Here is a 101,430-nt window from a genome sequence, read left to right on the forward strand (position 1 = left end):
TGTCCATGTAAGGGTTAGATAGAAAATAGTGGTGTTTGTCATGGAAATGTCATTCCTTTGTGTAACCCTAATTTGTTCTCATTCAATCCTGTGCCTCTCTGCCCTTTCATACACATCCTCACCCTGTGTGGCTGGGTCTCTGGTTTCAGACAGTCCCCTTCTGCCTCCCTACTCCATGTATTCTGCTATCCTATTTACACCTTCCTTAAGACTTCTTCACTTCTCACCTAATTACATGTCTGCTTACATATAAATACACAAACACACACACACGCACATGCACACAGCTCAGACAGGCACAGGCACACACACTCTTGCACACACACACACACACACACACACACACACATCCTATTTTTCAACAACAAAAAAAAATCGATTGAGGTGGAGAGAGAGCTCAGCAGTTAAGAACACTGAATGTTCTTCCAGAGGACCTGGGTTCATTCCTAGTTCCCCTGTAGCTAACAATCATCTGTACCTCCAGTTCCAGGGATTCAACTCCATCTTCTGCCCTCTGCTGGCATCAGGCACATATAGGGCACACAGACATTCAATAAGAAAAACACCCATATACACCAAATAAAAATGATAAGTTAAAAATAAAAGTTCTGCATATGAGAGAAAATGTGGCATGTGGCTTTCTGAGTCTGGCTTATTTCAGTTAACAGGATGATTTTCAATTTTTTCCATTTTCCTACAAATGTCAATGTTGGGAGGTGAGTCTAATGCTTTGATTTAATCAGGAATCGGTGTGTCCAATGGCTGAAGGAACTTGTCCACAATTGGTTTTGATCAATCAATAAAGAACCAACAGCCAATGACTCAGCAGAGAGAGATGCAGGGATTTCTAGGTTCTCTGGAGCGGGGACAGACAGGAGAGGGGACAGACAGGAGAGGGGACAGACAGGAGAGGGGACAGACAGGAGAGGGGGATTTGCAGTAAGTATGGCTGAGAAAGCATCTCTCGAGTGTTTCTTCAGGGCATAGAGCCATGCAGGCTGTAATTGGGGAGTACAGTAGGGCTGTCTTCACCTCTTTCTAGTCTCCACAGCGCTTTCACAAGTTGGCATCCACAAGTGGTAAATACAAGGTCCCCCTTTCCCTTCACCATTATCCTCAAATCCTTGACAGCATTAGTCTTTCTCACTCCCTTTCTTCATGACAGCCCTGCTGACTGGGAAAAGAAACAACATTCATGACAGCCTTAGCTATTAGGGAAATGTAATTGAAACAATCTTGAGGATCTCTGAGTTGGATCCCACCCTGTCTACAGAGTGAGTGCCAGGACAGCCAGGACTGCACAGAGACCCTGTCTCAAAAACAAAACAAAGCAAAACCAAACAAAATGGCCCCTCACACCCAACAGCTTAAGGGTCCATCTCACCCAGTCACTGTGGTTAGCATGAAGAAAACTGAGCACAATGCTGGCCAGGATCCGGGGAAAGAACAAACCTGTTTCCTCCTGGCAGGAGTGTAAGCTGCTGTGGCCACATGGAAATCAATGTGGCAGTTCCTCCACAGTCAACCGTCTGATCCAGCAATACCACTGTATGTGCCCATTTGTCATATACAACTAGAGGGTGAATGTGGGACACATTTGCACATGGAGTTCCATTCAGATGGAAAGAAGTCAACTTCTCAAGAAATGGTTGGAACTGGACAATATCTTAAGTGCAGTACTCAAGGCTCAGTGAGACAAGGGTCATGTGCTCTCTGAGATGTGGACCTTAGCTGCAAACATTAAGTGGAGCATACCTGGCTGTTCCTACATAGCTGTGGGGGTGGAGCTTAGACAGAATACCAACATTCCCCCATTTTTGGTTTAATAAAAAGGAAAAATGAGAGGCAATGGTGGGACAGGAATAGGGTCATTGTGATCTCTGACTACTTCTTTCTTACTTTGGGGTAACGTGTCTCTAGGGAACATAGAAAAATGGGTATGGGATGTTTGTCCAGTCTTAGAGTTGGCTGTTTTCTTGTCGTGCAGGGTCTGTGGAACCATCTGAGGGTAGGTCAGAAGGAACAGGTGCACTAGGAGCGTCTGTGTCTGTGACAGGAGATTGGAGCATCTGGAGGTGGTTTCTCTGGAGCTGTCCTGGGTGTACTAAGTGCCTGGACTTGACACGATTCTGAAATACATATATATATATATATATATATATATATATATATATATATATATTATAAGCACAGAATAAGATTAAGTGTGTTTAGGAGAAAAGAAATTTTTTCTTAGATGTACAATTGAAACCAAGAGGAATCCCACCCTTTGGGATAGGTATTAAGTGGGAACTTTAGGCAGATATACTTATCTGGATGGAGTCTATTTGGTCCATGACAGGTAGATCTGAGTGCGTTTCCTGTAGCTTATAAGGTTATGAAAATAAGAACATGAACATTCTTTAACATAAGCTTTTTGTGGAACAGAAGGAAGAATTTGTCCTACAGAACATGTCCTGGGTGTCTTCAAACAGTTTGCCACAGCAAAACACAGAGAAAGCAGTTTCCAGATCCTATCTGGAAAGGCTGTTTAGCAACAGATGAAGACGTCCCAGACTCAGGGGTCTACCTGAGAAGCTGGTAAAGGTCATACCATGTCCATGATAGCAGATTTGCTGGCTACAGGAAGCAGAAGAGCTGCAAGCCAGTTTGAGGTTAGGCAAATCGCTAAAGCAATATAGAGGCTCCCAACTTGGCTAGAAGATCCCTTCCCAATAAGAGGACAGGGCATGTTTGCACTACCATAAGAGAATGGCTGAGAGGTACACCCCAAAAAATATAACTAAGCAATGGGGTTTGGTGAGGAAGGTTAGGTTACCCCCTACCCTGACAATGGACAGGGAAACGGGAGAGAGATATGGGTCCGCAAAACTCCATTAGGACCGGGTGACTATACTGTCCAAGAAGAAAGAGAGGGGTTACCCAGGGCTCTACTAGTGATGGCAGTGGTCAGGTCCAGGGAACTCAGGCCCCTTCAGTCACCCATAACCAAGTCCAGGAGATCCACTGGAGGGTTATCTGATGTGATGTCCCCCTGTCCTGTGCAACATAAAGGCAATTGACAGCCTAGCGTCCCTCTTGATGGCACCTAGGACATGACCCCTTCGCTTGCAGAGGTTAGGGAAAGTGTTTCTCTAATGACCTTGTCGAACATGCTTGTAGCAGGAGCCTGGTGGTCCCCTAGCCTCAGAAGGCCAGGAATTCCTGACAGTGGCCGAGGCTGGTTGGACAGCCTTTGCCAGCATATGATACTTTAGTCTGCGAGCCTTCTCAACACTTCAGTGGTACACTTAAAGGTCAATGCCAAAACTTATGCCCGTGAGGGCAAGCAGCCCCTTTTATAGTGTCCGGTACAATTGGCTGTTGCCAGGCAACTGTGGGGCAGAGCATACCTGGCTGTTCCCAGGTAGCTGTGAGGGTAGAGCTTAAACAGAATATCAACAGTGTTACTGCATTGACGACAAGAGACAGAAAAGAGTCACCAGGAAAGAAGGCTTTGAGGGAGAGAGTGCTAGAAAGAACTCTGTCCCAGGAGAGTGCCATTGTCAAGAATGAAATTCTCTAGAGCATGGGTGTCTGTGCTGAGGGCTAGAAGAAAATAGAAGTCTTAGATGACAGTTTAACAGGGATAGCTAGCTCTGTCACCTCCTTGTTTGGCTCTCAGTCACTCTTTTCCCAGGCAGAAAAGGCTGTGGATATTGTGGCTGGAGCATGTGGCCAGAGAGGTTGGAATGGCAGGGAGAAAGTGATCCCAGAATGCAGAGCAGGGGAGTGCTGGGGCCCACAGGGTTGGTGGTGGTGTTTGGTTGGTTTTATTTAGGCTTTTATTCTTGGAGAGAGGAACTCAGGTATTCAGAGCTAGCCTCAAATTTACAGTGTAGCCAAGGCTGGCCTCACACTCCTCATACTTTTGTCTCTACCTCAAGACACTGGGATTATGGGATGCTCTGTCTATGCAGCACTAGGGACTGGACTCAGGATTCTCCACATGGTTGGCAAACACTGCCAACTGGACTACACACTCAGCCCCTCCATGCTGTGGTCACTCCGGACCATCATGCCTGCTCTTCTGTACTGCACGGATCCAAGTCTTACTAGGCTTGGAGATGAGCTCCTGATTAGAACCCACACTTCCAGTCGTGCCTGCCCGAAGTCACATTCTGTACCACACAGTGGAGATCTTAGGTTGTATCAGCCTCTGATGTAGCACACTTCCTCTGAGCACTGCCAGGAAACCCTTCCTTTTTAACCTCCCTTATCAAGGGTCTGAACTTCATGGATTCCTGTCATTTACACCACTGCTTCTCTCTGTGAAGGCTAGGAGACCTGTCTGCCCAAAACACACCTGGATTCCCGTTTGTGTTAGGACTATTTCTGGCTACTGCACACTCTGCAGGAAGCTTGACTTCTGAATTTTCTGCTGTTTAAGTTCAGTTGGTAGTTAGATAATTTAGTACACATTGAGAGATGTGTTCCCCATGTGTTAGTTTTGTTATGATTGATGGTAAATCTAACTGTGATCTACCAGGAGAGTTAAAGTAAATTTACGATATATAACAGACTAGGAAGATACTTGAGCAGGCAAAACTTGCTTTTTATTAGGTTTTAGAAGTAGCTTTAGCCAACAAAAATTTAAAGTAAAAATTACAAACAGTTTTTTGTGAGTTCAAATCCTGCTTGGTCTCCATTCTAAGTTCCAGGACAAGGAGACATACATAGTGAGACCCACAGGCTGCACCCAATTTCACCTGAAGTCAGAGGATTAAATTAACCCATGAAGTTTCCCAAACTTACCATTCTTGTGAAAAATGCAGATTCCACACACCAACCTGAAGGACAGCATGTGTATTTACTGCTCCACAGGAGTGACTCCCCTGCTGACTGTGGTCCATTGAGAACAAGAAATACCACCATGGTCCAGTGGTAGAGAGAGGTCAAGTATTGCATCTGGGGACCCAGAAAGGAACAGCCAAATGGAAGCTGTGGATCCAGACTGAAAGACAGAGGTACGGACATGAGGATGTCACCGCTCTGCTACACTCTGTATCTGTCACTGCATGAGACTCCCTGCTATATCAAGTGGTGCTGGGCTCGCACATGTCCTTAAAAGGATGGCACCTTCCCATCTGAAACTGATCCCTGACTACAGTTCTGTCCTCAGGAGTCAGGGCAGGACCTCTCATCATTCATCTCTTTTCTGTGTGGATTCCAGTGCCCTTATCTTGGACTCTGTGCCTTCCTGATTTCTGTTGAATGGTCTCACAGTTGACCTCTGAGGACAGCCATGCAGGGAGAGGGCAAGGGGTAGATAGCCTCACTGAGAGATCCCAATTCCCTGGTCTCCTCTCCCACCCACTTCTTCCTCACAGATAAACTTGAGGGAAGATTTCCTGTAGGTATGTTCTGGAAAGATGCCCATCTCTTCTCAGATACATTTGTTTCCAGAAACTGGGAAGATGCCTCAATTGTTATGAGGTCATGCCTTAAAACACATACATGTACCCACCTGCACACACGAACACACACACCAGAATTGTGTATGTTTAACCCATTTCCTCTCTCCCCACCTGTGTCAGACACAGACACACCAGAGATCTAGATGCATATGGAAAGGCATTTATTGATTAGAAAAAAATCTGTTCAGCTAAATTGAGTAGAGTCAGGGACAGGTTTCATGAGGACAGGAGCTGATACGCAGTGCAGACAGAGGAACTGGATCTTCACTACTGTGATCTTGGCAGGAGCAGATGAGCTCAGATACAAAGTGATGGCACTGGAGCTAAAATATGAAATCCAAGTGAACTGGAACCACTGGATAGGTGCGATTGTCCCGTGGAGTTCTGGGGTCACAGGCAACTCTGTAGAACTTTGATGAATTTATAGTTTGGTATGGGCATTGAGGATAAACGGCTGCCCGATTTGTGAGGTTGCAGATAGTTACTTTTACCTGATATGTACTGTCATGACAATTTGTTCTTGTCCTGTTACTATTACAGGTGGTGTTTCTATTGCCACACACACCAACAACACTAGCAAAACTTGTATGAAGAAAGGTATTTATGTCCTTACATCTTCCTGTATAATTGTTAACACGCTGCATAGCAGCATTACATTGGGGGTAGGCGCTATTATAGATGTGCTGGATGGCAAACCTCTGGGAAGGGGTTGGTCGCTGGCATGAGGCAAGCATCAGGACAAGTCCCAGCGGCAGAAGGAGACAAAGTCTGGACTCCAGCAGCTTCAGACCCATGTTTCCTGGGAGAACAGAAGAGAAGTGACTATTCCCACCTTGGCTCACTTTGCCCTCTCTCTTCCTGAAGGCCCTCTGCTGTCACTAGGTCCACAGTGCCACTTCTCCTGGCCACTGCCCCATCACTGCCCCTCCTGTCCCAGACCCAGACAGTCAGTGTCTTACCCAGTGTGCGTTGTGGCTCCTGTGGAACTGAGTGCAGGCTGTCCTGGAAATCACGGGTAATGGCTGAGCTCCACTTGGGCCCACAGATATAGAGCAGGCTCTGTGGGTGGAGCCTGTGCCTCAGAGTCTTCAACGTACAGAACCCACAGATTGATACACTGCCTGCTTACGCAACCGGCCTTCTGTTTCTTCCTTGACCAAGCCATGGTGCTGCTGGTAACATTGTAGGACATCAAATTCCAAGCCCTCTTGTGCAGGGCAGTTTGAAGTCTGAATCTGAACTCTACATAGAAATCTCTGGGGGCTGAGGATTTAGCTCAGTGGTAGAGCGCTTGCCTAGGAAGCGCAAGGCCCTGGGTTCGGTCCCCAGCTCCGAAAAAAAGAACCAAAAAAAAAAAAAAAAAAAAAAAAGAAATCTCTGTGTTGCCTATTGACTGGCTGAAGATTTCATGACTGTTTTCAATACTGGACAGACCAAGTTTTCTATTGCCTGGCTACAAATTAGAAATAAAGCCTTGGAAAACCAGAATCATAAAAGAGATTACCATTTCTGTCCTTTATTTTTAAAATTCTATGATGTTGGGTGTGCAGAGATGGCTCAGTGGTTAAGAGCACTTGCTGCTCTTCCAAAGGACCCAAGTTTCCTTTCAGCACCTATGCTTGGTGGCTTAAGACTGCCTGTAATTCCATTCCAGGATATCTGATGTCTTCTAATAGCATCTGTTGGCATGTTCATACACATGTACACAGACACACAGAGACACATGAGCACAAATAAGACTTACGGATGGGTGAGATGTCAGTGGTTAAGAGAACTTCCCTTCTTCTGGATTTCTTCCCTTCCAGAGGACCCCAGTTTGTCACCCAGAGTTCACAACTACAGGTAACTCCAGCTAAAGAGTTAGTACATGTATATGCATGGCACATTTACCTGCACATGCATGGCACATGTGAGTGTAGAAAGATTTGAGTGCAGACACATGTGAAAGTTTTACAAACAATAACAAAACCCTTTACTCAAGGCATACTGCACTGTATTCTTCTGATTGGCTCCTGTATAAGGTTCCTTTCTGCATTTCCAACTACACACATTTGCCTCCAGAGCTAGTACTAATGGTCTAGTCTTATGGACTTGCAGGAGAACACTGCTCTATGTAAGATGTCCAGGAACATATCAGCCAATAAAAAAGAAATACACTAAACCCAACAGAATATTTACTTCTGTTTTTCCTTGTGCTGGGATTTGAATCTGGGGCCTTGTGCACTCTCGAGAATTCCAACCAACTAACCGCACACTTCGGTTATGGGGTACAGCCAGAGTTATATCCCAGTAGTAAGGCCTTAGCTTTTTTTCCACACTTGATGACTATCATAAGGTATTGTCTCAAGAAATACTTCCTCAGTTGACCTCTAAACCACAGTGAGTATTTGTTGGTGTCCAAACTGATAGACAGATGTCTTTTTGTGCAGAGATGTCTTTTCTATTGGTGAGAGGTTGTGTACAAATCTTGGAATTTCTTGAACCTTTGGATCCTCTTACGAGGACTACTCTTGACTGCCAGATGCCCGGGGTCAGCATAGTATTTGACACAGCCCTGCCAAGTACTCAGGCTGTCTGTGGAAATGACAGTGCACAGCATTAATAAGATTGTCACAGTAACTGTTTCATAGGGACTGATCATTTGAGGGTGCTAAGAAGAGGGTATGTGTGTGTGTGAGTGTGTGAGTGTGTGTGTGTGTGTGTGTGTGTGTGCGCGCGCACTGTAGAGAACACTACAGAACATGTAGACATCAACTTATCCACTCATGGACTCATACAATCAACAGACTCATAACTGGAGGCCACAGGACAGAGAAGACCAGTGTTGAGAAGGAGCATTAGTCTATGCACCTCATTTCAGAGATGGAGGTGAAAGGCTGGAGGCCAGACTCAAATGCTGTCATGAGATACTGCCAGACAGAGAGACTGAGAAAAAGACTGTTCCTCTGAGGCTTTAGCTTTTTGAACATTTGCCATTGTCTCCTTCATGAATCCTTCTTAATTCTTGATGGGAGAGCTAAGACTGCTTGCTCCTCCTAATCAGCTTCCCCAATCAACAAGTTGCCAGAATGGTCTCAGGCTGTCCCATGGTGCAATAGCCAAGTTCTCTGCCTCTCCAAGAACAGACTGAGAATGTCACTTGTTATGGTGTGATCGGGGTTCCTTTCCACAGGTTGTAGGTCTCTCTAATAAAGGAATTTTTAAATATATTCAGAAGAAAGCTCATTGGGTTAGAACTTAGGAGAAAACCCAAGGAGAGGCAGGCAAGCTGGGCATCCCAGCAGGCACTAAGAGGGAAACAGAAAAGGCAAGAAAGACTTGCCTTCTAAGTGTGAGGCAGCAGTGTGTGTCAGCAAACAGCTGTGAAGAGCAGTGTCCAGACAGAGAAAGAGCTCAGGTGTGGGGCAGGGGGATGCTTAGGACTTTGGTCAGTATCCAAAGGGAAAGTTATGCATTTTAGTTAAAACTCGGGAAAGCAGGCGGCTTCCAAGTGGTTTGGTCGCTGCTTGGATTCTCATTGAGGGGATAATTCTTCTTGCCCTTGGCGTGACTTCAGGTGACTCAGTTTCCTGAAGGAACAGTCCCTGTTAGAACTTAGCAAACAGTGCAGGGTCAGAGACAGCAACTGAGCAGTCAGTCACCCTCCAGGTGATCTTTATTAGCAGAGCCTCAGAGCCGCAGGCAGCCAAGACTGGGCCTTGAAATGGGAGACTGTGAGAGGCAGCACACCATGGCCATAGGCAGCCAAGGCAGGTGGGCAGGGGCCAGGAGTTGGAGATTTTCCTTCAATTCCCGAGGACAAGGAGGCCATCTGATCTCTGGAGCAAATCCAAGGGTCAAGTCTCAGCCCAGAGATGGAGGAAGAGTTCAGATTTATTTCTTTCGGTGGTTGAGAGGAACCAGCTTTTCCTTAATGGGCCTGAAAAATCCCATTGGAGTTCATGGGAGGTGGGATCCAAAACTAATTATGACAGGGGAAGAAAAGGTCTTCAATGGCCTCAGAGCCTCACATGACTCGCTGCACAGCTAACAGTCATCGAGCTATGCAGAGTCTGTGATCTGAAGAGGGACTGAGTGGCCTTCTTCTTGCAGCTCCTTGTCATTCCCGGAGGAGGACTTGAGAGAGCGCCCTATGCAGCATGGAAGCCTTAGATGAGGGGGCTCCAGCTGGTCTGTCCCTGCTGAGCATGGGAGGCAGGCTTTGTTCTCCACAGATGTCAGCTGGGAGCTAGACCAGCACTCATCAGGCTTCTTCCTCTGAAGAAGGCAGGAGCTGGCAGGGGGCAGCAAGGTCACTCAGGGTCCACGGGGGAACAACAGTCTGTCCCTCCTTAGCTTACCAGCTCTAGTCTCCTGTACCGTTCATCTTCCATTTTCTTCTCCTGCCAGCTCTTCTCCTTGGAGTTGTGGTCCTTTGAGGTTTCTTGTTTCTTGTTCATTCAGGTCAGCCTGAATCCTCTGGCCTTTACCTCCCAGAGTGTTGGAATCATGGCAGGAGCCATGGAGCCCAAATGGACCTTGCCTTGGCCTACTAGAGCTCTCTTGCTGATTTGCAGTGGTACCAAGTGTTAAGGGGTGGTGAGATGGCTCAGCTAGCAAAGCCCTGAGAAAAGGGGTGGGGTAAGGGATGAGATCTCAGTGCAGTAAAGGGAGACCTTGCCTGAAGTATCATATCCCTGTAGGAACAGTCTTTAAATAATCTACTGTAACCATGAGTGTTCACTGGTGAAGATTATTTTAAAAGCTGTTCATATGATAATAAAAGAACCATACTACATGGGTTCTAGTTCATTATAAAATCACTCCCTCCTGAGCCTTGTAACTCCCTCCTCCCTCCAAAATACTGGTCGACAAGCTGATGTCCCAAGAACATCACAGTTAAAACGCCCTAAGCAACAAGGTGTCGTTATGGGTCAAGAAGCTGCTTATCAGAACCCAGATGGTGACAGCAGAATCCGTTTCTTCCCCACCCCTCTGTCTCTTCTGTCTTGGTCTATTTTCAGGCAGAAATCCCATGCACATTGGTAAGCTGGTGGTTTTGTGGCAATCTTTTCTAGAATCAGCTCTCTCACACCAATGAGACCAGAAGAGAGGTGGTGTTAGCAGTTAACTGAAACCAGGATAACCCCTGGAAGGGCTTCCAGGTGGGTCTGGTTTGTATTCTCATTTCATACCACAAGGTAGGGCCGGGAAGCAAGTGAGAATTTCCAGAAGCATACTTGGCAGTCAGCAGGTGGAAGGCAGCAAATCCTTGCTTCAGCCATTTCTCAGGGCCATTCTGCTTCAGGTAGCTGGTGCAGTCAGTCATGCTCAGCAAACAGGCAGTACCACAGCACAACTGAACCAAGAAAAGTACTAAATAAGTCATCAAATCAGTATCTAATAGTTGGTCTTTCTAGCGTATTCTACTGTATTGGCAGCAGGGTCAAAACCTACTGTCTCAAGCATGTGTGAAGTGGGAAAGGTCTCCATCTTTATCCCTCAACACTAAAGACAATGTTTCCCAAAGCCAAGGTCTCTCAGCATTTAACAGTGGATGACAGAAGCATGTGGTTCTTTCTGATTACATCACGTGTGGACCAGGAGTCCTGGTCATTAACTCTTCTGGGGTAGCCATCCAGATCTGCCCTTTCCAATTGCATATCTGTAGGAAGCCAGACTTTATTTAATTCAACAGAACAATGATAGAGAACAATAGAGATGAAAATCACATCTAGAATCAAGATGTCAGCCTCTGAAGAGATTTTGAGAATATAATCCAGCATCACTTTCTCTCATTGATCTTTTTCTTTGGAGAAGGATGGGTTTACTAGGCAGATGTGGTGACACGTGTCTTTAATTCAAGCATTAAGGATCAGGAGTTCAAAATCATCGTTGTCTACAGAAAGAATCTGAGTCAGTCTAAGCTACATGAGACCATGTTTCAACAAAACCCCAAGCTACACCCCTCTCTCTAATTTCCAAAACCAAATGAAAACAAAACAAAGAAATAGGATTACTTCTAGAAAGCATGGTACTTGTGTGAACATGTACTTTAGTAAGTGGTGGATGACTTGCTATACATAAAATTCTATGGTTTTGATTTTAAGATGAATATGAGCAGATATAGTAAATATGAACAAAAGTTTTATGTGATCCTTGTCAAGTTTTTTTAAGACAAGATTATCCCTGTAGCTTTAGCTGTCCCAAAACTCACCAGGATGGCTTCAGACTCAGAGATTCTCCTGTCCCTGCATCCAAATGCTGGGATTGAAAGCCTGCACCACCATTGTTCAATAGACAATGCTGGGTCTAGGGTGCAAAATGCCACCATGATTCAAATGTTCCTGTCATCCCACAAACCACTCAGACACGGATCTCAGTCAAACAGGGATGGTTTACTGAACAACACACCCCAAGCCTTATAGATCAGGGACTCAGGTCATACTTGGGAGCTGACTGTGACATTGATTCAAGATTCTGGTTTTTTTTAAACCTAAGATCTACAAATGTCTGTTTTCACCAATCAGGAATTAGGGAAGAAGGACCTCTTGAATAACATGTCTTTGTCATAAATTTATCCTGTTCCAATGGTTGGAGTATTCAAATGTGGCAGGGGACTTGCCTTGTCTAACATTCATGTCTTAACTTGCCAACCTGGATGTCAGTTACCGTATATACTTTCTGGCAGGCAGGATGTTAGTCACAGGGAGCTTTTGCAAACTTAAATTTTACTTCACCACTACTCAAAATGGAAGTCTTTTTTTATTCTTTTCTTTTTTCAGAGCTGGGGACCGAACTCAGGGCCTTGCGCTTGCTAGACAAGCGCTCTACCACTGAGCTAAATCCCCAACCCCTCAAAATGGAAGTCCTAATGTAAATAGTTTCAAGTGTCTCTCTTACATTGAGGTCCATCCCAGGGGCAGCTTATAAAGGCAAATACCATAAGGGCCTACACAGGTGCAGGAGGTGCTGCTGCGTGTTGGTTGGGGTCCAAGTGTCTTGTGAGTAACTACACAAAGCAATTCTATTGACTTTTATCATGATTTCCAAGGGCATGGGACATAACAGAAGATGTAATCATCGAGGGCATGAGAAAGTTTCCTAGCAACAGTAGAAACAACACATGAGAAAGTTTCCTCCTAATATTAGTAACAGCATAAAATGTCAGCCTAGCTTGGAAACAGTGACCTAGGCCTAAACATTTCACCTAGGCAGGGCTATTTTACCTAAGTCTTCACAATTTGCATCCTGCTACAAAGAACTATGGAGATAATGGGGTGGGTGGAGTGAGGTGGTGGGTCCACCAGCAAAGGCCCTTGCAATTCAAGTCTGGTGAACTGAGATTGATTCAGTGAACCTATGTGAGAGGGGGAAAAGCAAGTAGATTTCACAAAGGTGACCTCTGACTTCCACATCCCCCTATAACAACTAAACAGAAGTTTAAAAGAGGGACCAGTAGTTAAGTTTATCAGTAAATTGTTAATCTGTTCTGAGCTCCAGTGGGAGCATGTATGGCTCTGTACCCCATCAAGACCTCTGGATTCATGAATGAAAGACACACACACTGCCAGCTTATTTATGATATGCCTTACCAGCTCAATGTCTGAGCACTTCCAAACTCTCTGGGGCTAGCACACACTCCCCTCTGTATTCCTGAGTTAACACTTTCTAAATCCCCAACATGTCACCCTTTCTGTCGGAAATTGATTCTACAGATGGTCTTGATTAGACTTCCCCAAAATCACACAGGAATCTTTGTGTTCAAACGCTGAGGGTCCCTGTCCCCAATTGGTTTGAGAAGGGGGTGGAGGAGTGGCCTTTGAGACCAAGGCTTGAGGGTCCCTAGCCTGGCCTCATGTCTTGTTCATGGTCTGCTTTCTGAACATGAATATAATGTGACTGGCTATTTTCCTACTACGATGACTTCCATGCCTGCTGTCATAACTTTGACAGAATGCTGGGCTGTGTCCCAATGTCTCCCTGGAACTGAAAGCCAAAAGGAACCAATTTATTTTTCAGGTTGGTTTTGCCCTATTTGATCACAGCAGTTAGAAAGTAACCAAGGAAGTAGGTGTTTGCTTTCAAGCTGGAGTAGCAAATCACTGGAAATTGCCAGTGATACGGTCAATCCTCCAGGATTCAGGGAAAGCCTTTTTGGCTTGTTTAACCACAAGAAACCATTGTACAGTATATAGATGATATTTGTATACACTTTGGCACTAGGAAAATCTGAAACCAAAATATTTTAGCATTTTGAGCCTTCTAGCCTCCTGTTACCAAAACTACCAGAAAAGGCCCAGATAATTCTGCGAAAACTACCACATTTGGTATGGATTTCAGTTTCTACAGCTGTGTAATAATCTTATTGTATGTTTGAGTAAAATTGAATTAATTATATGAAAAATAAAGATGGACGTTTCTCATTTAGAGGTTGCTGAATTTTATTGAATCTGGGTGCTCAATTTTATTTTAATGGGTAAAACCTCTTTCTGGGGCTATCAAGAACTCAGACTTGGGTGACCATAGCTGGGATGGTAAATTGGAAAAATCCTGAACCAGATGAAGGAGGCAGAAAGACAAGACCTTGTCCTTAAGATATTAGTTCGAACAGTTGGGGACAGTATGTGACCTATAGTAGATTTTTTAAAAAAAAGAAATTAGATGTTGTAGCACCAGAACGACCCCTGTCCAAAAGCTCTGGCAGCCATGGCACTGCTAGTCCAAGAGGCCCCCAAGCTCTTTTGAAGGCAATGACTAGAAGCTCTCATTCCCCACCAAGCAAAGTCTCTAATAGAATTAAAGGGCTACATAGGATTAACTGGAAGTAAACACCAGAGGAGCTTCCTAGACAACTAGAGGTAACTACGAAAACACAGAGTACACCCAATCTGCTTCACTTATGCCCATGGTAGTGACCTCCTGTCTGGTACACTGTGTGCTGAGACTATAGCCTCCACATGTGCCAGCCAGGCTCACTTAGGATTAACCTGTGGATAATCGTGGGGAGGAAAGTTTTCTGAAAAGCAATTTTAAGCTCTAATATGGGGACTCATTCTAGGGAAAGAAAGAAAAGACTAACTTCTATATTACTTTTTAGTATGCCTTCATGATGTTCTATAAATCTGCTGATATCTTGTAAATTTGAAGAAGACTGACAGCCAACATTCACCCATAAAACATGAACAAGAGAGAGTCCAAGCCTATTGGAAGCTGACTTGTTGTTCAAGTGAGCTGAGTGGGTTTTGTGTAGCTTATAAGGTTACAAAAATAACAACATGAACATTCTTTAACATAAGCTTTTTGTGGAGCAGAAGGAAGAATTTGTCCTACAGAACATGTCCTGGATGTCTTAAAACAGTTTTCCACAGCAAAAGACAGAGAAGGCAGTTTCCAGATTCTACTTGGAAAGGCTGTTTAGCAACAGAAGAAGACGTCCCAGACTCAGGGGTCTACCTGAGAAGCTGTAAAGGAAGTAACATGTCCGTGTTAGTACATTGGCTGACTGGAGGAAGCAGAACTGCAGGCCAACTCGAGTTTAGGCAAATGAGTGGAGCAAAATAGAGGCTCCCAACTTGGTTAGAAGATCCCTTCCCAATATGGGGACAGGGCATGTTGGCATTACCAAAAGAGAATGGGTGAGAGGTACACCCCGAAAAATACAACTAAGCAGTGGGGTTTGGTGAAGAAGGTTAAGTTACCCCCTACCCTGACAAAGGACAGGGAAATGTGAGAGAGAGAGAGAGATAAGAGTCCCCAAAACTCCATTAAGACTGGGAAAGTGACTCCAGTGTCCAAGAAGGACAGGGGCTGCCCAAATACCATGATGTTTACCCAGGACTCTGCTGGTGATGGCAGTGGTCAGGTCCAGGGAACTCAGGCCCCTTCAGTCGTCCATACCCAAGACTAGAAGATCAGCTGGAGGGTTATCTGATTTGATATCCCCTTGTCCTGTGCAACACGAGGGCAATTGACAGCCCAATGTCCCTCTTGATGGCACCTAGGACATGGCCCCTTGGCTTGCACAAGTAACGGAAAGTCCCTATCTAATGACCTTGTCGACCACGCTTGTAGCAGGAGCCTGGTGGTCCCTTAGCCTCAGAAGGCCAGGAGTTCCCGGCAGTGGCTGGGTCCAGAAGGATAGCCTTTGCCAGCATATGGTAGTTTAGTGTGCGGTCCTTCTCAACACTTCTGTGGTACACTAAAATGCCAATGCCTGTTTTACAAGGAACCCGTTTTATAATGTCAGGTATAGCTGGCTGTTGCCAGGCAACTGTGGGGCAGAGAATACCTGACTGATCCCAGGTAGCTGTGAGGGTAGAGCTTAGACAGAATATCAGCAGTGTTAGTGCATGTGAGTAAACAAGAAGAGAGAGAAAAGAGTCACCAGGAAAGACGGCTTTGAGGGAGAGAGTAGTAGCAAGAACTCGGTCCCAGGACAGTGAGTGCCCTTCTCAACAGTGAACTGCTCTAGAGCATGGGGTGTCTGTGGTGCTGGCTAGAAGACAACAGAAGTCTTAGATGACAGTTTAACAAGGATAGCTAGACCTGTCACCTCCTTGTTTGGCTCTCAGTCACCGTGCTCCCAGGCAGAAAAGGCTGTGGATATTGTGACTGGAGCATGTGGCTGGAGAGGTTGAATGGCAGGGAGAAAGTGATCCCAGAATGCAGGGCAGGGGAATGCTGGGGCCCACAGGGTTGGTGCTGGTGTTTGGTTGGTTTTATTTAGGCTTTTATTTTTGGAGAGAGGAACTCAGGTATTCAGAACTAGCCTCAAATTCACAGTGTAGCCCAGGCTGGCCTCACACTCCTCATACTTTTGTCTCTACCTCAAGACACTGGGATTATGGGATGCTCTGTCTATGCAAGCACTAGGGACTGGACTCAGGATTCTCCACATGGTCGGCAAACACTGCCAACTGGACTACACCCTCAGCCCCTGCATGTCTGTTGTCACTCCGGACCATTATGCCTGCTCTTCTGTACTGCATGGATCCCAGTCTTACTAGGCTTGGAGATGAGCTCCTGATTGGAACCCACACTTCCAGTCGTGCCTCCCCCAAGTCACATTCTGTACAACACAGTGGAGATCTTAGGTTGTACCGGCCTCTGATGTTGTACAGTTGCTCTGAGCACTGCCAGGAAACCCTTCCTTTTTAACCTCCCTTATCAAAGGTCTGAACTTCATGGATTCCTGTCATTTACAACACTGATTCTCTCTGTGAAGGCTAGGAGACCTGTCTGCCCAAAACACACTTGGATTCCCATTTGTGTTAGGATTCTTTCTGGCCCCTGCACACTCTGCAGGAAGCTTGACTTCTGAATTTTCTCCTGTTTAAGTTCTGTTGGTAATTAGATAATTTAGTACACATTGAGAGATGTGTTCCCCATGTGTTAGTTTTGTTATGATTGATGGTAAATTTAACGGTGATCTCCCAGGAGAGTTAAAGTTAATTTAAGATGTATACCAGACTAGGAAGATTCTTGAACAGACAAAACTTGCTTTTTATTTGGTTTTAGAAGGACCTTTAGCCAACCAAAATTTAACATACAATTGCAAACAGTTTTTTGTGAGTTCAAATCCTGCCTGGTCTACATTCCAAGTTCCAGGACACCTAGAGGTACATAGTGAGACCCACAGGCTGCACCCAATTTCGCCTGAAGTCAGTGGATTATGTTAACCCATGAACTTTCTCAAACTTACCATTCCAAGGGAAGATGCAGATTCCACACACCAACCTGAAGGACAGCATCTGCATTTACTGCTCCACAGGAGTGACTCCCCTGCAGCCCTGACTGTGGTCCATTGAGAACCAGAAATACCACCATGGTCCAGTGGTGGAGAGAGGTCAAGTATTGCATCTGGGGACCCAGAGGGGAACAGCCAAATGGAAGCTGGAGATTCAGACTGAAAGTCAGAGGTACGGACATGAGGATGTCACCCCTCTGCTGCATTCTGCATATGTCACTGCATGAAGGCTCACTGCCTCATGTGGTGATGCTGGGCTCGCAAACGTCCTTAAAAGGATGGTACCTTCCCATCTGAAATGATCCCTGACTACAGTTCTGTCCTCAGGAGTCAGGGCAGAACCTCTCATCATTCATCTCTTTTCTGTGTGGATTCCAGTGCCCTTATCTTGGACTCTGTGCCTTCCTGGTTTCTGTTGAATAGTCTCACAGTTGACCTCTGAGGACAGCCATGCAGGGAGAGGGCAAGGGGTAGATAGCCTCACTGAGAGATCCCAATTCCCTGGTCTCCTCTCCCACCCACTTCTTCTAACAGACAAACTTGAGGGAAGATTTCCTGTAGGAATGTTCTGGAAAGATGCCCATCTCTCTTCTAAGATTCATTCATTTCCAGAAACTGGGAAGATGCCTCAACTGGTATGAGGTCATGCCTTAAAACATATACATGTACCCACGTGTGCACACAAACACACACACCAGAATTGTCTGTGTTTATCCCACTTCCTCTCTCCCCACCTGTGTCAGACACAGAGACACCAGAGAACTAGATGCATATGCAAAGGTGTTTATTGATTACAAAAATCTGTTAAGCTATATTAAAGGGAGTCAGGGTAAGGTTTCATGAGGACAGGAGCTGATACGCAGGGCAGACAGAGGAACTGGATCTTCACTACTGTGATCTTGGCAGAAGCAGATGAGCTCAGGTACAAAGTGCTGGCATCGGAGCTAAAATATCCTATCCAAGTGAACCGGAACCACTGGATACATGGGACTGTCCCGTGGAGTCCTCGGGTCACAGCCAACTGTGTAGAACTTCCTGGATCTTGTAGTTTGGTATCTACATTGGGTATAAATCCTTGCCGGAGTTGTGAGGTTACAGAAAGTTATAGATACCCGATATCGACTGTTATGACAATTTCTATATGTCCTGTTTCTACAGGGGATGTTTCTATTGCCACACACACCAACAACACTAGCAAAACTTGTATGAAGGAAAGTATTTTTGTCCTTACAATGTCTGGTGAATCTGTTTCTGTGTCGCATTGCATCATTACATCGTGGATAAGCCCTATTATAGATGTGCTGGATTTCAAACCACTGGGAAGGGGTTGGTGGCTGGCATGAGGCAAGCATCAGGACAAGTCCCAGCAGCAGAAGGAGACAAAGTCTGGACTCGAGCAGCTTCAGACCCATGTTTCCTGGGAGAACAGAAGAGAAGTGACTATTCCCACCTTGGCTCACTTTGCCCTCTCTCTTCCTGAAGGCCCTCTGCTGTCACTAGGTCCACAGTGCCACTTCTCCTGGCCACTGCCCCATCACTGCCCCTCATGTCCCAGACCCAGACAGTCAGTGTCTTACCCAGTGTGCGTTGCGGCTCCTGTGGAACTGAGTGCTGGCTGTCCTGGAAATCACGGGTAATGGCTGAGCTCCACTTGGGTCCACAGATATGGAGCAGTCCTGTGGGTGGAGCCTGTGCCTCAGAGTCTTCAACATGCAGAACCCACAGATTGGTACACTGCCTGCTTGTGCAACTGGCCTTCTGTTTCTTCCTTGGCCAAACCACGGCGCCCCTGGGTGCATTGTAGGGCATCAAAATCCAAGCCCTCTCGTGCAGGGCAGTTTGAAGTCTGAATCTGACCTCTACACAGAAATCTCTGTGTTGCCTGTTGAGTGACTGAAGACTTCGTGACTGTTTTCAGAAATGGACAAACCAAGTTTTCTATTGCCTAGCTACAACTTAGAAACAAAGCTTTGGAAAGCTAGAATCATACGAGAGATTTACATTTCTGTCCTTTATTTTTAAAATTCTATGATGTTGGATGTGCAGAGATGGCTCAGTGGTTAAGAGCACTTGCTGCTCTTCCAGAGGACCCAAGTTTCCTTTCAGCACCTATGCTTGGTGGCTTAAGACTGCCTGTAATTCCATTCCAGGACATCTGATGTCTTCTAGTAGCATCTGGTAGCATGTTGATACACATGTACACAGACACACAGAGACACATGAGCACAAATAAGTCTTATGGATGGGTGAGATGTCAGTGGTTAAGAGAACTTCCTTTCTTCCGGATTTCTGCCCTTCCAGAGAACCCTAGTTTGTCACCTAGAGGTCACAACTACAGATAACTCCAGCTCCAGGAGTTAGTACATGTATAAGCATGGCACATTTACCTGCACATGCATGGCACATGTGAGTGTAGAAACATTTGAATGCAGACACATGTGAAAGTTAAAAAATAAACCTTAAAAGTTGCATTTACAAACAATAACAAAAACCTTTACTCAAGGCATACTCCACTCTACTCTTCTGATCGGTTTCTGTATAAGGTTCCTTTCTGCATTTCCAACTACACACATTTGCCTCCAGAGCTAGGACTAATGGTCTAGGCTTATGGACCTGCAGGAGAACACTGCTCTACGTAAAATGTCCAAGAACATATCAGCCAATAAAAAAGAAATACACTAAACCCAACAGAATATTTATTTCTGTTTTTCCTTGTGCTGGGATTTGAATCTGGGGCCTTGTGCACTCTCCAGAATTCTAACCAAATAACTACACACTTCAGTTATGGGGTACAGCCAGAGTCACATCCTAGTAGTAAGGCGTTAGCTTTTTTTCCACACTTGATGACTATCATGAGGTATTGTCTCAAGAAATACTTCCTCGGTTGATCTCTAAACCACAGTGAGTATTTTTTGGTGTCCAAATTGATAGACAGATGTCTTTTTGTGCAGAGATATCTTTTCTATTGGTGAAAGGTTGTGTACAAATCTTGGAATTTCTTGAACCTTTGGATCCTCTTACAAGGACTACTCTTGACTGACAGATGCCCGGGATCAGCATAGTATTTGACACAGCCTTGCCAAGTGCTCGGGCTGTCTATATAAATGCCAGTGCACAACATTTATAAAATTGTCACAGCAAGCATTTTATAGGTACTGGGCACTTGAGGGTGGTAAGAAGTGTGTGTGTGGTGTGTGTGTGTGTGTGCGTGTGTGTGTGTGTGCACTGTAGAGAACTCTACAGAACTTGTAGAAATCAACTTATCCACTCGTGGACTCATGCAATCAACAGACTCATAACTGGAGGCCACAGGACAGAGAAGACCAGTGTTGAGAAGGAGCATTAGTCTATGCACCCTCATTTCAGAGATGGAGGTGAAAGTCTGGAGTTCAGACTCAAACACTGTCATGAGATACTGCCAGAGAGAGAGACTGAGAAAAAGACTGTTCCTCTCAGGCTTTAGCTTTTTGAACATTTGCCATTGTCTCCTTCATGAATCCTTCCTAATTCTTTGATGGGAGAGCTAAGACTGCTTGCTCCTCCTAATCAGCTTCCCCAATCAACAAGTTGCCAGAGTGGTCTCAGGCTGTCCCATGGTGCAATAGCCAAGTTCTCTGCATTTCCAACAACAGATTGAGAAAGTCACTTGTTATGGTGTGATCGGGGTTCCTTTCCACAGGTTGTAGGTCTCTCTAATAAAGGAATTTTTAAATATATTCAGAAGAAAGCTCATTTGGTTAGAATTTAGGAGAAAACCCAAGGAGAGGCAGGCAAGCTGGGCATCCCAGCAGGCACTAGGAGGGAAACAGAGAAGGCAAGAAAGACTTGCCTTCTAAGTGTGAGGCAGCAGTGTGTGTCAGCAAACAGCTGTGAAGAGCTGTGTCCAGACAGAGAGAGAAAGCTCAGGTGTGGGGCAGGGGGATGCTTAGGACTATGGTCAGTATCCAGAGGGAAAGTTATGCCTTTAATTACAAGTCAGGAAAGCAGGCAACTTCCAAGTGGTTTGGTCACTGCTTGGATTCTCATTGAGGGGATAATTCTTCTTGCCCTTGGCGTGACTTCAGGTGACTCAGCTTCCTGAAGGAACAGTCCCTGTTAGAACTTAGCAAACAGTGCAGGGTCAGAGACAGCAGCTGAGCAATCAGTCACCCTCCAGGAGATCTTTATTAGCAGAGCCACAGAGCCACAGGCAGCCATGATTGGGCCTTGAAATGGGAGACTGTGAGAGGCAGCACACCATGGCCATAGGCAGCCAAGGCAGGTGGGGTGGGCCAGGAGCTGGAGATTTTCCTTCAATTCCTGAGGACAAGGAGGCCATCTATCTCTGGAGCAGATCCAAGGGTCAAGTCTCAGCCTATAAATGGAGGAAGAGTTCAGATTTCTTTCTTTGGGTGGTTGAGGGGAACCAGCATTTCCTTCATGGGCCTGAAAAGCCCACTGGAGTTCATGGGAGGTGGGATCCGAAACTAATTATGACAGGGGAAGAAAAGGTCTTCCATGGCCTCCGAGTCTCACATGACTCTCTACACAGCTAACAGTCATCGAGCTCTGCAGAGTCTGAGACGCTGAAGAGGGACTGAGTGGCCTTCTTCTTGCAGCTCCTTGTCATTCCTGGAGGAGGACTTGAGAGAGCGCCCTATGCAGCATGGAAGCCTTCGATGAGGGGGCTGCAGCTGGTCTGTCCCTGCTGAGCATGGGAGGCAGGCTTTGTTCTCCACAGATGTCAGCTGGGAGCTAGAACAGTACTCTTCAGGCTTCTTCCTCTGAAGAAGGCAGGAGCTGGCAGGGGCATAGCATCTCTGAGCCTTCATTGGCACAGCTATGGGCATCACAGGAACCAAGGAAGGAGGTAATGGTTGTCAGAGTCACAGCTCTGATGTCTCTTCATGAAAGAACAACTTTTATTTACCCACTTCTGCTGACACACGATCTAGCTAGTTCCTAGACACTACTGCAAGCATATTTTGAGGGAACAATGTCTGTGTCCCCTTCTCTGAGTGTTTCCTGCTGCACTGTTTTATGTGCAGAAATTATTATGTGCACGTGTGTGTGAGAGAGACTGTCCAGGTGTCTGGAGACCAGAGGTCAACACTGAGCATCTTCTTCATTTCCTCTCCATGTAAGTTTTTGGAGTCATGGTCTCTCAGTGAACCTGGAGCTCATCAATTTGTGTCTTCTGGGAGGACAGAGAGCTCCAGGGATCAACTTGTCTCTGCCTCCCGATGCTGGGTTCCTGAATAAACTGTCTCCAATCCTCAGGGGACGAAGACTACTTTTGCTTTATTTTGTTTGTTTGTTTGTTTGTTTCCTGAGAGACAGGTCCCACTATTTAGCCATGGAATTTATTGTGTAGATTAGGCTAGCCTCAGACTCATACACAGCCACTTGACTCTGCCTCTTAAGTGCTGAGGGTAAAAGCTTGGCTCTCTGTCTGATGTCACAGAAGAAAGCAGCCATTTCAGATTCTGTTGGGTGTGGCATCCAGGAAATTGAGATCCAAACTGTCCAAACTTTTGACTTCTCAGAAGGCAGAAATAAAGATTTTTCTAGGTTGAAAACTGTAAGTCTTTATATTTGCAGTTAATTTAAAAACGTAAAAGGGGCAGAGTACGGTAGCCAGAACACAGATGTGGGCATCAGCTCTCTGCTCCCAATTTGTGACCCTATCTGTTGCTTTGTAGCTCATCTTCCCCCTTTACTGTGACTGTGAACTTCCAGGAAGAACAGTACAAAGCCAAGCACACAGACAAGTCAGCGAGTGGAGACGAGTTAGGCTTATCACAACATTGCTATGGATGACACGATTGAAGAAGCTGCCTGTCCCAGCAAGTTTAGGACCTGGTCATCAGCTCTTTCGGTTAAATGAAAAACATCGAGGTCACTCAGGGTACACAGGGGACAAACAGGCTGTCCCTCCTTAGCTTACCAGCTCTAGTCCCCTGTACCGTTCATCTTCCATTTTCTTCTCCTGCCAGCTCTTCTCCTTGGAGTTGTGGTCCTTTGAGGTTTCTTGTTTTCTCACTATGTCATTCAGGTCAGCCTGAATCTTCTGGCTTTTACCTTCCAGAGTGTTGGAATCATGGCGGGAGCCATGGAGCCCAAATGGACCTTGTGTTGGTCTACTAGAGCTCTCTTGCTCATTTGCAGTGGTACCAAGTGTTAAGGGGTGGTGAGATGACTCAGCTAGCAAAGCCCTGAGAAAAGGGGTGGGGTAAGGAATGAGATCTCAGTGGAGTAAGGGGACACCATGCCTGAAGTATCATATCCCTGTAGGAACAGTCTTTAAATAATCTACTGTAACCATGAGTGTTCACTGGTGAAGATTATTTTAAAAGCTGGTCACATGATAACAGAACCATGCTACATAGGTTCTAGTTCATTATAAAATCACTCCCTCCTGAGCCTTGAAACTCCCTCCTCCCTCCAAAATACTGGTGGTCATTCTGATGTCCCAAGAACATCACAGTTAAAACGCCCTAAGCAACAAGGTGTCGTTATGTGTCAACAAGCCCCTTATCAGAACCCAGATGGTGACAGCAGAATCCATTTCTTCCCCACCCCTCTGTCTCTTCTGTCTTGGTCTATTTTCAGGCAGAAATCCCATGCACATTGGTAAGCTGGTGGTTTTGTGTAAACAATTTTGGAATCAGCTCTCTCACACCAATGAGAACAGAAGAGAGGTGGTGTTAGCAGTGAACTGAAACCAGGATGACCCCTGGAAGGGCTTCCAGGTGGGTCTGGTTTGTATTCTCATTTCATACTCTAGGACCACAAGGTGGGGCCGGGAAGCAAGTGAGAGTTTCCAGAAGCATACTTGGCAGTCAGCAGGTGGAAGGCAGCAAATCCTTGCTTCAGCCATTTCTCAGGGCCATTCTGCTTCAGGTAACTTGTGCAGTCAGTCATGCTCAGCAAACAGGCAGTACCACAGCACAACGGAACCAAGTAAAGTACTAAATAAGTCATCAAATCAGTATCTAATAATTGGTCTTTTCTAGCATGATCTACTCCAGTGGAAAAAGGGTCAAACCCTACTGTCTCAAGCATGAATGAAGTGGGAAAGGTCTCCATCTTTATCCCTCAACACTAAAGACAATGTTTCTCAATGTCAAGGTCTCTCAGCATTTAACACTGGATCCCAGAAGCATGTAGTTCTTGCTGATTACATCACGTGTGGACCAGGAGTCCTGGTCATTAACTCTTCTGTGGTAGCCATCCAGAACTGCCCTTTCCAATTTCATATCTGTAGGAAGCCAGACTTTATTTAATTCAACAGAACCATGATGGAGAACAATACAGATGAAAATCACATCTGGAATCAAGATGTCAGCCTCTAAAGAGATTTTGAGAATATAATCCAGCATCACTTTCTCTCATTGATCTTTTTCTTTGGAGAAGGATGGATATACTAGGCAGATGTGGTGACACGTGCCTTTAATTCAAGCACTAAAGATCAGGAGTTCAAAATCATCTTTGTCTACAGAAAGAATCTGAGTCAGCCTCAGCTACATAAGACCATGTTTCAAAAAACCCCAAGCTACACCCATCTCTCTAATTGGCAAAACCAAATGAAAACAAAACAAAGAAATAGGATTACTTCTAGAAAGTATGGTACTTGTGTAAACATGTACTTTAATAAGTGGTGGATGACCTGATATACATAAAATTCTATTGTTTGGATTTTTAAGGTGAATATGAGCAGATATAGTAAATATAAACAAAAATGTTATGTGAGCCTTTGCAATTTTTTTTAAGACAAGGTTTCCCATGTAGCTTTAGCTGTCCTGAAACTCACCAGGCTGGCCTCAAACACAGAGTTTCTCCTGTCCCTCCCTTCAAATGCTGGGATTAAAAGCCTGCACCACCATAGTTCAATAGCTAGTTCTAGAGTGTAAGATGACACCTTGATTCAAATGTTTGTGTCATCCCCCATCCACTCAGACTCAGATCTCAATCAAACAGGGATGGTTTACTGAACACCATACCCCAAGGCTGATAGATCAGGGACTCGATTCAGACTTGGGAGCTGACTGTGACATTCAGTCAAGATTCTGTAGGGTTTTCTTAAACCTCAGATCTACAAATGTCTGTGCCTAGTTTTTCACCAATCAGGAATTAGGGTCAACGTTGAAAGTTGGTTCTAAGGCTTTGATTTAATCAGGAATCTGTGTGTCCAACGGCTGAAGGTCCTTGTCCACAATTGGTTTTGATCAAGCAATGAAGAGCCAACAGCCAATGACTCAGCAGAGAGAGATGCAGGGATTTCTAGGTTCTCTGGAGAGGGGACAGACAGGAGAGGGGACAAAAAGGAGAGGGGGATTTGCAGTATTTATGGCTGAGAAAGCATCTCTGGAGTGTTTCTTCAAGGCATAGAGCCATGCAGGCTGTAACTGGGGAGTACAGTAGGGCTGTCTTCACCTCTTTCTAGTCTCCACAGCGCTTCCACAAGTTGGCATCCACTAGTGGTGCATACAAGGTCCCACTTTCCCTTCACCATTATCCTCAAATCCTTGATAGCATTAGTCTTTGTCACTTCCTTTCTTCACGACATCCCTGCTGACTGGGAAAAGAAACAACATTCATGACAGCCTTAGCTATTAGGGAAATGTAATTAAAACAACCTTGAGGATCTCTGAGTTGGATCCCACCCTGTCTACAGAGTGAGTCCCAAGACAGCCAGGACTGCACAGAGACCCTGTCTCAAAAACAAAACAAAGCAAACAAACAAAATGGCCCCTCACACCCAACAGCTTGAGGGTCCATCTCACCCCCGTCACCGTGGTTAGCACCAAGAAAACACTGAGCACAATGCCGGCCAGGATCCAGGGAAGCCCAAGCCCTGTTTGCTGCTGACAGGAGTGTAAGCTGCTGAGGCCACATGGAAATCAGTGTGACATTTTTTGCACAATCTACCTTCTGAACCACTGATACCACTGTCAAGTATGTGCCCATTGGTCATAGAGGACTAGAGGGCGAATGTGGGACACATTTGCACATGGAGTTCCATTCAGATGGAAAGAAATCAACTTCTCAAGAAATGGTTGGAACTGGACAATATCTTAAGTGCAGTACTCAAGGCTCAGTGAGACAAGGGTCATGTGCTCTCTGAGATGTAGACCTTTGCTGCAAGCGTTAAGTGTGAGAACTTGTGTTTGTTATTATTCAAGTCTAGGCCTGTGCCAGGACAAAGCACACCGAGTCAACATGGTTCTTTGTGGAGAGGTTTATTGAGAGGAGAGGAAAGGAGGCTGGCCCTGGGCATATGGATGGATGGGGAAGGGGATGGGGAGAGAAGGGACAGGGACAGAGGGGAAGAGAGCAGAAAAGAGAAGAACAAAGAGAGAGCAGGAGAGAGAGGAGGGGGCAAGCAGCCCCTTTTACAGTGTCAGGCACAGCTGTCTGTTGCCAGGCAACTGTGGGGTGGAGCATTCCTGCCTGTTACCAGGTAGCTGAGTGGGTGGAGCTTAGACAGAATACCAATGTTCCTCCATTTCTGGTTTAATTACAAAAGCAAATTAGAGATGATGGTAGAGCAGGAATAGGGTCATCGTGATCTCTGACTACTTCCTGCTTGCTTTGGGGCAACGTGTCTCTAGAGAACCTAGAAAAATGGGTATGGAATGTTGTCCAGTCCTAGAGTTGGCTGGCTGGCTGTTGTCGAGGGTCTGTGGAACACTTCGAGGACAGGTCAGAAGGAACAGGTTCAACAGAAGCTTCTGTGTCTCTGACAGGAGACTGGAACCTCTGGAGGTTGCTTCTCTGGAGCTGTCCTGACTGTAGTAAGCACCTGGACTGGACAAGATGCTGGCACACACATATATATTGATTATAGGCAGAGAATAAGATTAATTGCATTTGAGAGAAAAGAAATTTTTTTCTTAGATGTACATTGGAAACCCAGAGAAATCCCACCCTTTAGAATAGGTATTAAGTGGGAACTTTTGGCAGATATACTTATCTGGGTGGAGTCTATTTGGTCCATGAGAGGTGGGTCTCAGTGGGTTTTCTGTAGCTTCTAAGTTTACAAAAGAAATAATAACATTAGTTAACAACAAGAACATTCTTTTTTTTAAATATTTATTTATTTATTATATATGAGTACACTGTAGCTGTCTTTAGACACACCAGAAGAGGGCATCAGGTCTCATTACAGATGGTTGTGAGCCACCATGTGGTTGCTGGGATTTGAACTCAGGACCTCGGGAAGAACAGTCAGTGCTCTTAACCACTGAGCAATCTCTCCAGCCCAACAAGAACATTCTTTAAGATGAGCTTTTTGTGGAACAGAAGGAAGAATTTGCCCCTCAGAACATGTCCTGGGTGTCTTAAAACGGTTTGCCACAACAAAAGACAGAGAAAGCAGTTTCCAGATCCTATTTGGAAAGGCTGTTTGGCAACAGAAGAAGACCTCCCAGACTCGGGGGTCTACTGGAGAAGCTGGTAGAGGACTTAACATGTCCGTGTCAGCCGATTGGCTGACTAGAGGAAGCAGAAGAGCTGCAGGCCAGCTTAAGTTGAGGCAAATGGGTGAAGCAATATAGAAGCTCACAACTTGTCTGGAAGATCCCTTCCCAATATGAGAACAAGACATGTTAGCCCTACCAAAAGGGAATGGGTAAGAGGTGCACCCCCAAAAAATGTAACTCAGCAATGGGGATTGGTGAGGATGGTTAGGTTACCTGCTACCCTAACAATGGGGGAAAAATTGGAAAGAAATACGGATCCCCAACACTCTGTTAGTACCAGATAAGTGGCTCCAGTGTCCACGAAGAAGGAGATGGGCTGTCCACATACCATGATGATTACCCAGGGCTATGCTGGTGATAGCAGTGGTCAGGTCCAGGGAACTCAGGCCCTTTCAGTCGTCCATAACCAAACCTAGAAGATCAGCTGGAGGGTTATCTGATTTGATGTCCCTGTCCTGCACAACACAAGGGCAATCAACAGCCCAATGTCCCTCTTGATGGCACCTAGGACACGGCCCCTTGGCTTGCAGAGGTTAGGGAAAGTCCGTATCTAATGACCTTGTTGACCATGCTTGTAGCAGGAGCCTGGTGGTCACTTAGCCTAAGAAGGCCAGGAGTTCCCGGCAGCGGCCGAGTCTGGTCAGATAGCCTTGGCCAGCATATGGTATTGTAGTCTGCGAGCCTTCTCATCACTTCTGTGGAACACTTAAAGGCCAATGCCTGTGGGGGCAAGCAGCCCATTTTATAGTTTATAGTGTCACGCACAGTTGACTGTTGCCAGGCAACTGTGGGGCAGAGCATACCTGGCTCTTCCTAGTTAGCTGTGAGGGTAGAGCTTAGACAGAATATCAGCAATGCTAGTGCATCTGAGTAAACAAGACACAGAAAAGAGTCACCAGGAAAGAAGGCTTTGAGGGAGAAAGTGCTAGAAAGAACTCTGTCCCAGGAGAGTGCTATTGTCAACAGTGAACTTCTCTAGAGCATGGGGTGTCTGTGGTGCTGGCTAGAAGAAAATAGAAGTCTTAGATGACAGTTTAACAGGGATACCTAGCCCTGTCACCCTGCTCCCAGGCAGAAAAGGCTGTGGATATTGTGGCTGGAGCATGTGGCTGGAGAGGGTGGAATTGGGAGGGAGAAAGTGATCCCAGAATGCAGGGCAAGGAAATGCTGTGGCCCCCAGGGTTGGTGGTGGTATTTGGCTGGTTTGGTTTTGCCTTTTGCAGTTGGAAACAGGGACTCAAGTATTTGGAGCTACCCTCAAATTCACACTTTAGCCCAGGCTGGCCTCACGTTCCCCATACTTTTGTCTCTACCTCAAGACACTGGGATTATGGGATGCTCTGTCTATGCAGCACTAGGGACTGGACTCAGGATGCTCCACATGGTCGGCAAACACTGCCAACTGGACTACACCCTCAGCCCCTCCATGCTTTTGTCACTCCAGACCATCATGCCTGCTCTACTGTACTGCATGGATCCAAGTCCTACTAGGCTTGGAGATGAACTCATGATTGGAACCCACACTTCCAGTTGTGCCTTCCCGAAGTCACATTCTGTACAACACAGTGGTGATGTTAGGTTGTATCAGCTTCTGATGTAGCACACTTCCTCTGAGCACTGCCAAGAATCCCTTCCTTTTTGACCTCCCTTATCAGGACCTGAACTTCATGGATTCCTGTCATTTACACCGCTGCTTCTCTCTGTGAAGGCTAGGAGACCTGTCTGCCCAAAACACACCTGGATTCCCCTTTGTGTTAGGATTCTTTCTGGTCCCTGCACACTCTGCAGGAAGCTTGACTTCTGAATTTTCTGCTGCTTACGTTCTGTTGGTAATTAGATAATTTAGTACACATTGAGAGATGTATTCCCCATGTGTTAGTTTTGTTATGATTAATGGTGAATCTAACTGTGACCTCCCAGGAGAGTTGAAGTAAATTTAAGATATATACCAGACTAGAAAGATTCTTGAACGGACAAAACTTGATTTTTATTAGGTTTTAGAAGAACCTTTAGCCAACCAAATTTAACATAAAATTGCAAACAGTTTTTTGTGAGTTCAAATCCTGCCTGGTTTACATTCTAAGTTCCAGGACACCTAGAGGTACATAGTGAGACCCACAGGCTGTACCCAATTTCGCCTGAAGTCAGTGGATTATGTTAACCAATGAAGTTTCCCAAACTTACCATTCTTGTGAAAAATGCAGATTCCACGCACCAACCTGAAGGACAGCATCTGCATTTACTGCTCCACAGGAATGACTCCCCTGCAGCCCTGACTGTGGTCCACTGAGAACAAGAAGTACCACAATGGTCCAGTGGTGGAGAGAGGCCAAGTATTGCATCTGGGGACCCAGAAAGGAACAGCCAAATGGAAGCTGGAGATTCAGACTGAAAGACAGAGGTACGGACATGAGGATGTCACTGCTCTGCTACACTCTGTATCTGTTACTGCATGGAGGCTCACTGGCACATCTGGTGATGCTGGGCTCGCACATGTCCTTAAAAGGATAGCACCTTCCTGTCTGAAATGATCCCTGACTAGAGTTCTGTCCTCAGGACTCAGGGCAGAACCTCTCATCATTCATCTCTTTTCTGTGTGGATTCCATGCCCCTTATCTTGGACTCTGTGCCTTCCTGGTTTCTGTTGAATTGTCTCACAGTTGACCTCTGAGGACAGCCATGCAGGGAGAGGGCAAGGGGTAGATAGCCTCACTGAGAGATCCCAAATCCCTGGTCTCCTCTCCCACCCACTTCTTCCCCACAGACAAACTTGAGGGAAGATTTCCTGTAGGAATGTTCTGGAAAGATGCCAGATTCATTTGTTTCCAGAATGCTGGTAGCATTCATTTGTTTCCGGAAACTGGGAAGATGCCTCAATTAGTATGAGGCCCTGCCTCTACACACACACACACACACACACACACACACACACACACACCACACACACACATTATGTGTGTGTGTGTCTCCGGCTTCCTTTCTCCCCACCCTTGACAGACACAGAGACACTAGAGATCTAGATGCATATGCAAAGGTGTTTATTGATTACAAAAATCTGTTAAGCTATACTAAAAGGAGTCAGGGACAGGTTTCATGAGGACAGGAGCTGATATGCAGTGCAGACAGAGGAACTGGATCTTCACTACTGTGATCTTGGCAGGAGCCGATGAGCTCAGGTACAAAGTGCTGGCACCGGAGCTAAAATATCCTATCCAAGTGAACCGGAACCACTGGATACATGGGACTGTCCCGTGGAGTCCTCGGGTCACAGCCAACTGTGTAGAACTTCCTGGATCTTGTAGTTTGGTATCTACATTGGGTATAAATCCTTGCCGGAGTTGTGAGGTTACAGAAAGTTATAGATACCCGATATCGACTGTTATGACAATTTCTATATGTCCTGTTTCCACAGGGGATGTTTCTATTGCCACACACACCAACAACACTAGCAAAACTTGTATGAAGAAAAGTATTTATGTCCTTACAATGTCCTGTGAATCTGTTTCTGTGTCGCATTGCATCATTACATCGGGGATAAGCCCTATTATAGATGTGCTGGATTTCAAACCACTGGGAAGGGGTTGGTGGCTGGCATGAGGCAAGCATCAAGACAAGTCCCAGCGACAGAAGGAGACAAAGTCTGGACTCCAGCAGCTTCAGACCCATGTTTCCTGTGAGAACAGAAGAGAAGTGACTACTCTCACCTTAGCTCACTTTGCCCTCTCTCTTCCTGAAGGCCCTCTGCTGTCATTAGGTCCATGGTGCCACGTCTCCTGGACACTGTCCCATCACTGCCCCTCCTGTCCCAGACCCAGACAGTCAGTGTCTTACCCAGTGTGCGTTGTGGCTCCTGTGGAACTGAGTGCTGGCTGTCCTGGAAATCAGAGGTAATGGCTGAGCTCCACTTGGGCCCACAGATATGGAGCAGCCCTGTGGGTGGAGCCTGTGCGTCAGAGTCTTCAACGTGCAGAACCCACAGATTGGTTCACTGCCTGCTTGTGCAACCGCCTTCTGTTTCTTCCTTGGCCAAGCCACAGGGCTCCTGGGTGCATTGTAGGGCATCAAATTCCAAGCCCTCTTGTGCAGGGCAGTTTGAAGTCTGAATCTGAACTCTACATAGAAATCTCTGTGTTGCCTGTTGACTGACTGCAGACTTCATGACTGCTTTCAGTAATGGACAGACCAAGTTTTCTATTGCCTGGCTACAACTTAGAAACAAAGCCTTGGGAAGCCAGCATCATAAGAGAGATCTACATTTCTTTCCTTTATTTTTAAAATTCTATGATGTTGGATGTGCAGAGATGGCTCAGTGGTTAAGAGCTCTTGCTGCTCTTCCAGAGGACCCAAGTTTCCTTTCAGCCCCTATGCTGGGTGGCTTAAAACTGCCTGTAATTCCATTCCAGGACATCTGATGTCCTCTAATAGCGTCTGTTGGCATGTTGATACACATGAACACAGACACACAGAGACACATGAGCACAAATAAGTCGTAGGGATGGGTGAGATGTCAGCGGTTAAGAGAACTTCCCTTCTTCTGGATTTCTTCCCTTCCAGAGGACCCCAGTTTGTCACCCAGAGGTCACAACTACAGATAACTCCAGCTCAGGAGTTAGTACATGTATATGCATGGCACTGTACCTGCACAAGCACGGCACATGTGAGTATAGAAACATTTGAATGCAGACATATGTGAAAGTTAAAAAATAACCTTTAAATATTGCACTTAAAAATAATACCGGCAGCTCTCTGCTCCCAAACCCTGTGGGAGAGAGACCTCACCGCCTGATCAGGTGGGCACTCCTGAGGCTGCAGATCGGAGGAGACCACCAACACTACCCACCCCTGCCCACATCCCTGGCCCAAGAGACAACTGTATAAGGCCTCTGGGTTCCCGTAGGGGAGGGCCCGGGAACGGCAGGACCCCTGCGCCTGAGACACCGCCGGAACCTGAAGGAAACAGACCGGATAAACAGTTCTCTGCACCCAAATCCCATGGGAGGGAGAGCTAAACCTTCAGAGAGGCGGACACGCCTGGGAAACCAGAAGAGTCTGCACTCTGCACATCCAGACGCCAGAGGAAAACACCAAACGGTGCACGGAGTCTCCCGGAAAGAGCGGCGCAGATCTTCCCGGCTGCTGCCACAGCAGAAAGGACTTAGGCAGTACCCCACGAGCAAACTTGAGCCTTGGAACCGCAGGTAGGACCAACTTTTCCCCTGCAAGAAACCTGCCTGGTGAACTCAGGACACATAGAGGCAAAATTCCTCTAGGACCGGGCACTTCCTGTGTTTACCGGAAGTCCCACACCCGCGGATCCTGGCCCGCAGCAGCTCTCTGCTCCCAAACCCCATGGGAGAGAGACCTCACCGCCTGATCAGGTGGGCACTCCTGAGGCTGCAGATCGGAGGAGACCACCAACACTGCCCACCCCTGCCCACATCCCTGGCCCAAGAGGAAACTGTATAAGGCCTCTGGGTTCCCGTAGGGGAGGGCCCGGGAGCGGCAGGACCCCTGCGCCTGAGACACCGCCGAAACCTGAAGGAAACAGACCGGATAAACAGTTCTCTGCACCCAAATCCCATGGGAGGGGGAGCTGAACCTTCAGAGAGGCGGACACGCCTGGGAAACAAAAAGAGACTGCACTCTGTGCACATCCAGACGCCAGAGGAAAACACCAAACGTCATCTGGAACCCTGGTGCACGGAGTCTCCCGGAAAGAGTGGCGCAGATCTTCCCGGTTGCTGCCACAGCGGAGAGGACTTAGGCAGTACCCCACGAGCAAACTTGAGCCTTGGAACCACAGGTAGGACCAACTTTTCCCCTGCAAGAAACCTGCCTCGTGAACTCAAGACACAGGCCCACAGGAACAGCTGAAGACCTCTAGAGAGGAAAAACTACACGCCCAAAAGCAGAACACTCTGTCCCCATAACTGGCTGAAAGAAAACAGGAAAACAGGTCTACAGCACTCCTGACACACAGGCTTATAGGACAGTCTAGCCACGGTCAGAAATAGCAGAACAAAGTAACACTAGAGATAATCTGATGGCGAGAGGCAAGCGCAGGAACCCAAGCAACAGAAACCAAGACTACATGGCATCATCGGAGCCCAATTCTCCCACCAAAGCAAACACGGAATATCCAAACACACCAGAAAAGCAAGATCTAGTTTCAAAATCATATTTGATCATGATGCTGGAGGACTTCAAGAAAGACATAAAGAACTCCCTTAGAGAACAAGTAGAAGCCTACAGAGAGGAATCGCAAAAATCCCTGAAAGAATTCCAGGAAAACACAATCAAACAGTTGAAGGAATTAAAAATGGAAATAGAAGCAATCAAGAAAGAACACATGGAAACAGCCCTGGACATAGAAAATCAAAAGAAAAGACAAGGAGCTGTAGATACAAGCTTCACCAACAGAATACAAGAGATGGAAGAGAGAATCTTGGGAGCAGAAGATTCCATAGAAATCATTGACTCAACTGTCAAAGATAATGTAAAGCAGAAAAGGCTACTGGTCCAAAACATACAGGAAATCCAGGACTCAATGAGAAGATCAAACCTAAGGATAATAGGTATAGAAGAGAGTGAAGACTCCCAGCTCAAAGGACCAGTAAATATCTTCAACAAAATCATAGAAGAAAACTTCCCTAACCTAAAAAAAGAGATACCCATAGGCATACAAGAAGCCTACAGAACTCCAAATAGATTGGACCAGAAAAGAAACACCTCCCGTCACATAATTGTCAAAACACCAAACGCACAAAATAAAGAAAGACTATTAAAAGCAGTAAGGGAAAAAGGTCAAGTAACATATAAAGGCAGACCTATCAGAATCACACCAGACTTTTCGCCAGAAACTATGAAGGCCAGAAGATCCTGTACAGATGTCATACAGACCCTAAGAGAACACAAATGCCAGCCCAGGTTACTGTATCCTGCAAAACTCTCAATTAACATAGATGGAGAAAGCAAAATATTCCATGACAAAACCAAATTTACACAATATCTTTCTACAAATCCAGCACTACAAAGGATAATAAAGGGTAAAGCCCAACATAAGGAGGCAAGCTATACCCTAGAAGAAGCAAGAAACTAATCATCTTGGCAACAAAACAAAGAGAAGAAAAGCACACAAACATAACCTCACATCCAAATATGAATATAACAGGAAGCAATAATCACTATTCCTTAATATCTCTCAACATCAATGGCCTCAACTCCCCAATAAAAAGACATAGATTAACAAACTGGATACGCAATGAGGACCCTGCATTCTGCTGCCTACAGGAAACACACCTCAGAGACAAAGACAGACACTACCTCAGAGTGAAAGGCTGGAAAACAACTTTCCAAGCAAATGGTCAGAAGAAGCAAGCTGGAGTAGCCATTCTAATATCAAATAAAATCAATTTTCAATTAAAAGTCATCAAAAAGATAAGGAAGGACACTTCATATTCATCAAAGGAAAAATCCACCAAGATGAACTCTCAATCCTCATCTTCGGTTGGTTTATATACAAGTGTGCAATTTCTAGGCTTGAAAGTAAAATGATGCTATCTGGTGCTGGATAGAGGAGCCTTATTTTTTATTATGGCAGCTTGCTATTTTTGTAACATGGTGATTTGGTTGAACACAATAAAGTACAGTAGTAACTGAAAAAAAAATACCAAACCCTTTACTCAAGGCATACTGCACTGTATTCTTCTGATCGGTTCCTGTATAAGGTTCCCTTCTGCATTTCCAACTACATACATTTGACTCCAGAGCTAGGACTAATGGTCTAGGCTTATGGACCTGCAGGAGAACACTGCTCTATGTAAGATGTCCAAGAACATATCAGCCAATAAAAAAATACACTAAACCCAACAGAATATTTACTTCTGTTGTTCCTTGTGCTGGGATTTGAATCTGGGGCCATGTGCAATCTCGAGAATTCCAACCAACTAACCGCACACTTCGGTTATGGGGTACAGCCAGAGTTACACCCTAGTAGTAAGGCCTTAGCTTTTCTTCCACACTTGATGACTATCATAAGGTATTGTCTCAAGAAATACTTCCTCAGTTGACCTCTAAACCACAGTGAGTATTTGTTGGTGTCCAAACTGATAGACAGATGTCTTGTTGGGCAGAGATGTCTTTTCTATTGGTGAGAGGTTATGTACAAATCTTGGAATTTCTTGAACCTTTGGATCCTCTTACAAGGACTACTCTTGACAGACAGATGCCCGGGGTCAGCATAGTATTTGACACAGCCCTGCCAAGTACTCAGGCTGTATGTGGAAATGACAGTGCACAGCATTAATAAGATTGTCACAGTAACTGTTTCATAGGGACTGATCATTTGAGGGTGCTAAGAAGAGTGTGTGTGTGTGTGTGTGTGTGTGTGTGTGTGTGTGTGCGCACTGTAGAGAACACTACAGAACATGTAGAAATCAACTTATCCACTCATGGACTCATGCAATCAACAGACTCATAACTGGAGGCCACAGGACAGAGAAGACCAGTGTTGAGAAGGAGCATTAGTCTATGCACCTCATTTGAGAGATGGAGGTGAAAGGCTGGAGGCCAGACTCAAACGCTGTCATGAGATAATGCCAGAGAGAGAGACAGAGAAAAAGACTGTTCCTCTGAGGCTTTAGCTTTTTGAACATTTGCCATTGTCTCCTTCATGAATCCTTCCTAATTCTTTGATGGGAGAGCTAAGACTGCTTGCTCCTCCTAATCAGCTTCCCCAATCAACAAGTTGCCAGAGTGGTCTCAGGCTGTCCCACGGTGCAATAGCCACGTTCTCTGCATCTCCAAGAACAGACTGAGAAAGTCACTTGTTACTGTGTGATCGGGGTTCATTTCCACAGGTTGTAGGTCTCTCTAATAAAGGAATTTTTAAATATATTCAGAAGAAAGCTCATTTGGTTAGAAATTAGGAGAAAACCCAAGGAGAGGCAGGCAAGCTGGGCATCCCAGCAGGCACTAAGAGGGAAACAGAGAAGGCAAGAAAGACTTGCCTTCTAAGTGTGAGGCAGCAGTGTGTGTCAGCAAACAGCTGTGAAGAGCTGTGTCCAGACAGAGAGAAAGCTCAGGTGTGGGGCAGGGGGATGCTTAGGACTTTGGTCAGTATCCAAAGGGAAAGTTATGCTTTTTAGTTAAAACTTGGGAAAGCAGGCGGCTTCCAAGTGGTTTGGTCACTGCTTGGATTCTCATTGAGGGGATAATTCTTCTTGCCCTTGGCGTGACTTCAGGTGACTCAGCTTCCTGAAGGAACAGTCCCTGTTAGAACTTAGCAAACAGTGCAGGGTCAGAGACAGCAACTGAGCAGTCAGTCACCCTCCAGGTGATCTTTATTAGCAGAGCCTCAGAGCCACAGGCAGCCATGATTGGGCCTTGAAATGGGAGACTGTGAGAGGCAGCACACCATGGCCATAGGCAGCCAAGGCGGGTGGGGTGGGCCAGGAGTTGGAGATTTTCCTTCAATTCCTCAGGACAAGGAGGCCATCTGATCTCTGGAGCAGATCCAAGGGTCAAATGTCAGCCCAGAGATGGAGGAAGAGTTCAGATTTCTTTCTTTGGGTCGTTGAGGGGAACCAGCTTTTCCTTAATGGGCCTGAAAAATCCCATTGGGGTTCATGGGAGGTGGGATCCGAAACTAATTATGACAGGGGAAGAAAAGGTCTTCAATAGCCTCAGAGCCTCACATGACTCTCTGCACAGCTAACAGTCATCGAGCTATGCAGACTCTGTGATCTGAAGAGGGACTGAGTGGCCTTCTTCTTGCAGCTCCTTGTCATTCCCGGAGGAGGACTTGAGAGAGCGCCCTATGCAGCATGGAAGCCTTAGATGAGGGGGCTCCACCTGGTCTGTCCCTGCTGAGCATGGGAGGCAGGCTTTGTTCTCCACAGATGTCAGCTGGGAGCTAGACCAGCACTCATCAGGCTTCTTCCTCTGAAGAAGGCTGGAGCTGGCAGCGGGCATCAAGGTTACTCAGGGTGCACGGGGGAACAACAGTCTGTCCCTCCTTAGCTTACCAGCTCTAGTCTCCTGTACCGTTCATCTTCCATTTTCTTCTCATGCCAGCTCTTCTCCTTGGAGTTGTGGTCCTTTGAGGTTTCTTGTTTTTTCACTATGTCATTCAGGTCAGCCTGAATCTTCTGGCCTTTACCTCCCAGAGTGTTGGGATCATGGCTGGAGCCATGGAGCCCAAATGGACCTTGCCTTGGTCTACTAGAGCTCTCTTGCTGATTTGCAGTGGTACCAAGTGTTAAGGGGTGGTGAGATGGCTCAGCTAGCAAAGCCCTGAGAAAAGGGGTGGGGTAAGGGATGAGATCTCAGTGGAGTAAAGGGAGACCTTGCCTGAAGTATCATATCCCTGTAGGAACAGTCTTTAAATAATCTACTGTAACCATGAGTGTTCACTGGTGAAGATTATTTTAAAAGCTGTTCATATGATAATAAAAGAACCATACTACATGGGTTCTAGTTCATTATAAAATCACTCCCTCCTGAGCCTTGTAACTCCCTCCTCCCTCCAAAATACTGGTCGACAAGCTGATGTCCCAAGAACATCACAGTTAAAACGCCCTAAGCAACCAGGTGTCGTTATGGGTCAACAAGCCGCTTATCAGAACCCAGATGGTGACAGCAGAATCCGTTTCTTCCCCACCCCTCTGTCTCTTCTGTCTTGGTCTATTTTCAGGCAGAAATCCCATGCACATTGGTAAGCTGGTGGTTTTGTGGCAATCTTTTCTAGAATCAGCTCTCTCACACCAATGAGACCAGAAGAGAGGTGGTGTTAGCAGTGAACTGAAACCAGGATAACCCCTGGAAGGGCTTCCAGGTGGGTCTGGTTTGTATTCTCATTTCATACCACAAGGTAGGGCCGGGAAGCAAGTGAGAATTTCCAGAAGCATACTTGGCAGTCAGCAGGTGGAAGGCAGCAAATCCTTGCTTCAGCCATTTCTCAGGGCCATTCTGCTTCAGGTAGCTAGTGCAGTCAGTCATGCTCCAGAAACAGGCAGTACCACAGCACAACTGAACCAAGTAAAGTACTAAATAAGTCATCAAGTCAGTATCTAATAGTTGGTCTTGTCTAGCGTATTCTACTCCAGTGGGAACAGGGTCAAACCCAACGGTCTCAAGCATGAATGAAGTGGGAAAGATCTCCATCTTTATCCCTCAACACTCAAGACAATGTTTCTCAATGTCAAGGTCTCCCAGCATTGAGTGATTGATCCCAGTAGCACGTGGCTCTTGCTGATTACATCACGTGTGGACCAGGAGTCCTGGTCATCAACTCTTCTGTGGTAGCCATCCAGATCTTCCCTTTCCAATTTCATATCTGTAGGAAGCCAAACTTTTTTTAATTCAACAGAACAATGATAGAGAACAATAGAGATGAAAATCACATCTAGAATCAAGATGTCAGCCTCTGAAGAGATTTTGAGAATATAATCCAGCATCACTTTCTCTCATTGATCTTTTTCTTTGGAGAAGGATGGGTTTACTAGGCAGATGTGGTGACACGTGTCTTTAATTCAAGCATTAAGGATCAGGAGTTCAAAATCATCGTTGTCTACAGAAAGAATCTGAGTCAGTCTAAGCTACATGAGACCATGTTTCAACAAAAACCCAAGCTACACCCATCTCTCTAATTTCCAAAACCAAATGAAAACAAAACAAAGAAATAGGATTACTTCTAGAAAGCATGGTACTTGTGTGAACATGTACTTTAGTAAGTGGTGGATGACTTGCTATACATAAAATTCTATGGTTTTGATTTTAAGATGAATATGAGCAGATATAGTAAATATGAACAAAAGTTTTATGTGAACCTTGTCAAGTTTTTTTAAGACAAGATTATCCCTGTAGCTTTAGCTGTCCCAAAACTCACCAGGATGGCTTCAGACTCAGAGATTCTCCTGTCCCTGCATCCAAATGCTGGGATTGAAAGCCTGCACCACCATTGTTCAATAGACAATGCTGGGTCTAGGGTGCAAAATGCCACCATGATTCAAATGTTCCTGTCATCCCACAAACCACTCAGACACGGATCTCAGTCAAACAGGGATGGTTTACTGAACAACACACCCCAAGCCTTATAGATCAGGGACTCAGGTCATACTTGGGAGCTGACTGTGACATTGATTCAAGATTCTGGTTTTTTTTAAACCTAAGATCTACAAATGTCTGTTTTCATCAATCAGGAATTAGGGAAGAAGGACCTCTTGAATAACATGTCTTTGTCATAAATTTATCCTGTTCCAATGGTTGGAGTATTCAACTGTGGCAGGGGACTTGCCTTGTCTAACATTCATGTCTTAACTTGCCAACCTGGATGTCAGTTACCGTATATACTTTCTGGCAGGCAGGATGTTAGTCACAGGGAGCTTTTGCAAACTTAAATTTTACTTCACCACTACTCAAAATGGAAGTCTTTTTTTATTCTTTTCTTTTTTCAGAGCTGGGGACCGAATCCAGGGCCTTGCGCATGCTAGGCAAGCGCTCTACCACAGAGCTAAATCCCCAACCCCTCAAAATGGAAGTCCTAATGTAAATAGTTTCAAGTGTCTCTCTTACATTGAGGTCCATCCCAGGGGCAGCTTATAAAGGCAAATACCATAAGGGCTTACACAGGTGCAGGAGGTGCTGCTGCGTGTTGGTTGGGGTCCAAGTGTCTTGTGAGTAACTACACAAAGCAATTCTATTGACTTTTATCATGATTTCCAAGGGCATGAGACATAACAGAAGATGTAATCATCGAGGGCATGAGAAAGTTTCCTAGAAACAGTAGAAACAACACATGAGAAAGTTCCCTCATAATATTAGTAACAGCATAAAATGTCAGCCTAGCTTGGAAACAGTGACCTAGGCCTTAACATTTCACCTAGGCAGGGCTATTTTACCTAAGTCTTCACAATTTGCATCCTGCTACAAAGAACTATGGAGATAATGGGGTGGGTGGAGTGAGGTGGTGGGTCCACCAGCAAAGGCCCTTGCAATTCAAGTCTGGTGAACTGAGATTGATTCAGTGAACCTATGTGAGAGGGGGAAAAGCAAGTAGATTTCACAAAGGTGACCGCTGATCTCCACATCCCCCTATAACAACTAAACAGAAGTTTAAAAGAGGGACCAGTGGTTAAGTTTATCAGTAAATTGTTAATCTGTTCTGAGCTCCAGTAGGAGCATGCATGGCTCTGTACCCCATCAAGACCTCTGGATTCATGAATGAAAGACACACACACTGCCAGCTTATTTATGATATGCCTTACCAGCTCAATGTCTGAGCACTTCCAAACTCTCTGGGGCTAGCACACACTCCCCTCTGTATTCCTGAGTTAACACTTTCTAAATCCCCAACATGTCACCCTTTCTGTTGGAAATTGATTCTACAGATGATCTTAATTAGACTTCCCCAAAATCACACAGGAATCTTTGTGTTCAAACGCTGAGGGTCCCTGTCCCCAATTGGTTTGAGAAGGGGGTGGAGGAGGTGGCCTTTGAGGCCAAGGCTTGAGGGTCCCTAGCCTGGCCTCATGTCTTGTTCATGGTCTGCTTTCTGAACATGAATATAATGTGACTGGCTATTTTCCTACTACGATGACTTCCATGCCTGCTGTCATAACTTTGACAGAATGCTGGGCTGTGTCCCAATGTCTCCCTGGAACTGAAAGCCAAAAGGAACCAATTTATTTTTCAGGTTGGTTTTGCCCTATTTGATCACAGCAGTTAGAAAGTAACCAAGGAAGTAGGTGTTTGCTTTCAAGCTGGAGTAGCAAATCACTGGAAATTGCCAGTGATACGGTCAATCCTCCAGGATTCAGGGAAAGCCTTTTTGGCTTCTTTAACCACAAGAAACCATTGTACAGTATATAGATGATATTTGTATACACTTTGGCACTAGGAAAATCTGAAACCAAAATATTTTAGCATTTTGAGCCTTCTAGCCTCCTGTTACCAAAACTACCAGAAAAGGCCCAGATAATTCTGCGAAAACTACCACATTTGGTATGGATTTCAGTTTCTACAGCTGTATAATAATCTTATTGTATGTTTGAGTAAAATTGAATTAATTATATGAAAAATAAAGATGGACGTTTCTCATTTAGAGGTTGCTGAATTTTATTGAATCTGGGTGCTCAATTTTATTTTAATGGGTAAAACCTCTTTCTGGGGCTATCAAGAACTCAGACTTGGGTGACCATAGCTGGGATGGTAAATTGGAAAAATCCTGAACCAGATGAAGGAGGCAGAAAGACAAGACCTTGTCCTTAAGATATTAGTTCGAACAGTTGGGGACAGTATGTGACCTATAGTAGATTTTTTAAAAAAAGAAATTAGATGTTGTAGCACCAGAACGACCCCTGTCCAAAAGCTCTGGCAGCCATGGCACTGCTAGTCCAAGAGGCCCCCAAGCTCTTTTGAAGGCAATGACTTGAAGCTCTCATTCCCCACCAAGCAAAGTCTCTAATAGAATTAAAGGGCTACATAGGATTAACTGGAAATAAACACCAGAGGAGCTTCCTAGACAACTAGAGGTGACTACGAAAACACAGAGTACACCCAATCTGCTTCACTTATGCCCATGGTAGTGACCTCCTGTCTGGTACACTGTGTGCTGAGACTATAGCCTCCACATGTGCCAGCCAGGCTCACTTAGGATTAACCTGTGGATAATCGTGGGGAGGAAAGTTTTCTGAAAAGCAATTTTAAGCTCTAATATGGGGACTCATTCTAGGGAAAGAAAGAAAAGACTAACTTCTATATTACTTTTTAAGGCCCTCTGCTGTTACTAGGTCCACAGTGCCACTTCTCCTGGACACTGCCCCATCACTGCCCCTCCTGTCCCAGACCCAGACAGTCAGTGTTTTACCCAGTGTGCGTTGTGGCCCCTGTGGAACTGAGTGCTGGTTGTCCTGGAAATCACGGGTAATGGGTGAGCTCCACTTGGGCCCACAGATATAGAGCAGGCTCTGTGGGTGGAGCCTGTGCCTCAGAGTCTTCAACGTACAGAACCCACAGATTGGTACACTGCCTGCTTATGCAACTGGCCTTCTGTTTCTTCCTTGGCCAAGCCATGGTGCTGCTGGTAGCATTGTAGGACATCAAATTCCAAGCCCTCTTGTGCAGGGCAGTTTGAATTCTGAATCTGAACTCTACATAGAAATCTCTGTGTTGCCTATTGACTGGCTGAAGATTTCATGACTGTTTTCAATAATGGACAGACCAAGTTTTCTATTGCCTGGCTACAAATTAGAAATAAAGCCTTGGAAAACCAGAATCATAAAAGAGATCTACATTTCTTTCCTTTATTTTTAAAATTCTATGATGTTGGGGTGTGCAGAGATGGCTCAGTGGTTAAGAGCACATGCTGCTCTTCCAAAGGACCCAAGTTTCCTTTCAGCACCTATGCTTGGTGGCTTAAAACTGCCTGTAATTCCATTCCAGGATATCTGATGTCTTCTAATAGCATCTGTTGGCATGTTCATACACATGTACACAGACACACAGAAACACATGAGCACAAATAAGTCTTACGGATGGGTGAGATGTCAGTGGTTAAGAGAACTTCCCTTCTTCCAGATTTCTTCCCTTCCAGAGGACCCCAGTTTGTCACCCAGAGGCCATAACTACAGATAACTCCAGCTCAAGAGTTAGTACATGTATATGCATGGCACATTTACCTGCACATGCATGGCACATGTGAGTGTAGAAAGATTTGAGTGCAGACACATGAGAAAGTTTTACAAACAATAACAAAACCCTTTACTCAAGGCATACTGCACTGTATTCTTCTGATTGGTTCCTGTATTAGGTTCCTTTCTGCATTTCCAACTACACACATTTGCCTCCAGAGCTAGGACTAATGGTCTAGTCTTATGGACCTGCAGGAGAACACTGCTCTATGTAAGATGTCCAAGAACATATCAGCCAATAAAAAAAATACACTAAACCCAACAGAATATTTATTTCTGTTTTTCCTTGTGCTGAGATTTGAATCTGGGGACTTGTGCACTCTCGAGAATTCCAACCTACTAACTACACACTTCCGTTATGGGGTACACCCAGAGTGATATCCTAGAAGTAAGGCCTTAGCTTTTCTTCCACACTTGATGACTATCATGAGGTATTGTCTCAAGAAATACTTCCTCAGTTGACCTATAAACCACAGTGAGTATTTGTTGGTGTCCAAACTGATAGACAGATGTCTTTTTGTGCAGAGATGTCTTTTCTATTGGTGAGAGGTTGTGTACAAAACTTGGAATTTCTTGAACCTTTGGATCCTCTTACGAGGACTACTCTTGACTGACAGATGCCCGGGGTCAGCATAGTATTTGACACAGCCCTGTCAAGTACTCAGGCTGTCTGTGGAAATGACAGTGCACAGCATTAATAAGATTGTCACGGTAACTGTTTCATAGGGACTGATCATTTGAGGGTGCTAAGAAGAGTGTGTGTGTGTGTGTGTGTGTGTGTGTGTGTGTGTGAGTGTGTGTGTGTGTGTGTGTGTGTGTGTGTGTGTGTGTGTGTGCACTGTAGAGAACACTACAGAACATGTAGAAATCAACATATCCACTCATGGACTCATGCAATACAGACTCACAACTGGAGGCCACAGGACAGAGAAGACCAGTGTAGAGAAGGAGCATTAGTCTATGCACCTCATTTGAGAGATGGAGGTGAAAGGCTGGAGGCCAGACTCAAACGCTGTCATGAGATACTGCCAGACAGAGAGACTGAGAAAAAGACTGTTCCTCTGAGGCTTTAGATTTTTAAACATTTGCAATTGTCTCCTTCATGAATCCTTCCTAATTCTTTGATGGGAGAGCTAAGACTGCTTGCTCCTCCTAATCAGCTTCCCCAATCAACAAGTTGCCAGAGTGGTCTCAGGCTGTCCCATGGTGCAATAGCCAAGTTCTCTGCATTTCCAACAACAGACTGAGAAAGTCACTTGTTATGGTGTAATCAGGGTTCCTTTCCACAGGTTGTAGGTCTCTCTAATAAAGGAGTTTTTAAATATATTCAGAAGAAAGCTCATTTGTTTAGAAATTAGGAGAAAAAGCAAGGAGAGGCAGGCAAGCTGGGCATCCCAGCAGCCACTAAGAGGGAAACAGAGGAGGCAAGAAAGACTTGCCTTCTAAGTGTGAAGCAACAGTGTGTGTCAGCAAACAGCTGTGAAGAGCAGTGTCCAGACAGAGAGAGAAAGCTCAGGTGTGGGGCAGGGGGATGCTTAGGACTTTGGTCAGTATCCAAAGCAAAAGTTATGCATTTTAGTTAAAACTCGGGAAAGCAGGCGGCTTCCAAGTGGTTTGCTCACTGCTTGGATTCTCATTGAGGGAATAATTATTCTTCCCCTTGGTGTGTCTTCAGGTGACTCAGCTTCCTGAAGGAACAGTCCCTGTTAGAACTTAGCAAACAGTGCAGGGTCAGAGACAGCAGCTGAGCAGTCAGTCACCCTCCAGGTGATCTTTATTAGCAGAGCCTCAGAGCCACAGGCAGCCATGATTGGGCCTTGAAATGGGAGACTGTGAGAGGCAGCACACCATGGCCATAGGTAGCCAAGGCAGGTGGAGGGGGGCCAGGAGCTGGAGATTTTCCTTCAATTCCTGAGGACAAGGAGGCCATCTGATCTCTGGAGCAGATCCAAGGGTCAATTCTCAGCCCAGAGATGGAGGAAGAGTTCAGATTCCTTTCTTTGGGTGGTTGAGAGGAACCAGCTTTTCCTTAATGGGCCTGAAAAGCCCACTGGAGTTCATGGGAGGTGGGATCCGAAACTAATTATGACAGGGGAAGAAAAGGTGTTCCATGCCCTCCGAGCCTCACATGACTCTCTACACAGCTAACAGTCATCGAGCTCTGCAGAGTCTGAGACTCTGAAGAGAGACTGAGTGGCCTTCTTCTTGCAGCTCCTTGTCATTCCTGGAGGAGGACTTGAGAGAGCGCCCTATGCAGCATGGAAGCCTTCGATGAGGGGGCTGCAGCTGGTCTGTCCCTGCTGAGCATGGGAGGCAGGCTGTGTTCTCCACAGATGTCAGCTGGGAGCTAGACCAGCACTCTTCAGGCTTCTTCCTCTGAAGAAGGCAGGAGCTGGCAGGGGGCATAGCATCTCTGAGTCTTCATTGGCACAGCTATGGGCATCACAGGAACCAAGGAAGAGGTAATAATTGTCACAGACACAGCTCTGATGTCTCTTCATGAAAGAACAACTTTTATTTACCCACTTCTGCTGACACACGATCTAGCTAGTTCCTAGACACTACTGCAAGCATATTTTGAGGGAACAATGTCTGTGTCCCCTTCTCTGAGTGTTTCCTGCTGCACTGTTTTATGTGCAGAAATTATTATGTGCACATGTGTGAGAGACTGTCCAGGTGTCTGGAGACCAGAGGTCAACACTGAGCATCTTCTTCATTTCCTCTCCATGTAAGTTTTTGGAGTCATGGTCTCTCAGTGAACCTGGAGCTCATCAATTTGTGTCTTCTGGGAGGACAGAGAGCTCCAGGGATCAACTTGTCTCTGCCTCCCAATGCTGGGTTCCTGAATAAACTGTCTCCAATCCTCAGGGGATGAAGACTGCTTTTGCTTTATTTTGTTTGTTTGTTTGTTTGTTTGTTTGTTTGTTTTCTGAGAGACAGGTCCCACTATTTAGCCAGGGAATTTATTGTGTAGATTAGGCTAGCCTCAGACTCATACACAGCCACTTGACTCTGCCTCTTAAGTGCTGAGGGTAAAAGCTTGGCTCTGTGTCTGATGTCACAGAAGAAAGCAGCCATTTCAGATTCTGTTGGGTGTGGCATCCAGAAAATTGAGGTCCAAACTGTCCAAACTTTTGACTTCTCAGAAGGCAGAAATAAAGATTTTTCTAGGTTGAAAACTGTAAGTCTTTATATTTGCAGTTAATTTAAAAACGTAAAAGGGGCAGAGTACGGCAGCCAGAACACAGATGTGGGCATCAGCTCTCTGCTCCCAATTTGTGACCCTATCTGTTGCTTTGTAGCTCATCTTCCCCCTTTACTGTGACTGTGAACTTCCAGGAAGAACAGTACAAAGCCAAGCACACAGACAAGTCAGCGAGTGGAGACGAGTTAGGCTTATCACAACATTGCGATGGACAGCACATTTGAAGAAGCAGCCTGTCCCAGCAAGTTTAGGACCTGGTCATCAGCTCTTTCGGTTAAATGAAAAACATCGAGGTCACTCAGGGTACACAGGGGACAAACAGGCTGTCCCTCCTTAGCATACCAGCTCTAGTCCCCTGTACCGTTCATCTTCCATTTTCTTCTCCTGCCAGCTCTTCTCCTTGGAGTTGTGGTCCTTTGAGGTTTCTTGTTTTCTCACTATGTCATTCAGGTCAGCCTGAATCTTCTGGCTTTTACCTTCCAGAGTGTTGGAATCATGGCGGGAGCCATGGAGCCCAAATGGACCTTGTGTTGGTCTACTAGAGCTCTCTTGCTCATTTGCAGTGGTACCAAGTGTTAAGGGGTGGTGAGATGACTCAGCTAGCAAAGCCCTGAGAAAAGGGGTGGGGTAAGGAATGAGATCTCAGTGGAGTAAGGGGACACCATGCCTGAAGTATCATATCCCTGTAGGAACAGTCTTTAAATAATCTACTGTAACCATGAGTGTTCACTGGTGAAGATTATTTTAAAAGCTGGTCACATGATAACAGAACCATGCTACATAGGTTCTAGTTCATTATAAAATCACTCCCTCCTGAGCCTTGAAACTCCCTCCTCCCTCCAAAATACTGGTGGTCATTCTGATGTCCCAAGAACATCACAGTTAAAACGCCCTAAGCAACAAGGTGTCGTTATGTGTCAACAAGCCCCTTATCAGAACCCAGATGGTGACAGCAGAATCCATTTCTTCCCCACCCCTCTGTCTCTTCTGCCTTGGTCTATTTTCAGGCAGAAATCCCATGCACATTGGTAAGCTGGTGGTTTTGTGTAAACAATTTTGGAATCAGCTCTCTCACACCAATGAGACCAGAAGAGAGGTGGTGTTAGCAGTGAACTGAAACCAGGATGACCCCTGGAAGGGCTTCCGGGTGGGTCTGGTTTGTATTCTCATTTCATACTCTAGGACCACAAGGCGGGGAAGGGAAGCAAGTGAGAATTTCCAGAAGCATACTTGGCAGTCAGCAGGTGGAAGGCAGCAAATCCTTGCTTCAGCCATTTCTCAGGGCCATTTTGCTTCAGGTAACTTGTGCAGTCAGTCATGCTCAGCAAACAGGCAGTACCACAGCACAACGGAACCAAGTAAAGTACTAAATAAGTCATCAAATCAGTATCTAATAATTGGTCTTTTCTAGCATGATCTACTCCAGTGGAAAAAGGGTCAAACCCTACTGTCTCAAGCATGAATGAAGTGGGAAAGGTCTCCATCTTTATCCCTCAACACTCAAGACAATGTTTCTCAATGTCAAGGTCTCTCAGCATTTAACACTGGATCCCAGAAGCATGTAGTTCTTGCTGATTACATCACGTGTGGACCAGGAGTCCTGGTCATTAACTCTTCTGTGGTAGCCATCCAGATCTTCCCTTTCCAATTTCATATCTGTAGGAAGCCAGACTTTATTTAATTCAACAGAACCATGAAGGAGAACAATACAGATGAAAATCACATCTGGAATCAAGATGTCAGCCTCTAAAGAGATTTTGAGAATATAATCCAGCATCACTTTCTCTCATTGATCTTTTTCTTTGGAGAAGGATGGATATACTAGGCAGATGTGGTGACACGTGCCTTTAATTCAAGCACTAAAGATCAGGAGTTCAAAATCATCTTTGTCTACAGAAAGAATCTGAGTCAGCCTCAGCTACATAAGACCATGTTTCAAAAAACCCCAAGCTACACCCATCTCTCTAATTGGCAAAACCAAATGAAAACAAAACAAAGAAATAGGATTACTTCTAGAAAGTATGGTACTTGTGTAAACATGTACTTTAATAAATGGTGGATGACCTGATATACATAAAATTCTATTGTTTGGATTTTTAAGGTGAATATGAGCAGATATAGTAAATATAAACAAAAATGTTATGTGAGCCTTTGCAATTTTTTTTAAGACAAGGTTTCCCATGTAGCTTTAGCTGTCCTGAAACTCACCAGGCTGGCCTCAAACACAGAGTTTCTCCTGTCGCTCCCTTCAAATGCTGGGATTAAAAGCCTGCACCACCATAGTTCAATAGCTAGTTCTAGAGTGTAAAATGACACCTTGATTCAAATGTTTGTGTCATCCCCCATCCACTCAGACTCAGATCTCAATCAAACAGGGATGGTTTACTGAACACCATACCCCAAGGCTGATAGATCAGGGACTCGGTTCAGACTTAAGAGCTGACTGTGACATTCAGTCAAGATTCTGTAGGGTTTTCTTAAACCTCAGATCTACAAATGTCTGTGCCTAGTTTTTCACCAATCAGGAATTAGGGTCAACGTTGAAAGTTGGTTCTAAGGCTTTGATTTAATCAGGAATCTGTGTGTCCAACGGCTGAAGGTCCTTGTCCACAATTGGTTTTGATCAAGCAATGAAGAGCCAACAGCCAATGACTCAGCAGAGAGAGATGCAGGGATTTCTAGGTTCTCTGGAGAGGGGACAGACAGGAGAGGGGACAGAAAGGAGAGGGGAATTTGCAGTATTTATGGCTGAGAAAGCATCTCTGGAGTGTTTCTTCAGGGCATAGAGCCATGCAGGCTGTAACTGGGGAGTACAGTAGGGCTGTCTTCACCTCTTTCTAGTCTCCACAGCGCTTCCACAAGTTCGCATCCACTAGTGGTGCATACAAGGTCCCACTTTCCCTTCACCATTATCCTCAAATCCTTGATAGCATTAGTCTTTGTCACTTCCTTTCTTCATGACATCCCTGCTGACTGGGAAAAGAAACAACATTCATGACAGCCTTAGCTATTAGGGAAATGTAATTAAAACAACCTTGAGGATCTCTGAGTTGGATCCCACCCTGTCTACAGAGTGAGTCCCAAGACAGCCAGGACTGCACAGAGACCCTGTCTCAAAAACAAAACAAAGCAAACAAACAAAATGGCCCCTCACACCCAACAGCTTGAGGGTCCATCTCACCCCCGTCATCGTGGTTAGCACCAAGAAAACACTGAGCACAATGCCGGCCAGGATCCAGGGAAGCCCAAGCCCTGTTTGCTGCTGACAGGAGTGTAAGCTGCTGAGGCCACATGGAAATCAGTGTGACATTTTTTGCACAATCTACCTTCTGAACCACTGATACCACTGTCAAGTATGTGCCCATTGGTCATAGAGGACTAGAGGGCGAATGTGGGACACATTTGCACATGGAGTTCCATTCAGATGGAAAGAAATCAACTTCTCAAGAAATGGTTGGAACTGGACAATATCTTAAGTGCAGTACTCAAGGCTCAGTGAGACAAGGGTCATGTGCTCTCTGAGATGTAGACCTTTGCTGCAAGCGTTAAGTGTGAGAACTTGTGTTTGTTATTATTCAAGTCTAGGCCTGTGCCAGGACAAAGCACACCGAGTCAACATGGTTCTTTGTGGAGAGGTTTATTGAGAGGAGAGGAAAGGAGGCTGGCCCTGGGCATATGGATGGATGGGGAAGGGGATGGGGAGAGAAGGGACAGGGACAGAGGGGAAGAGAGCAGAAAAGAGAAGAACAAAGCGAGAGCAGGAGAGAGAGGAGGGGGCAAGCAGCCCCTTTTACAGTGTCAGGCACAGCTGTCTGTTGCCAGGCAACTGGGGGGGGAGCATTCATGCCTGTTACCAGGTAGCTGTGTGGGTGGAGCTTAGACAGAATACCAATGTTCCTCCATTTCTGGTTTAATTACAAAAGCAAATTAGAGATGATGGTAGAGCAGGAATAGGGTCATCGTGATCTCTGACTACTTCCTGCTTGCTTTGGGGCAACGTGTCTCTAGAGAACCTAGAAAAATGGGTATGGAATGTTGTCCAGTCCTAGAGTTGGCTGGCTGGCTGTTGTCGAGGGTCTGTGGAACACTTCGAGGACAGGTCAGAAGGAACAGGTTCAACAGAAGCTTCTGTGTCTCTGACAGGAGACTGGAACCTCTGGAGGTTGCTTCTCTGGAGCTGTCCTGACTGTAGTAAGCACCTGGACTGGACAAGATGCTGGCACACACATATATATTGATTATAGGCAGAGAATAAGATTAATTGCATTTGAGAGAAAAGAAATTTTTTTCTTAGATGTACATTGGAAACCCAGAGAAATCCCACCCTTTAGAATAGGTATTAAGTGGGAACTTTTGGCAGATATACTTATCTGGGTGGAGTCTATTTGGTCCATGAGAGGTGGGTCTCAGTGGGTTTTCTGTAGCTTCTAAGTTTACAAAAGAAATAATAACATTAGTTAACAACAAGAACATTCTTTTTTTTAATATTTATTTATTTATTATATATGAGTACACTGTAGCTGTCTTTAGACACACCAGAAGAGGGCATCAGGTCTCATTACAGATGGTTGTGAGCCACCATGTGGTTGCTGGGATTTGAACTCAGGACCTCGGGAAGAACAGTCAGTGCTCTTAACCACTGAGCAATCTCTCCAGCCCAACAAGAACATTCTTTAAGATGAGCTTTTTGTGGAACAGAAAGAAGAATTTGCCCCTCAGAACATGTCCTGGGTGTCTTAAAACGGTTTGCCACAACAAAAGACAGAGAAAGCAGTTTCCAGATCCTATTTGGAAAGGCTGTTTGGCAACAGAAGAAGACCTCCCAGACTCGGGGGTCTACCGGAGAAGCTGGTAGAGGACTTAACATGTCCGTGTCAGCCGATTGGCTGACTAGAGGAAGCAGAAGAGCTGCAGGCCAGCTTAAGTTGAGGCAAATGGGTGAAGCAATATAGAAGCTCACAACTTGTCTGGAAGATCCCTTCCCAATATGAGAACAAGACATGTTAGCCCTACCAAAAGGGAATGGGTAAGAGGTGCACCCCCAAAAAATGTAACTCAGCAATGGGGATTGGTGAGGATGGTTAGGTTACCTGCTACCCTAACAATGGGGGAAAAATTGGAAAGAAATACGGATCCCCAACACTCTGTTAGTACCAGATAAGTGGCTCCAGTGTCCACGAAGAAGGAGATGGGCTGTCCACATACCATGATGATTACCCAGGGCTATGCTGGTGATAGCAGTGGTCAGGTCCAGGGAACTCAGGCCCTTTCAGTCGTCCATAACCAAACCTAGAAGATCAGCTGGAGGGTTATCTGATTTGATGTCCCTGTCCTGCACAACACAAGGGCAATCAACAGCCCAATGTCCCTCTTGATGGCACCTAGGACACGGCCCCTTGGCTTGCAGAGGTTAGGGAAAGTCCTTATCTAATGACCTTGTTGACCATGCTTGTAGCAGGAGCCTGGTGGTCACTTAGCCTAAGAAGGCCAGGAGTTCCCGGCAGCGGCTGAGTCTGGTCAGATAGCCTTGGCCAGCATATGGTATTGTAGTCTGCGAGCCTTCTCATCACTTCTGTGGAACACTTAAAGGCCAATGCCTGTGGGGGCAAGCAGCCCATTTTATAGTTTATAGTGTCACGCACAGTTGACTGTTGCCAGGCAACTGTGGGGCAGAGCATACCTGGCTCTTCCTAGTTAGCTGTGAGGGTAGAGCTTAGACAGAATATCAGCAATGCTAGTGCATCTGAGTAAACAAGACACAGAAAAGAGTCACCAGGAAAGAAGGCTTTGAGGGAGAAAGTGCTAGAAAGAACTCTGTCCCAGGAGAGTGCTATTGTCAACAGTGAACTTCTCTAGAGCATGGGGTGTCTGTGGTGCTGGCTAGAAGAAAATAGAAGTCTTAGATGACAGTTTAACAGGGATACCTAGCCCTGTCACCCTGCTCCCAGGCAGAAAAGGCTGTGGATATTGTGGCTGGAGCATGTGGCTGGAGAGGGTGGAATTGGGAGGGAGAAAGTGATCCCAGAATGCAGGGCAAGGAAATGCTATGGCCCCCAGGGTTGGTGGTGGTATTTGGCTGGTTTGGTTTTGCCTTTTGCAGTTGGAAACAGGGACTCAAGTATTTGGAGCTACCCTCAAATTCACACTTTAGCCCAGGCTGGCCTCACGTTCCCCATACTTTTGTCTCTACCTCAAGACACTGGGATTATGGGATGCTCTGTCTATGCAGCACTAGGGACTGGACTCAGGATGCTCCACATGGTCGGCAAACACTGCCAACTGGACTACACCCTCAGCCCCTCCATGCTTTTGTCACTCCAGACCATCATGCCTGCTCTACTGTACTGCATGGATCCAAGTCCTACTAGGCTTGGAGATGAACTCATGATTGGAACCCACACTTCCAGTTGTGCCTTCCCGAAGTCACATTCTGTACAACACAGTGGTGATGTTAGGTTGTATCAGCCTCTGATGTAGCACACTTCCTCTGAGCACTGCCAAGAATCCCTTCCTTTTTGACCTCCCTTATCAGGACCTGAACTTCATGGATTCCTGTCATTTACACCGCTGCTTCTCTCTGTGAAGGCTAGGAGACCTGTCTGCCCAAAACACACCTGGATTCCCCTTTGTGTTAGGATTCTTTCTGGTCCCTGCACACTCTGCAGGAAGCTTGACTTCTGAATTTTCTGCTGCTTACGTTCTGTTGGTAATTAGATAATTTAGTACACATTGAGAGATGTATTCCCCATGTGTTAGTTTTGTTATGATTAATGGTGAATCTAACTGTGACCTCCCAGGAGAGTTGAAGTAAATTTAAGATATATACCAGACTAGAAAGATTCTTGAACGGACAAAACTTGATTTTTATTAGGTTTTAGAAGAACCTTTAGCCAACCAAATTTAACATAAAATTGCAAACAGTTTTTTGTGAGTTCAAATCCTGCCTGGTTTACATTCTAAGTTCCAGGACACCTAGAGGTACATAGTGAGACCCACAGGCTGTACCCAATTTCGCCTGAAGTCAGTGGATTATGTTAACCAATGAAGTTTCCCAAACTTACCATTCTTGTGAAAAATGCAGATTCCACGCACCAACCTGAAGGACAGCATCTGCATTTACTGCTCCACAGGAATGACTCCCCTGCAGCCCTGACTGTGGTCCACTGAGAACAAGAAGTACCACCATGGTCCAGTGGTGGAGAGAGGCCAAGTATTGCATCTGGGGACCCAGAAAGGAACAGCCAAATGGAAGCTGGAGATTCAGACTGAAAGACAGAGGTACGGACATGAGGATGTCACTGCTCTGCTACACTCTGTATCTGTTACTGCATGAAGGCTCACTGGCACATCTGGTGATGCTGGGCTCGCACATGTCCTTAAAAGGATAGCACCTTCCCGTCTGAAATGATCCCTGACTAGAGTTCTGTCCTCAGGACTCAGGGCAGAACCTCTCATCATTCATCTCTTTTCTGTGTGGATTCCATGCCCCTTATCTTGGACTCTGTGCCTTCCTGGTTTCTGTTGAATTGTCTCACAGTTGACCTCTGAGGACAGCCATGCAGGGAGAGGGCAAGGGGTAGATAGCCTCACTGAGAGATCCCAAATCCCTGGTCTCCTCTCCCACCCACTTCTTCCCCACAGACAAACTTGAGGGAAGATTTCCTGTAGGAATGTTCTGGAAAGATGCCAGATTCATTTGTTTCCAGAATGCTGGTAGCATTCATTTGTTTCCGGAAACTGGGAAGATGCCTCAATTAGTATGAGGCCCTGCCTCTACACACACACACACACACACACACACACACACCACACACACACACATTATGTGTGTGTGTGTCTCCGGCTTCCTTTCTCCCCACCCTTGACAGACACAGAGACACTAGAGATCTAGATGCATATGCAAAGGTGTTTATTGATTACAAAAATCTGTTAAGCTATACTAAAAGGAGTCAGGGACAGGTTTCATGAGGACAGGAGCTGATATGCAGTGCAGACAGAGGAACTGGATCTTCACTACTGTGATCTTGGCAGGAGCCGATGAGCTCAGGTACAAAGTGCTGGCACCGGAGCTAAAATATCCTATCCAAGTGAACCGGAACCACTGGATACATGGGACTGTCCCGTGGAGTCCTCGGGTCACAGCCAACTGTGTAGAACTTCCTGGATCTTGTAGTTTGGTATCTACATTGGGTATAAATCCTTGCCGGAGTTGTGAGGTTACAGAAAGTTATAGATACCCGATATCGACTGTTATGACAATTTCTATATGTCCTGTTTCCACAGGGGATGTTTCTATTGCCACACACACCAACAACACTAGCAAAACTTGTATGAAGGAAAGTATTTATGTCCTTACAATGTCCTGTGAATCTGTTTCTGTGTCGCATTGCATCATTACATCGGGGATAAGCCCTATTATAGATGTGCTGGATTTCAAACCACTGGGAAGGGGTTGGTGGCTGGCATGAGGCAAGCATCAAGACAAGTCCCAGCGACAGAAGGAGACAAAGTCTGGACTCCAGCAGCTTCAGACCCATGTTTCCTGTGAGAACAGAAGAGAAGTGACTACTCTCACCTTAGCTCACTTTGCCCTCTCTCTTCCTGAAGGCCCTCTGCTGTCATTAGGTCCATGGTGCCACGTCTCCTGGACACTGTCCCATCACTGCCCCTCCTGTCCCAGACCCAGACAGTCAGTGTCTTACCCAGTGTGCGTTGTGGCTCCTGTGGAACTGAGTGCTGGCTGTCCTGGAAATCAGAGGTAATGGCTGAGCTCCACTTGGGCCCACAGATATGGAGCAGCCCTGTGGGTGGAGCCTGTGCGTCAGAGTCTTCAACGTGCAGAACCCACAGATTGGTTCACTGCCTGCTTGTGCAACCGCCTTCTGTTTCTTCCTTGGCCAAGCCACAGGGCTCCTGGGTGCATTGTAGGGCATCAAATTCCAAGCCATCTTGTGCAGGGCAGTTTGAAGTCTGAATCTGAACTCTACATAGAAATCTCTGTGTTGCCTGTTGACTGACTGCAGACTTCATGACTGCTTTCAGTAATGGACAGACCAAGTTTTCTATTGCCTGGCTACAACTTAGAAACAAAGCCTTGGGAAGCCAGCATCATAAGAGAGATCTACATTTCTTTCCTTTATTTTTAAAATTCTATGATGTTGGATGTGCAGAGATGGCTCAGTGGTTAAGAGCTCTTGCTGCTCTTCCAGAGGACCCAAGTTTCCTTTCAGCACCAATGCTTGGTGGCTTAAGACTGCCTGTAATTTCATTCCAGGACATCTGATGTCCTCTAATAGCGTCTGTTGGCATGTTGATACACATGAACACAGACACACAGAGACACATGAGCACAAATAAGTCGTAGGGATGGGTGAGATGTCAGCGGTTAAGAGAACTTCCCTTCTTCTGGATTTCTTCCCTTCCAGAGGACCCCAGTTTGTCACCCAGAGGTCACAACTACAGATAACTCCAGCTCAGGAGTTAGTACATGTATATGCATGGCACTGTACCTGCACAAGCACGGCACATGTGAGTATAGAAACATTTGAATGCAGACATATGTGAAAGTTAAAAAATAACCTTTAAATATTGCACTTAAAAATAATACCGGCAGCTCTCTGCTCCCAAACCCTGTGGGAGAGAGACCTCACCGCCTGATCAGGTGGGCACTCCTGAGGCTGCAGATCGGAGGAGACCACCAACACTACCCACCCCTGCCCACATCCCTGGCCCAAGAGACAACTGTATAAGGCCTCTGGGTTCCCGTAGGGGAGGGCCCGGGAACGGCAGGACCCCTGCGCCTGAGACACCGCCGGAACCTGAAGGAAACAGACCGGATAAACAGTTCTCTGCACCCAAATCCCATGGGAGGGAGAGCTAAACCTTCAGAGAGGCGGACACGCCTGGGAAACCAGAAGAGTCTGCACTCTGCACATCCAGACGCCAGAGGAAAACACCAAACGGTGCACGGAGTCTCCCGGAAAGAGCGGCGCAGATCTTCCCGGCTGCTGCCACAGCAGAAAGGACTTAGGCAGTACCCCACGAGCAAACTTGAGCCTTGGAACCGCAGGTAGGACCAACTTTTCCCCTGCAAGAAACCTGCCTGGTGAACTCAGGACACACAGAGGCAAAATTCCTCTAGGACCGGGCACTTCCTGTGTTTACCGGAAGTCCCACACCCGCGGATCCTGGCCCGCAGCAGCTCTCTGCTCCCAAACCCCGTGGGAGAGAGACCTCACCGCCTGATCAGGTGGGCACTCCTGAGGCTGCAGAGCGGAGGAGACCACCAACACTGCCCACCCCTGCCCACATCCCTGGCCCAAGAGGAAACTGTATAAGGCCTCTGGGTTCCCGTAGGGGAGGGCCCGGGAGCGGCAGGACCCCTGCGCCTGAGACACCGCCGAAACCTGAAGGAAACAGACCGGATAAACAGTTCTCTGCACCCAAATCCCGTGGGAGGGGGAGCTGAACCTTCAGAGAGGCGGACACGCCTGGGAAACAAAAAGAGACTGCACTCTGTGCACATCCAGACGCCAGAGGAAAACACCAAACGTCATCTGGAACCCTGGTGCACGGAGTCTCCCGGAAAGAGTGGCGCAGATCTTCCCGGTTGCTGCCACAGCGGAGAGGACTTAGGCAGTACCCCACGAGCAAACTTGAGCCTTGGAACCACAGGTAGGACCAACTTTTCCCCTGCAAGAAACCTGCCTCGTGAACTCAAGACACAGGCCCACAGGAACAGCTGAAGACCTCTAGAGAGGAAAAACTACACGCCCAAAAGCAGAACACTCTGTCCCCATAACTGGCTGAAAGAAAACAGGAAAACAGGTCTACAGCACTCCTGACACACAGGCTTATAGGACAGTCTAGCCACGGTCAGAAATAGCAGAACAAAGTAACACTAGAGATAATCTGATGGCGAGAGGCAAGCGCAGGAACCCAAGCAACAGAAACCAAGACTACATGGCATCATCGGAGCCCAATTCTCCCACCAAAGCAAACACGGAATATCCAAACACACCAGAAAAGCAAGATCTAGTTTCAAAATCATATTTGATCATGATGCTGGAGGACTTCAAGAAAGACATAAAGAACTCCCTTAGAGAACAAGTAGAAGCCTACAGAGAGGAATCGCAAAAATCCCTGAAAGAATTCCAGGAAAACACAATCAAACAGTTGAAGGAATTAAAAATGGAAATAGAAGCAATCAAGAAAGAACACATGGAAACAGCCCTGGACATAGAAAATCAAAAGAAAAGACAAGGAGCTGTAGATACAAGCTTCACCAACAGAATACAAGAGATGGAAGAGAGAATCTTGGGAGCAGAAGATTCCATAGAAATCATTGACTCAACTGTCAAAGATAATGTAAAGCAGAAAAGGCTACTGGTCCAAAACATACAGGAAATCCAGGACTCAATGAGAAGATCAAACCTAAGGATAATAGGTATAGAAGAGAGTGAAGACTCCCAGCTCAAAGGACCAGTAAATATCTTCAACAAAATCATAGAAGAAAACTTCCCTAACCTAAAAAAAGAGATACCCATAGGCATACAAGAAGCCTACAGAACTCCAAATAGATTGGACCAGAAAAGAAACACCTCCCGTCACATAATTGTCAAAACACCAAACGCACAAAATAAAGAAAGACTATTAAAAGCAGTAAGGGAAAAAGGTCAAGTAACATATAAAGGCAGACCTATCAGAATCACACCAGACTTTTCGCCAGAAACTATGAAGGCCAGAAGATCCTGTACAGATGTCATACAGACCCTAAGAGAACACAAATGCCAGCCCAGGTTACTGTATCCTGCAAAACTCTCAATTAACATAGATGGAGAAAGCAAAATATTCCATGACAAAACCAAATTTACACAATATCTTTCTACAAATCCAGCACTACAAAGGATAATAAAGGGTAAAGCCCAACATAAGGAGGCAAGCTATACCCTAGAAGAAGCAAGAAACTAATCATCTTGGCAACAAAACAAAGAGAAGAAAAGCACACAAACATAACCTCACATCCAAATATGAATATAACAGGAAGCAATAATCACTATTCCTTAATATCTCTCAACATCAATGGCCTCAACTCCCCAATAAAAAGACATAGATTAACAAACTGGATACGCAATGAGGACCCTGCATTCTGCTGCCTACAGGAAACACACCTCAGAGACAAAGACAGACACTACCTCAGAGTGAAAGGCTGGAAAACAACTTTCCAAGCAAATGGTCAGAAGAAGCAAGCTGGAGTAGCCATTCTAATATCAAATAAAATCAATTTTCAATTAAAAGTCATCAAAAAGATAAGGAAGGACACTTCATATTCATCAAAGGTAAAATCCACCAAGATGAACTCTCAATCCTCATCTTCGGTTGGTTTATATACAAGTGTGCAATTTCTAGGCTTGAAAGTAAAATGATGCTATCTGGTGCTGGATAGAGGAGCCTTATTTTTTATTATGGCAGCTTGCTATTTTTGTAACATGGTGATTTGGTTGAACACAATAAAGTACAGTAGTAACTGAAAAAAAAATACCAAACCCTTTACTCAAGGCATACTGCACTGTATTCTTCTGATCGGTTCCTGTATAAGGTTCCCTTCTGCATTTCCAACTACATACATTTGACTCCAGAGCTAGGACTAATGGTCTAGGCTTATGGACCTGCAGGAGAACACTGCTCTATGTAAGATGTCCAAGAACATATCAGCCAATAAAAAAATACACTAAACCCAACAGAATATTTACTTCTGTTGTTCCTTGTGCTGGGATTTGAATCTGGGGCCATGTGCAATCTCGAGAATTCCAACCAACTAACCGCACACTTCGGTTATGGGGTACAGCCAGAGTTACACCCTAGTAGTAAGGCCTTAGCTTTTCTTCCACACTTGATGACTATCATAAGGTATTGTCTCAAGAAATACTTCCTCAGTTGACCTCTAAACCACAGTGAGTATTTGTTGGTGTCCAAACTGATAGACAGATGTCTTGTTGGGCAGAGATGTCTTTTCTATTGGTGAGAGGTTATGTACAAATCTTGGAATTTCTTGAACCTTTGGATCCTCTTACAAGGACTACTCTTGACAGACAGATGCCCGGGGTCAGCATAGTATTTGACACAGCCCTGCCAAGTACTCAGGCTGTATGTGGAAATGACAGTGCACAGCATTAATAAGATTGTCACAGTAACTGTTTCATAGGGACTGATCATTTGAGGGTGCTAAGAAGAGTGTGTGTGTGTGTGTGTGTGTGTGTGTGTGTGTGTGTGCGCACTGTAGAGAACACTACAGAACATGTAGAAATCAACTTATCCACTCATGGACTCATGCAATCAACAGACTCATAACTGGAGGCCACAGGACAGAGAAGACCAGTGTTGAGAAGGAGCATTAGTCTATGCACCTCATTTGAGAGATGGAGGTGAAAGGCTGGAGGCCAGACTCAAACGCTGTCATGAGATAATGCCAGAGAGAGAGACAGAGAAAAAGACTGTTCCTCTGAGGCTTTAGCTTTTTGAACATTTGCCATTGTCTCCTTCATGAATCCTTCCTAATTCTTTGATGGGAGAGCTAAGACTGCTTGCTCCTCCTAATCAGCTTCCCCAATCAACAAGTTGCCAGAGTGGTCTCAGGCTGTCCCACGGTGCAATAGCCACGTTCTCTGCATCTCCAAGAACAGACTGAGAAAGTCACTTGTTACTGTGTGATCGGGGTTCATTTCCACAGGTTGTAGGTCTCTCTAATAAAGGAATTTTTAAATATATTCAGAAGAAAGCTCATTTGGTTAGAAATTAGGAGAAAACCCAAGGAGAGGCAGGCAAGCTGGGCATCCCAGCAGGCACTAAGAGGGAAACAGAGAAGGCAAGAAAGACTTGCCTTCTAAGTGTGAGGCAGCAGTGTGTGTCAGCAAACAGCTGTGAAGAGCTGTGTCCAGACAGAGAGAAAGCTCAGGTGTGGGGCAGGGGGATGCTTAGGACTTTGGTCAGTATCCAAAGGGAAAGTTATGCTTTTTAGTTAAAACTTGGGAAAGCAGGCGGCTTCCAAGTGGTTTGGTCACTGCTTGGATTCTCATTGAGGGGATAATTCTTCTTGCCCTTGGCGTGACTTCAGGTGACTCAGCTTCCTGAAGGAACAGTCCCTGTTAGAACTTAGCAAACAGGGCAGGGTCAGAGACAGCAACTGAGCAGTCAGTCACCCTCCAGGTGATCTTTATTAGCAGAGCCTCAGAGCCACAGGCAGCCATGATTGGGCCTTAAAATGGGAGACTGTGAGAGGCAGCACACCATGGCCATAGGCAGCCAAGGCGGGTGGGCAGGGGGCCAGGAGTTGGAGATTTTCCTTCAATTCCCGAGGACAAGGAGGCCATCTGATCTCTGGAGCAAATCCAAGGGTCAAGTCTCAGCCCAGAGATGGAGGAAGAGTTCAGATTCCTTTCTTTGGGTGGTTGAGAGGAACCAGCTTTTCCTTAATGGGCCTGAAAAATCCCATTGGGGTTCATGGGAGGTGGGATCCGAAACTAATTATGACAGGGGAAGAAAAGGTCTTCAATGGCCTCAGAGCCTCACATGACTCTCTGCACAGCTAACAGTCATCGAGCTATGCAGACTCTGTGATCTGAAGAGGGACTGAGTGGCCTTCTTCTTGCAGCTCCTTGTCATTCCCGGAGGAGGACTTGAGAGAGCGCCCTATGCAGCATGGAAGCCTTAGATGAGGGGGCTCCACCTGGTCTGTCCCTGCTGAGCATGGGAGGCAGGCTTTGTTCTCCACAGATGTCAGCTGGGAGCTAGACCAGCACTCATCAGGCTTCTTCCTCTGAAGAAGGCTGGAGCTGGCAGGGTCATCAAGGTCACTCAGGGTGCACGGGGGAACAACAGTCTGTCCCTCCTTAGCTTACCAGCTCTAGTCTCCTGTACCGTTCATCTTCCATTTTCTTCTCCTGCCAGCTCTTCTCCTTGGAGTTGTGGTCCTTTGAGGTTTCTTGTTTTTTCACTCTGTCATTCAGGTTAGCCTGAATCTTCTGGCCTTTACCTCCCAGAGTGTTGGGATCATGGCTGGAGCCATGGAGCCCAAATGGACCTTGCCTTGGTCTACTAGAGCTCTCTTGCTGATTTGCAGTGGTACCAAGTGTTAAGTGGTGGTGAGATGGCTCAGCTAGCAAAGCCCTGAGAAAAGGGGTGGGGTAAGGGATGAGATCTCAGTGGAGTAAAGGGAGACCTTGCCTGAAGTATCATATCCCTGGAGGAACAGCCTTTAAATAATCTACTGTAACCATGAGTGTTCACGGGTGAAGATTATTTTAAAAGCTGTTCATATGATAATAACAGAACCATACTACATGGGTTCTACTTCATTATAAAATCACTCTCTCCTGTGCCTTGTAACTCCCTCCTCGCTCCAAAATACTGGTCGACAAGCTGATGTCCCAAGAACACAACAGTTAAAACGCCCTAAGCAACCAGGTGTCGTTATGGGTCAACAAGCCGCTTATCAGAACCCAGATGGTGATAGCAGAATCCGTTTCTTCCCCACCCCTCTGTCTCTTCTGTCTTGGTCTATTTTCAGGCAGAAATTTCATGCACATTGGTAAGCTGGTGGTTTTGTGGCAATCTTTTCTGGAATCAGCTCTCTCACACCAATGAGACCAGAAGAGAGGTGGTGTTAGCAGTGAACTGAAACCAGGATGACCCCTGGAAGGGCTTCCGGGTGGGTCTGGTTTGTATTCTCATTTCATACTCCAGGACCACAAGGTGGGGCAGGGAAGCAAGTGAGAGTTTCCAGAAGCATACTTGGCAGTCAGCAGGTTGAAGGCAGCAAATCCCTGCTTCAGCCATTTCTCAGGGCCATTCTGCTTCAGGTAGCTGGTGCAGTCAGTCATGCTCAGCCAAGAGGCAGTACCACAGCACAACGGAACCAAGTAAAGTACTAAATAAGTCATCAAATCAGCATCTAATAGTTGGTCTTTTCTAGCGTATTCTACTCCAGTGGGAACAGGGTCAAACCCAACGGTCTCAAGCATGCGTGAAGTGGGAAAGGTCTCCACCTTTATCCCTCAACACTCAAGACAATGTTTCTCAATGTCAATGTCTCCCAGCATTGAGTGATTGATCCCAGAAGCACGTGGCTCTTGCTGATTACATCACGTGTGGACCAGAAGTCCTGGTCATCAACTCTTCTGTGGTAGCCATCCAGATCTTCCCTTTCCAATTTCGTATCTGTAGGAAGCCAGACTTTTTTTAATTCAACAGAACAATGATAGAGAACAATAGAGATGAAAATCACATCTGGAATCAAGATGCCAGCCTCTAAAGAGATTTTGAGAATATAATCCAGCATCACTTTCTCTCATTGATCTTTTTCTTTGGAGAAGGATGGGTTTACTAGGCAGATGTGGTGACACATGTCTTTAATTCAAGCATTAAGGATCAGGAGTTCAAAATCATCATTGTCTACAGAAAGAATCTGAGTCAGTCTAAGCTACATGAGACCATGTTTCAACAAAAACCCAAGCTACACCCATCTCTCTAATTTCCAAAACCAAATGAAAACAAAACAAAGAAATAGGATTACTTCTAGAAAGCATGGTACTTGTGTGAACATGTACTTTAGTAAGTGGTGGATGACTTGCTATACATAAAATTCTATGGTTTTGATTTTAAGATGAATATGAGCAGATATAGTAAATATGAACAAAAGTTTTATGTGAACCTTGTCAAGTTTTTTTAAGACAAGATTATCCCTGTAGCTTTAGCTGTCCCAAAACTCACCAGGATGGCTTCAGACTCAGAGATTCTCCTGTCCCTGCATCCAAATGCTGGGATTGAAAGCCTGCACCACCATTGTTCAATAGACAATGCTGGGTCTAGGGTGCAAAATGCCACCATGATTCAAATGTTCCTGTCATCCCACAAACCACTCAGACACGGATCTCAGTCAAACAGGGATGGTTTACTGAACAACACACCCCAAGCCTTATAGATCAGGGACTCAGGTCATACTTGGGAGCTGACTGTGACATTGATTCAAGATTCTGGTTTTTTTTAAACCTAAGATCTACAAATGTCTGTTTTCATCAATCAGGAATTAGGGAAGAAGGACCTCTTGAATAACATGTCTTTGTCATAAATTTATCCTGTTCCAATGGTTGAAGTATTCAACTGCGGCAGGGGACTTGCCTTGTCTAACATTCATGTCTTAACTTGCCAACCTGGATGTCAGTTACCGTATATACTTTCTGGCAGGCAGGATGTTAGTCACAGGGAGCTTTTGCAAACTTAAATTTTACTTCACCACTACTCAAAATGGAAGTCTTTTTTTATTCTTTTCTTTTTTCAGAGCTGGGGACCGAACCCAGGGCCTTGCGCTTGCTAGGCAAGCGCTCTACCACTGAGCTAAATCCCCAACCCCTCAAAATGGAAGTCTTAATGTAAATAGTTTCAAGTGTCTCTCTTACATTGAGGTCCATCCCAGGGGCAGCTTATAAAGGCAAATACCATAAGGGCTTACACAGGTGCAGGAGGTGCTGCTGCGTGTTGGTTGGGGTCCAAGTGTCTTGTGAGTAACTACACAAAGCAATTCTATTGACTTTTATCATGATTTCCAAGGGCATGGGACATAACAGAAGATGTAATCATCGAGGGCATGAGAAAGTTTCCTAGAAACAGTAGAAACAACACATGAGAAAGTTCCCTCATAATATTAGTAACAGCATAAAATGTCAGCCTAGCTTGGAAACAGTGACCTAGGCCTTAACATTTCACCTAGGCAGGGCTATTTTACCTAAGTCTTCACAATTTGCATCCTGCTACAAAGAACTATGGAGATAATGGGGTGGGTGGAGTGAGGTGGTGGGTCCACCAGCAAAGGCCCTTGCAATTCAAGTCTGGTGAACTGAGATTGATTCAGTGAACCTATGTGAGAGGGGGAAAAGCAAGTAGATTTCACAAAGGTGACCTCTGACTTCCACATCCCCCTATAACAACTAAACAGATGTTTAAAAGAGGGACCAGTGGTTAAGTTTATCAGTAAATTGTTAATCTGTTCTGAGCTCCAGTAGGAGCATGCATGGCTCTGTACCCCATCAAGACCTCTGGATTCATGAATGAAAGACACACACACTGCCAGCTTATTTATGATATGCCTTACCAGCTCAATGTCTGAGCACTTCCAAACTCTCTGGGGCTAGCACACACTCCCCTCTGTATTCCTGAGTTAACACTTTCTAAATCCCCAACATGTCACCCTTTCTGTTGGAAATTGATTCTACAGATGGTCTTAATTAGACTTCCCCAAAATCACACAGGAATCTTTGTGTTCAAACGCTGAGGGTCCCTGTCCCCAATTGGTTTGAGAAGGGGGTGGAGGAGGTGGCCTTTGAGGCCAAGGCTTGAGGGTCCCTAGCCTGGCCTCATGTCTTGTTCATGGTCTGCTTTCTGAACATGAATATAATGTGACTGGCTATTTTCCTACTACGATGACTTCCATGCCTGCTGTCATAACTTTGACAGAATGCTGGGCTGTGTCCCAATGTCTCCCTGGAACTGAAAGCCAAAAGGAACCAATTTATTTTTCAGGTTGGTTTTGCCCTATTTGATCACAGCAGTTAGAAAGTAACCAAGGAAGTAGGTGTTTGCTTTCAAGCTGGAGTAGCAAATCACTGGAAATTGCCAGTGATACGGTCAATCCTCCAGGATTCAGGGAAAGCCTTTTTGGCTTCTTTAACCACAAGAAACCATTGTACAGTATATAGATGATATTTGTATACACTTTGGCACTAGGAAAATCTGAAACCAAAATATTTTAGCATTTTGAGCCTTCTAGCCTCCTGTTACCAAAACTACCAGAAAAGGCCCAGATAATTCTGCGAAAACTACCACATTTGGTATGGATTTCAGTTTCTACAGCTGTATAATAATCTTATTGTATGTTTGAGTAAACTTGAATTAATTATATGAAAAATAAAGATGGACGTTTCTCATTTAGAGGTTGCTGAATTTTGTTGAATCTGGGTGCTCAATTTTACATTAATGGGTAAAACCTCTTTCTGGGGCTATCAAGAACTCAGACTTGGGTGACCATAGCTGGGATGGTAAATTGGAAAAATCCTGAACCAGATGAAGGACGCAGAAAGACAAGACCTTGTCCTTAAGATATTAGTTCGAACAGTTGGGGACAGTATGTGACCTATAGTAGATTTTAAAAAAAAGAAATTAGATGTTGTAGCACCAGAACGACCCCTGTCCAAAAGCTCTGGCAGCCATGGCACTGCTAGTTCAAGAGGCCCCCAAGCTCTTTTGAAGGCAATGACTAGAAGCTCTCATTCCCCACCAAGCAAAGTCTCTAATAAAATTAAAGGGCTACATAGGATTAACTGGAAATAAACACCAGAGGAGCTTCCTAGACAACTAGAGGTGACTATGAAAACACAGAGTACACCCAATCTGCTTCACTTATGCCCATGGTAGTGACCTCCTGTCTGGTACACTGTGTGCTGAGACTATAGCCTCCACATGTGCCAGCCAGGCTCACTTAGGATTAACCTGTGGATAATCGTGGGGAGGACAGTTTTCTGAAAGGCAATTTTAAGCTCTAATATGGGGACTCATTCTAGGGAAAGAAAGAAAAGACTAACTTCTATATTACTTTTTAGTATGCCTTCATGATGTTCTATAAATCTGCTGATATCTTTGTAAATTTGAAGAAGACTGACAGCCAACATTCACCCATAAAACATGAACAAGAGAGAGTCCAAGCCTATTGGAAGCTGACTTGTTGTTCAAGTGAACTGAGTGGGTTTTGTGTAGCTTATAAGGTTACAAAAATAACAACATGAACATTTTTAAGATAAGCTTTTTGTGGAGCAGAAGGAAGAATTTGTCCTACAGAACATGTCCTGGATGTCTTAAAACAGTTTGCCACAGCAAAAGACAGAGAAAGCAGTTTCCAGATTCTACTTGGAAAGGCTGTTTAGCAACAGAAGAAGACGTCCCACACTCAGGGGTCTACCTGAGAAGCTGTAAAGGAAGTAACATGTCCGTGTTAGTACATTGGCTGACTGGAGGAAGCAGAACTGCAGGCCAACTCGAGTTTAGGCAAATGAGTGGAGCAAAATAGAGGCTCCCAACTTGGTTAGAAGATCCCTTCCCAATATGGGGACAGGGCATGTTGGCATTACCAAAAGAGAATGGGTGAGAGGTACACCCCGAAAAATACAACTAAGCAGTGGGGTTTGGTGAAGAAGGTTAAGTTACCCCCTACCCTGACAAAGGACAGGGAAATGAGAGAGAGAGAGAGAGAGAGAGAGAGAGAGAGAGAGAGAGATAAGGGTCCCCAAAACTCCATTAAGACTGGGTAAGTGACTCCAGTGTCCAAGAAGAAGGACAGGGGCTGCCCAAATACCATGATGTTTACCCATGACTCTGCTGGTGATAGCAGTGGAGTGGTCAGGTCCAGGGAACTCAGGCCCCTTCAGTCGTCCATACCCAAGCCTAGAAGATCAGCTGGAGGGTTATCTGATATGAAGTCCCTGTCCTGCACGACACAAGGGCAATCAACAGCCCGATGTCCCTCTTGATGGCACTTAGGACATGGCCCCTTGGCTTGCAGAGGTTAGGGAAAGTCCTTATCTAATGACCTTGTCGACCATGCTTGTAGCAGGAGCCTGGTGGTCACTTAGCCTAAGAAGGCCAAGAGTTCCCGGCAGCGGCCGAGTCTGGTCAGATAGCCTTGACCGGCATATGGTATTTTAGTCTGTGAGCCTTCCCATCCCTTCTGTGGAACACTTAAAGGCCAATGCCTGTGGGGGCAAGCAGCCCCTTTTATAGTGTCAGGCACAGTTGGCTGTTGCCAGGCAACTGTGGGGTGGAGCATACCTGGCTGTTCCCAGGTAGCTGTGAGGGTAGAGCTTAGAAGAATATCAGCAATGCTAGTGCATCTGAGTAGACAAGACACAGAAAAGAGTCACCAGGAAAGAAGGCTTTGAGGGAGAAAGTGCTAGAAAGAACTCTGTCCCAGGAGAGTTCTGTTGTCAACAGTGAACTTCTTTAGAGCATGGGATGTCTGTGGTGCTGGCTAGAAGACAACAGAAGTCTTAGACAACAGTTTACAGGGATAGCTAGCCCTGTCACCCTGCTCCCAGGCAGAAAAGGCTGTGGGTATTTTGGCTGGAGCATGTGGCTGGAGAGGGTGGAATTGGGAGGGAGAAAGTGATCCCAGAATGCAGGGCAGGGAAATGCTATGGCCCCCAGGGTTGGTGGTGGTGTTTGGCTAGTTTGGTTTTGCCTTTTGCAGTTGGAAACAGGGACTCGGTTATTTGAAGCTAGCCTCAAATTCACAGTGTAGCCCAGGCTGGCCTCACGTTCCCCATACTTTTGTCTCTACCTCAAGACACTGGGATTATGGGATGCTCTGTCTATGCAGCACTAGGGACTGGACTCAGGATTCTCCACATGGTTGGCAAACACTGCCAACTGGACTACACACTCAGCCCCTCCATGCTTTTGTCACTCCAGACCATCATGCCTGCTCTACTGTACTGCATGGATCCAAGTCTTACTAGGCTTGGAGATGAGCTCCTGATTAGAACCCACACTTCCAGTCGTGCCTGCCCGAAGTCACATTCTGTACCACACAGTGGTGATGTTAGGTTGTATCAGCCTCTGATGTAGCACACTTCCTCTGAGCACTGCCAGGAAACACTTCCTTTTTAACCTCCCTTATCAAGGGTCTGAACTTCATGGATTCCTGTCATTTACACCGCTGCTTCTCTCTGTGAAGGCTAGGAGACCTGTCTGCCCAAAACACACCAGGATTCCCGTTTGTGTTAGGACTATTTCTGGCTACTGCACACTCTGCAGGAAGCTTGACTTCTGAATTTTCTGCTGTTTAAGTTCTGTTGGTAATTAGATAATTTAGTACACATTGAGAGATGTGTTCCCCGTGTGTTAGTTTTGTTATGATTGATGGTAAATTTAACTGTGATCTCCCAGGAGAGTTAAAGTAAATTTAAGATATATAACAGACTAGGAAGATACTTGAGCAGACAAAACTTGCTTTTTATTAGGTTTTAGAAGTAGCTTTAGCCAACAAAAATTTAAAGTAAAAATTACAAACAGTTTTTTGTGAGTTCAAATCCTGCGTGGTCTACATTCTAAGTTCCAGGACACCTAGAGGTACATAGTGAGACCCACAGGCTGCACCCAATTTCACCTGAAGTCAGAGGATTAAATTAACCCATGAAGTTTCCCAAACTTACCATTCTTGTGAAAAATGCAGATTCCACACACCAACCTGAAGGACAGCATCTGCATTTACTGCTCCACAGGAGTGACTCCCCTGCAGCCCTGACTGTGGTCCACTGAGAGCAAGAAATACCACCATGGTCCAGTAGTGGAGAGAGGCCAAGTATTGTATCTGGGGACCCAGAAAGGAAAAGCCAAATGGAAGCTGGAGATTCAGACTGAAAGACAGAGGTACGGACATGAGAATGTCACCCCTCTGCTACACCCTGCATCTGTCACTGCATGAAGGCTCACTGGCACATCTGGTGATGCTGGGCTCGCACGTGTCCTTAAAAGGATGGCACCTTCCCGTCTGAAATGATCCCTGACTACAGTTCTGTCCTCAGGAGTCAGGGCAGAACCTCTCATCATTCATCTCTTTTCTGTGTGGATTCCAGTGCCCTTATCTTGGACTCTGTGCCTTCCTGGTTTCTGTTGAATGGTCTCACAGTTGACCTCTGAGGACAGCCATGCAGGGAGAGGGCAAGGGGTAGATAGCCTCACTGAGAGATCCCAATTCCCTGGTCTCCTCTCCCACCCACCTCTTCCCCACAAATAAACTTGAGCGAAGATTTCCTGTAGAAATGTTCTGGAAAGATGCCCATCTCTTCTAAGATTCAGTTGCTTCCAGAAACTGGGAAGATGCCTCAATTGTTATGAGGTCATGCCTTAAAACACATACATGTACCCACCTGCGCACACAAACACACACACCAGAACTGTGTGTGTTTATCCCCCTTCCTCTCTCCCCACCTGTGTCAGACACAGACACACCAGGGATCTAGATGCACATGGAAAGGTGTTTATTGATTACAAAAATCTGTTAAGCTATATTAAAGGGAGTCAGGGACAGGTTTCATGAGGACAGGAGCTGATATGCAGTGCAGACAGAAGAACTGGATCTTCACTACTGTGATCTTGGCAGGAGCAGATGAGCTCAGGTACAAAGTGCTGGCACTGGAGCTAAAATATCCTATCCAAGTGAACCGGAACCACTGGATACATGGGACTGTCCCGTGGAGTTCTGGGGTCACAGGCAACTGTGTAGAACTTCGATGAATTGATAGTTTGGTATGGGCATTGGGGATAAATGGCTGCCGGATTTGTGAGGTTGCAGATAGTTATTTTTACCTGATATGAACTGTTATGACAATTTGTTCTTCCGTTTCTACAGGTGGTCTTTCTATTGCCACACACACCAACAACATCAGCAAAACTTGTATGAAGGAAAGTATTTTTGTCTGTACAATTTCTTGTATAATTGTTAACACGCAGCATGGCAGCATTACATTGGGGGTAGGCGCTATTATAGATATGCTGAATTTCAAACCACTGGGAAGGGGTTGGTGGCTGGCATGAGGCAATCATTACAAGTCCCAGCAGCAGGAGACAAAGTCTGGACTTGAGCAGCTTCAGACCCATGTTTCCTGTGAGAACAGAAGAGAAGTGACTATTCCCACCTTGGCTCACTTTGCCCTCTCTCTTCCTGAAGGCCCTCTGCTGTCACTAGGTCCACAGTGCCACTTCTCCTGGACACTGCCCCATCACCGCCCCTCATATCCCAGACCAGACAGTCAGTGTCTTACCCAGTGTGCGTTGTGGCTCCTGTGGAACTCAGTGCTGGCTGTCCTGGAAATCACGGGTAATGGGTAAGCTCCACTTGGGCCCACAGATATGGAGCAGCCCCGTGGGTGGAGCCTGTGCCTCAGAGTCTTTAACGTGCAGAACCCACAGATTGGTACACTGCCTGCTTGTGCAACTGGCCTTCTGTTTCTTCCTTGGCCAAGCCATGGTGCTGCTGGTAGCATTGTAGGGCATCAAATTCCAAGCCCTCTTGTGCAGGGCAGTTTGAAGTCTGAATCTGAACTCTACATAGAAATCTCTGTGTTGCCTGTTGACTAACTGCAGACTTCATGACTGTTTTCAGTAATGGACAGACCAAGTTTTCTATTGCCTGGCTACAACTTAGAAACAAAGCCTTGGGAAGCCAGAATCATAAGAGAGATTACCATTTCTGTCCTTTGTTTTTAAAATTCTATGATGTTGGGGTGCGCAGAAATGGCTCAGTGGTTAAGAGCTCTTGCTGCTCTTCCAGAGGACTCAAGTTTCCTTTAAGCACCTATGCTTGGTGGCTTAAGACTGCCTGTAATTCCATTCCAGGACATCTGATGTCCTCTAATAGCACCTTTGCGGCTCCTTTCCTCTGACACTTGAGCAGAGAAGATGTCACAAAACTGAGTGTACCATAGTGAGGGAGGGAGGACCTATCACTAACTTAACAAACAAGCCTCACACCTTTAGCACTTGGGGAGGCCCATACCCTGCTGGCCCTGGTACAGGGACAGGAACAAGGTCACACTGTCCCTTTCCTGGTGGCCATGCAGAACACAGCACCCAAACAAATATTTTCCTTTATAAGAGTTGACTTGGTCATGGTGTCTCTTCACTACAGTAAAACCCTGAGACAGAGACTGTCCCATGACTATGGACATTGATGGATTGGGTCTTTGTTTTCATTTTGGCAGGAGGTGCTGTCTCCATGCTGAGTTTCAAAGCCTGAATGGCACTCCCATCATGGAGTCAGTTGTGCTCAGATCTGGAGGTCAGCTCAGGTCTGGGCCCTGTTACACTATCAGTAAACAACCTTTGAGGTGACTTTATGAGGAGCATGATGAAGCCTAGGAGAGAACATTCCTAGAAACACAAGGTGATGCATCCTTTTAGCCCTAGTGGCACAGCTGTGGGCATCACAGGAACAGAGGAAGGAGGTAATGGTTGTCAGAGACACAGCTCTGATGTCTCTTCATGAAAGAACAACTTTTATTTACCCACTGCTACTGACACACGATCTAGCTAGTTCCTAGACACTACTGCAAGCAGATCTTGAGGAAACCCTGTCTTTGTCCCTTTATCTGAGTGTTTCCTTCTGCACTTCCCTGCCTTTGTGGCCTTGTTGAGACCTAGAAGACAACCTCCAGACTTAGATCTTGTCCCTGCAGTATTCCCTCAGTCAGGGTCCACACCTAGGACAGCGTTGGAGAAAGGAACTGCAGATCACCTGAACCCAAACAATTTGGCCCCCGGAAGAATTGAATGGAAAGTTCAGTGTGCTTAGATACATGGAATTGCTTTTCACACGGACCTACAGTTTCAACGTAGTTTCAATGTAGTTCCAATTAAAATCCCAACCAAAAGATCTGACTTCCAGGCTGAGACCAGAGAATCACACCATTCATTTTATCCGTAACAACTACACGGGATGTGATAGGGACCCTTCAATGATTACCCCAAGAACATTTTTAGTGGTGCCTATCAAGGCTCCAGGAATGAAGACACGCTATACCAGGCCATAGGCAACACGGTGGTTGCAGTCATGCTTAGCAAGTATTGAGTGACGGGTGAGGTAGAGTTCCACAGTGTACACCCGAAGGTACATGCACGAGTCACACTACAGAATCCTGAGTGTGCAAAGGAGCTGCAGGGCTCTTTAAAGACACAACCAACCCAGAGCTCTGTCTGCATGGGAGTTCTCCCTGAAGTCCCTGTGTGGCTGCAGAAACCTGATGGAAAGGTTCAAGATCTGCTTTTGCTCAATCGCCTTCCAAAGAGATACACGGGAGGCTCCCTAACATGTAGGAAAAGACCTTAGAGCCCTAGTACCAAAAATATTTTGAGCTTTTCTAAATAAATCTAAATGAACTTGCAGCGGGCTACAAATCAGCTTTCCAATGCTTGATAAACACCTGAGAGAAATAGATGGTTTGAAAGAAACAGAGATTCATTTGAGTCCACTGTCAGAGATATCGTCCAGTCAGTTGGCCTCCTGTCTTGGGGTCTGTGGTAGAGAAAAGCCCACACTGGGAGGCCTGTGCTAAAGCAAACTGCTCAAGGTCATGGCAGAAGGAAGGAGGACAGGAAAGGGCACCGAGTCCCAAAATGTCCTTCAAGGGCACGCCCACAGCATCCTAGCACCTCCCTGCTGAGTCCTGCTTCCTAGAGCTGAGCATCCACTAACAGCAGCACAGGCTGCTTACAACCTGGCTCACCAGCTGGGTGTGAAGTGCGAGTCCAGGATGGAGAACTTCGAGCCTGAGGCACAAGGAGGGAAAATTCACATCCAACCTGGGTTTGTAAGCAAGTTCAAACCAAACCCAGGTTACAGAGTGACATCTTGTCTCAACACTTCTTACGTCCCCAAATGATCTTTCCCTATAAAACTGTTACCGTGACAATTTTATAGATGCTGTGCACTGGCATTTATATAGACAGCCCAAGCACTTGGCAGGGCTGTGTCAAATACTATGCTGACCCTGGGCGTCTGTCAGTCAATAGGTCAAGAGTTTCCTTGTAAGAGGATACAGGGTTCAAGAAATTCCAAGTTTTGTACACAACCTCTCACCAATAGAAAAGACATCTCTGCACAACAAGACATCTGTCTATCAGTTTGGACATCAACAAATACTCACTGTGGTTTAGAGGTCAACTGAGGAAGCATTTCTTGAGACAATACCTTATGATACTCATGAAGTGTGGAAAAACCTTAGTACTTACTACTAGGATGTAACTCTGTCCTTCATAACCGAAGTGTGCAGTTGGTTGGAATGCAAGGGAGGTTTTGATAACAAAAACTTAGAGAGGCATTTAAGCAACTGAAGCCAAACTCTTACCTATGTGGCACTGGAGATGGAGCTCATTTCTCGAGAGTGCACAAGGCCACAGTTTCAAATCCCAGTCCAAAGAAAAACAGAAATAAAAATTTTGTTGGGTGTAGTGTATTGTTTTATATTGGCTGATACGTTCTTGGACATCTTACATAAAGTGATGTTCTCCTTCAGGTCCATAAGACTAGACCATTAGTACTAGCTCTGGAGGCAAATGTGTGTAGTTGGAAATGTAGAAAGGAACCTTATACAGGAACCGATCAGAATAATACAGTGCAGTATGCCTTGAGTAAAGGTTTTGGTATTATTTGTAAATACAATTTTTAAAGTTTATTTTTTTAACTTTCACATGTGTCTGCACTCACATGTGCCGTGCATATACAGGTACATGTCCCAGGCATGTACAGGTACTAACAAAAACCAAACAGGAGTCTGATTTCCCTGGCACTGCAGTTATCTGTAGTTGTGACCTCTGGGGGACAAACTGGAGTCCTCTGGAAGGAAAGAAATCCAGAAGAAGGGACGTTCTCTTAACCACTGACATCTCACCCATCCGTAAGACTTATTTGTGCTCATGTGTCTCTGTGTGTCTGTGTTCATGTGTATGAACATGCCAACAGACGCTATTAGAGGACATCAGATATCCTGGAATGGAATTACAGGCAGTCTTAAGCCACCCAGCATAGGGGCTGAAAGGAAACTTGGGTCCTCTGGAGGAGCAGCAAGTGCTGTTAACCACCGAGCCATCTCTGCACACCCCAACGTCATAGAATTTTAAAAATAAAGGACAGAAATGGTAATCTCTCTTATGATTCTGGCTTCCCAAGGCTTTGTTTCTGAGTTGTAGCCAGGCAATAGAAAACTTGGTCCATTACTGAAAACAGTCATGAAGTCTGCAGTCAGTCAACAGGCAACACAGAGATTTCTATGTAGAGTTCAGATTCAGACTTCAAACTGCCCTGCACAAGAGGGCTTGGAATTTGATGCCCTACAATGCTACCAGCAGCACCATGGCTTGGCCAAGGAAGAAACAGAAGGCCAGTTGCACAAGCAGGCAGTGCACCAATCTGTGGGTTCTGCACGTTGAAGACTCTGACGCACAGGCTCCACCCACGGGGCTGCTCCATATCTGTGGGCCCAAGTGGAGCTCACCCATTACCCGTGATTTCCAGGACAGCCAGCACTGAGTTCCACAGGAGCCACAACGCACACTGGGTAAGACACTGACTGTCTGGTCTGGGATATGAGGGGCGGTGATGGGGCAGTGTCCAGGAGAAGTGGCACTGTGGACCCACAGTGACAGCAGAGGGCCTTCAGGAAGAGAGGGGGCAAAGTGAGCCAAGGTGAGAGTAGTCTCTTCTCTTCTGTTCTCACAGGAAACATGGGTCTGAAGCTGCTCAAGTCCAGACTTAGTCTCCTTCTGCTGCTGGGACTTGTCCTAACACTTGTCTCATGCCAGCGACCAACCCCTTCCCAGTGGTTTGCCATCCAGCACATCTATAATAGCGCCTACCCCCAATGTAATGCTGCCATGCTGCGTGTCAACAGTTATACAGGAAGATGTAAGGGCATAAATACTTTCCTTCATGCAAGTTTTGCTAATGTTGTTGGTGTGTGTGGCAATCCACATACAACCTGTAAAGACGGAATCAGTACGAATTGTCATAACAGTTCATCTCAGGTATCTATAACTTTCTGTAACCTCACAACTCCGGCAAGGATTTATACCCAATGCAGATACCAAACTACAGGATCGTTGAAGTTCTACACAGTTGCCTGTAACCCCAGAACTCCACGGGACAGTCCCATGTATCCAGTGGTTCCGGTTCACTTGGATAGGATATTTTAGCTCCGGTGCCAGCACTTTGTACCTGAGCTCATCTGCTCCTGCCAAGATCACAGTAGTGAAGATCCAGTTCCTCTGTCTGCACTGCGTATCAGCTCCTGTCCTCATGAAACCTGTCCCTGACTCCTTTTAGTATAGCTTAACAGATTTTTGTAATCAATAAACACCTTTGCATATGCATCTAGATCTCTAGTGTCTCTGTGTCTGTCAAGGGTGGGGAGAAAGGTGTGTGTGTGTGTGTGTGTGTGTGTGTGTGTGTGTGTGTGTGTGTGTGTGTGTGTGTGTAGAGGCAGGGCCTCATACTAATTGAGGCATCTTCCCAGTTTCTGGAAACAAATGAATGCTACCAGCATTCTGGAAACAAATGAATCTGGCATCTTTCCAGAACATTCCTACAGGAAATCTTCCCTCAAGTTTGCCTGTGGGGAAGAAGTGGGTGGGAGATGAGACCAGGGAATTGGGATCTCTCAGTGAGGCTATCTACCCCTTGCCCTCTCCCTGCATGGCTGTCCTCAGAGGTCAACTGTGAGACCATTCAACAGAAACCAGGAAGGCACAGAGACCAAGATAAGGGCACTGGAATCCACACAGAAAAGAGATGAATGATGAGAGGTTCTGCCCTGACTCCTGAGGACAGAACTGTAGTCAGGGATCATTTCAGATGGGAAGGTGCCATCCTTTTAAGGACATGTGCGAGCCCATCATCAGCAGATGTGGCAGTGAGCATTAGACCCAACTCCCAACATCAACGTTTGCAGGAAAATGGAAAAAAATTGAAAATCATCCTGTTAACTGAAATAAGCCAGACTCAGAAAGCCAAATGCCACGTTTTCTCTCCTATGCAGAACTTTTATTTTTAATTTATAATTTTTATCTGGTGTATGTGGGTGTTTTTCTTATATGAATGTCTGTGTGCCATATATGTGCCTGATGCCAGCAGAGGGCAGAAGATGGAGTTGAATCCCTGGAACTGGAGGTACAGATGATTGTTAGCTACAGGGGAACTAGGAATGAACCCAGGTCCTCTGGAAGAACATGCAGTGTTCTTAACTGCTGAGCTCTCTCTCCACCTCAATCGATTTTTTTTTTTTGAAAAATAGGATGTGTGTGTGTGTGTGCTTGTGCCTGTGTGAGTGGTGTGCATATGCATGTGAGTGTGTGTGTGTGTGTGTGTGTATGTGTGTGTGTTTGTGTATTTATATGTAAGCAGACATGAAATTAGGTGAGAAGTGAAGAAGTCTTAAGGAAGGTGTAAATAGGATAGCAGAATACATGGAGTAGGGAGGCAGAAGGGGACTGTCTGAAACCAGAGACCCAGCCACACAGGGTGAGGATGTGTATGAAAGGGCAGAGAGGCACAGGATTGAATGAGAACAAATTAGGGTTACACAAAGGAATGACATTTCCATGACAAACACCACTATTTTCTATCTAACCCTTACATGGACAAACACCAGGAACTGGATCTGTACACTCTACTCTCTGGAGTGCCCTATCCATCTCAGAGGACAGTGGCTTAGCAGCCCGATGCTCTGTCTTCCTCTTGCCTTTAGCTAGGAGATTGCCCAGGAAATGGAGACAGAGGCCTTCCATTCCTTCGTGTTTATCCAGGTGGCCGTTCTTGTCTCTGAGACAGGCGTTGGCACTTTTCTCCTTCTGGTGTCTTCTCTCTGTGCAGCTAGGGTGGCCTATGCTCTCCATGACCATCTCCCTAACACGCATGATCTGAATCTGCACGGTAGCTGATGGGGATTCAGGGGTTTGGGGGGTTTTTGATGATTGTTCAGGTTTTTTGTTTGCTGTTCTGTTTTAATGATTTACACTTATTGTGTTGGTGGTTGCACATAGACCACAGCACGTATGTGGAGGTCATGTATGTGAGGTCAAAGGACAACTTGCAGAAGTTGGTCCCCTCCTTCTGCCTTAAGGACTCTGCAGCTCACTCTAGGGTCATCACCAGTGCTTTTAATTGCTGAGCCAACTCACTGGTCCATTAAGAGAAGTTTGAGAGCTTTCCTTGGATCACACAGATCAGGGTATATTCCTCATGTCCTTGGGTAGAGTGTCTACCTTGAGATCCCTGGTTTTAACTTGAAAATATAACCCCAGCTGTTAATATCAAGCAATGTGACAGTCATTGAGGTTCTCAGGATCACCTGGTAAGTTCCCTTCCACCAGAAGATACAACTGGTCTGTGGATCATACCGGGAGAATCCAGTTCCTTCTAGACTGGGTGTGTACAACTTTGTTCCCATCCTCCTATAGGGCTTGTTAGACTTGCCCCCAAGTTCATAGTGTATTATACTGAATCAACTGATTGGCCTCAGAGTCTAACCCAGAACCAATGTGAGGAACAGGCTTCCATGCCACAAACAAGGGCTATCCTTGGTGTCAGTTTTGTGGACTAACACTCCTGAGGGCAACGAGAACACTTTCATCCATTTATCAGAGGTTTCCTGACAAAGTTTTGCTAGAATTTACTTACGATCTTGTTTAATTCATTCAATAACACCTGAGGTTTGGGGCTTCCAATCAGAGTTCAGGTAATACTTGAACCCTAGACTTGTGGGTATATATTGAGTCACCTGTGGTGTAAAGGAAACTCCATTCATGAGTCTATAATGACCAGGAGAGGCCAAACCTTGGGATAGTGTGCTGTATAGAGGGACATGTGACTGAGTCCTCCGTAGTCTTCTTGACCTTAGTGGCAAAAGTTTCTATCCAGCCAGTGAGGTGTGTACAAACACTTACACATATTTGAAGCTGCCTCAAGGAGACAAAGGAGTACATTCCTCCTGCCAGTCCTCCTTGGAATAGGAGCCCCTCCTCTGGGTTGGTCCAAAGAGTATAGAGGATGAGGGAGCAGAGTAGTGAATGCTGTAGACCTGATATTCTTGATTTACTGTGGGTAAGTCTCTACCCAAGAACAGTCAAGTTCCTCTTGCCCTGAATGGAATGAGTCATATAGTCCCTGACTTCTCTTCAGCACAGGACCTAGATGGGGAAGTATCTTATTTCCCACATTGATCCATGGCCAGTTTCTGTGGCCCCTTTTCATGGCAGACTGCAAGAATGATGTATATATTGTTCTATATCGTCTGTCTCTGGATGGATCAGTGCTCTCATGGGGATCCATCCTTAATGCTTCTTCTTTGCCATTATCTGTGCTGTCCTATTTTCATGGGCAACATTAGACAAGCACACCCTTCTGGTGGCCCTTCCAGTAGATGACTGACACTTGAACAACAACTCAGCTTCCAATAGGCTTGGACTCTCTTGTTTATGTTTTATGGGTGAGATGTTGGCTGTTAACCTTCTTCAAATTTGCCAAGATAGCAGCAGATTTATACGACATCATGAAGGCATACTAAAAAGCAATTTCCAGTGATTTGCTACTTCAGCTTGAAAGCAAACACCTACTTCCTTGGTTACTTCCTAACTGCTGTGATCATATAGGGCAAAACCAACCTGAAAAATAAGTGGGTTCCTTTGGGCTTTCGGTTCCAGGGAGACATTGGGACACAGTCCAGCATTCTGTCAAAGTTATGACAGCAGGCATGGAAGTCATCGTAGTAGGAAAATAGCCGGTCACATTATATTCATGTTCCCAGACAATGAACAAGGCATCAGGCCAGGCTAGGGAACCTCAAGACTTGGCCTCAAAGGCCACCTCCTCCACACCCTTCTCAAACCAGTTGGGCTCAGGGACCCTCAGTATTTGAACACGCAGTTTCCTCTGTGATTTTGGGGGAGCCTAATTAAGACCAAGCTCTAGAATAAATTTCCAACAGAAAGGGTGACATGTTGGGGATTTAGGAAGTGTTAACCCAGGAATACCAGAGGGAGTGTGTGCTAGCCCCAGGGAGGTTTGGAAGTGCCCAGACATTGAGCTAGTAAGGCATATCATAAATAAGCTGGCAGTGTGTGTGTCTTTCATTCACGAATCCAGAGGTCTTGATGGGGTACAGAGCCATGCACGCTCCCACTGGAGCTCAGAACAGATTAACAATTTACTGATAAACTTAACCACTGGTCCCTCTTTTAAACTTCTGTTTAGTTGTTACAGGGTGTGTGGAAGTCAGAGGTCACTTTAGTGGAATCTACTTGGTTTTCCCCCTTTCACATAGGTTCTTGGAATCAATCTCAGGTCACCAGACTTGAATTGCAAGGGCCTTTGCTGGTGGACCCACCACCTCACTCCACCCACCCCCTTATCTCCATAGTCCTTAGTAGTAGGATGCAGATTGTGAAGACTTAGGTAAAATAGCCCTGCCTAGGTGAAATGTTAAGGCCTAGGTCACTGTTTCCAAGCTAGGCTGACATTTTATGCTGTTACTAATATTATGAGGAAACTTTCTCATGTGTTGTTTCTGCTGATGCTAGGAAACTTTCTCATGCTCTCATTGATTACATATTCTGTTATGTCCCATGCCCTTGGAAATCATGATAAAAGTCAACAGAATTGCTTTGTGTAGTTACCCACAATAATCTTGGACCCCAACCAACCACGCAGCAGCACCTCCTGCACCTGTGTAGGCCCTTATGGTATTTGCCTTTATAAGCTGCCCCTGGGATGGACCTCAATGTAAGAGAGACACTTGAAACTATTTAGATTAAGACTTCCATTTTGAGTAGTGGTCAAGTAAAATTTAAGTTTGCAAAAGCTCCCTGTGACTAACATCCTGCCTGCCAGAAAGTATATACGGTAACTGACATCCAGGTTGGCAAGTTAAGACATAAATGTTAGACAAGGCAAGTCCCCTGCCACAGTTGAATACTCCAACCATTGGAACAGGATAAACCCCTTTCCCTAATTCCTGATTGGTGAAAAACTTGACATAGACATCTGTAGATCTCAGGTTTTGAAAACCCTACAGAATTCTGACTCAGTGTCACAGTCAGCTCCCAGGTCTGACCGGAGTCCCTGATCTATCAGCCTTGGGGTGTGCTGTTTGGTAAACCATCCCTGTTTGACTGACATCCGTGTCTGAGTGGTTTGTGGGATGCCTCCCAGACCCCAACACAAACGTTTGAATCATGGTGGCATTTTACACTCCAGAACTAGCAGTGACTATTGAGCAATGGCAGTGCAGGCTTTCAATCCCGGCATTTGGAGGCAGGGACAGGAGAATCTCTGAGTTTGAGGCCAGCCTGGTGAGTTTCAGGAGAGCTAAAGCTACAGGGGGAATTTTTGTCTCAAAAAAAAAATTGACAAGGCTCACAAGAAACTTTTGTTCACATTTAGTCTATCTGTTCATATTCATCTTAAAAATTAAAACTATAATATTTTATGTATAGCAAGTCATCCACCACTCACTATAGTATGTGTTTATGTAAGTACCATACTTTCAAAAAGTAATCCTGTTTTGTTTTGATTTCATTTGTTTGGGGACTTGGAGAGATGGGTGAAGCTTGGGGGTTTTTTGAAACAGGGTTTCATGTAGCTAAGGCTGACTCAGATTCTCTCTGCAGACAAAGATGACTTTGAACTCCTGATCCTCCTGCATCTACCTCTCAAGTGTTTGAATTAAAGACATGTGTCACCAGATCTGCCTAGTAAACACGTTGTTTTCAAAGCAAAAAGATAAGAGAAATCAATGCTGGATTATATTTTTAAACTGTCTTTAGAGGCTGACATCTTGATTCCAGATGTGATTTTCATCTGTATTGTTCTACATCATGGTTCTGTTGAATTATATGAAGTCTGGCTTCATACAGATATGCAGTTGGAAAGGGAAGATCCTGACAGCTACCACAGGAAGAGTTGATGACCAGGGTACCTGGTCCACACGTGATGTAATCAGCAAGAACTACATGCTTCTGGGATCCAGTGTTAAATGCTGGGAGACCTTGACATTGAGAAACATTGTCTTGAGTGTTGAGGGATAAAGATGGAGACCTTTCCCACTTCATTCATGCTTGAGACCGTTGGGTTTGACCCTGTTCCCACTGGAGTAGATCATGCTAGAAAAGACCAATTATTAGATACTGATTTGATGACTTATTTAGCACTTTACTTGGTTCAGTTATACTGTGGTACTGCCTGTTTGCGGAGCATGACTGACTGCACCAGCTACCTGAAGCAGAATGGCCCTGAGAAATGGCTGAAGCAAGGATTTGCTGCCTTCAACCTGCTGACTGCCAAGTATGCTTCTGGAAACTCTCACTTGCTTCCCTGCCCCGCCTTGTGGTCCTGGAGTATGAAATGAGAATACAAACCAGACCCACCCGGAAGCCCTTCCAGGGGTCATCCTGGTTTCAGTTCACTGCTGACACCACCTCTCTTCTGGTCTCATTGGTGTGAGAGAGCTGATTCCAGAAAACATTGCCACAAAACCACCACCTTACCAATGTGCATGGGATTTCTGCCTGAAAATAGACCAAGACAGAAGAGACAGAGGGGTGGGGAAGAAACGGATTCTGCTGTCACCATCTGGGTTCTGATAAGCAGCTTGTTGACCCATAACGACACCTTGTTGCTTAGGGCGTTTTAACTGTGGTGTTCTTGGGACATCAGGATGACCACCAGTATTTTGGAGGGAGGAGGGAGTTTCAAGGCTCAGGAGGGAGTGATTTTATAATGAACTAGAACCTATGTAGTATGGTTCTGTTATCATGTGACCAGCTTTTAAAATAATCTTCACCAGTGAACACTCATGGTTACAGCAAATTATTTAAAGACTGTTCCTACAGGGATATGATACTTCAGGCATGGTGTCCCCTTACTCCACTGAGATCTCATTCCTTACCCCACCTCTTTTCTCAGGGCTTTGCTAGCTAAGTCATCTCACCACCCTTTAACACTTGGTACCACTGCAAATGAGCAAGAGAGCTCTAGTAGACCAACACAAGGTCCATTTGGGCTCCATGGCTCCCACCATGATTCCAACACTCTGGGAGGTAAAGGCCAGAAGATTCAGGCTGACCTGAATGTCATAGTGAGAAAACAAGAAACCTCAAAGGACCACAACTCCAAGGAGAAGAGCTGGCAGGAGAAGAAAATGGAAGATGAACGGTACAGGGGACTAGAGCTGGTATGCTAAAGAGGGGCAGCCTGTTTGTCCCCCATGTACCCCGAGTGACCTCGATGTTTTTCATTTAACCCAAAGAGCTGGTGACCAGGTCCTAAACTTGCTGGGACAGGCAGCTTCTTCAATCGTGTGTCTATAGCAATGTTGTGATAAGCCTAACTCGTCTCCACTCGCTGACTTGTCTGTGTGCTTGGCTTTGTACTGTTCTTCCTAGATGTGGCATGAGCTACAAAGCAACAGATAAAGTCACAAAGTGGAGCGGAGGGCTGATGCCCCCATCTGTGTTCTGGCTGTCGTACTCTGCACCTTTTAAGTTTTTAAATTAACTGCAAATGTAAAGACTTTCAGTTTTCAATCTAGAAAAATCTTTATTTCTGCCTTCCGAGAAGTCAAAAGTTTGGACAGTGTGGATCTCAATTTCCTGGATGCCACACCCAACAGAATCTGAAGTGGCTGCTTACAGAAGGTACAAGCTTTTACCTCCAGTACTTAAGAGGCAGAGTCAAGCAGCTCTGCATGAGTCTGAGGCTAGCCTGATCTATGCAAGCAAATTCCAGGCCAACCAGGGCTAAACGAGACCTCTCTCTCAGAAAACAAACAAACAATCAAACCAAATAAGGCAAAAGCAATCCTCAGCCCCTGAGGACGGAAGACAGTGTATTCAGTAACCCAGCACCAGGAGGCAGAGACAAGTTGATCCCTGGAGCTCTCTGGCCACCCAGCAGACACAAATTGATGAGCTCCAAGTTCACTGAGAGACCATGACTCCAAAAACTTACAGGGAGAGCAAGTGAGGAAGATGCTCAGTGTGGACCTCTGGTCTCCACACACCTGGACAGTCTCACACACACACACGTACACATAATAATTTCTGCACAGAAAACAGTATTCACAACACTCTGTCCTCACCCTCATCACCCTGGGGATCACTGCACAATGGAGCAGGAGACGTAACTCAAATGCCACCTCCGAATCACATCAAATGGCTCCATTTGCCATATAGAGTCTTGTGTTTTAAAATGAAAATGATTTTTTTTAAATTTCGCTTTAGAGCTGTGAAGGCATTTAATTAATACAACTCCAACATACAATGTGCAATGAATCATTCATTCATCCAGTAAATATTTTTAAGCTTTAGTGTGTTAAAACAGTATGGACACCAATACCACACACACACACACACACACACCCGCACTCACACAAAGACACACAGAAATTCTGCTCTCATGGAACTGACAGTCTGGCAGGGCACACATACATTCAAAGGACAGTCACAAATGACAATCACAAATTAAGTTTTCCAATACATGCAGGAAGAGGATATGAGAGGAAGGAAAATGGTTCGAGTGCGTCATCCCTGGACCCATGAGGTCACTGAAGACTTTCCTGGAAGAGTAATGGACAGACCATTTTTACCCTCATCCTGAGAGCGGTTATCTTCTGACAGAATTTCTCCGGCTTCTTCATGTGAGATCAAGAAGCAGAGTTCAAGGCGGAGGCTGTCAGAGCAGATGAAGCAGTAGCAACTGAGGAGGTGGCCGCAGAGGCGGAGGCGGAGGCGGAGGCGGAGGCGGAGGCGGAGGCGGAGGCGGAGGCGGAGGCGGAGGCTGCAGAAGGTGTGTTCTGAAGAGAACAATTGCCTCTGCTGACAGGTTAGAAGGCAGACAGAAGAAAAAGATGAAAGAGGGAGAAATGAAGAATAATGTTGAACGTGTTACCCTGGGAGTGGAAAAGATGTCTCATTGCAGGTGGGATATGCCGGTGTAGCTCAGTTTCAGGGAAGAACTGGGAAAGGACGTAGTCATTCCTACTTGGGATTGTTTGAGGCGTGTACGGGCAGCCAAGTGAAGATTCCTAGTAGACAGTTGGATATGGCAGTGCCACGGCTGGTACTGGTTCAAAGAGAGTGAGCTGGCTGAAGGCAAATCAGGGAGAAGTTGGAGAGTTGGTGGCACCTACAGCCTGGCGCTGGATAAGTGCCATACACAGAACAGGACCAGAGCTGCCGTCCTCTGGAGTCCCTCAAAAAAGCATGAAACTGAAGAGGGTGTTCTTATGGGTAAGACTGAGAATAAAAGCCTTGTAGGTTAGGGAAGGAGGCAAGAAGTAGGGGTGTCCCAGAGACCCACATGCAGCCGCTAAATGATTGTCCCCAGGACTCATCCTAACAGCTTTACACTCTACTTTGTCCCAAGTAGCCATATCCCAGGGCTGTGTCATCAAGTAGGAAGGCTGCTGAACATGGAAGGACAACCCCACCTGGATGAGATCTCATTGCTGACGCAAGCAGCACAACCCCCTACACACACACACTATTGAGAGTTACAAAATTCTTAGTCTAGTAAAGAAGACTCTAGTTGAGAATGTTCTTCCACTGGGAAGAACATCCACATCTGTGTTTTCTGTGTTACAGGAGAAAATAAGGTTATCTCTTTGCCAAGCCCCGCTAACACAGGACTACGTAGCGCGCTCCTGCCCTCTGCTGGTCACGAGGAGCTCTTACAGACCTCGTTCCTCTGGGCTTGCTCATGGGAACCAACCTTAGCTTCCTGCAGGCGCCCAGCTTCAGCCCTTTCCTCCTCAGAATCTGGACTGGAGCTACTCTTTTGTTCTGAGAACTTGCTCAAATCTTTCAACACGCTGAGCTAACTCCTTTTGTTTCATCTTCTTCTGTCTCTGGGATATCCTTGCCCGAGACTTTGGAAATAGGAGGTGCAGATGGAGTGGCTTTGTCTTTTTTTTTTTTTTTTTTTTTTTTTGGAGCTGGGGACTGAACCCAGGGCCTTGCGCTTCCTAGGCAAGCGCTCTACCACTGAGCTAAATCCCCAATCCTGCAATGTGTTTTTATAAAAGAATGAAGAGCTAAAGATAACCGAGAAAATGAAGCCCAGGGCCAAAGATTTCCTTTGTCTGTTGTCCTCTCTCCTCTCTCAGGGTTGCTCTTACTCACCTCTGCTCAAAAGAGAGGTGAACCCAGGCAAGTTCTGCTCTCTTGTCACTGCAGAAATGCCCCTGTCTGCCCTTCACCCATTCCACCTACTGAAGCGAAGAATCAAAGACTCCGGTCTCTTTGCTCTGGTCACTTAGGGAAAGTGGGATGCTAGAGGAGCGCTCTTTCCCATTCAGATTTAACCAGGGAGTCTGGACCTAGAAGACAATTGGCAAGCAGCCAGCTACTGGCACATTTCGAGAACACAGAGGCTGGACTCACCACACCCATAGTCAGGTCAATCTTCTGAAACCAGGGACTGGAGCAACAGGACTTTTAATTGCTGGCCAGAAGAATGGAACCCGATGCAAATCTCTAGAGGGAGGACGTCTTTAACTGCCTAAAGGTCATTCAGGGATAACTATCTAAACCGGCTTCAGAGCCCTAAACCTTATAAGAATACTGAACTGGGACTTTCTGATTCACAAAGCAATTACAAGATTGCATCTTATAGACACAATTCAAACAGTCTGCCAAAAATATAAAAAAAAATCCCTCAGGAAAAAGCTGCGTATTCTTGATGACTTAGAAAACCATGTAAAGCCGGCCTGTTATGCCTTCTGGCATAGTCTCTCCAGCCGCTGTCCTCTCTCCTCTCTCTGGAGAGCCCTTTGTCCTTTCTGAAGAACGCACTTCATCCTTTCCGAAGCTCAGCCCGCCTTACACAGCGTGCTCTGCGTCTCACTTCAACTGTTCGGAAAGAGATCTCAGGGAGCTGCGAGACAATTGCAGTCCACTGGTGACACTGTGACTAACCCACCTCAAGTCAGCACAAGCAGGTCTTTGTCAAAAGGAAGGAGATGAAACACTGTCATGGCCTTAGCGTTGTATCTCCCACTCTGTAAAAGGGTTTGTAATATCGTTGAAAGGGAAACAATTTTCTGCAACTTACATTGTAGTTGTTGGGTGCTTATTGGTCTCCTTTTAACATTTTTATTTACTCATTGACAATTGCAATCACGGCATAATGTCTGATCATATTAATCCTCCATTCCCCCCCTCCATCACCTCCCCTCCTTCTCTCTCCCCCCTCTAATTCCCCTTTTTCTTCCCAAGTCCCCTTCTACTCCCGTGTTGTTTTTTTAATGACTCATTAAGTTTAACGAAATCTGCTTGCATGATCAGGGGTGACTTACCAGTGGGTACACCAATGAAGAACAATGGCTCCCACTCCCACAGCAGCCATTAACTGCCAATAGCACCTTAGCCAGAGGTGGGGCCACCTGAGTCATTCTCCTTTTCATGCTGGAAGATGATGGCTCAATGTTATGTAGGTAACCACAGTACCCTGAGCCCACACATACAACAGCCACGTCCAACAGACTGCATTTCATGCCACTCCCCATCGTACTCTGGCTTATCCTCCTCCAGCCCCGCCCCTTGCCCAGTGCTCCCTGAGTCTTGAGGGGGTAGCTATAGCTGTCTCGTTTGGGCTGAGCACCTTATACTGACTTGCTGTCAGCATTTTGTCCAGTTGTGAATCTCTCTACCGCCTGCTGCCCACTGTAGAGAGAAACCTTTCTGACAAAGGTTGAAAGGAGCGCTCATCTGTGGACATGAGCACAGATACTTAGGAGACAGTCTGACAGCATGTCCGTTTAGTAAAACACCGTTCTGTACTCCCTCCCCTGCAAGCCTACGACCTCCCCAGATACAGGCGTTTGATCATGTCTACGGAGCAGGCACGAATTCCTTCCTGTGGGGCAGCGACAGATCCAACCAAAAAAGCAGTATCTGCCTCAGTATAACGAACATGCTGCTACTGGACCGTGGAGACGTCTTGCCTGACAGGTTGGTGTTGTGGCCCCTACAGTTCATACCTAAGCCCATCAGTGACTCATCCTTCTCTGAGTGGCCTGCCTTTCACCCTCCGGCACTGTGAAAGCTAGCCGGCAGGGAAGAAGCTTCCAGCTCAGTCCTATTCTGAGTTTTCTATGCCTTGTCCACCAAATGGCTCTAGAACTAATCTCAGTCTCCTTCGTTCATTGGAATTAAACTGTGTGTGTTGCTGTAAGACTTCCTCATGCGGTTTTCCAAGCCCAGGATGGCCTTTCGAGTCGCAGCCACTGAGTCAGGGAAAGCTGTGTGCAGGGTGTTACGAGTGGATGGTGTCCCCTCGTCGGCAGCTCAAGTGCAGGCATACAAGGATACCCACACCTTAGGAAATGCCAGGCGGCATTGAGAAACCCTGTGTGTGACCAATGTCCTCGACAGTTCTCTTTATCTCAGTGCAGGAGACCTTTCCCAGAACTCTTATCTGACAACATCCAAATTACAGACAGTGACAGAACGCCATTCGTCAACAGTGCACTTGCCCCGGGGATACTCATATGGTGTGAAGGGGATAAAGTAACAAAGCGAGCAGCATCTGACTCTAAAAGCAAATCACCCTATGGTAGGCTCATGTAGGCTCCTCAACATGTTTCATTACGTTCCTGTTTCAAATAGAGGGGTCTTTAGCAAACACATTCTCTGTCAACAAGATCATTTGGATTTAATATAACCAGGCAGTTAACCATAGAGAGGGACCTCAACAATAAACAAACAGAAAAGTCCTCTTGGAGTTATTCCCTGAGCTTTTTGAACACAGTTTTAATAATGGTATAGTATAGGGTCAGGCAAGCGGTCTAGGTCATTTCTCAGGACATTGCCGGTGGCCAGCACAAGGGTGAGTGGCACTACAGAGCGCAATTGGCTAAGAAGTGGCTTTAAAAGACAAAACTGCTACTGAAAAAAAATCACATTGGGATAACGGTGCCCTAATGTGGTCACATTTTTAACTGTTTTAAGGCAAATCAAGGCAAATCAAGAATTCATATTTTCAAACTGAATAATGTCTTGGAAAGACTTATCCAGAAATTGTTTTGAAAAAGTTTCTTGAAAATAGCACTGTGGCCACAATATATAATTTCTCCCTGATATTATAAACATTTTCATAGACAGGCTTGATGATTTACTTCTGAACTGGGAAGTGAAGGCAGGAGGATTGCCATGAGTTCAGTGCCAGCAAAGGTTACAAACTGAGATTCTTTCTCAAAAGAATAAGTGAAATAAACACTGGTATATTTCTTTCCATCTATTTAGCTCATAAGTAACCCAAGATGGCTGCACCTCGTCCCTCTCTATACCCCTGTGTTGTATAAGAGGCTTCCCACATCACTTGGTCACTGAAGGAATCAAGTCATTCCGCAGAATAAGGTACCAAAGCTGGGTCTGTATTCAGGCCTATCTCAGTCAATATTTATGTCTATATCAATACAAATAGGAAGACATTTTCAGGTCACAAGGACAGAGAAAGAGGAGACAGAAAGATGGCTCAGTGGTTGAGATCATTGTTCTCTTACAGAGGACCCAGGTTTGGTACTCAGTACCCACATGGTGACTCATAACCATCTGCAACTCCAGTTCCAGGGGATTCCGTACATCCTGCTGACCTCCATGGGTACCGGCTGCACACATGGTGTACAAAACAGTCTGCAGACAAAACAGTCATACACAAAATAAAATAAAATAAGTAAGAAAAACTGTTTTCATAGTCTAGAGAACGAGGGCCAGCAAGATGGAGAAGCTGACTGCCAAGTTTGACAGTATGAGTTCAATCCCTGGAACTCACTTGGTGGAGGGAAAGAACCGACTCTCACGGTTTATCACAGGCATACCCTCTCCTTCTCCCCGCCTCACTCACACACGCACGTATGTGCGCGCGTGCACGCATACACACACACACACACACACACGCGCGCGCTCAGTTTATGTTAAAGAAGAGAGAGAAAGTAAAAATTTACATAGATTAGTTTTGTAGGAAGATGACACGGCCCCTCCCTCAAGGGTCTAATTTCAGTGTCTTATCTGGAATATGGAGCAGGGATTTCACAGGCTTTTAATTTCAGAACTCTGGAGAGCATGGGGATGGGAGATGCTGGTGTGGTGGAGAAGGTGGAGGTGGAGAAGGTGGAGGTAGAGGTGGAGGAGGTGGAGGTGGAGGTGGAGAAGGTGGAGGCAGAGGCAGAGGTGGAGGTGGAGGTGGAAGTGGAGGAGGTGGAGGTGGAGAAGGTGGAGGAGGTGGAGGTGGAGAAGGTGGAGGAGGTGGAGGTGGAGAAGGTGGAGGCGGAGGTGGAGGTGGAGGTGGAGGAGGTGGAGGTGGAGGTGGTCATGGAAATAGTGGTGCGGGTGATGGTGACAGAGATTGTAATGACAGTGGAGATGATGATGGTAGAGGTGATAGTGGTGGAGGCTTAGAGGTGATGGACTGAGGTGATGGAGGGGGTGGGAGGGAGGGTGAAGGTGGTTGTAGGGGTGATGTTGGTGGAAGTAAAGGTGATAAAAGTGGTAGTCAGGATGGCGGGAGGTTACGGTGGTGCAGCGTTGGGGGTGGGGTGGCTGTGATGTGCTGGGGCAAGGTCTCACTCAACCCAAGCCTGGTTCTCTCTTCTTTTCACATTTCTTCCTTTTCTAGACAGTGTTCTCAAATGACAGTACTGACCACTTTAGGTGATTAATAAATATTGATAGATCCTTCCAGCCATTTCTCTATTGTCTGTTTCTATGCAGGACTGCGTATCGGGTCATCAGGTTTGACACTTAGGCATCTTGCGGGCTTGCTAACAATAACTATCTTCAGACATCTTTCCACTGCCAAGACTGTTTTGGTCTCCAGGTCAGAATCTGTTCTCCAGGAGAGCTGTGGGAGACTCCCAGTGCTTGTCCACTACTCAGTTCTTCCTCAAGGACATGGATAGAACATCATCCATGATGAGTGCCCACGACTGCTCCGAAGATCAGGGGTCAATTCATGCCATCTTAAGATGTCTCCCAGTCACACACTGGAGGGACAAAAGTGTGCGGTCTCTCGGGAATCTCTGGGGCAGGGAAGTTTTACTCTCTGTTCTCGATCCTCTCTAGACCAATAGAAAGCTCAGGACAAAGTCTGATCCCCTCTTGCAAAAACATTGTAAACTCCAGTGTAATGGTATCAGAAACTCGGGACTTTGGGAAGTAAATTAGTCATGAAAGCAGAGCCTGCTAGCCCTTTCTACCAAGTGCAGGTAAAGCAAGTAGCTAGCTGTCTGCCGTGTCCGAGGGGCCCTCATCAAACCTAATCATGCTGGCATCAATTTCAGAATTTGGCAGTGTGTAACTATTACACATTACACGGTGAGGTTAGCATGAGTTTCTCTCTCTCTCTCTCTCTCTCTCTCTCTCTCTCTCTCTCTCTCTCTTTCTCTGTGTGTGTGTGTGTGTATAAGTATGTGTGTGTATGTATGTATGTATGTATGTATGTATGTATGTATGTGTGTGTATGTATGTATGTATGTATGTATGTATGTATGTGTATGCTGCTAGGACCTGAACCCAGAGTCTTGTCATCCTAGGCAAGCTCCCTCCAACAGAGCTATATCCAGCCCTCTTTTTTCTCCTTAACAATTTACAAATTGATCTATTCGTGACATAACCCATAGAAACCTTGCCATACAATGAAGGTTTTCTTAAGTCAAAATTTCGTATCTTCCTGCTTAAAAGGAGGCACATTGTGGCTTCTGTCCATATAACCAGACAGTGATTTGTCACTATTTTTAAACACGGGAGGAATGTGGCTTTTTTTATTTTTTTAAACACTTTTTTTCTGCCTGTCTATGTGTAGGACCTCCATGTGCACATATCACAGCACATTTGTGGAGGGCAGAAGACAATTTGTGAGAACTGGTTCTCTCCTTCCACCAAATGCCTTTATCTCTGGACGGTCACAAAGTCTAACGGCCCACTCATGAGTGGGAGCACCATTAAGTGACACGAAAGTTATTCGGATCCTAACACAGTGAAGTCTTGGCAGCTGACCTGGTAAGGCTGACAGTCTGAATTAAGGAACTGGAGGGCAAGGGGTACAGACAGTGTGACACCCTGGAGGGGGGTGACTCATGACCCAGTGGAACTGGGGAAGACTGGGTAACACATGCATGACTTCAGCACATGGCCCAAAGCAGTGTGGAGTTTAAAGCTGACCAATTATTTATTCATCTATTTGATATTTTCAGAACGTGTTTCCTATGCATAACTGAAACCACAAAAAGATGTAACTGTGGATAAGAGATAAGAAGGAGGTACTGTCCTCTGAAAATAGTAACATCCAGATTTCCTTATGGCCAATAACACAAGCCCATATGGGTGTCGCCAACCTCCAGCTTCCACCACTCACACATGGGAAGGCACCGTGCTGGCATGTACACACACACACACACACACACACACACACACACACCACTGGTCCTACCAAAGACCATACTTAAGCATGTTTATAGACACGTGTGAAGGGCAGCAAACATACACCATGCATATACTTAAACTTGTTTATAGACACATGTGAAGGGCAGCAAACATACTGCCTTTAGAAAACACTGGATCCTAAAAACCAAAGGCCGGAGGATGTGGTCTGTGAACAAAGTTGCTTTCTTCTGTCAGACACTTGCAACATGTCAATTCTGCCACAGCAACATATGTCGGACTTCCTCTCCACGAGCAAACAATCCATCAGATCCATCAGATCCACTAGGAGCAGCCACTGACCGACCTCACTATCATCCTCCCAAAGACAGCATCAAATCCCACAGTGTGAGAGCTCAGTCCCCAAAATTACCTCAACTGACTTTCTGGCATGGTTGTGATTCCCAGTCACTTTGGCTATGCTTCTGTCAAATAACTGGAAGTGACAGAAAGCCTTCCTCGAGCAATGAATTTACTAAGTGGCTCACAGAACTCAGGGAAGCACATCCACTGGTTTGTTATAAAGAATACTGCAAAGATGGGGAGGTGCTTGGGGTGAGGCAGTCCTGCTGGCTTTCTCACAGAGATGTCATTCCATGGCCGTGACTGAAGCTCATGTAACAATGTATATGATTAGGCAAAAAGGTCATGATCTGATGATAAAAGCCTGAGGGGAGAAATCCACAGGGACCTGTCTGTCCACATTCCCAGCTACTCTCTACATCCCTTCCTCCTATCAGTGCAGCAGCGGCCATATCTCTCCTGAAGTAAATGGTCCTAACATAGCATATTATACAAGGTCATTCAGAAAATGGGTTATCTACCTACCTATTTATTTGATACAAGGTTTCTCTGTGTAGTCCTGGCTGTCCTGGAACTTACTCTGTAGACCAAGCTAGCCTCAAACTCAAGAAATCCAACTGCCACTGTCTCCTGAGACCTGGGACCAAAGGTGTGCACCCCCATACTGGGCCAGAAATGTTCTTTATGGCCATCTCTAAGATAGAAAATTCAAGGAATTTGAGATCTGATGCCCCATTTTAGGAAAGAGAAATTGTAGTGTGTATGAACTGCCTTGGAAAGAAAATTTTAAGCCACGGATAACAAAAAAATGCACGTGTGTCTAGGTGTCTGTGTGTCTGGATGTCTGTGTGTTTGTGTCTGGGTGTGAAAAACATTCGTTTCATTGTACACAATTAATTTACAGTATACGTGTAGTATTAAAAACATATAAAATGTCATGTATCTTTTTACTGTTTATACTTCCTTACTATATGCATGCACTATGTATGTATAAAATGGAAATAAAATCCCAACTGTTTTATACTCTCCCTCAAGCCTGTGAAGAGGGTCTGTGGTAACAGTAATCCCAAACCTGAAAAGCTTGTGAAATGAAATGTGATATTATCACGGTGAGCAGCACAGATCTGACCTTGCCCTCACCCCCACCCCGAGTCATACCTCAGAGCCTCGGCTCTTCCACACAGCACGGTTCTCTGCACCACTCCCTTCCTCTTCTCCTCTCCTCTCCTTTCTTAGGTCCGCTCCACTGAGGTGGCTGACGATCACGAAACAAAGGAGGAGTCTTTCAGATCTGCCTGTCTTCTGGAGAACAGGATAAATTTCCTGGAGCGGTAGGCAGATTGAGCCTGAGGCCTAGGGATTGCGGAAGGACAGACAGCCCTGTACTTGACCCCGCAGTATCGATGATGAGCACAAGTTTCTCATGGGTTATTCCCACTCAGAGAGCAAGGAAACAGATTACAGCAAATGCTGGTGAGCGTGTACCAGAGGGATCCTCTGTGTACTGTGGGTAGGAGTGCAAGCTCCTGCAGATGCTATGCGAGTCAATACTGAGGGCTCTCAGACAGCTGTCAAGGAGATCCCATGACACAGGCACTGAAAATGTGCCAACTTCTCCAGGACAACATCCACACCTACGGTGACAGGGCTAGAACCCTGCCAAGAAAACCATGCATTGGTTACCCCGAGTTCTTTAGAGTAACCATTGTTCGTGGAAGGATTCGAAGATCTGGTAGGTGTGGTGTGCATGTCCTTTTCTCTCTTGTACTTGAAGGTGTTCGGGTGGGCTTGCAGACCCTGGAGACCCTTCTCCTACTCCTGATCGCAGCACTGGTTGAAACTGTCCCAGATCCTGCATGCCAGTAGGCATGACAGTTAGTCAATTAAGAACCTCCCACAAAAGAGTTGCTCCCCAATCCCCCCACTCTCCCAATGCCTACAACCCACCATCACTAATGACCAATGCAACAAGTTTCTACTGTCACCATCATTATATTGTCCCTAAGTCATGTTCCCCCACCTCCAACCCCCACCCTGATCCCTGCCCATAAATGACCTGGTCTGCCGCTGTCTCCATCACTGCTCAGCGGTGGCCATTTTGTGCCTGCCCCCAATAAACCTCTTGCTTGAAGTCTGCTGTGGACTGTGATTTTTGTGGTATCCAAGATACTCTCTCACTGCAAAACCCTCTCAGTGACCATGTCTGCACAAGGTTAGGGCTGAAGAAACACATGATCCAGCAGCAGAAGAAAGAGGAAGGTTGCTGTGCAAACCGTATTTTCTGTGAAAGTTGTGAAGTAAGGATTAGTCCCTGTCTCAGAGACACAGTGTCTCCTGCCAGTGGGATGCCTCAGTAGGTAAAGGGGCTTGCTATCTAGACTAATGATCTGAGTTTGGTCTCCAGGATATACATAGGGGAAGAAAAGAATCAACTCCCATGTGTGTTCTGACATCCACACATGTGCTTGTGTATAGAGCGCTCTCTCTCTCTCTCTCTCTCTCTCTCTCTCTCTCTCTCACACACACACACACACACACACACACACACACACAGATACACAATGAATGGATGTTTAAAAGATGTTTTAGGGGTTTGGGGATTTGGTTCAGTGGTAGAGCGCTTGCCTAGCAAGCGCAAGGCCCTGGGTTTGGTCCTCAGCTCCAAAAAAGATGTTTTAAAGGAAAGAAAAATACCTTATACAAAATGGCTCTGCTAGAACTCCTCCCTCCCCAACCCCTTTCCAACTCTCTCTTCTCCATCTCAGAAAATGGCTTAGTCCCCACTCCTCCTTCGCTTCTTCTGTGCACCCTCTTTGCTTCCGTGCCTCTATTCCACAGCATGGAATAGTTTTGTAAAAAGCAGTTCACACGTTTCTTTATGATTTATTTACTTTTACTTTATGTCAATGTTCTTCCTGCTTGTGTGCATGAAAGTGTCAGATCCGAGGGAACTGAGGCGTTACAGACGGTTGTGAGCTTTCACGTGGATGCTGGGAATTGAAGTCCGGTCTTCTGGAGAAGCAGCCCAGTGTTCATAACTGAGCTATGTCTGCAATCCTGGCCCAGAATATTCTTAGACACATTTCTTTAAAAAAAAAAGACAGAAAGAAAGAAAGAAAGAAAGAAAGAAAGAAAGAAAGAAAGAAAGAAAGAAAGAAAGAAAGAGTGTGTGTGCATGTAACTGTAGGTGCTCACAGAGGCCAGAAGAGGGCATGGGATCCCTTGGAGTCACAGTTAGGGTTATTTCAAGTTGCCCATTGTGGGCTCTGGGAACTGAATTGCAGTCCTGTAAAAGAGCAAGTACTCTTAACTCTCTTAACGGCTGAGCCATCTCTGCGGCCTCTCCTAATCATGGTTCTTGCTTCCAGATCTGTTCAGAAAACTAGAGTGGATGGGGCTGCCCCCTAAGAAAAGGGCCACATCCTTGTAAAGAGAAGACAAGAGACTCCCCCATCCCAAAGGATACTTGATGCCCACCTGAATCACTCAACAAATACCAAATGTGCATTTGCAATTTGCTTGGGGGATTAGAAAGTTTTTTCTTTTAGGGTGGGGTTTGAATCGGGTTCTGTGGGGGAGATAATGGTGTTTCCCAGGCAGGGAATTCAGAATGCCAACAAGTCCAGGATGGAACACAGAAATGGCTGCAGCCCTCCTAGACTTGTAGAGGACCGTTAGGCCCAGGGATGTTGCCGTGCTAAGAAGTCTTTCTGAAGAAGAGTAGCCTTGCTGTGCATTGTGTAAGCCTGAATGTGCTTGCCTGATTATTGGGGCTCCTTGCTGAAATGGGAATGCTTAGCTCTGTTATGGAAGGACCTGTTACGATAAAACGAGCCTCGTGTTGAACTTTGTACCTCTGTGCTCGCTTGCCTTGAATGTCCTGGTTTCCTGAGTCAAGCATCAATCAGGGTAGATGATTTGGCTGGCCACTTATACTTTTAAATCGGATCTCCCCCACATCCTTGTAAATTAAGGGAAGTATTTCCCAATCCCATCATATAAGGAGGTAACAGAGCCTCGGGATGTTTCAATGGCTTACCCATGGGCAGACAATGGTGAGCCTCTCAGATCTCCCACGAAATAAAGTGTGCTGGCATGTGCATTCAAAACGTACTTCATTCTGCTCAGCCTACTGTGACACAGCCTGCAATCCCAGCTACTCTAGAGCCCAAGGCAAGGGGAGCACAGGTTCAAGGCCTGCCTTTCACAAACTTAGCAAGATTCTGTCTCAAAATCAAAAAAGATAAAAAAATAAAAATTGCAGAGTTGGGGTTGGGGATTTAGCTCAGTGGTAGAGCGCTTGCCTAGCAAGCGCAAGGCCCTGGGTTCGGTCCCCAGCTCCGAAAAAAAAGAACTAAAAAAAAAAAAAAAAAAATTGCAGAGTTGTGACTCTGTGGTAGAGTACTTCTCAAGCAAAGGACAGGGAGGGAGAAAAAACGGAAGTCGAGGAGAGGGAAAGGAGAAAAAACAAGAGACAAAGGGAAAGAGAAAAGGAATGAGGAGGGAGAGAGAGATGGCCTAACTCTATTTTCTAACTGCTCTCTCAGCCCCTTATCCAGCCCTGCCTCCTTCCTGCCCACTGTTCTCCTCAGGACCACAGCTCCATGGGACCCCACAGATGCCTCCAGTGAGAATTCCTCACACTCAGTATTAATGTCCTGCCCCCTTCTTTACCCTCTCAAGGCTGAGGATCGCACACGTGAAGAGCCAGGGATTCTGTATGTGGAGAGGCATTACGCCTGCGTCCTCCTGAGATGTATGTAATAGTTCCCAGCAGTGACGAGATGAGGAGCAGCCCAGGGTGAGGCTGCCTACTGATTTGTTATCTTTCAGGGAGATGAAACTGAATCCAGTGGTTGTGTGAGTTCTCCCGTGGTGTGTGGGAGATAGCAGTGCTGAAACCTAGCAATCCAGGGGTGAGTCAGACACACATGCCTGTCACGTGAGGGAAATAAGTAACCCTGGCACTGAGGTTCTCTATAGAACTGTCTCTGCTCCCTAATCCTGGCTTTCCTCATGGGTCATAGGGGAAAATGCCTCATTTACTGTTTGTTTTCTGTTGCTAATAACGCAATACCACAGACTAGGTAGATTTAATTTAACTCACAGTTTGGGGGGCTCCAAAGCTGAGGGACCATATCTGGTGGTAGCCATCTTGCTAGCAGACTCCTGAGGCAGAGGAAGGTGGATCTCTAAATTCAAGGGCAGACTGTTTTACAGAGTGAGTTCAAGGACAACCAGGGCTACACAGAGAAACCCTGTCTCAAAATAAAATAAAATAAAATAAAGCAAGCCATCAGGATTCAATCATGACATCATCTAATCCTTATCACTTTGCAGGTCTTTGTGCACCAGCGCCAATCACTCTCCCTGGCCAGTCTGTTAGCGCTATTTAGCTCTTTGAGATGGCCTACTCATCCCTGCCTGGCCTCCTTTTTCTAGGATTCAGAGTTTCTTTTATAATTAAGAAAGGTCCCAACCTGATCCGACAAAAGGTCAAAAGGGGTTATTATTTTCCCCATCTCAAAAATTAATGCAAAAACTCATGTGATCTGTAAGTATCCATGCTGGTCCGTAAGTATCGCAGCTATGCACTTCTTTTCTAGAAGAAATGAGGATGGTTCATGGAAAAAGGCTGTCTCGGTCCTTAAAGCAGATGTCTTCCTCGTCTTCCGGCCTCTTGCCACATGGCAGAGTGGTGGCAGTGCTATTGTGAGCTCTCCCACCTCCAAGATCCCTGTTTGATGTCCATGTGGCTCTTCTCTCTAAGCAAGCACTATTTTATTTTATTATTTTATTGTATATTTCATTTTATTTTGAGACAGGGTTTCTCTGTGTAGCCCTGGCTGTCCTGGGACTTACTCTGTAGACCAGGCTGGCCTTGAACTCAGAAGTCTGCCTGCCTCTGCCTCCAGAGTGCTGGTTTTAACAGCGTACACCACCACCATCTGACCAGCAAGCACTTTTTTTAAACATACTCCTCTTCACCTGGAAGCCTTGTGACAATAGGACAACTGTAACGTTCTTCAGTTTTTCAATTTTCAGAGGACATTTAAATATAAAAACAAACTCTATGTCCTCCTTTGGTGTGGCAGAACTGCCCTTCCTTCTCCAAAACTTTTTAAAAACCCTTTATAAAAATAATTCTGTTGGATTTGTAATTCTCAAATTATCAGTCATGTCCACAGTCCTTCTGAAAGCCACTCCTGCCCCATCAGGGGCCTTGTCAGATAGAAAGGCCGTGGACGAACTTCTGTCTCAGGCTTTGGGCTCCAGACGCCTGCCAGTCTTTCTTATTGGAGCAGCCATCTCTGTTTCAGGGTCTCAGAGAGAGCAGAGGTCCTTTGTGGTACCAAGGGGCAATGGAATGCAACTCCTATCTGCCAGTCTACCACAGGGAAGGATGTAGACCGGACAGAATTGGAACCAGTGGATCAAAGGAGCATGGGCACCCCTTTGGCTCTGGTTATAACCCAAACAGCTCCATGAGAAGCTCACCCCTGCTCACAGTGCAGGGCAATGTTCCTGCACCCTCGTGTTTAGCTGCATTGCCTCACCAGTCAGGCTGAGCAGTTTCCCATACTCTTTTCTGTATGCTTGGTCTTAACAACACAGTAATTATTTCCCAACAACTTTCGAGGGCTAAAACCAAATTTCCTTTTCTTTTTTTTTTTTAAGATTTGTTTTATTTTAATTATATGAGAGGAGGCAATGTGCCCATATGAGTTCAGATGCCCGGAGAGGTGAGAGACATTGGACCCCTGGGCACGGAGTTACAAGCGGTGGTAAGCTGTCTTATGTGAGTGCTCAGAACTGAATACCAGTCTTTTGCTTTAAGCAAAACATCTCCCGTTCAAACCTGTAGCTACAGGAAGAGCTTCCCCCCAACCTTGGTAGAGCCCTGTCAGAGTTCTGCAGAACAGCACTGTCTTAGCCCAGCTTTCCGCTGCTGTGATGAAAGCCATAACCAATGAAACTTGGGGAGGAGATGGTTTATTTTACCTCGAAGATGGCAGCCCATCCCAGAGGGAAGTCAAGGCAGGAACCCGAATGTGGGAAGTGAAACAGAAGCCATAGACTACTTAAGCATAGAGTGCTTAAGGGTGACACCAACCACAGTGGTGTCATAAACCATTAGTTAAGAAATACTCGGGGTTGGGGATTTAGCTCAGTGGTAGAGCGCTTGCCTAGGAAGCGCAAGGCCCTGGGTTCGGTCCCCAGCTCTGGAAAAAAAAAAAAAAAGAACCAAAAAAAAAGAAATACTCCCCCAGCCTTGGCACTCTATTATAGGGACATTTTTTTTCAGCCAAGGTTCCCTCTTCTAAAATGATCCTAGCTTGGGTCAAGCTCTGTCAAGTCAAAAACAAAATAAACAAACAAAAAACCAAAAAACCAAAAAACAAAAAAAAAAAAAAACACCCTAGCATAAGCAGTAAGCACATAATCTATATAGCACCTAGGTAGCCAAGCTCTCCCCAGCAGGCTCCATTTTCTTGATATGAAATCTTAGTCATTAAATTGCCTTTAGGGCTAGAGAGAGAGACACGGCTCAGTCCTTCAAGGCTAGGTTGACAACCAAACTTAAAGTGCCAGTAATTCCAGCACTTGGAGGAACTCGGGAGGCGGAAGCTTTCAGATCTCTGTGAGTTACTTGATATCGCCTACTAGGTCATTAGCAGGAAAAAGGAAGGCACATGTCTATTATCAGTTTGACAGGGAAAAGAGGAATGTCCTTCACAGACACCAGCAAGTCTCTGACCTCATCCCATTCCCCAGTGCTCAGTCTCACTTGGCCCCCAAACTGCTGCTCTTTCTTGTCTGGTTTTTTTTTTTTAATGATATGGATGAAGAATATCAACTTAAATATATAGTCATGTCTCTTCGAATCCCAAGAGTACATATAAAAATAGCAACATAGGTTCATTGAAGGTTTACTTTGACCCAGACATCATCATATTGGATCATTACGACAATACTTTAAAGGCATCCACTGTCACTGCTCTAGAATCTCACTACCAAATGCCAGACCCCAGAAGGTTCTCCATATCCTATGTTCTGACACCTGCCTACGACTACAACGACAAAACCAACCCAATCCATCTTCTATCAGGGTAGACCTGTAAGTGGCAGTGATATCTTACTGTTTCAGCACAAGCCAGTAATTTTTTTTTTCTTTGTTTTTGAAGCTGGGGACCGAACCCAGGGCCTTGCACTTGCTACGGAAGTGCTCTACCACTGAGCTAAATCCCCAACCCCACAAGCCAGTAATTTAACATGAAACAAAAAGTAAAGTATAAAAACTGCAAAACATAGGCTGGGCATTGGTGGCATAGGCCTTTAAACTCAGCACTTGGGTGGCAGAGGTTGGTGGGTCTCTGTAGTTCTAGGCCGGCCTGGTGTAGGCTGGGGTGCGGCAGGGGAAAGGATAGGGATGAGGGGGTAGGGGGCGGGGGGGGGGGGTGAGGGGGACTTGCAAAAGACTGCAGTAGGTAGCACATTTTCCACAGCTGTCATGCACACTCCAGCTAGTCTCCAGAGACTCGTTTGATAAAATCAAACCTCTACTACCCACATGCAAACCAGTCATCTAAGTATCCAGCTCATACAGTTGCCCATATGTGGTCCTGTAATTATTCCATTTGGACTGAAGACTGTAGATTACTCTTTGTCCTGTCAGCAGACTTCTGCCCCCAGGAGGCTAAGTACGAAACCACAGCTAGGTAAACCACTGCTGCCAGGACCCGAGGATTTACAAAAAGGCATTTTTTTTTAATGCCATCAGTTAACCCTTCGGAACATTTAGCATTAAATTCTCCATTTGTATTTCAAGGACCAACACTACCCAATTTGGTGCATTGTTTAAAGGTTTAACTCGGATTTTCAATTCCCTAGCTGTCACCTAATATGTTCATGAACTTGGGTAAATTAACCACGGGAAAAATTAATAAAGTCGGCAACAGAGGTTTGTGGAGACAGGATTGTGGGAATTCGGTGTACTATGCGGAAGCTCTTAACGGAAAACCTGGAGCAATTTCGCAGACGACAGCTAACAAGTGTAAAAAAAAAGTTTTATATTTATTAAACTGCAAGCTATAATAATTACTAGCTCTCATTACCGTTGGTCTGACTTTTGTTATTGGTATTGTCCGGTTTCATAAAGGGAAACTAGCCAAGGCTCAGAATTCTACAGCACCAAGCGAAAACAAAGAAAGTCAACAACACTTTGCTTTTCACCTGCCTACCCTACGCTCAGCTTCACTCTTGCCCCCGCCCTACGTCGGCCACTGCTCCGCTGGTCCCCACCCCCGCCCAGCCCAGACCCCCCCAACCCAGCCCAGCCCCCCCGCCCAGCCCAGCTTAGCCCACACACCCCTGGCCCAGCCCTACCCCCGCTCTCCCAACCCTCACACCCTGCCACCACCACCACCCCCCAGCCCTCTACCCCATCTCCACCCCCAGTGAGACTGCTCCCTCCCCAACCCCTCACAAAACACGCTCCAGCCCTAGTCCGGTTGGCCCGGCT

The 101,430-nt window shown here is 45.8% G+C and overlaps 5 protein-coding genes, 1 long non-coding RNA gene and 1 pseudogene across 8 annotated transcripts; 1 reads left to right on the plus strand and 6 right to left on the minus strand.

The window, feature by feature from the left end:
• Window positions 1-5,597: 5,597 nt before the first annotated feature.
• On the minus strand, window positions 5,598-6,473 carry Ear1l1 (eosinophil-associated, ribonuclease A family, member 1 like 1). Its single transcript, NM_001408968.1, is given in 2 exon segments — window positions 5,598-6,255; window positions 6,416-6,473. A coding segment is annotated over 1 exon segment (471 nt). The 5' UTR covers window positions 6,251-6,255; window positions 6,416-6,473; the 3' UTR covers window positions 5,598-5,779.
• An 11,474-nt stretch (window positions 6,474-17,947) lies between these two features.
• Rnase17 (ribonuclease 17) lies at window positions 17,948-70,453 on the minus strand. Of its 2 annotated transcripts, none has more exons than XM_087586382.1 (2): window positions 70,406-70,453; window positions 17,948-18,601 (listed from the first exon to the last, which is right to left on the minus strand). In XM_087586382.1, the coding sequence occupies exon 2, from the start codon at window positions 18,594-18,596 to the stop codon at window positions 18,129-18,131; it is 468 nt and encodes a 155-aa protein (XP_087442508.1). In that variant the 5' UTR covers window positions 18,597-18,601; window positions 70,406-70,453; the 3' UTR covers window positions 17,948-18,128.
• On the minus strand, window positions 30,666-31,536 carry Rnase3 (ribonuclease A family member 3). Its single transcript, NM_138902.1, is given in 2 exon segments — window positions 30,666-31,318; window positions 31,479-31,536. A coding segment is annotated over 1 exon segment (468 nt). The 5' UTR covers window positions 31,314-31,318; window positions 31,479-31,536; the 3' UTR covers window positions 30,666-30,845.
• Window positions 54,431-55,301, minus strand: LOC100361866 (eosinophil cationic protein-like). The gene is given in 2 exon segments (NM_001408969.1): window positions 54,431-55,083; window positions 55,244-55,301. A coding segment is annotated over 1 exon segment (468 nt). The 5' UTR covers window positions 55,079-55,083; window positions 55,244-55,301; the 3' UTR covers window positions 54,431-54,610.
• On the minus strand, window positions 69,883-70,144 carry Rnase-ps (ribonuclease pseudogene; annotated as a pseudogene).
• Window positions 70,454-74,580: 4,127 nt separating the features above from the next.
• Window positions 74,581-75,502, plus strand: Ear1 (eosinophil-associated, ribonuclease A family, member 1). The gene is given in 2 exon segments (NM_001408671.1): window positions 74,581-74,695; window positions 74,857-75,502. A coding segment is annotated over 1 exon segment (468 nt). The 5' UTR covers window positions 74,581-74,695; window positions 74,857-74,861; the 3' UTR covers window positions 75,330-75,502.
• Window positions 75,503-86,930: 11,428 nt separating this feature from the next.
• LOC148000922 (uncharacterized) lies at window positions 86,931-94,188 on the minus strand. Of its 2 annotated transcripts, none has more exons than XR_015638745.1 (3): window positions 93,964-94,188; window positions 93,066-93,759; window positions 86,931-88,820 (listed from the first exon to the last, which is right to left on the minus strand). It is a non-coding gene; the product is annotated as an uncharacterized LOC148000922 (long non-coding RNA). The 2 variants fall into 2 exon arrangements; XR_015638746.1 differs by having other exon boundaries at window positions 87,819-88,820; window positions 93,066-93,260; window positions 93,964-94,135.
• Window positions 94,189-101,430: the final 7,242 nt, after the last annotated feature.

The sequence above is a fragment of the Rattus norvegicus genome, chromosome 15 (assembly GCF_021556685.1).
Source record: "Rattus norvegicus strain SHRSP/BbbUtx chromosome 15, alternate assembly SHRSP_T2T, whole genome shotgun sequence".
NCBI lineage: Eukaryota > Metazoa > Chordata > Mammalia > Rodentia > Muridae > Rattus > Rattus norvegicus.

Coding starts and splice junctions, on each gene's coding strand:
- Rnase17 (XM_087586382.1), bottom strand. CDS start 18,596: ATGGGTCTGAAGCTGCTCGAGTCCAGACTTTGTCTCCTTCTGCTGCTG.